Genomic DNA, 144,179 nt, shown 5'->3' on the forward strand with positions numbered 1-144,179 from the left:
ACACAGAAGCGGTGCACACATCAAACCAACATGTTAACCTAGCGAGGGAAGAAAAATGAGCTTCCTCGGCTGCAGCGGCACTGTGTGCGTCTGTGTCTTTCTGGTGTCTCGTCTTGATCCCTGCAGGAATTGTCTGTCTGTGTATTAATAACCACTTCAAAGTGAATGCGCTCCCCTGAATGTGTTGTGCATGCATTTAGAGGTCTATCTTACTCTGTTATGAACCCCCGCAGCAGAGCGCGTGTCAACATACCGAAGGCAAACGCGCGCCGACCTGCTGGCGGTAGTCTGTCACCGCGGAAGTCAACTCTCCGAGTTTTTAGTTTGATTTGTTTCCGAGCAGGAGCCCATAGTTGTGATGGATGAGTTCCGTGTGGTGCATTCATCAGGGCTATCGAGTTGACGCCATTCGAATGGATGGAAAAGACTATTTGTATAGTGCTTTGAAACTACAGATTGGCAAAATGTAAGTTTACTAATGGAATGCATCCAGAAATATAATATGCTTCCTGTCATCAAGTTGGCTGATAAGCTAAATTTATAGTTGTTGACTTTTGCCCTATGGTGTCAACTTCAGCATGGGGGGGCCAGCAGTCGGAGTTTTCAGCTCTGAGGGTTTTGTGAAGTTTATAGAAAGGGGCCTGGGTACATCCCCTCTAGTCTGTCATCATACTTAAGCGAAGCATTGTCTAGGCCCTGAAGCTCCCCCAGATAAAACTGCCAGTGATGCAATTTCCCCGAGACCCCTCAGGGCCCATAATTCTCTTTGTAGGTTGTGTGACAATTTGCTAAGCAGTCGAGTCAGGGACACAGGAAGACTGAGACGTGCTGCGGCTCACACAGTGTTAACTGAACACCAGGTTCTGTGGGTAATTTTTCAAGGTTATGTGAACCATTTAGCTTTCATATTTTATAGATAGCAGTGAAAACTGAAATATCGATCTCTCATTCACACAGCGAGAGCCCAGACGAGTAGACACATGGAGAGGTTTTCAGGGGGCAAATATTTGTTTGGTGGTGATCATCAAAAAAGAAAGAATATAAAATCTAACGGATACGGTTCAAGCCTGAGGGGCCAGGAGGCAAAAGAGAGAGGGAAGGAATTTTGATACCCGCTCTGTCTAGCACTTTCTGTGCAACCCAGATTTAATGCATCACATGCGTTAATCAGCCTGCCAAGTGTAAAGATTGCACCAAAGGAAGGCGTCGGCTCTGAGCTGGAGTGACATGCATTCAGCTCACGAGACGCTTCCACGGTGGTGCTACTGTAAGTGGAAGGAGCCAAGTCCTGTAACGCACTCAGTGTTCCCCTTCACTTATCATGGTTCAGACCTGATGTGTTTTCTCCCTTCTCCTACTTTTTTTTTTTTAACAAGCCATCTGCAACACTGCAAAACTATCACCACGTTCACAAGGACACCAGTTACACTGAAAAGTTAAATTTATGCAAAAATCTGTTGTGCTGCCTGTATAGAACTTTATATTTGTGGTGACTTGTGTATGTGTGTGTGTGTGTAAGTGAGGAGAAGACAAGGACAGAAAGAGACAGCCATAAAATATCTATTTTCACATAGGTACAGTTATCCGTGGAAGAAAAATCATATTTCCCATCTTTTTCCCCTTTCGCTCCTCACAGAAAAACCATTCGCAATCAACCTGTAATTGATTGTAAGAATGAAATTGCCCGTTGCAATCTGGGATAGAATTGCCGGAGGGATGGCGCGAGGAACTAAATAACAAATGAGAGGACAGGATGAAAGACGCTGCTTTAATTCACCACAACTGATTTGATAATAAAACTTGAGCCCATTTCACAGTTTATCCAATTATGTCCTCAGTGAGTTCTGCCATCACGGCTGTGGGAGTTTTATACCTCGCAATCTAATCTGAGACATATTCACAACTAGTGTCATCCAAAACGTATTAATGTATTTTTTAAATGGCTTGAGGTACACAATTTTATATCCACATTATTAATAAGTAAACCATAATTACGTCAGTTGCAAAGTTGTCAAAATGTTTTAAAGCTCTCTCTTCTTTGGAAACTTTTATTTTACACTGAGCTCTCGTTGCTAATTTATCAATGCAAAACACACAAGAGGGCTCCAAGGTGACATGAAGTATGAGTCGATTCTTCACGTGAAGGAAGTAATTAATTAGAATGTCAAATTCGAGGAGCATCCTTGGCTTCATTTTTCTTCTTAATTGGGAGATAATTTGGAATTTGGAGAGGCGGCAGATTCCGTGTAATGAAGATTGACACCTGTTATTTCTCCCTGTCCCCGCCACAGACGAGGATTTATTAATGGCCGTGCCCTTCTGTAAGGTTACACACGCGAGCCTCCTCGGCGCTCGCCGCGCAGTCACATGGGTCCAGATAGATGGCGACGATTGGTGGGCTGCCGGGCGACACCCATCAGGGCAGACCTGGATGACAGAACATGACTGCTCTCTCGGGCTTGGCTGCTCATATCCCCATGTAACAGCTGTCTCTCCCAGAGTGATGGCTTCATCTCCACTGCAGCGATCCCTCCTGGAAGGCTCCTCCACACTATAGCCCCACTGAAACTAATATCAGTGTTAACACATGTCAAAAGGTCAAGAGCTGGTGTTTTCACCTTTCACACAGCTCACTCAGCCTTTGATCAACCCCCCCCGAAATTAAAGCTCCCGCCTGGATGTTGAAGAAAGATTAATTGCCCTCCACACTCTGGTTGTATTTAATCTCACATCCACAAAGTGTGGCTATGTGAGATTAGTTTGGACTAAGCCAGTAAGCGCTTGGTGTACACACTGACAGGGACACGTTGGAGTGCAAACACACATATGTGAAACATAAATCGCACACAACTATGTGGGTGGCTGCCCGTATATACACGGATTGAACCTGAAAAGATGCATATGTAAACGAGTCCTACACACATTGCCCACAAGCACACGCCCACACACGCTGCTGCTAAACCAGCCGCCAAATGTCAATCTTCTATCCGGAGTCAGTCACTGGAGACACAGATCCGTGCCGTGTTGTCACAGGACAGAGAATCTTAATCAAACCTGAGCTCTGTCAGTCCGCTGCTCACCTTTTTCTCCACACAAACTAAATTAAATGTGTGAGAGCGGGAGGTGTTACCTACATCATGGGGACCAGAATCTGGTGCCACGGTCACACTGGGGACTTGTCTTCCTTATGGGGACAAAAAGCAATTCCTCATAACTTCATTATTCAAATTAAAGATGAAGATGTGCTTTAAGTTTGGAGTTATGTTTAGTTTAAGGATATACGGAATAAGGGCAGGTAGTAGTAATGGTTAAAGTTTGAGTAAGTCTACAGGAAATTGATGTAAACCACTTGTACTCTGAAGTTATGCTGATCCTTGTGTGTGTGTGTGTGTGTGTGTGTGTGTGTGTGTATGTGTGTGACAACAGCAACAGCTCTGTCGACAGCAAGACTAAATAATCATTGTTTGCATGTGGCAGATTGGGCAGCTTGAAAGGGTTAAGCATGAGTGGATTAAAACGCCGGCACACATCCGTTTCCACACTCTAATCCTCTTAGTGCCCTCTCCTAATACGTTTTTATATCTTTCCTATCTCTCACTGAGGTGAAATATCAGATTAGTTGCCAGGCTTTGACTATATCTTATTACAACCTTATCTAACACTGAGGGGTTGTGAGCTTCCAGTGAGGAGGGGTCGCCCACGGTGCCGGGCACTGGGCTTTGGCCTATTGTTTATAAAATGCAGAATTGAGGTTTAAATCTTGGACATTGAGATTAGTCCCTAAACAGATGATTTGTCCATCATCCTGTGATTTGATGATTTATAACACTTGACAATTTTGTGTGGTGGCAGAAATCAATTCTTTATCAAGCTATGTGACAGTTTAATATAAAACTAGAATAGCAGGCCAAACAGTCCCCACATGAACCAAATTCATATTCACTAAGTCTGAGTTTTTATCCCTCACTCAAATATTAGCCACGAACATACCTGATCAAAATCCATAAATTATTATCTGCACCGAATGTTATAGGTTTCTTCTTTGGTGTCAATGACATGTAGGCTGAGTAGTGTCTGTGTAATCCAACTTAATAACAAACAAAAGACTAAGACCCAATCAGATTTCACCCCTTAGCCCTTACTCTTCGTCGGGGCATTCGCATGTAGGGGTAGGCTGTCCCAGTACTTGTTGGGACAGAGCGGGAGGGCCAAGTATTGGAGCTGTAAAGCCCTCGAAGATATTTGAGACACATACAAACCGACAGCTACGAGAATTTCCCAGAATGCCTTGCAAATCACCAGCAACCTGAGAGAGGGACTCACAAATGTAGTATTTTCTCCATTAATAAGGATCCAAAAATGACCATAATGATTGTAATATCTTAGTTTAATATTGTTCCAATGTATCAAGGTCATTTTTTTCAAAAAAACTTTTCTTTTGTACGATAATCCCATATTTTCACATGATTTCATGTCGCATCCCCCCCACGCTCTTTGAAGACACACAATGCACTTGATTGAACCAGCGTATAGCAGCGAGGTTACAGAACTAAACTGCTCCTCTAATGAAATGCAGCCTGGCAGGTTTGTCTGCAGACCACTGCTAGAAGCCTGAAGCTGTGTGCTTCTGATCTATACGTCTATTAGCAGAGATGTTAGCTGGATATTATAGGTTTGTCACTGCAAGCAATAGCATTGGTTTATTAAAGATCTCAACAATGTTATTACAATGACATCGTCGACGTCCCACATCGACGACTACTGATGATGTAACGTCTCCTTGAAGTGCTGTCCCAATTCGTAGGGGAAGATTTCAACCACCAACCCTTGTCCAATCCAAGGCTTGGTTTATGCATCTCGATCCCACTGTGAGGGGGAAACAGTGCTCCTACAGAGCCCATCATGTGCAGACTTGATGTCTATCGACTCTGACATGTATAAACCTGTTTGTGCACACATCTACACACTCTGAGCACATGTCATGATCCACACCTAGTGTAAATATCACAAACAAGTAGTCTATCAACCTGAGACTGTGATTCAATCTTTTCACTGCCCCGAGCTGAACCAGATCTCACACGGCTAAAATCAATCACTTTCTTGCAAAAGTTAATGAAACATATGAGAACGCTGGGTTTACTGTAAATCAATGAATGTGTTCTCAAGGAAGGTGTCTCTGATGCCATATTTCACAACTATCTCATCTTGACAGGAACAACCACAGCATTGCAATTGACAGTACGTGCTCCACACTGTGAGAGCTGCCAATGTACCGGGGGTTTAGCTTGTGCAACGAAGCAGAACTTGCCATTCACACCAAAGGTTGTTAAGGTGGTGGAACAATGTCTAATCAGGTCACATTTACATAAAAATTATTTACTAAAGAAACACGAAGACGAGACACTTCTCCAGCTTTTACTTTGTACTTTGGATGTGATAGAAGTCAGCGGGGCCCCTCTGCCTCCCAGTGGCCACTATCTCCATCAGGACACTCAGCAGGAAAGGTAAAATATCTCACAGTAGCAGGTTCAGAGGCTTAGTGGGTCGGTTGCTACTTTCATGCCATGTTGAGAGAGTGGGAAGCTAAAGAAAACATTTTATTTTTCATGACTTAGAAGCGGTCCTATATTCCTCAGAGAGGTTGGCTCTCTTTGCTACAGCCTCAGTCAAACCAACCGAATGAAGAAGTAGCATAAATAAGCAACCGTTCTTGATTTAATCACATAAATTGAGTTGTTGATTAATAAGTGTACCTAGATACAAACAATCTCTGTGAAAAGATCTAAATCAATTGTAAATGTGTTGTTACTGGATTGTGTTTAACAGTGAATTGCCAACATTTCAAAAAGGTTGGCAATGATTTGTTGACACCTAAACAGTTCTCTCTAGCAAGTGATAGGTATCACAGCTGTCAGAAACTTCCCATCTCTCACCACAACAACTGTTCAGACGTTACGACTGATATTCTCTTTCAAATGTTCAGTTTTACAGTCAGTACAATATGAGGAGTATGTGAACTGAATATGTTAAAGGAATGTTTCCAAATGTTTTAACCCACCGTGGTACTATTGTATCATTGTGATATGTGGAAAATGACTTCTAAAAGATCGCTAGCTACCGCGCTAACGCTAGTCGTGGTTAGCATTGCTAGGCTAGCTCAGATATACTGTGGTGTTCAATATAGCTAATGTGTAGCTGGCTAAACTACCAGGCCACCACCATATTTAATGATAGAGACAGAGATGGATTATGATGTCAGGTTGTAATAATATTGATTTGATATAATTTACTGTGTACATAATGTTATTAATTCATGGAGGTCATTTAAATAGTCATGTTGAGTAAAATGGAGTGAATTGATACAGTTCATTTACAGTTAAATAGATAAATATTGCTTAAGAATATAAACACTGCTTATAGAGAAAAAATAAGTCTATAAGTATAATAAGTATTAATGTAATAAGTATTTATGTTAAATACAAGTACATGATGAATAATTGTGTTAAAATATTTGTACTGTAAATGTGTACATCGCCATTTACAATGATTGGAACAATGTACTGCATTTGGATATGTATATGCAGAGAATCAGAGTAAGAGTAGTAGAAGTCATGTGATGAATATGGATAATTGAAATCTATTTTCTGCACCATGCGTGTAGATTGTTTTTTTTTTGCTAGATCAGGGATTGATCAGTATTCTGAACCTTCGGTGGGCCAGTGCCGAGCCGGGCGATTGACAGCGGACGGAGATCGGGATCCACTCCGAAGACCAATGACATCTACTCACTTTCCTTTGATACAGATAAGAACGTTCACCATAAATCCTACCCGGGTAGTAGAACGAACACAGGGGTGGAACCCCATCTTCTGATATAGAAGAAAGGACACTTTTCTTTTAACTTTATTTTATTTTTTTATTTTTTTATTTTATTGAAAGAGCTCTATTTTAGTTTTTTTCCTAATTCCATGCACCGCAAAATAATAATTGCTTGTGAGGCAATAAATGATCACTGTTCAACTTCCAGTCAGAGTCCAGCTTTCTGAACCTAGGGGAATGTGGGTTGCTTTCTTCCATTAAGGTTAAAGGCGCTACACCTACAATATGTAGTTTCAGCCACTAGGGGTCTCTCAATCAAAACAATCACTGAAGACCTAGTTTGATGACGTTGTGAAGCAGCGTGGGATCATGGGAGTTGTCTTCACCACCATTGCTGATGAAACTCTACCTGAGGCGCATTTCATGTTCATGGATGAGGTATGTGTTTTAGTTTTATTCCCATTACGCAACAAACGGCAATGAATAATCGTGATCCATTACGAGTGACTGATACAAAAAGTAGATGGAGAAAAGCTACGGGGCTAACAGGCTAACTAACAGTGTGTGTCAACAAATAATTAACAATAACACATTTTTATTATGAACTGTTACATTATATCTTTAATCTCCTCATTAATCATGGGTGTGTTTTGGGAGTAACATTCAATAAACAGTAGAGTGGCGTCTACCTTGCAGGTGCACTTGTAACTTGGCAAACTCTTTTTATAACGGTCGAACGACAGTTAACGTCTCTGCAGAAGAACCGAATCATCTGCTGCAACAGCAGGATTCCACCAAAGCTCCTCGAGGTGAAGCAGGCGTAGGAGGAGGCAGCGCATACGTGTGTTGAGCTACAGCCTGTGTAGGTATATATTACTCTCTCGATAATGCCTTCTGATATACTGTGCCACTGACTTTGGACCAGGTTCTTTTGGTCAACCGCACAATGACTTGCCGCTGCCTCAAGGTAAGAGGGCTCCAACCTGATGTGAAGACCAACACACCCATGGGCACTGAGATGGGTGCAAGTGCATTTGCTATTTGACAACGTGGGCGCAGGACGGGAAAAATACACTTGCATTGCGGTAGGCAGTTTTGCACCGGGTGTAAGATAGGACCCTGTGGGCCGTTTATTCACACTGATACAACGCCAAGCAATGCAACTTTGGCAAGCACTCTCTGCCTGCAGTACTCATATATGCACATTCACATAAACTTAGAGAAGGCACAAGTCAGTCCACAGGGTTACGATCCACCTTGGGATGATCCTGTTTGGCAGTTCTGCGTAGCAGAGATATCAGTCAAGTGTCAGGAGCCGAGGAGAGAAAAAGTGCACAAGTATACGTTGAATATATATTCCGAGGTTTACAAGACCTATGATGGCCCACCCACAAACAGTGTGGTGGCGTTCCACTTTTGTGATCATCACAGTTTCACAGTGCAGCTGCAGGAGACAGGCCAGAAGATGTGCTTTTGTGTCCCTCTTGTTGTCTCACAAGGTGGGCAGTGGAAAGATGTTCCATGCGTGTGATGCAAAGTGCATAATTTAAAGGTATCCTGTGGCGTTTTTGACCATGAGTGGCACAGAGGACTGAATCCACTACTGAGTCTCAATTTTTTGTGTTTTTAAACTTTAAAATACACCTCGTTGCCAAAGTACTACACAGTCTTGCGCTAGTCTGCTGATTACTGATTTCATGTGGTAATAAACAAAGCAAAAAAGTAATGCATCAAAGGTAAAGAAAGTGTGAGTGCTATCTGGTAGACAAGGGTGTAAAAAATGCACTGTTTGAAATATTGCAAAAATAAATAAGAAAAAACATCACGAGGGGAGAATGCATTGTTTACTCACCAAAGATTAGGGATGCACCAACACTGATCCGGTCGATACTGAGTCAAACAGCTGCACCAGGGATTAAAAGATCTTTGGGCCCGATATTCTATGTCTGCGTCTATGTATATACATCCTGTGAAGGCAGGCTGGTAGTTGATCCAATTACTTATATACTGATATATTTACTGAGTTAAACTAGGTTCAGGTTTGGGGTAAAGAAAGAACACGGATGATTTTAGCTTCAATATTAGAATGACATTTCTAACTGAAGCTTCCTGCTGCCTTAGACATAACAAAATGATCCCAATCCTTCCACACAATGAGGTATACAACTAATTAATGAAACACTGGTATCAGATCAGTTCTCTGTATTGGCCGATACCCAATTCCCGGTATCAGTATCGGGTTTCAAATTGGATCAGTGCAAGATACACACTTTATTTTTTAGAGAGTACCACTGAATGTTTACAGGGCGAATTGAATGGATATAAAACTGGCCCTTTGCAGGGTTTGCTTTTCTTATAGCCCGTAAAGCCCATCAGTCGAGTCAGAAAATGACAGCAGAAGAGGAAGCACTGCTGCTCTTTACCATATGAAATATCAACTTTTCTTAAATTCAGATTCATACAGTCAGCGCCCGGGTCTTTGTGAGTTTTACCTCCTGTGCTGCCATTCAGAGTTCACTCCCACAGTGCATTGATCCTGAATTACACCTTGGAAAACCGCCAGTGCCAAGGGAGCAAAAAGGAAAAACTGTTGAGTAGTGATTCCAGAGATGCCCCCCCTCCTTAAAGAACTGCTGACATCATCTGCATCTCTCGACTTATATGGCTCTCATAAATCCGAATACATGGTTGGGCAAAATACATGAATGAGGAGGAACAACTCAGGTGGAATACAAATAGCTCAAGCCAATCATGAGGCGGTTTCCAGGGAAGCAGAATACTTGAGTGGTGGATATCTTTCTTGCTATCTCTTCCCTTTCTCTCTCTTTGTCTCTATCTATGGCTGCAGCATGAGGCTAGCTATGGGGAAATTACCCATGAACAACTGTTGACACAAAGGGAATAATTTTTTTGCCCTTGCTCCACTCTACGGGCAGTGGATTATGAAATCCTGTGATCCATCCTAAGTCCTCAGGCCTCTGTAAACATTAGCTGACACATGGGGGAAAGGAATCCCCATAGCCTCAGGGCCAGATTGCCTCCTTCCAAAGGAAGCCGTACCACCCCACTACATTGTAAGAGAGATGATAAAGCCAGTAGGTGCCAGACGGAACAATTATCTTAAATATTCAGGTAAGAAGGACCTTGGCATGCCATGAGGTTGTATGAAATAAACAAACTGAAGGAATATCTGGCTACAATTGAAATAGACGGAGAGATGTGTAACCTTTAGATATGTCTGTAACCCTGTATGTATATAGAACCTTAGGGTGACACTTACAGCCTTCACTCATGCTAATGCCACAGTTTGCTTATGGCAATGAATATTGGAGAGGCTGCATTGTAAGCGAGTTGTTCTATGCTAATGAGGTTGTCCACACTGAAAAGGACGTCATCGATTGTTTAGATGACAAATACTGACAGGGACCTGTTGTTTACATTTATATTAAGACTTTTGTCTTATTGAAATAGCATGACATTGTAGTGGCATAGCAAAATGTCTTTTGCTAGAATTTTTGGCGTGAACACAGAGTTTTTGACTTAAACATCAGCGTTGGTTTCTTTTACTCATTATGGGATTTTCTTCGATGTAACTGTCACTGCCCACATACTTTCATGCATCCTAAGCATTTGCTTGGCTGAGGAATGAATCCACTAGAGGACAGAGTTTCTGATGGTGGAAGAAACTTCCACCATCGTGATCGTCGTTGTGATAATTCCAAAGTTTCTCCTCCGTTGTTGGAATTTCCTCCTTGTGTCCTATGGTTGTCTCACTTGAACTATAGGCTAAATGCCCCCCGTGATTTACAGTGGTACTGCCCAATTTTGTCTGTTTCGTCCATATCTGTAAAGCTTTCAGAGAAGGTGCATAAATAAGGTCAAAATTAACGCAGAGTATAGTTGACAGAAGGTTTGGTTCATTTCTTTGTACATATCTAAAGTTGAGCATAGATGATCCATAAGGGTCTTAAGGTCTTGTTGATGCTTTGGTCCACACCTGAGTGTGAAGTCTGTTCACATCTGCCCAGAACAAACTGCACTAAGGGGGAAAAACCAGCAATCCAACACAACTGCACCAAAATGTGCAGGTGTGAAAACAGGTTTTCTTTAACTGTGACCCAGATTCTTAACCCAAATTGTATTTTCTTCCCCTGAATAAACCAGGTGGTGTTTATGTCTAAATGTAGCGTAATCAATAAAACCTAAAAAACATAGCACCTAGCATACTGTTAAAATATACAGGAAAATCTCTGTACCATACAGCAGCTGAGGGGCCAAGACAGTGTCAATAACAGGTCTCACAATGTTAATACATTACATTGTCAATATTATTGCAAATAATTTGATAATTTCCTGTAATGGTAATGCTCACTCACAGCTAAAGATGGTGACACTTGCTGTCATTTCTCTTCCTGTACACCCCGATCTTAGCTGGAGGAGAGAAGTGGCAGAGTTTACTTTTAAAAATAGCTTAATGTTGTTGCTTAATGCAGCTTTGATAATTTATCCTAAGCTGAGACACTTTTTCCTGGGTGCGTGCGGCAACTGACACCATCTGCCCTGAACACTGTCAGGGAGGCTGAAGTCATGAAGCTGTGACTCACTTGACGTTCAACAGTAAAACTACAAGCAACCTGTCAGCTGTTTTCAAGAATTATATAAATATATTCCTGGTTAAAATGCACAAGATTAAAATGAACCATCTGCACCTTTAAAGATCCCATCGTTACTGCAGTGGAGCGTCAGCATGTGGCAGTTTGTCAAAACACCCGGAGGGAGGAGATCAGAAGGAGAACCAGACTCATCTCTCAGGTCCAGGTTCGGTTGCACTGGGCCAGAGTCAAGATTGCAAACTCTCATGTGTTTATTTTTGAAATATTAAGGACCTCCCACTCTCCGAGGATCAGCGTGTGATGTTAAAGTACAATCTGCTTAGCCCACACCACTCAGCACCGGATTCACAATTAGTGTATACTAAACTGCATGATATGCCTTATGCCTTTCATGTGCTATTTCCTTAATCCCACGTTGCACAGAGGGATACGAGTCTCCCGGGAAAATCAATCCTCCTGTATCCTTGCGTTTTCTCTTACTCAGATATCTGCAAAGGGAACTGCCACCTTCTCGTAGCACCTTGCCGCACCTTAAACACCAAAGGCTTCGAAGACAGCTAATTTCCATACTAATTTCTTTCTTTGCTCCCTTCCCTCACCATAATTCCAGACCAGGCGCGAGGCGAGAAGACATGTGTCGCTTGATCTAATGGCGAAGGACTAATTGCATCCTGGGATACACGCCTGGAATTCCAAATGTTCAACACAAAAGCATGTTGTGCAGGCAGACCACATACAACATCGGGACAATTAATAACCCTCCTTCAGGGGAAAGAATTTGGACTGTCCAGCCTCCCAGAGGACGGCACTGCTGCCTTTATTGATATCTGTGGCCAGATAGAGACAGACCTGCCATCCCCAGGCAGTGTGACTCCACTGGGGCTCCACTGTGACTGGACTGTTATGAGGCCGGCTTAGCAGCCTGCTCCAATCATAGGAGCACAAACAAGCCCCTAACCACACTGAATGCTAAGCCAGATCAGTCTCGGGGTTGGTTTGTCAGGTTTTGCAGGGATAACATAGCATGAGATTATTTTTTCTCTCTCACTGTCTCTCTCCTGCGCTCTCCAGCCGTCTCTTTTCCTCTATTTCTATCTCTGTGTATGTTATTCTGAATTCACTTCTCTCTGAGGAGGAGAATGCCTTTTCGACACATGCTGACACGCATACGCACTCACGGCCATACATAGTGGCGTAGACACAAATACGCCTGTGTGCCTCCGCCCACACACACTCTCACCTCCTATCTCTGCTCGACACCAGCGTTGAACGTCTCCGCTTACACGGTTCAGATGTGGTTCAGCGGTGAAATTAAGACGAGGTGTTGACAAGCTAATGTGGAAATAACAAGAGCCACTAATTTGTGGCCTTGTTATTTCCATGTTATTTCAATGTTGCTGAGGCCCAGTATTAAGGTGATGAAGTGTAACATTTTAAACAGGCACAATCATAGGGCAACGTCCTCATTACCATGAAGCCACTGGTGGCACAATATGAGGAGACATGAACGAGACGCCCCCTCGTGCTACTGCATCTATCACACAGACAACATATGGGTGCCCGCAGGGGTGGCTGTGCTCCGCCGCCTGGGGTTTGCTAACAACACTGTCATGGTCAATGGAAAAGGAAAAAGGAAATGTCACTTTCTTAACGAAGCCAAATGTTTCACCAGCAGAAAGTCATCACTGGAGTCCAACGCTAAGTCTTAAATGAAAGGGAGCACAGCTGTTTTGCTAGGCGTGTTTGGGAGACAGTGTGCGTTTGTGTGCGTGTCTTTATTTGTTTTTTAAGGACAGTTTCCAGCATAAACACTGAACTCGTCAGGACCAGTTGATCTCATGTGGACCGAAGCCTGGTCCGGATGAGGCAAAACATCATTGCTGACTCACTGGGTAAAGGTAGGGGTCAAATGTGTGTTGTGGTTAGGTCAAGGTTAGGGTTAGGCATGAATTGGTCAAGGTTCGGGATAATGTTTTGGTTTGGCTGTCCACATAAAAAGGCAATGCACAGTCCAAAAGAGGAAAGCTGCACAATCCTCTATGTATGTGTGTGTGTCTGTCTTTTAGGTCAGGGGATACAAAATACGTTTAGGTCAGGGTTAGGCCTTCAGTTGTGATGGCTAAGGTTAGGACATGGACCAATAGCTGTCCTCACTTAGATAGAAGTACAAGGATTTGTGTGTGTGTGTGTGTGTGTGTGTGTGTGTGTCTGTATCCTTTGCGTACATAACCTCATTCCCTCATTTTACAGTACACAGCCTAGTCAGCCTAGTCAGGATTTGGAGTATTACCACGGCTAAATCAGCCGCAGCAGATCAAAAAATAAATAAATAACTTGCACATTAGGTTAGATTACAGAGGGAATGAAAACACCCACAATATGTTTTCCCTCCTCTTGACTTTACCAGGTTACGAATGCAAAGAACAACTCACACATTTAGTCAAAGCTGACACGTGTCACCGACTTTAAAATACCGCAACGCACAAGCAAGCATGCATTAACCCAGGTGCACGGTGAGAGGAAGTTGTTTTTTGTTCGCTGCTCCATTCTCGGGAGGGGGTGAGAGAGGTACACAGTCGCACTAATTTGTCTTGACAAGAGAAACCACCGTAAATACCCCCGGGGTGGGCGACCAGATAAGCGTCATGTTGTGGAGATGGTATCAGAGGGCAGCAATGTCCCACCCAGGCCCCATACAACACTTTCAGGTGTTTCATCCACCTTGTTGTGCCTATTAATCAGAGCTGACATTGAATAAACACAGCACACACAGAGCTAATTGACCGTGCACCAGGTCTAACAGAAACTTGTGTGTCCACGGATCCTGTCTATTGTCTATTCACAGCCGTGGGTTTGTGGGGCTTTCTAACAGCCGGGCCTCCTAACAAAGACATCTGATTTTGTACACCGGAGTAATCAAATCAAAATGAAATCTCTGGCTTGGTTTTGTGTCAGTGATTATACCCATTGTGCTTTCATGCTATGGGACGGAATGTTAAATATCTTGATTTGAAGAATCAGGCTTTCAAAGAACCCATCTATAATCAATACAGTGCACTTGGTCCAAGCCGCCCTGACTCCAGTTGACTAAAGACTTCATAGCTTCAGGAAAACAACTGATTTCCCCATTCAGGGATGTTTTAGAGGAGGCTGCTCGGAGGTCGATCTTTTTCACGGGATGAAATGTGTTTGAAGGAGCACTTTGTTGATTTGGGTGAAATGGCAACTGTCCAGAATGATATGAGGCTCCCAACGATCCATAAAGCATGTCCCCTCTCTTTAAAATGTTGCCCCAGCAGACAGGGGAGAGAGACTCAGTGAGGGGACTTCCTCAGTGCCCTGTAGGTTTTTAAAATATATGTTCATTCCATTAATAACATATAATGGCTTTGTGTAGTATATTCTTTCGCCTCTATGAATGAATGTTTTGCTCGGAAGAATTACATTATCGGCCATTTTGCTCTGCTACTTCATTTCATTTACAGGAAAAAATTAGCAGAAAAGTTGATTGGGAAATCTGTTTGGCCAATGTATCACTTACGTTGGACTTTTTGGCCTGATTTTATTCTACTGTAATATAAAAATTTGAAAATTACAGTAGCATTTTAAATAATGTACAATAAAGTAAACTGCTTCTTCTTTTTAAACTGTTATTCCACTTTGAAAAGAGTACTTGAACAAACAGCCATTTAGAGTTGAAATTGCTGTTTATCATAGAGACATTGGAAGAGGAGCGGTGAGAGCACGGTTGGCTCTCAACATGACAGGACTGTACACAAAGACTGTTAATTGCCATCTAACAGCATAAATACCTAAACCAATTATGCACAAATACAACAAGCTTCTCTTAAATGTGTTTCATTTCAGAAGCAAATGGGTCATTGGGTTACTAATTATTAATTGTTCAAACGTCAACAAACTGCATATTAAAATCAATGCAGCTTTTGATGATCAGGGGCCCCACCAACCACGCAACTTCAAAGAGCCACCACAATTCTTTCATTCATTTGCATCTGTATGCATCAAGGACCCCATCCGCTCGAATACAGCGCCATCTGCATCCATTTACTGCTCCTGTCAGGCAAAGCAAGGCCGAGGAAGGGGTTTCAATAAACCTGAGGGCAGCAGTCCAGGAAAACCTTTAACATTCCCGAGAATACAGCAAATCAAATCAAATAAGGGAAAATCATAAGTAGCTCTCGTACGTCATCAGCCGCCATGAGAACATTTAAAGTGTTGTTCCATGATAACACTTCCGTGCATAATAGGGGAAAGCACAGTGCCCTAATTACAAATACTGATTCACAGAGAAGTGACAGGGAGAGGGAAAGGAAAGGTATTGAGTGGGATTAACACTGACTGAGTGAAACAAAGCCAAACTGTACCAACTGAACTCACAGTTCCTCGATTCAACCACAATGGGGGTCCCAGGCCAGTGCTTTGGGGAAATTAGGATTCAAAACCGGATTGAATTAGAAGCCTCAGAGCAGCAACCACTAGAACAGCAGCTATAGTTGTCTCAGAGCAGCAACAGAGCCTGATGTGTGGTTGAGTTGTACTTGTAGCGATGCTGGTATGAGCCCAGGGGCCTGTGTGAATCCTCAGATGGACGGTGAATTGATGCTAATTGATGCATCATGGACAGACATGGTGTGGAATGGAGTGGAGGGCGTATCGTCATTGACGAGAGGCCCATTGATTAAGCCTGTCAGTTCCCCTTCCTTTTTATGCCTCTGGCAAGGGGTACTCTAGACTAATCAATTTTTTGAGAAGCTGTAAGGATGGGCACCATAATAATAACGTCATCATCAGCTCCAGCCAAAATAAGCGTGGCCATCTTGGCCATTCAGAATCAATGCGCCACCGTCTGTCTCTACTGTAACGTGCTCACCCCTGTAAGTCTGTCTGTGCCGGGGCCAAGTTCCACTGCCGGTCAAGACATGGGGGTGATAAAGCCAGCATCTGTCAGAGGAGCTTAGAAATTCCTTTCCAGGCAAGAAGCAAGGACCAACTACAAACATGGGCCATTCCTTGGCAGCAGAGAAAAAAAACTGACATGAAATGAAATCAGCCATTCTCTGTGTACTTTCAACTGCACCGGTTCAAGATTTCCACCACAAATGCTTCGGATATTCTCAAAACCAGGGTGAGGTTTTGAAATTCCCATGGACTTAAACACCCGAGCTCTGCCTTCTGGTTTCCGAGTTTGAGAATGAAAACTCTTCACAGCCTTCAAGCACACACAGCACAGAGCTACATGCATGTCCAGATTTACAATTAGATGTCAATATCTTGAAAGTGAAAGAAAGATATCATATTAGATTTATCTTTAAAATATAAACGTATGTTCACGACCTATAAATAATTACGTCTTGGACATTTAATCATTAGCGATTCACATTTTTCATCAACAACGAATGGAGGCTACTTAAATAATAATACAACTTGAATTACAGCCCCTGGGTTGTATGTCTCCACCGACCAGTCAGGTTGCTGGAAATACGGCTGCAATCTCCCCGTCTCTTCCTGAGTTATGAAATTAATTAAGATAAAAAAGTGATTTTGCAGAACAGTATCATGTCCGGTGAATTTGACCTCGGACCATTCAGATATAAAGTCGTTCACAAATCATTAATTATTGAACTAGATATTTGTTTTTCAAAAAATCGGTAGATTCATTCTAGAGTTATGGCTAAGAATAACGAAAAACGTTACAATGACCTTTGACCTTTGACGGCTGGACCACCCCAAAACATGTTGGCTCCGGCACAGAGGCGTAAAGAACTGATCCAAACTCAGGAGACCTCCTCATCTTCACTCATCATCTGTGATTCTGACAGCCCGGTTTGAAGACATTGCACTTGATGAATAATGTGTTGATTTTCTTGAGGTAAGTACCTAGTTTCTGTGCCACCATCTTCGTTGAGGGCAGCTATGCTGGTGAATAAACTGTACAACTGTGAAAACAGGAAACAGCCCACAACATGAAGTGTCATCAGTCCGTTGAGGAATGACTTACAGTTTAATAACCGACGAGTATAAACGTAACATTCTCATGATGAGTTTCCTTCTTTCTCTCGGAAAACCAAATGATGGCGTCGGAAACAAACACTGATGCCAAACAGTCAAGTCGCCGCCGCTCATGACATCAAAATATAAAGATTTTAACATAGTTGTAAAATCAATACAGGACACAGAGGAACGTCAACAGCAGGAAGTGTATCGAGTACACCGAGGTAGATTGTAGCTCATAAATGAAATATGCCACCACTCTCTGAGAGAAAGAAATACATTGTGGCTAAATTACTGCGCTATGGTTTATGATCAACTCCGCAGCTCCAGGCAATGCTGTTGCTGTTGCTGTTTTTCCTCCACACTGCACTCAACTGCAGCGGGGAGAGCATCTGCAGCATTTCAACCCTCTTAGCCCTCATCAGGCGCTGTAGCGCTGCAAATTGGACAAAAACTTTTAGGCCAACGGATGTTTAACCCAAACGCTGTCGGGTTAATGTTAGAAACCTAACACTTCCCTCTAGTCATGAACCAAACCACAATTTAAAACCATAAAATATATATCATAAGATAATAATAGAATACAAATAATCTACATGTGAATTCATTGGAACTAGTGGCTGTTTTAAACCTGCCTGTTTGGACTGTTTGTTTGGCCTGGGGTGACTTAACTCTCTGAAACTGTTAAGGTAACCTGCAGCAATTGAACCACAGCAAGTGAAGACCAGTCCACAGAACATGAAGCTGCGCCACCGCTGCTGCACAAAGAACCTTTCTCACCCGTTCATTCAAAGTTCGGTGAAACTGAACCCTGAGCTGGAGAGTTAGTTCAAGTTACGGATGTTGCGAACGCGCTGATGTTGTCATCAATAGTTTCATCTATGTATTATCTATAGAGCACTGATCTCATGTTTATTAAAAGTTTATTCAAATTCAATGTATCATATTTCCAAACTGCACCAAATTCAAATTAATACGTTGTTGGGCCCTTGACAATAATCGGTTAAAGTTTTAAAGTCAGTAAGATGAGCCTTTTTCGAGATGTGCATTCCACATACAGACAGACAAAGTTTCTGGAATTAGTAGATAGGTTCTCAAACGCCAAGTTACAATAAAAGCGCATTTTAATACAAGCAACTTACGCTGTCAACGGGTAGAAATTAAACCATAACACGACACTAGCATCATCTCAGGCTGATGAAAAAACACTGAAAACATACTTTGCACTATGTTGTACATACAGCCATCAGAAAGCCCTGAGGAAGATGAAGTCCCCAGCCATCGCCTACGGTTGTTTAACTCCATGACATTAAGAATTCATGAGCCCAAAGATTCTTCCGGCGCGCTCCTTGTGCAACGGCAACATGTCTCGAGAAGTGTTGAGGAAGAGCAAACATGTTGCTTTGTTGATACTCGCTTGTTTGTCAAAGACGTGATCGCGTTTTTACGAGAGAGGAGAAAACACTTTCATCACAGCACCATCACATCCAGGGCATTTACCAAGGACTGTGCAGAGAGAGTGCGGCTCCATCATTCTGCTCTAAAGCTGTGTTGTCAGACTGGATGCGGAGTAATTCTTCACTATTAGGAGGAATTATTTATTTTGCTCTTGCATTTTGTAATATAGAAAAATATTTATTTTCACATATTCTGTAGGGGTGTTTTAAATCTACTTAATGTCCTAAAATAAGCCAAGTGGAGCTGCAGCTATTGATCCTAGAGTGTTTATGAGACCAACACAGGTTTGTACTGAATGCAAACATAAATACAATGGGTTAAATGACTCAGCCATATTACACAACAATGACCTTACTCTCCTTTCCACACACAGTTCAATCACTGCTTATTGATTAACAATGATTGGATATGGCTCACTAGTAATTCACCCCTTGGACAGCATATTAATTGTGGTCAAACTGCCCACTTCCACTGCGATATAAAGAGGAAATTGATTTGCCGGCATGTTGCATTGTTATTCTAGCTTTCACGCCTGATGTTTTGCCTTTTTTTTTTCTTTTTTTTTTTAACTGGTGTGCAACAGTCTCCGGGTAAAATGGGGGAAAAGAAAGTGCACAGGCCTGAATAACAGGATCGAGCGGCTGCGGACGCTAGGTGTCACCCTTGTGACTTTAAAAGCGGACTGGCCCTGGCGGCAGGATGCGGTGGTGTGTGTGCGCGCCGGTGAGACTGTGTGTGTGTGTGTGTGTGTGTGTGCGCGTGTGTGTGTGTGTGTGTGTGTGTGTGTGTGTGTGTGTGTGTGTGTGTGTGCGTCTGTGTGTGTGTGTCTGGATCAGAAGAGTGAGATTAAAGTGAGGATGCAAGATGAGAGGCTCTAATACGCGCGGGGTTACTAGAGGAACTTCACATCCTTTTCATCCCTCCTTTTATTTCCATTGGCACGGAGGCTGCTCCTGCTCGTGTTGGCTGACATGTCACTGCGGTGGATTGTTCCCATCACAGAGGCCGCGTCGCTGTGAATTACACGCGGACCCGGGAGAAAGGACGCACTGAATAACATCTCCTAATTGATTTGTTTGTGGCGGTTTTCCTCGTGAGGATCAGCGACGGCGCGGAGGTCACAGTCCACCCACCTCATCATGAACCCTTCACACACACGGACTCTGCCGCTGACAAACACACAGCACCTCGGTGCACTGAAGGCAGATTATTAATGTTCGTAGGATTAATTATTCCTCAACACTGTGCATTTATTGGCCGACATCCGCCAGTGACGTGTTCATCCAGAAATGCTGATTGGCTGCGACCTTAAATAAACTGAAAGCAATTAATAAACCTTCTGTAGTCGTGTAGTCGTTTTAAGGGATATGATGTGAAATTGTTCAGATTTCTAAACCTTTCGGATTTTTATTTTTTTCTTTTCCTGACAGCGAATAAAAACGTGGGTGATGATGTATTGATTTTTGCCAATGTGAAGATTTCCGCCCAGCATGCTGCTACACGGAAACCATAATGTAAGATGTTTGCAGTGTTGGGAATACTCTCACCAGGGGGCCTGACGCGGTCCAAGTTCACAACGTGCACATTAAAGGCCGGAGAGCCACGGTTTGTTCTGATGCAACAGAATGCTCACAGTTGCAACGGGCCCCATCACTTGCCTTTAAGAGGAGGTGCTGTTCGGTTTGATGCTAACCGCTTTGGCACGGGGGCTCCACCAAACGGTGCCATGCCACTGAGGATGAAACAGCTCCATAGATATATATGAGATAACACCATGGAGGGTCCCCGGTGAGGAGATGTGTGTGCGTGTCACTTGTTATATATAATTGGCCACCGCTGCAGAAGAGAAAACAAGGGGGACATAGGTGAAAAGTTATGCTTAGCATCTATCCGCTCTGCGTCTGCGTCTGCTGGGGGAGAAATTAATCTTCTCCCCCCCCCCTCTGCGGCACTGCTGGGAACCCTCTCAAACACACCCATGGGTGCCCTCCCCCAGACCTCCTTCTCCTTCTTTACCTCTAACGACCATCAAACTGCAGAGCCTCGTGTTTCAACTTGTAACGCAGTAATTGCCCGAGGAGTCGTCCATCTGCAGGGGGAACAGGTAGTTGGCCCGTGTGTCTGTGTGCTGCGCGTCGCCCCACCCACCAGCAGCTCCGGCCCTCCCGTGTAACCCCTGATTGGCTGCGGGGATTGCGGGTCCTGAGACTGAGCGCTCGCCTCGGAGCCGCGCGTCCTCCAGTGTGCACCAGTGCAGCGAGAGGAGCGCTCGTCGGAGTCAACTACACAGGCAGCGAGTGGAGATTTCGCTTTTTACCCAGGCTGGATACAGGCTCCTTCCCCTCTGCTGCAGCCCATCGCGAGAGCCCATCGTTTTGTATATACACGGAGGCTCCTGCATCCTTCTCCTCCCGCTGGCTTTTGGCAACATTTCCATTGGATTTTTGTTTTTTTTTGTGTGTGTGCGTGTTGCACGGACTAATTACCAGGACGTTTGCTGTCTTTTCCAAGTGAGATACGAGGAGATTACTTAGTAAGTAAAAGCCTCAAGACTAAATCTGCTGGAAATAAAAAAGGTAATCGGGACTTCAGTGATTTCCATCAGATACTCCCGCAGCGGCAGACCTCTCCTTTTACGCAGAGATATCCGGACTTGAGCTGTTGAATAATTTTCTGACTGCAGAGCCTTTTAGATTTTTTTTGTTGTTCTCCTCTCACATCCGATGAGCCGCTTGAAAGCCTCTAGCTGCCGTCCGAGGAGGAGATCCCCCCAGTGCCTGTGAACATTACGCACAGAGCAAGATGTTCATCCAGAATGCGACTTAAATATCTGCTGGCACGAAGGCGGAGAATTTAACACGGACTTTTCAACCTCAGCATCTGCAGGGGAGATTTGTGTATATTTTTTTTTTGGTGTGTGGACTTGCAAGAATTTTTTCATTTTGCGTCCATGCAGTTAGATTTAATTCCCCTTCATTTTCAGGCCACTCGAAAATGGACAGTTTGCCACGCGAGTCGTGCGTAAGAGCAGTTTGCCGCTTGATAAGAGTTGCACGGATTTACACGGTGAAATCAGTGTTGTGAGAGGATTCAGCATGTTCTCACACATCCGTCGTCCCCAATGTTTCGCCCGCTGCAGTAGACCGGAGGATGTGCTCCGCCTGAGAAGAGTGAAATAAGCTGAGGCACTTGTTAGAATTAAAGCTTCCACATCATGATTTAATTGGCGCACACGAGAGCCACTCGTCGACCAAACACTTCTGAGGACGTTTCAATGAGATGAATCATTTGGAACATTTTTTGCTGTTTTCTCTGACGAGCATTCTTTGTGCGTAAACATCAAGATTTTTTTTATTGTTTTTTTTATTATTAGGCAGAGAGAAAAGAAAGATCAACAGGTACAATGCAAACCAAGGAGATGGATTTAATTCAATCAATCGCCGTGTTCGTTTTACTTTGGGTCGGGGCCGAGGCGGTCATCAACCTGAAGTATGGAATAAACGAGGAGATGAAGCCCGGGTCAGTGATTGGAAACGTGACAAAGGACGCGCTAAAGCAAGGATTTCAGATTGCACCGCAGCCCCCGTACTTGAGGGTTATTTCCAATTCAGAGCCGCGATGGGTGGAACTGAGTCCAGCCGGAATCCTTACAACCCAAATGAAAATAGACCGGGACGTAGTTTGTCGACAGAACCCAAAGTGTGTCATTTCCCTAGAAGTGATGTCAAACTCCATGGAGATCTGTGTCATCAAAGTTGAAATTGAGGATTTGAACGACAACGCGCCCAGATTCCCGACGAGCCACATTGACATTGAGATTTCTGAGAACGCCTCCCCTGGTACGAGGTTTCCCCTAGAGGGGGCAAGTGATCCGGACTCGGGGATCTTCGGAGTGCAATCATATTCCATCACCCCGAATGAGCTGTTCGGACTGGAAATAAAGACCAGAGGGGACGGCTCCAAAATAGCTGAGCTTGTCGTGCAGAAATCATTAGACAGGGAGACACAGGCACACTACCAGTATGAAATCAGCGCAGAAGATGGAGGAGACCCTCCTAAGATAGGCGCGGTCCAGTTAAACATCAAGGTAATGGATTCTAATGACAACAACCCTGTTTTTGACGAGTCAGTGTACACTGTTAATGTGATGGAGAATTCCCCCATCAACACATTAGTGATAGACTTGAACGCGACGGATCCTGACGAGGGCCCTAATGGAGAGATCGTGTACACCTTCAACAGTTATGTCACAGAGAAGACGAGGGACGCGTTTAAAATTGACCCCAGAACGGGGATCATCACGGTCAACGGCATTTTGGATTACGAGGCATCGCAGATATACGAGATTGACATTCAGGCCAAAGATTTAGGTCCCAACTCCATCCCAGCCCACTGCAAAGTCACAGTGAACGTGATGGATACCAACGATAACCCGCCTGTCATCAATTTGCTCTCACTGAACACCGAGATGGTGGAAGTTAGCGAGAACGCACAGCGTGGATATGTCATCGCGCTGGTGAGGGTGTCAGATAAGGATTCTGGGGCAAATGGAAAAGTGCAGTGCAGGCTTCAGGGCAACGTGCCGTTCCGACTGCAAGAATATGAAAGCTTCTCCACGATCCTGGTGGATGGCCGACTGGACAGGGAACAAAAGGACACATACAACCTGACCATCCAGGCCGAGGACAGTGGCACCCCTCCTCTACGCGCCACGAAATCCCTGGTAGTCAAAGTCACGGATGAAAATGACAACCCTCCCCACTTCCTCAAGCCTCACTATCAGGAAATGGTGATGGAAAACAACCTCCCTGGTTCATGTCTGCTCGCCGTGTCAGCAGAAGACCCGGACCTGGGGATGAACGGCACAGTTTCATACTCCATAGTCCCCGGTGAGATTAAGCACATGGATGTAAACACATATGTCAGCATAAACCCATCAGGCCGCATTTACTCCATGAGATCCTTCGACCATGAGTACACCAGGACTTTTGATTTCAAAGTTTTGGCCAGGGACAATGGCAACCCCTCTTTGTCAAGCAACGCCACGGTGCGTATTGTGGTGCTGGATGTCAACGACAACACACCCGTGATGACAAACCCCCCTCTGGTCAACGGCACAGCGGAGGTCTCCATCCCCAGAAACGCCGGGGTGGGCTACATGGTCACCCAGGTGAAAGCAGACGACTACGACGAGGGGGAGAACGGGCGGCTGACCTACACCATCTCGGAGGGGGACCGGGCTTTCTTCGAGATCGACCAGGTGAACGGCGAGGTGCGCTCCACCAAGATGTTCGGGGAAAACGCCAAGTCCAACTACGAGATCACGGTGGTGGCGAGGGACCACGGCAAGCCCTCCCTCTCCGCCTCGGCCTACATCGTGGTGTACCTCTCGCCAGACCTGAACGCACAGGAGCCCATTGGACCGGTCAACCTGTCCCTCATCTTCATCATCGCTCTGGGCTCCATCGCTGCCATCCTGTTTGTCACCATGATATTCGTGGCGGTGAAGTGCAAGCGGGATAACAAGGAGATCCGGACGTACAACTGCAGGTACTGACCGACTCTTTTGTGTGTGTGTGTGTGTGTGTGTGTGTTTGTGTGTGTCTGTGTGTGTGAGAGAGAGAGACAGAGAGAGAGAAACAGACCGTGGTGCTTGTGACCGTGATTGTGCGTAAAACCGGCGAGGTGTCAGTGCATTGCTTTTTGTCATGCAGCATGCAGAGGCCTGACTGTGAGGACTGCAGATTTTTTTTTTTTCGGCAGCTGAGAGTGAAACAGACCTAAATACCCCCCCCCCCCCCCCCCCCTGCTTTAGATCAGACACGTTCTACCGAGGCCCACTGTTCCGCGTTAGGAAAACGGGATTGATTGATTTAATCCTTCCATTGTAACCAATTGACTCATAAATATGACGGTTCAACTGTCATGTTCAATTTGCTGGTGTGTTGCCGGACAATTAGCGTCCCACCGGTTCAATAGCAGTCCCAGACATTTATTATTTAACGTCCACCATGGCTGATTGCCTGTTATCAGCTTTAATCTAGTGTGATCATGGACAATCATCCGGGATCAGTCACATCTACCTCTGTCTTGGAATGATAAGATTATAATAAGATTGGGATAATATAGATAATAAAAGAGTTAATTGCATTTTTTTTGTTTTATAAATTCATGTAAGGTCACATCACCGTCATTCACTATTTAGCCTTTTTTTTGCAGATTATTATAATCCCGGACCTTTGCACGTCTGTTTTGTTCATTAATCTGAACATCAGCCCTGGCTTTGATTTCCCTGTGCCACATCACCACTATGAATTTACATATAGATTGGATTTGAGATTTAACCTGAAGCTATAATCATATTTTGCTCCAGACCTAATTTTGTTGATTTGAAGTTATGTTGGGCCATTTTTCAACATGTACTGGTGAATCACATTTTCTAAAACTTCCCCAATATTACTCAGTATGAATAGAAGACTTACAAGGAGTAATTCCCCAGTAATAATATTTGTTTTGAATAATCCCAGATTTTCACATTTTCTTAATTACAGAGCTTGGAAATGGAAATAAATTCTGCTCTGGGTTAAGAGGAACCATCCCCTTTAGATTATAAACAGTGGGACCTGACATCTCTCCTCAGCCTATACATACCACCCTATATGTCTTGTTATTGAAGCCTGATTTGATAGAATGGGAAACCAGTGTGCTCACATCTTCATCAAAACAGCCATTTTATCATATATTTTTTTTAAAGTCTTTTATACGTGTTTTTTTCTTGAGAAGAAACAGTGATAACGACAACAACAAATTCAAAATTCAAAACTGCTCTCAGAACTTTACTCTCCTAGTGTGAGCCGCTCTGCCTGCTGGGTGCTTTAATCAGCACTGCTGTGTTCTGCTTCTCAGTCACCACCTCGAATACGAGGAGCAGTTATCTCCAATTTATTGCTTGTCCTCTGTCAATCTGTCTGACTCTGAAGATTTCCCCCTCCCAATTTTCAATTTGGGCACAAAGTAGAGAGACAACGTGCTCCAATGATAAATGGAAAAGAAATTGAGTATTTTCCGCACTTGCAGCTGCCCATTTTCCTTCCTCTGAATCAAGGGGGAGCCGAATGGGGGCGGGAGCTGTTTTCAAGATGCAATCTAAAAGAAAAATGAAAAAGACAAACTACAATGGTGCTCCTTAGCCAGTGTGATTTTAGAAGCGACAGAGGATTAGAGCTGCATTTTAGTGAGGCACAGAGGCCAGTGGGGGTTGGTGGAGCACAGAGCTTCCAGACAAGACAAGAGAGAAAACAGACACATTTCAGATATTGCAATTTCATGGGTAACTATAGTTTCCTTCTGAGCATTAGCAGGAAATAAGCCATATGCTGGAAGCCCTTGGGGATGAAAATGGACTCTTACAGAGTTTGAAGTATGCAGATCATTAACAACATCACAAATTATATGGAATATGTCTATTGAAGATTGTGGTTAGTCATCACAATAAAGCACATAGCATCTGTTGTCCTGTGGAAAACTGCAAGGCTCTGCGAATAATGGATATTTCCCCCAGTCTCAGGCTCCTTTGATAAAACGTGGCTCTGCTGCTCATTTGCTCTTATTAAAGTCAAAATACTCATATCAAGTTTGCAGCAGCCACTGAGAACAGCTAAATGAATTTGAATCTGCAGCTCTCCTGCACTTCCCTTTGCAAGTAGGCCTGCTTGGTAATGAAAGAAAAAATGGAATTAGTGTGGGCTGTGTGCTTTGAATGTGATTGCATATACCGGTAGTGCTGCTGAGTACCAGTGTGTCCTTTTGCTTTGCTTCTGTGGTTTTGGCATGTTTGCATTTTGTCTGCCTGTTCGTGTCTTGTCGTGTGTTGAGCATGCAAATGCAAACAAATAAGGGATGACGGCTCCATCGCAAGCTGAGAGTGGGGGAGTGACCTTAGTGTGCTGTTCCACCCCTGGACACGGGCAATGCGCCTCTGTCTGGCACCCCATGGTTGAGCAGTGCCCTAGCTGGCATGGCGGGCAGGCCTTTTGACCGTGTGGACAGGGGAGGGGAAGGCAGAGCACTGCTTTATTGAGTCTGTTCAGTTTCTTCTACTTGCGCAGGGTGGCAGAGTACTCATATGGCAGCCAGAAGAAGTCCAGCAAGAAGAAGAAGCTGAGCAAGAACGACATCCGCCTGGTGCCACGAGACGTCGAGGAGACAGACAAGATGAATGTGGTGAGTTGCTCGTCTCTCACCTCCTCGCTCAACTACTTCGACTACCACCAGCAGAGCCTGCCGCTGGGCTGCAGGCGCTCCGAGAGCACCTTCCTCAACGTGGAGAACCAGAACTCACGCAATGCAGCGCCCAACCATGGCTATCAGCACCCGTTCACTGGGCAGAGCCACCAACAGCCAGACCTCATCATCAACGGCATGCCACTGCCAGAGGTGAGATACACTCCCCTGTGCTCTGTACTAAATCCTCGGCTGGGCAGCCCTCGGTGTACGGGTTAGAAAATAAGGGGAGGGGGGAGGGGGTGCTAAGATTTATATGATTATAAGAGTTATGTGACTTAATGTGAGGTTTAATCAAAGACAAGAAATAACCATCTTTGTTAGGTTTCCCTTTCATTACTTATGAATAATAGGTCTGCTTAATGGTGCTGAATCTTCAGCATGAGTTGTAAAGATGGTGCACGCCACCTTTCAACACATCTCAAGGTCTAGTGACATTTAGCATTCCATCACACCACAGATCATAGTGTCGCTGAGAGACGCCTGACTGTTACTGATTGAGAGCCGAGCGATTTCGAGTGGAGCTCGTGACGTTGTCAGTCCGAGCAGAATCCTTCGAGGCGTTTCCAGGTGCAGAGACACTGAGGCCGACCTGCGAGTGAGAGCGCTTTGCCAAGCAGAATTTATTTGGAGGCCTGACAAAGTGGATTATTTGGCCTCTCCCTACTCCATGTGTTTACTTTCTCTATTGTGTGAGCTGAGCTATTGTAGAAGACAAGTCTGAGCACCTGCCAGGTGTATTGACCCAACTGATCTGCTCCACCACCACACGTCATGTCAGGTGCTAGCAGAAAAAAAAGACTCATTGCTTAAATGCTCTATCTGTGTGTCGTCCATTTGGCTGCAGCGTGGCCGCATGGCCGCTCTGCACCGACACATTGAATTACCCTGACATACCATGCACGGCTCCAGCAGAGCAGTGAAGGTCTGACTCCAAAAAACTATTCAAGCTGACAGAGTGTATGCCGACAAGTTGATCTTTAGTTTATAGATTTTTGTGTGTATGAACTGGTCTATTGGATTCTTTGGGCAACCTTCCCCTCTCTCTCTCTCTCTCTCTCTCTCCGTGACCCACTTCTCCTCGATCCCAGGGGAGGGAGGGACATTTATGTTTGTGTGAGTGCAAGAGAAAAATGTGCATCGGTATTTGTGTGTGTGTGTGTGTGCGCGTGTGTTTATTTACGAATGTGTATCACGCTTGCTCCCATCGACGGCAGCAAATAAGCTCCATGGACACACACACACGGACGCGCGCACACTTGTAATTGATGACTCCAATCTCCGCTTGACATTCAGTGAGGAGCGGGTGGGGGTGCGGGGTTGGGAGCGGGGTCTTAAAACAAGGAACACAAGATGGATATTGATGTATTGACTGGATGATCCAGAGAGATCCAGGCACCGGTGGATCCTGAGGGGTCAATGAGGCCTACTTACAGGCATGCTGATTTACTGGGCCTGTCTGAGCTGGTTCCGACTGAGTGTGTGGGTGAGTAACGCAGGTGGAAAGAATGAGAAATGTTGTCGGGGGGCTGTCTGGTGCTGTTATCCGGCCGGTGGAAGGCAGAGGTAGGGGATTCGGCCGGTGCATGCAGGGAACCTTTATGCTGTGATTGCATTTGCTGGTAGGTGGTGCTATGCGGGTCGCCACCACCCTTTTGCTCTGCCAAAGAAAAATAAAATGTGGGTCTGGCTCCAGAAGGAAATCAAGCACCTTTGTAAAAAAAAGCCAGAGCAGCATCCTGTCTCTGTGGCTTAACCATCCAATAAAAGCACATTTGCCGCAGGATTACGAGGGCCCTTTATTTGTTTCAGCTCATGATAAAGCGGAGAGGGAGACAAATCGGGTTGAAGATTGACTCTGATGATTCCATATGCAGAGCCAGGAGTTGTCTTGATGGAGCTGTGTGAGGGCAGATCGAGAGATAAGCAGGGAAGATGTGAGCGAGGGCGAGTGAGTCTCGGTGCCAGGTGCCTGAGCCCCGGCTACGTTTTCTCATTTTCTTAGAGGCACTTGATTGGTTTGATAGAGGCCGGGCCTGTTTAGCATGCAGCCTCCATCGCTCTCCGCCTTACACACGATGTTGACAAACATCTCTTTGACCCGGCCTTTGCATTTTTTTCCCTGGACTGAGAAGAGAGCGTGTGAGCGAGAAAGTAAGTGAGTGAGAAGGCGAGGAAGTGAGAGAGAAGTAGCGGGAGCCACGGAACACCCTCCACCTTCAGCCAGTCGATGGTTGTCATCGTTTGCTGTCCTCCCCATTGTGACATTTGCAAGAGAGACAAGCTCTACAGTATATTCAAACGTTGCTCTTAACTGGCAAATGTTGTCAGTATAATTACAATACCATTTATAGCACAAACAAACAGCGGTGGAATGACTGATAATTGCTTTTGTTACAATGAGCAAGCTTAGGCTTGAAACCACTTGACTCCACAAGTCCTCAACCCATACTCCATTGACTGGCTAGGACACACAAGTGGCTGCACTGTTGTGATTACTGAGGCAGCTTTGTCCCAAAAATTGTGTTTTCATCCTGAGGCCAACCTCGTAATTATCCATGATTCATTTATCCTCAGCGGAAGAGCTGTTTTGTTTTTTACACCAGGGCACGATGATGTCTCCCTGTTTGTTTATTTATCCAAATGTGCAGTTTAGAATTATCACCGCCATCAGAATGTGGATAGGGGGTCAGATTTGGTGAGCTAATGGAGGGAAAGAGGATATGGGCTTGTGACCATTTTGTAATTTATGTTTATAATCGATGCAAAGTTCTCCTCCATTGTTAGTTTATGTGGGGCAGCGAGCTTCCTGCTTATGTACGAGCAGCTGGAGTCAAGCTTTTCCTGCTTCAGACAAAGCACCGTGGAACACACAAACACACACACACACACACAGACACAGACACACACACACACACACACACACAGCAGACTCGGCCAAGATAACAGTGACAGGTCTCCCCGAAGGCCTCATACCTGCAATTGCATTGTGTGTATTGTATTCTCCCTTGTGAGAACGTGCACCCGTATATACCTCCCCCCCGAACATGGCTGTCCATTGTTTCGGGACGCATCAGCTGTGAGATGTTTGTTAGACCTGCCCGTGGTAGCACTAATATGAACGCTCACAGGAGAATAGAGCTGTCTTCCACAGCTTAATTATCGTGAATCACTTGGTCGGGGGAAACAATTATACAGTAAAGGAATGGCCTTTGGCTAGAATCTGTTTTTGAATTTGTAATGTGCACTTAGGCTTCTCACACCTGTGATTCCAGATAATGAGCAGAGCAGAAAAAAGAACTTATCTTACTGTATTGATTAGGCTCATTCGGGCAGATTGCATATTTTGTCTTTTCACGCTGCGGTGAATGAATCAGAAAAAGGTGATAAATGAGTCAGAAACAAGGTGATGAATGAATTAGGATAAAAAAGAGGTAGAGGACTTTGCACTGCACACTGGAGAAGGTTCAGTGTTCAGTATGCAGCGAGGAGTATGCGCTTGACAAGTGGAGTTAATTGATAATTGATGCAGTCGTCCTCCCGGATTCTCTCTGCACTGCTTCCTTGAAGATACTGCGGCTACACAAGTCCCTGTGATACCGAGTCGAAGTGCGCGCCACGGGGTCGGGCTCGGGCGCACGTATATCTGTGTTTGTTTGTTCGGCTCTCACAGCCAATCAAAGCGTCTTGAATGAGAAAATGAAAAATCAAGCCACACGAGTGAGGAGGCCTCTCGGTGCACCGGCCTCGCTGCTCCTCCCTGTTAGAGAAGAAGATGTTTTGATGTGGATGTAGGAGAGAGACACACCAGGGAGTGGCTGCACATCCCTCGCTATCACTTCACATCAGGGCAATATGCATGGGAGCATCCAGACGTGTCCTATTGAGCATGCAAAGTACATGTCATGCTGTCAGCGCACACTACACATCTGTTGAAATTGCACACACATGCACTCATGAATACACAAATGCAGCCACAATACTTACTATGGAGTGTCACATTTATTTGAAGCATGGGCTGTGACATTATCATTTACATCGTTACGACCGACTCAGGAATCTCAGAGCAGCAGGAATGAGCGACACAATCTCACACATTCGATAATCAACACTGTGATCCTGCATTCAAAGTGCTTTGTTAATGTTGTTGTGATATTGTCATCATCATCATCATTCCCTGGTGTTTAAGATACGGAGAGAGCTATAAATGCTTCTAATAATATTTCCCTAATAGCATCTGTCATTTAAGTGCTCGAGCGCTAATGAAAAAGTTTGGAGCAGTGCAGACCGTTCTTACAGTAGATTGAATAAATTATATTCCACCAGACGTCCGCAGCTGCTCAACTTTTTGTTGGCACGGAGTTTCTGTGGGGATCCAGCTTTTATGTTTCAGTTCCTCTTCACAGACAGACTGTATCTGGACGAATCATTTAGCTCGTGTGTGTTTGTTGACTTGAACGGACTGGGAGTGACAGAAAGAACGTCAGCTGCTGGTGGAAAGTGTAACTGGGAGAGGACAACGTGCAAAGCAGTGAAGCACAGAGTGGAAGTGAAACTGTCCCGCTGCAGCTGGAGACTCGGTCCCTCACTCGATATTCATTTTTACGTTATGCTCAGTTCTCAATGAAGTTTAGAAAGTGAATAGAAATAAATAATACTCATATTTATAGTTTATAATAATGATATGGACTTAAGAAGTACGTAATCGAAAGTCTTAAAAAAAGTCAAATTTCTCTGTTATTTTAACTTGAACGTTTTTGGAGCCAGTCCCTTATTAACAACAAGGGAAGAAACTCTTTTTACAGATTGACAAAAAAATCGTATTCTATTTTCATATAATAAACAATATAGCCGAACCAATATCTGGTTAAAAGGCCAAATATAAAATATACAGGAGCTACTTCAACACTGAACAGTTTGGCAGTGACTATTCATTGTGGGGAAAAAAACAGAGATATACAGATACTGTGGCGTAAGGGAAGGTATACATACCTGCTTGATCTGAAAGTATTTATATTTTCATGTGTTGAAAGAGGAGGCGTACGGAGCCTTCTTTAAAGTCTCCTCCTCTCAGAGGATTTCACAAGGAATTGTTTCATCTACAAAAGCTTCAGCTGCGCTCTGATTGAGTGGCAGACGAACCTGCTAATTATTTAGAGAGGTTATTTGTAAGGCAGCGGCTTCAGAAATACTCTGCTTTTCAAGTGTCACTGCTTATAAGGTGAAATAAAAAAAATGTTGTCTGTCGGAAATAAATTATCAGCAGGACAGTGATGTATTCAGCGCCCCCCCTTATAACATTCCTCAGCCGGCTCCTCCCCATTGTGTTTTACATGGGAAACTGGTGAAGCTCTGGGCTGATTTAGTGGCATTACTCAACAAGATGGTTTTCACTTCATGCACAACCCCGTGCTAGTTTTACACTCGGATGGGTTTTTATAGCCTTGACCCCAACCCGCGACACGCCGGCACGTCATTCTCGATGTAGCCGAGGTACAATGAAATGACATAACAACCCCGGGCAGCCAGTCACCAGCATCCAGGCCTCCCGTCGGGATTAGAGCACCCAGCCAAAAGAACTTAAGAGTCAAAACACATGAGTGACGCCGCCTGATGTACACATGTCACCGTATGTGTCCATAACCACATGTGACTGGTGCGGGGCGAACAGGCGGAGGAGCGCTGTGGAGAAATGGCAAGGCCGAGAAAAAACCAGGAGCGACAGAGACGAGGGGAGAGAGGTCTATTTATAGAGTGCCAATGATTTTCCTCAACCTGTGCCGCGGCCGCCTGAAACGTGTTATTTTTCTCTCTAAAAGGTGGTGTAAGGATGACGGAGAGATTTTTATTGCAGGGGCCAAATCCACCTCCACGGAAAGCAATAATGTCTCTTCTATTGTTGGCGCAACTTCCCCCCCGAAAAAGCAAATATTGTGATTATTTCAATGTAACGGCGAACATGGTAAATTGCATTAGCAGAGGAGAGTGGTTTGAGTTTTGCACCGACTCTGTATTAAATCTCCACATTCCAGGGTGATATTGTCAAATGGCTGAACTCGTGGAGGACATCAGCAAACAGACACTTAACGCTGTTTACAACACAAGCACACAAAGTACATTCAAATAAAAAAAGTAAAAAAACGCAAAGTGCTAATCGGCGTTATCGATCATCTTTCTTTTAAACCTATTAAGCATCAAAGGAAGGGGATTTTTTTTTTTCATGGAGCCAGAAGTAGTCACATAATAGCATTAGTCGTCCCACAATTTATGTTAAAATGTTTAATGGACAAGTACCTGAATGCAAAAAAGGGGGAATAATGGCATTGAACTTGTGGGTTGATGGGTCCAGACGTAAACGAGCGAAGGCTAAATGGAGTGAAGGAAAATGGACGTAGTGATGATGTTCATCGCCGGAGAAGAGGACGTCATTATGAACCTTGTTACCCGGCGAGCGAGTAATTACCCGTTTAAATGAGTTTCCCACCGGGTTGTTCTTTTATTTCTCAAATCAAAACCCTTACACACAAATATGCCGCATTGTGTTTTGTTCCATGGAAATCCCTGGACCATCAAGTCCCAAAGAAATACAAAGTTGGAAATTAACCCGAATTTCATGTGCAGCCGTTCACACGATTTCTTGCAAAATTTGTGCATCAAATCCTTAATGTTCAGGGAAACAAGTGAAACAGAGAAAATAAGAAAACGTAGGACGAGGGAAGGCTCCAGAGTGAATATTAAAAAAATAACACCGCTCTCATTAATGCCTTTTCCTGAAAATGCCTGTATTTTCATTAACATAGAAGAAGAGAAAAGGTCAGTCCACATATTTAAAAGAAACACAAAACCCTGAGACTGCTAATGGCCAAGAGTGGAAGCTGTTTGCATTGGAAGCTCACGATACTCTTCAGTGTTTGTCGAGAGGCATGTGCCCACCTCTGTCACTCTGACTTATTGAATAACGTGTGCTGACACGCAGTGTAATAAAGCCTTGATAAATACACATATACATAGATTTGTCTCTCCTCGCCAATAACAAGAACAAGGGACTCATAATCAGTCTTTGGGGAAATTAAATGTTCCCTGTCTGGAAAAATAAAAAACTAACTTACGAAGGTAAACAAAGTGAGAAAAAAAAAGTTATTTAAATTCTCCAGTAATGACAGCGATGATTTAAATGAGACAAAAATTAATTTCATCCCAACGTGCAGAGAGGGAAAAAGTATTAATTAAAATCCGTTGATGTCAGCTTCACTCTGTTTTCTGTATTTTCACTGGATAATTTAGTTTGGTGAGTAGACATGTCGCCACATTGTTAAGAGAGTTCCCAGGGCTTCACTCCCGAGTGCTGATGCTGTGGTTTTTGAGTGACAGGGAAGTGGATGGGGGGGAGGGACTCAGTGGAACCTAACAATACTCTCTGTGCATGGGAAACTTTTCCAAGCAGCCGGCTCTGACACCAGGGAAGAATGACCTTTCCAAGTGTCCTGTTTTTTTGTGTCTAACGCAAAGCCGAAGCAGGAGGATGTTAGTTAGCATTTCCCCCATCAGATTAAATGTCAACTCCTGCATGCATAATTGTGGAGTGGAGGAGGAGGATGACTTGAAGTGAACCAATTTGCAGGGGGGGGGGGGGATCTTAGTTAGTCACTGCATTGCAGATATTGTCACGGCCCTCTCGGTGTCATCTGCTTTAAACTTCTCTGTTTTAATTGTGGTTATATTTGGACCTGTAGGTTTGCACCGTACCTGGCTTAACAGCAATTGTAACATCAAGTGAAACTTAATTGAGCTGGAAACAAAAGAATTCTCCCATTTTTAAAACTGTAGAGAAGAAGAATCTAAGGAAGGCACAGCCGACTAAAAGGAGCAAACATCATTGTGTCACACACACAAGTGCTGCATTATACTCAGTGTTGTTTGCTCTGGCAGTGCCGGAGCCTTTGCCTGCTCCTCCCCTCCTTTCATTTCGGCAAATTCATACAGTGCTTTTGTTTCAAAGACATAAACCTGGATTTGCATTAGGAAGCCCGTGTATGGGATGTTTGATGAGCGCCGGGGCTGTTGGCAGGCGAGCCGCTCTAGCAGCAGTATCGGCCGCCTCAGAGGCATGCAGCGGTCGGGGTGGAGGAGCAGCAGGGTAGCGTAATTGTGCATTGTTCATCCACAGAACAGAGGCAGAGCATGTAATGAGCTGTAGCATTTTCACCCAGCCAGCCTAATGGGCTATGACCGAGTGTAGGCCCCTCGGAGCCCTCACGTTCCCTCTGCCCTATGTGGCCGTCGTCTTGGGCCTCTTCCTTTCTTTTCCCCCGTTCCCCCCGTTTTTCACTGGCCGATCAGCGTCAACCACTCTTTCACCCCTGCTTTCACCCTCCTTTATCTCCGCTCCCCTACCCATTGTGCCCCTGTCTGCGGAGATGGTGGGACCCCTAATGTGTTCAGTGTGTGGCTCCTTTTCTCATTCATGATGTCTGTAAAGCTCCGAGCATTCAGCCCGATTCAGGCTGACATAAATCAGAATAGCTCATTGACGGAGCACCGTGTGCTCTGTGATTACATTAAAAACCCCAAACACTGCATGCAAATAAAAGTTCGGCAAAGAGAATTTGCTGATGTTAGGTGAAGAGGATTTGCTGTTAGAAGTCGGCTCATTTTTCTATCAAAGGCTGTTTTGCATTTTGATTATCTAGTTCTCCTGAAAGCAATCGAGGTGGCCCTGTTACGCTCAGGTTTGTTTTGCTGGGATTAGGGCTTTTCAGAAAGGTCCCAGGCATATTATTTACGTCCATATCTGCTTTCCCGGAGAGAGGCGGGGAACCATCTCTTCACCGGAGTGATACCAGGTCATGTTGGAAAGACAAGAATGTGTTCCAGGAGACAGATTAGATATGTACTCTGCGCTGAATGCGGAGGAATAAAAATACAACTAAAGATAATTGGTACGATTTCCATGTTAAGGGAATTGATAACGGCTCCACCTGCCTCTTTGTTTTCTCTCATGGCATCAGAAAACAATATTCGGGGGTTCGGTCGGTGCCGCCCAATGGGACATCAGTTTTGACTTTCCCCTCACGTCCACTGTTTGACATACCACAGCTCAGGCGGCCAAGTTAATGACTGAAAAGCACTTGGCCTATGTCTGACTGCTCCGAGTGCAGCACTTTCTCCTGTAACCCCCCCCCCCCCCCCCCCGGTTCAAAATTACTCTTCTGTACCTGTTCTATGTCTGAGCGCTGTTCCCAGTCCAGTGTTGCGTGGGGGCTGCTGGGTGAGGGAGGCCCGCATGTCGAGGACAGCTCATAATCTTTGTGCTTTAATAACAGGGGTTGAGTGCTCCGTTGGGGGGGGGGGGGGGGGGGGGTCACTACGGAGGGGCCTTATCTAGTTTGGGTATTGTAACGTTATAGCAGGTTGTGAGGACAGCTAATGCATTGACATGTATGCTCACACCTGGGAACAAGAATGCACTGCCGAGTTAAAAAAAAACTTCCTTCCAAGCTTTTTTCTGTAAGCTATCAATAAAAGTCATAAAAAAGATCCAAAGGAGAAAATGTGACATTTGGGAAATTAACCTAGTTGCTTTCCTGAGGAGTGTTAGATGAGATATTTTTTTTTGCCCTGTGATGTTTAGTACTTAACAAGAGCAAGGGGAAGCAGTTAGCGTCCCAACGTGATCTCCAACAGTTTTAAACTACGAGTGGAAACAGTCTAGGCTGGGCAGAAATATTTTATTAGACGTGAAAAAGTGGTTATTTGATTTCTTTATGAGAGTAACATAACTGTGATGTGTCCACTTGAGGATTACTTGGCTGGGAGCAGTGAGTTACTTAATTACTCACTTAATGAAACATGTTGCAAGAGGGTATGCTGATTTGTACTTTATTTTTTTTACATTTGGACTGAGCCACACCAGGCTTCCTCCAGACGATCCAGCTTTATAGTCAATACATCAATATCTCAGCCAAAAAAAGGAAATACTTGAAATTCCCAAAATGCCGACAATATTCTTAAAATCAAAGTTACAGAAACAGATATTTTCCAGATTCAATTATATTTTCCAGAGAACAAAAGAGAGTCTGGTTTCCGCTTTGCCTTCTTTTTATCATCAGAACCAAATGTCGTCCATCCTAAATGTTTGTGGCTGCCCCTGCCTTGTGCGTGCGTGTGATAGGATGGCAAACGGAATACCAAGAGTGATGGGGGGGTGGTGCGGGACACAGTCATGGGAGTGGTGTTCTGACTTTTCATTTGTTCACGACCCAGTAATGATCATTTTAGCCTCTAAGCCCCAGATTTGGCCTTGTTTTGCTGTGGGAAGCAGCATCAGTGGGGACAGAGCGGCCTTGCCCTGGCTCAGCAGCTCGTCGGTGGCTAAGCTAGTTGGCAGCAAAAGTCAGCGACACAGCACGGAAAACATTTCGAGTGCATTCAGAGGAGGTGACAGAGAAGAACCGAAAATATGCAGTTTAGGTTTAGGTGGTATCAAACCGTGTTGTGCTAGCGTGTAAACTGCATTTGTTTGCCTTGTGGCCCGTGAGGGAGAGCATCTTTTCTAATTATAGACCTCCGTCGCTTGCCTTGTTAGCAGTGCTGGTAACAAGCCAGTCGCCAGCTTGCATGAGCAACTGCAGAAAGCTGACTTTTGGTTTAATTTGGAGGACTAGCTATAATCCAGACTAAGTCCCTGAAAGCTGAAGCCCCCTCCCTCCTCCCACCGCTGCTGGATTACGGGAGTGTCTTTAAAAGGATAAGGACCTGCTTATCACTGCTTCCCTCAACACTTGTTTGGGACTTCAGATGTGGGGGAGGACAGTTCATCGTCGCCCGACGTGGCCGGTGTGGGTATGAGTCATAGGGATTAGGGCATCTGACGACTGAGATCAATGATAATCACAATTTACGGTTTTTAAATCCTTGCAGGAATATGGATCTTAGCATATGCCTCTGCTCTCACCCCAGCGAATTTCACGATTAAGTAAAATCTGACAGAAGGAAGCAGCTGAATCAGACGTCCAACATCACATCCTGATGCAGTGCTTGATTCAGGCTTTTTTTTTTAAACTGATATTTTAACTGATTGCAGCCATTCAAGTGTCTAGTGCCTGGGGTTCTTTACTAATTATCACCTCAGGTTTTTCTAAGTTTTCCCAATTATCTTTTTTTTTAATTAGTCTACTACCTCCCAACAGTCTCCTTATAAAACCACATTTAAATTCACTAGATCCAGAGTTTTATTTGGATCTGCATCAAATTCCACACACTCACAAATATCAGTTCTCTAAACAACGCCGAATTTTTTTCAACAAGATCCATCAATTATTATTGAAAAATGTTGCCTGTGCTTCCCTGACCCACTCCGAATGCTTCCACCAGCTTTATATAATAAACAAGGAAGAAAACTTAACCTCATTAACAGAGGTAAGATAAGTTAAGATAAGATAAGAAATAACTACTGATCCAAAAACCATGAAAATTCACTTGTGACAGCAACAGCCAGCTCAGAATCAGGTAAACAAGAGAATCAAAAATATAAAAAGGCAATCAAATATCAATTAAAAATGTATACAAATATATACATTTTTTATAAAGTACATTGCAAGGGCACAGGGTGATTGCAGTAGCAAGTAGAACATTGTTTGTACATAAATATAAGGACATTGAAATCTTCTCTTATCCCTACTACACAAACAAATAGGCTCTGCCACATAAACCACAATTTATCAACTTGATTTTTTACAGGTTTATAAATATACCTTGTTTATTACCTATCAGCTGCTGGTATGTAGGTTACATTGGACTTATTTAACCTATAGCTAGAGCGAGGCTAGCTGCTAAGGTAACCGGCTCATTTCTTCCTGGCTCTGACATAAGTGGTTCAAACCTTATGTTCTGAAAAGTGAAAGTTGGAAAGTATTCCTCTTAAGCTTCACGGAAAAAGTCTTTAAACTATGAGCTGCCAAAGGCCAAGAAAATTTATAAAATTCTATAATATTTTTTTTTTTTAAATATATGACATGGTTTATAGAAAAGGATTATCCTACAAGTTTTAGGCTGTTTGTCATTCGCTGCTAATGAAGTGTTGTTAGGAGTTGGTTGGGGTGGGGTGTCAGTGTTGCAAGAGGGAATAGGCACCGATCGAGCACACATAAGCATAAGTGTTGTTTCAGATGCTATATTTGAGCGTGAGGCTGCTGCTTATCTCACCGTGGGGTGTGATAGTGGCGAGGTGAGGGAGCTGGTGAATTCCTTGTGGATCCAGGCCGTGAACCTCGAGGTCTCAGCTCAGGAGCAGCCTGGGAGTTACAGAGAGAGCCGGGCCTCGAGGGGCGGGGGGGGGGGGGGAGGAGTTACAGAAATAGAAGGACCTCGGTGTGACTGCTTGTTTACCTTGTTGTCAACATTTTTGACTCGGCTCATTAACCTGTGCACTTGGGTGGAGCAGCACTCCATGTCCCTCTCTCTCTTTATCTCTCTCATGCACAAACACACAATTAATAACGATAACTACAGGCAAGAGTAAGCACATTGAACTGGAGCTAATGAACACGTGAATGAGACGGGGATTCGGGCGACGATCACACCTCAGGAGCAGGGAATGGATTTCTGCTGATGCCAGTTCACAGATCCACCCTGTGGCACTTTCCTCCAGTCTGATCCGTGGATATATTCATACGCTGTTCGCTGCAAGTCGGCTGGCTATTAAAATTGTTTTTTCATTTTCTATTATTGAGAGAGCATTGGTTGAAGTGAGGAGACAACCGTCTGCCCTCCGCCTCCGAGAGATGGGAGAGGAGAGGAGGCTCCATGTTCATCCCAGCTCCCCCCTCCTCGTGTCCCTCCCCCCCTTATCCTCATTACCCATGCAGCCTGCATCCTCGCTAAATTGTTTTGCATGACCTTTGCTACAGTAGCTCTAATTATTACCATCACACAGGCCCTGTAAGGCACACAGCTAATTATGTGGGATTTATCTGAAGGGACATTGGTGCCATTCTTCATAGACATGTCTTGGCTACCATCAGTGCGGGTGATCTAAACCCAGAATAAGGGCAATTTGAGTAATACAGTTAGAGTAATTAGAGTCACAATAATTACATGCATAGTTGTTATAACAATGAGCAGCAGGCTGTTAGTAATAGGGATCCAAATGAACTTGCTGCATGTATGCAATGCCTAATGTAATTGAGAGGAACAGCATTGTCAAAAAAAGAGCAAGGGTGAGAAGTGCCGTGCAATATGCATAATGACGTTATTACAGAGCCAGATTGTTGCTGTTTCCCTTCCCATTGCTCTGAAGTGATGTTTGACAGTGGTAGTTGAAAGATATATTTTCAAAGGCATTGTGGGATTACCCGTTAATGTAGGTACCAGGACCTCTAGTCATTGCATCTCATAAAGAGTTGTTACTAGAGGAAGCAATATTTTTCAAAGCTCCGACATGAATGAAGAGGGGCAGTTGGAGCTGTCTTTTGGCTGGCGGGCAACTCGTGTAATGAGCCTAAGAGGTTTCCAATTATTCCACTTGCGATCAAAAAGGAGACGGAGATTACTTCTCTTGCCTCTTTTTTCTTTGACATTTTACACAGTAACATCTTTTGATAGGGGCTGAGGGAGAGAGGAGAGGAGGAGAAAAAAGACTGCGAGCAGCTGATAGTCTTGAACAGGCTCCAGCAGAACAGTCGACTCTGTCTACCAGAGACAAAGCAGCGCTTTTACTGCTCGCAATTTTTTTCTCTTCTTTTTGGGGGGATGTGTGTTTATAATAAAACAACTTTTCCCGGAGCACGGTGCATTAGCTTTCTTTCGTTTGTCACCTGCACCCAACAGAACGGAGGCTTTTATATGACCACAGGCCTACGGCCGACTCGATGGCTGATTGCAGCCATATTTTTTCCACAGAGCTATTGTAAATTGTGAGCAGGCATGTTGGGTACTCACTCACTGCAGTTGTTTTCCTCCTCCGCTTAATAGTGTAAGTCATGTTCCACAGAATACAAAGGGTTGTATTTGATTGTGTACAGCTTTTTCTTCTCCTTTTCATTTATTAAATTCCCAGATTACAACTAAAAGCACATTAGATGCCCGGGGGTAACTAAAAGGATTTCTCCACCATAGGATATCAAACTGCATCAGCTCAAGAGGAATAAATGCTGAAAAAAACAAAAGATAAAATAATATTATGTACCACTGCACTGAGACAAAGACAACTCCTCCAATCTGCATCAGTGCAGATAAACATCCAGCCCTGAGATATGTTCTTGTAGATAAGAGCTTAGTGGGCAACACACATCTACACAAACAATCACAGACACAACAAGTGCACATAGCAGAGCTCCGATAAGCACAGTAAATTGCGTTGTATGTTGTTTATGGTGGCAGAACAAAAGGATTGAAGGTCTTCACTTCAGGAAATCAAGCTGTGGGAAGGAGGATGCAGGGACTGAGATGCGTTTCAATCGGATAGATTGGACTTCATAATATAGACGTAATTAGGGGGAAACGAGCTGTGTGCTGGAGGGTGTGTGTACGTGTGTGTACGTGTGTGTACGTGTGTGTGTACCTGAGGTCTGAGAATACAGCGCCATGCCTTCCCCTGTGGATCCACTGCGGGGGGAAGGACGCAGAGTTCCTCCGTCTGTTGCTGTTTTCCATGACCCTGTATATCCCCCCGCGGTGAAAAACGATGTTTGCCCCAAAAGATGGCCCTAATACAAATTAAATTAAATGAAGGCAGTGTGGCTAATCCCTGTGTGTTTCAGCCGCTGAAGCCCCCCCCCCCCCCCCCCCCCCCCTTACGAATGAGTGGGTCAAGCCCGCTGCATCTGGCCTCCTCTCCACTGGCTCCGCTCCCAAGCTGCTAGACTCCCAGTGCCTGATGGAGACGACAGCCGGCCCCTCTCCGACTTTCTGCCCTACTGCCACTGTACGTGTGTGTGTGTGTGTGTGTGTGTGAGTGTGTGTGTGTGTGTGTATTTCACACGTGGGCTTCACTGTACATTTCAGTCGTTATTCGCTTTCTGACTCACACACAGTCTTTAGTCCCTATGGCTTGTTTGTAGCTGGTTAATACGTTTCATACGTCTTCCTTCTCTTTGCTGAGGAGTAGATTTAACAAATGTTTAGTAAAAGCGTCGCACATTTTCACATCTCAGAGACACTGTGCTAAAGAGCACAGTAACGGGAAACAAACATTAGCGTCGGAGGTTGTTTTGCTCTGCCCGTGCCCCGATGGCAGCCTGTCACACTCCTGTTAACAAGCCGGATTTACAGATGCGGCGGTGATGTGCAAACAGCTAATACGCTGCTGTCAATCCCGGCGCTGACAGCTGCCTGGAAAGACCAAATTTGAAACGCTGGTAAACTGGATCAAAACGGTAACCCCATAGCCTGGTCACCGATAGGAGCAGCGGCCCTGTGACGTGAAACTAAAAGATCTTATCTGCCCATCTGTTTAATAAAAGGCCCACTCCCCTGATACGCAACCTGGCACCGAGCCCGATCGCTCACCCCTGCTCGGGGCCCCGGCTCCGTTTTGCCAAACAAAGTGTATCAACTTTGTTTTAGCAGCTGGTTGACACAGATATTGTGTTAAGGTGGATGTGGGTGAGACGGGCGGTTGGGTTTTTGATGAGCTGGAGTCTGAAGAACATGTTTGTACGTGTGTGTGTGTGTGTGTGCCGAGGGAATGCACATTTGTGTGTGTGTGTGTTGCGGATCTGAGCACCTGCACACATGCCCTTTGAAAAGCTCCATCACCCCTCCATCCAGCCAACACACCGAGTAAACACGGTTTGTTTGAGCGAGTGGCCCGGGGTAGTTGGATTAATGAGCGCTGATGAAGTTCCACTCGTATCTGGGTGCTGCCGCCCTATTTGCTGGAGTGGCTGTGATGTGGTAGTGTGTCTGGAGGCGGTGACTCATTCCCTTTACCCAGTGTCAGATTAAGGCATGTCAATAAACAGACCCACTCAATCCATCTCCGAGTGACTGCATCCGCTCACAGAGCCTCCCAGTCTGTAATGAACTGCTGCAAATCTCCATCCGGCTAAAATGTCTGGAAAGATGCCTTGTCACAGTCTGTGGGAGAAAAAAACAAGGAGGGCGGGAGAAAGTGAGGGAGACAGAGAGACTCCGGCTGCACAGACGTGACTGGCAGCCACCTTTAAGCCGCTAAGAGAAAATGTACCGAGCCGCGCTCCACCATGTTGTAGAGTGCAAACAAATCAGCTCTCCTCCTCACAGACTCACACGTCTCCCGCGTCCTGCCGTCCAAGTCACTGGGTTAAATAAATAAAAAAAAAATTAAGTTTACTGATTTCAAAAAAGTAATGCTGTTTATTCAGTCACTGCTCTCATGCAAGCGTTTAAAGGGGGAAATGTGTTTACATAATCTGCAGTGTTTCTGAATGTTTATTTTTAAGGCCCGGCCCAGGGGAGGTGGGAGAAAACCTTTGGGAATTTCCGTGTGCGCTAATTTAGCGTGCCCCTCTTCCCCCTCTACACGGGCTAATATAGGGCACGAGCAAAGAGGGGAAATGCTATCGAGTAATTCTCTTAGAAAAATTAAATGGCTGCTCAAACCTTGTTTGTTTGTAATGCTTATTCCCAGAGGCCCCTCGACAACACCAAATCTTCCAGGATTAGATGTTACCCACATTGTTTTCTTGTCTGTCAAAAAAACATAAAGAGTCCCATCTACCTCTCTCTTGTGGCGTCACACACACGGATAACGGATTTTTGGATGATAGGAGGGTGAAAACTTTTCGGTCTGACATCCAAATTAAAGAAAATCCCTCAAGACTCGACCAAAGGGGAAGTTCCTGCTACTCGGTTTGATTGGGCTCCACAGGCTTTAAGAAAACTAAGCCGATTTCTTTAAGGAAACAGCGAACGCAGTGAAGTCTCTTTCCTCCCTCCCCCCTTTTTTACTATGTAAAACCACAAATCCTTATCTCGCCGAGGTTCTCAGGTTCTCTTTCTGACTTGCAGATAGAATCAGTCTGAAAACACACACAGGCCTGGACGCTGAACAGGTGTTAAACGAAACCCTACCCAGCCCTAATGGGCCGGGTGACGCTGGAGACCTTATTCATCCCTAGTGGACACTATAACTCCGTCTGAAAGGATTAAAAGCACCAGCCGTGTCTCTAAAGACAAAGACCAAACAAAAACACCGGGCCAGGAAGCCCCACAACCAGCGACAGTTTGAGACATGTTGGGCCTGAGCAGTGATTCCCTGGTTAGACAACAGCTCTGACTTAAGCCTCTTTAGCATCAGCCGACTCCGCTGGAATGCAGGCGTCTGCAGAGGGGGTCTATTATTTAAAATCTTTTCATCATGCTGAAAGGGAGGGAAATAGCTTTGACGTTGAGTAGCTCATGAATAATCAATGTTGTTTCTATCAATGTATGTATAATTAATCACATATCTACTAACTGGACTTCTGTGGAGCCTGTCGGCCTGAGTGACACGGAGACTTGTCTGGACGATTGTCTCCGTTTCAGAATAGAAGACAGCTGCATGATCTGCAGTTTCCTACGCGGGGGTGATGCAGGTGGAGCGATCCGTGGCTGTAGTACGTTGTCTGTTTTCCTCGGCTCCTCTGAGAGCAGGGGGGGGGGGGGGGGGGGGTTGTTTTGGGTCAAGTGGACGAGTATTTGTTTGATTTCACACAGGAAGGCAAGAAAAAAGGAGGAGGAAATGCCAGCAGGAAGTGGTGGTGTGTTTACGTATCTGTTTCATTGTCTCTCAGAGAAGCTGTTACTTAATTTGTTGAAACAATACTCAACACAAGGACACCAGTGACCTCATAATAGCTCTTAATTCACCCGGTTTATTTTTCTTGTCCGGCCACAGAGACGACAGAAACGCAGGAACCACAGCAGGCGCGTGGAAGCTTTTAAAAGCCGTCTCTCCACAGAATCACTCACTTTCATAACATGATTGATTTCCAGATGGGCTACCGGGTTTGGGTTGAATTGATGGGTGATGAAGTGAAATGATGCAGAGAATGTGGCAGGTTATTTGTCACACATGTAGCCCTCTGTCACAATTGATTGTGTATAATTTGAGTTTGCAGGGGAGCCAGTTGATATTAAATGGTAACAAGTCTGTGTATTCATCACGGCGGGCCCCCGTTAGCAGGCAGAAATAGAAAATGTAATCTCATCCACAACCAGGGCTGTGCCTCAGGCACTCTTTCACCCTTTTTACCACTGATCCTCCCTTAGGGGCCGTGCCCTCTCTAAAGGAAGAGGGAAATCTATAATCTAGCAGATGGCAGAGCATCTATGGGAAATTCGATAATCGGGAAGAAGCTGGTGATGATGGTCGCTGAAGTAGAGGGCAGAGAAGTGGATGTGGAGGAGGGTTATGGCAGCTCAGGGGCCGAAGAGCAGTTTTATTCCTCCTCACACGGTGAACAGAATATAAACCCACTCGGAGGGTGAGCTTTGGTGGTCTATGTCTTCGTCATGGGTGTCATACAGACTGAATGTGAGCGGCTGGGTGTCGACCCGGAGGCGTGGTGGTCGGGCGCCAGCACAGCCGTGCAACTCGGGGATTGTTGGAGCAGTGCCTTTGTAGGGAAGCAGAAAGAGAGAGTCTGTGTGTGCAAGAATGTAAATGTGCAAGAGGCTCCGAGTGAAGCATTTCTTTTCATAGACACAGTGGATAGGATGAGAAAGTCGCCGCTTCACACACTCACACAGACACACACACACACACACACAGACACTTATAAACTCCTCCGCATCCTCACTGCAAAATCACATGGGAGCTGGGGAGTACGTGGATGTATTAACAGCCATTTTCATCCTTCGTCTGTTTAAAAAAAAAACTAAAACATCTCTATTCTTTTCACAACCATACCTTCCCTTTTCATTTTTTTAATTGTGTTGATTTGTCCTGTAAACCCTCTGGATCTCTTTCCTCCCCCCCACCCCCCTCCCTTTCAACAATGGGATATCAATAACAAGGCACATTATGTGTAACATTTCCTTCCGGGACCGAGGGGAGTCCATGAGGAAGCTGCTTAACAATAAACTGAGGCACAACCTTCCGACTGCACAAACACAGAACCGGGGGCAGCAAAATTCGATCCGACAGTTTTAATTGATTCCGTCTCGTCTGTTGCTCTGTACGGTCAAACTGTGCGTTTTCACTGTGGCAGTGAGAGCATTTTGTGTCCACAACAATCACGGGTGGATGTTTTCTGTCAGTTAAATTGATGACTTTAAAGAGCTGCATCCATGACAGACATGAAACACTCACTTGTGTAATCGAGTTTTCATGATGGTCCTAGATGCAGTCTTGTGCATCCCGCCCCACCCCCTGCATGAGTGCATCTTATTTCTGAGCAATTAAGCTCATAGGCAGTAAATAGAGTTTATGTAACGCATTTATGTTCAAGCATCATTTTGGTTTTTGATGTCAGTTTAAAATAACATCTTTTGAGGAAGAACAGACCAACTTTTGCATCCTTTTTCTACATTGCATGTTATTAAGTGCATGTGAATGCAACTGTCCATATTTCCCTAACTTGCATCCTTTTAAAAAATGTACTGTGCATTGTCAGCCACGATGATGCATACAGTGGGGCAGCTGTATGACATTTTTTTTCTCTCTCTCTTTCTCTCCTATCTGTGTGACATCTGCTGAACTTGTCGGGTGTTTACTGGTGTAACAACTGGTGTCTTCACTCCCCCCAACCCCTCCTCTCCTCTCTGCCGCTCCCCATGCCCCCACACAATGAATACACTTGCATCCAGACTACAGAACCAATTGTCACGCTGGGAGGAAGGCAAATCAAATCTTACGGCAGCAACTAGGCGAGGAGATTGCTTTTCCTCTCAGTGGCAGAGCGGCGAGCCCGTCGTCCCCGCGCCTCAGGTTTTACTGAAGAGAAAGAAGCACAGGGTGAAAAGGGGAAAGCCACTGGGCTGCAGCAGCTGGACCGCACGTCTCCCGCAGGTCAAGTCTCACCCATTTCCTCCCATCCTCGCCCTCTCTCTCGCCACTCTCTTTCCACTTCCCTCCCCACTCATCTCAACACTACCTATCAGTCACCAGGCGGCACCGGGGACTGCATTCCTCCCTCCAGTCCCCCAGATGAAACGGAACAATAATTATGGAGATAGAGTTGCTCTGGCCGCCAAACTGGGGCCACTCAGATCACAACAACACATTGTCCAACCTGATTAAGTAGCCATTTGTGGCATCTTCGCTGTAGCTAAGCAGTCCTCATCATCTTGCCTGAAACTTGACCTCCCGCAAGATATATTGACATGTCCTCCAGTTTGAGGTCAATCAGAAACGTGGGGGAAGACATTACATTTCTTTACAGGAAGCCTGCATACGCTAATGCATCCCATTCTTCAACTGAATAGGCGGTGTTGACTGAATAATCGGTGCCTCAGGTTATGCCCCGAAGTGTTGGAGTATTTGTTTTATCCCACTGACAATTCCGGAATCTACCAAATGTGGTTATCTCCACTGAATCCTTGGATCAATGAAAAGCTGCCGTGTTGAATATGAGCTGGAGGGGAGGAGACGGGTCTGCAAAAACACTGAATGGTGGAATATTAGTCTCCTTTGGATGAACCGGCTACACACTTAAGAGGGCTCCATGTAAAACTCCTGAGAGAGAATTGCATTATGGAAAGTACAGTTCCATTTCAGGACTGGAACAACTTGAGAGCAGGGTCATATACTGCTGTCCTTTTTCTGCCCGTGCTCACACGGAATCTACCAACCAAACCAATTACAGGCGGCATTCAGAGTGACATTCACAAGAAATGTTCTATCTTGTCTTTTAAATGAAGTTTTCCCCTTGTTACTCATGCCTTGCATTTTCATTAGGCTCTCACCGGATGCGCAGCCACTGTAGAAGATGAGGCAGTTTAATTCATGTTCCCTGGAACCAAAGTGGAGCCCAGGTGGAACATATAGTATTTGCAATCACAGTACATGATGCACTATTCATGTAGACAGACTTATAGATAGAGGGCAGGTGGGCGGGCAGACAAATGGATAGCTGCAAAAAAGATTATTTCATAAAATCACAGACTTCTTTCTGAAATAAGGAATATAAAATACGAGTGAAATAATGTATGTTCTATATTAATATCTAAATAATAAATTCCAACATTTTTAATTCATGATTAAACTGAGTTTCAGTGGGTTGCCGCTGCCTTTACCTTTGATATTTAATGGAGTCAAGCTGAACAGGAACAAAAGGAGTCAGGGGTAATACAAGAGAACAAACATGTGCTCCAAATTAAGGGCTAATAATAAAATGTTAATTAAATCCTTTTTTATAAATTATCTTCTCTGTAGTAATGAGTGAGAGTTTAATTAGGGGTAAATGATAGAAAAAAAAGGAGATGGAATGATGCTAACCTTCGGCACAAAGACATTGCATCATAATTCAGCAAAACCCCACTCAGAGGCCTGGCCTTGCATTGTTGCTTATCATTACATAATCGTCCTGCAAAAACACAATTAAGACTAAATGAGGTGAGATGGAGAACAGCAGCTTCTGTACTTATGCACTTTGCAGAATATTGAAAGATAAATGCACCTCCGACAGACACGAAGCTCCCTGCAACAGAGGAGACAAGAACGGCGTCAGCAGCAGTCAGATAATAACGCTGCACAGCGTATATGTTGTCTTAGGAGCCAAGAGATAATGGCATCAATACCAAGAATCCAGACAAACAAGGACATGCATTTAGTAGCATTAACAAGCTTTTACATTTTTCATAGACTGCAAACAGGTCAGGGGCGCTATTTGCCAAAGGTAAACACCAGACACTGGCAGCTGTAATATGCCAGCATGATTCTTATTTATTTATGTATTTATTTCAGCAGCGATCCAAGACGACCGGGACTAATGTTTGACATTTCTCCTGCAGCTGCATCCACGCTGTTTAGACTCTGTGGCTATGCGGAAAAAGTTCAAAATATTCAACCCAGTTAAAGTCCAATAAGGACGGTGAGCTCTGTTTGTGTGACGGTGCTGTGCGGGACCACTGCTCCCCTGAATATGGAGCCCACTTGATAATCAGCCACTGCTTTCTTCCGTGCCTACATTAACCTTTCTTATCTCGGGGGTGACTTTTCCCACATTGTTTGGATATCTGTACTGTAGACTTCCCTCGGAGAGTAAACCAGCGACTCGCGGCCGTTATCAGGACTCACTATCTGCCCCGTGGAATTTAAAGTGAAGGCTCTGCTTTCCCTCTGCCGAAAACACCTGCATCTTATCAAACTTTGTGGAAAGGGTCGTATCCTGTCTTTTCACAGGAGCTGGGAGAGTCCTTTGAGAGGCCCTGATACCCTTTGGCCTTCTGACATCTTACCTGGTGCGACTTGATGCTTGGCAGATGCAGGAGGCGGCGACCTGCTCGGTGTACACTGCCTCCTCTGTCCGCGCGCTGTTACTCATCAGACATCCCCCCCCCCCCCGCTAAATAAATGTTTTAAATAAACGAATGTAGGATGCCTTTGAACTGTGTTCTCTAATGTGGGTCAGAGATCTATCGTATGCATATTCCGAAGAACCCTTTTCATCTGCAATTGCGGAGTTAAGATTCCCCCGGTACACTCTTAATTTCATCTACTTCTCTCGCAGTTATTTATTTAATATTTCTACATTAATGTCTCCTCGAACATGGTCAAAGTGAAGAGTTCAGAGAAGAAAAAAAAAAGGGAAACTTTTCTTCTCCCTCTGTCTGCACGATGGTCTGTCCTCCCTAATGACGACATTTTTAAAGATGGTGGGCTGAGGTGTTGGGGGGGGGGGGGCAAGGGGTGTAGAGCGGGGCGGCTGAGGAGGAGGAGGAGGAGGAGGAGGAGGAGAGAGGCTGCGCTCACTGCAGCACTCTCCACAGCTCTTAGCTCCCAGTCAGCCTCTCTGTGTGTGTGTGCTTTGAGAGAGAATAGGATACAGCCGTATTAAATCCGAGGCTGCTCACCGGGGCCTTTGTGTAAAATAACATTTCTACTGAAAGCCAATTACTGGTAACATTATTTTGCTTGCTTCCATTATTAAAAGTACCTCTCTCTCTCTCTCTCCCTCTCTGTTGCACCCCATCATCCCTCAACCACAACCCTCCCACCCCCATGCCACCCATTTACCCCCCCCTCTCCCCCCCCACCACCACCCCCTGCATCGCTCTCTTACAGACGGAGAATTATTCCATTGACGCCAGTTACGTGAACAGCAGAGCCCACCTCATTAAAAGGTATGTCTTGATTAGGAATTGTTACCAGCACCTCGTTACCATTGTTATCTGTAATTGCTTTATCTAATGAGTGCACAGCTACCGTTGCAGCTAAATGTCTTCCCGCGTGTTTTTTCATTCAGTGTAATTGCAATGAGGAGGATAAGATTCGGGGATAAATATTATTCTGCACAAAACGTTTAGGAGACACTTGTTGAAAAGAGCCACAAACTCATACTTTCAGATTATGAGATTACACAGAGCGGTGGAATCTGCGAGCAGCGGTTACAGATAACCTTATTACACTCCTCATTGGCAACACATGTGGCTCGTGCACTTAATGATTCAATTCAATTCAAGGCATTTCTCCACTGTTCGCCAAGACTTTATGTCCTTTCTCTTCCTTGGGTGAGTAGTGAAGAATAAACATCTCCATTGTGCATTGTTATTCAGTCCACCTGGACAAAGATATGAGAAAGGTTTGCAGGAATGCAGGACTGGGGGGGTCGGGATAGGGGGTCATACAATAATACCCTGCAGCCGTGGAGGTTTTTGTCACCAGGCTGTCTTCAAAAACTACAATTCTCCCATTTTACCCGCAGCCACGGAACATTCCTGGCTTCCTTTTGTTTGAGGCCATCCCCGGTCTTTTGAAAAGCCATTATGGCAATTTCCCACCCAAAAGATTCCCTTGCATTAATGTAAACAAAGAGCATTCAAGTGTGGGCCTCCGCAGCACACTACAAAGAAATCCCCTCAGGAGCCAGTAAGCCTATGGTCTGGGACAGGTGCAATTACAGTGATAACATCAGAGAGCCAGCATTACCTCCACTGCTCTCCTCTCTCCCAGGCTGGGGAATGTGAGGCTGGGGGAATGCAGCCTCCTCGTCCTGTCCCTCTTCTCCTCCTCCTCAACCTTCCTCTTTGTTTGTACACATTTGTTTCCCGCCTATTCTTCTCTTACCTCCCTCGCTCCCCTCTCACAAACTCATTCATATATTTTTCCTCACGCAAGAACACATGCTCATATATTCACCCCTATTTAGTGTTGTTTGTAAAGCAGAATTTGTTCCAGTGGGATAGAAATCAAATGAAGGGAAATCATGCTGTTACTGTGCAGCTGTTGATTGTGCACCACGCCACCCCACCCTCTTTATTGACTGTGAGCCCCAAACAAGACAGATGCTCAGTTTGTATGCTCCCAGCGTTTCCTGCATCCATCTTCCTTCCAGGAATTCCTGATTACTGCAGTATTTGTTTGATTCTAGTGAGTGAGTGCCTCCTGTTTGTTCAGTCCCACGTCCTTGAAGTCAGAGCATCCATCCAAAATGTCCCCGTCTGAAACGGGCTGTAACTGCTGTGCTAGTATCTGTGAAGGTAAAAAAAAGAGAAAAAACTCCATGTAATCCCCCAAAAAAGCCTCTCAACAGATTTAAACCTTCCTCTTATTTCATGGTTACCTCAAGCGAGGCTGGAGTGGGCCTTTTTGATCTTTGCAAAGCACCACACGTTTTTGCAAAGATTTATCCTAAAAAGAAATTACCATTCATCTGTTTGGAATTCACGGAACTGACTCGCGTAAAAAGGGCACGGAATTCAGAGGAAGGACGTAAAAAGGGGACGGACGTAGAGACGGACAGCTCGTCACAAACCATCAGAGACGAGGGGACGGAGGAGAGCGTGTGAGACAAGGCGACGTGACAGTTAATCAACATCTTCCCTCTCCCCCCTCCTGGCCCCCATGTAGCACGTCGACATTCAAGGACCTGGAGGGGAACAGTCTGAAGGACAGCGGTCATGAGGAGAGCGACCAGACCGACAGTGAACACGATGTCCAGAGAGGACACTATGTTGACACTGCTGTGAATGACGTGCTGAACATGACTGTCCCCCCCAACGTTTGCCAGCTGCCCGACCAAGGTAAGAAACTCCGTGCCTCAGTGTGTCTGAGTGTGTGTTTGTGTGTTTGTGCGTGCACTGTGGGGGTTTAGAGTTTTGCAAAATCCTTTGGAGTATGTTTTTGCCAATTTCCAGATAAGACCAATGTGTATTTTTGTGTGCACTCGAGTCTGTTTTCAAGCCTCCAGAGCATCTTTTAAGGTGCATTATGCCCATTGCTGCTTCAGAAGTGCACGTATGAATAACAACACAGTTTCTTTTTTCATCTTTGATGTCCTAGCAGAGCAGCAAATGTGAGGGATCTCTGACAGCCCAGGCTACCCTTTGATACAGGCTCAGGCAAACATTATTGACTGATAGCAGCCATGTCAGCTCGTGAAGCCGGGGCCTGACTTCAGATCTGCTTGAATGGCAGCAATTAGGCTCACGAAGGTAGAAGGTGGAAATCTACATATTCCACGTGGCCTCATCCATTATTCAGAGGGATCATTTAGCAGGGAATTAATGTTGATGTTTCATTTCTGACTCACCGTTTAAAAAGACATCCACTCGGTTGGCAGAAGTCAGTTTGAGGGTCATGTTCATTCTTAACTACTGCCACTCAGACGCAGGGAGACAGTGGGTCAGTAAGAGGCAGAGCGGAGAGCGCAGGATAAAGCCGTCTGGAGCAGAGCAGGATGTTACTATATGCACCTGAGGGTATTTACTGAGCTCAAAGGAAACACCGCATGCACAGGTGCAGCGGCTCAGCCGAGCACGAGAGCCAGCGTGTGTGAAAATTGCAGGATGACTCACATTCATTTTAATCTGGGTGAGCAGGAAACACCGGACATTTTATTTTTAAAGCACACACTCTCGAGGACAGCACGTACAGAACTATACGTTTTTTTTTTTTTTGTTGTGCTCCAGTTTGGGAACTTGTGCCAAATTTAGTTTTTCCTTCCCTCAGTTCACATCCACACAATTCGGCTTCCTTCCCTTTTCTACTCGCACTGCCCCAGTGAGCCAGTCTGCTCCCTCACTCACTCACTGCTTTCTTCCTCCTCAGCTCGTATAGAGAATCCATTTTAATGAGCGAGAGAGATAACGAAAAAGAAACCCTACTTTATAAAAATGCATAAAGGAATGAAGATTATGTTTTTTTTTTTTTTTTCCTAAATTATTTATCTATCTATTTTTATCAGTGGGCTGTGAAGTGTGTGGGTGCGGTTGAAGAATCAGTAATAGTCACGTGTCGGCTCATCCTGGTCTCGGTTGTATTTAACTGAGCAAACGCTTCACTTGGATCAGTTTAGCTGTTGACGTTCTTGGACCTAGAAGCAATAACATGAGACAACGTGCACTTTTCAGGATGGAGTCATATGTACTTCCTGCATGGCCGATAACAATTCACTGATATGAGACTTCCACAAGCATGCGTATTGCAGATATCAAAACCTTATTTATGTTTACATTGTACGCATGAGAACAAATCGTATTGGTACATTTCTTTCTCCCCTATATTTGTATCGGTATCATAACACCATGAAATCTCTATTTCCTGGGCTTTACCTTTTAAGAGAAATACATATATCACATGAGCTGTATATGTAAAGAACGCTGCAGGTGTCTCTGGGTCAGACACGTTCACACTACCAGGGATAATCTCCATGGATTCAGGCAAGCGGCGGGATGGAGATAGAGCACAGACTTTACATATAGATTCCGCTGCAGTGTGTTTGTTAACAGCACATCAACACCTGCGTCTGGCCTTTAATGGCATCCTCTATGTGAATGGTTTCTCTTCTCATCCTGAGACATTTGTATTCTTCCTTCATTTTGTGCCTGTCGCGTGTTACCCACTCACTTACGGTGAATTCTCGGGACACTATCCCCCCCCCTGTGTTCTCACATGGCAGGGAAAACCCTCTGGAACATGTGAGGAACTGACTGTGACATGTGCGTTCTCACACGTAACCCGTTCAGGAGCTAATCTGGAGACCAGTGCACGTCTTGAAGCAGCCGTATATATATATTTATACAGGACCCTGGAGTATGGTGACACTTCGAATCAGGTTGCACTGGTTGTTTTCCCTCGGTGGCATCGGACGGTAATGAAGAGTGAATCTGCTGACTATCGGTTTGCCAGCCGTAATTACTTCACAACCTGCAAAAGTTCCTCTTAGAAAAAGAAAGCTGCACGCCGACAGGTCGTCTGGTTGTGAGATCTCATTATTGGAGACAATTAGAAATGATGTACATGGAGAATATTACAAGTGGGGAGAGCTCTCTCCGGCAGCTCCTTTTTTTTCATTAACACCACCGATGATTGTATCTGTTTCAGCAAAATGGATGCATGCCTCCTGAATGTGTAATGCGGCTCCACACTGCTGGTAAACACAGCAAGAGGCTATTACACAGCGCTGCCCATTGTTTTGACCAGGAGAGGAAAGATGATAACAAAGTATCTGTTTGGAATTACAATTAGATGGTTTGTTATTGGCTTTCCCTTTCTCTTCTTCTATTTTTCATATCGGGGTCAGCTGCACGCTCACACTTTTGGCCCGGCCGCTCTCTCTCAATCCCGACTTCACAAAATGGCTTCGGCCGAACCTTTCCTCCCTTTGTTTTGAAAGTCAGTCATCAGCAGTGGTCACACCAGAGAGTAATGAGGGTTTATAATTATTAAATGAATTGACCAAAGATCCTTACACGGGCAGAAATGTAATGACAGAGCAAATGAAATCGCCCCTCTATTACCGTCTCAACGGTCTAATTACATGGTTAGAAGGCACGGTGGGAGGATTTTTTACATCGTCAGATTTTCGTTCTGTGCCTCCTCAAGAGAACAGTAGCCTCCTCTTCATTTCCCTCAGTGGAAGCTGAGTGCAGCGGCAGAAATAGAACAGTTTCGTGTTGTAAGATATGAGAACCGCGGCGGTTGCGGTCATGCGACGGTGCGGTTCTTACTTTGAGCTCATCTGTCTTAATCGGAGGAAAATGGACACTATCGGCTACTTGTGAGTGAATGGAGGCGATTGTCAGAAAACAAAGAGGCTTGTTCACTCAACACCCCGCTGCTCAGATGTCTTCTGGGACTCACTCTGTTGTACAGTGCGTCTCTCCTGCCAGCGACGGCAGAAAACAAGTTGAGAGACTGCAATTGCCAAAGGACGACGGCACACACACGAGCCGAGTATGTATGTGTGTGTGTGTGTGTGTGTGTGTGTGTGTGTGTGTGTGTGTGTGTGTGTGTGTGTGTCATTATTGTTCTGTCCGGTCGTGTTGATAAGTGCTGAGTACAAAGGGAAGCTGGAAGGGGGGAAGGAGGGAGGTTTATGCTCTCAGGCTTTTACAGTGCAAATGTTTACAGTTCCCAGTGCCACGTACCAGTGTTGTTTGCCCCGGAGACGAGTCGTTACCTCCACACAAAGACCCCGCCTCCACGTCATCACCGTGGGCTTTCATGTGGGAATCCATTCAGCTGCTAACTCACCCGCCGCCGTCCTCTCTGTGTCAGTACAGGACTTTGATATTTGGCTGTCGTCCACTACGCTTATGCTTTCTTTTCCCCTTGACTGATGCGGTTTCAACAGCGCTATTCATTATTCCTGCACCAGCCACGACCAAGGTAACTTTCAGCGAAGTGCCCGTGAAGAGATTTCAGAGTTAAATCTGAGCGAATGCCTCTTTGTTGAATCCCCTCCAAGAATCTAAAGAGCCGCGTGTGCTCTTTTTGAAAGCCTGACCTGAAACATCCTCACCCGGTGGATTAGATTAGGGATGTATCTGAAGAACAAATTACATTAAATCTCTTAAGATCTATAAAGGCCCATCTTTAACATGTAATGGCACCCTCGCACTGTAGCCACCATAAGAATAAAGAACGGATGATATCGCCCGTGACTATGTACTGAGAAGAAGAGCTGTATAAAAATGATTCCTCCTTTATCTTTATAGGCATGTCTGTGAAGTTAGGGGGATTTGGTTGAAATGTGCGACATGCTAGCTTTGGCTCCGTAGAACCATTAGTGTCAAGGGAGAAGCAAGGGAACCGACTCTGAGGGGGCTGGTGACAAAGAGAAGCTGAATCTATTTTTTTTTTTTTCCCCGACTTCCTTTGATTGTCATAGCTCACACTTTAATTCCTCCTGGATATGGATGAGCCGTGGCTTTTTAAGGATTAAGATTCATGTCGTTGTTAAATCTCTGCGGGAGGGAAAGGGAGAGCATGATGTGGTTGCACACTGTCCGATTTGTGGGTTTAGAGGTTTTGCGGTCTTGGGTTTGGAATGATTTCCCGGTCAACGTGTGAGCGTTCATCAGAAATAAACCGAATCCCGTTCTCTTGGCGTATTCCACTCGAAGGGATCCAAGACTGCTCAATTAGCCGGAGCAGGCCTCTTTTATTTCTGACATATTCCTTGGCCTCCACCTCTGGAGAATATCTCTCATCTATCTCTTAGCTCCCTGTGGGCGTGTGCCTAAAGCTGGAGTCTAGGAATGGAAGCCCCCACTCTGGGCTGCACACTTCTCCATATTCCCTTCTTCCATCCGCAGATCCAGAGGGTTTCACTGCTCCTAATTGATTTCAGGCCCCCCTCCCTTCTCTCTCTTTCTCTTTCCCTCTCCTCCTGTCTTTCCGTCTGTCTCTTCTGTTTCCATCCACTGACAACAAACATCTCCAACCCCCATCTCCCAGCTTTGTGCCAGTCAACCAGTACCCTTCCCCTGTTGAATTAGAGAAAGAGAAAAGGCACCTCACACGTTCCTGCTGCAAAAACCTGCCCTAAATTCAACACGGGAGCATTTCTAGTTTGCAGCTCTGTGATCTACTGAGGAAAATGCTGACAGGTGTCAGAATCAGGAAGGCAACAGGAACAGGGCTGTGCTGACAACACGAGAGGGGGAGTGTGTGTGTGTGTGTGTGTGTGTGTGTGTGTGTGTGTGTGTGTGTGTGTGTGAGGGAGACAGAGATGGAGAGATGAGCTGAGAATCTAGTAAGCAGTCTTAGCGAGGGGAAATAAAAAGAGGAAAAGAGGAAACAATCTCTCTGACAGGTAGGAGGGATTTTGTTCCCCTCTCACTCCCAGATAACTGTGGATGTGCCAGAGGATTTGACTGATTCTCAAACAACATTTGATTGAATTAAGTATCAAAACTCTTCCCGCGATTCGAACTGGCAACAACACGTGTCGGGATATGATATTTTTATGATTAGATCAACATACAAACTCTATACTGGGATCATCCATTTTGATTTTGATTTGCCTAATCTAATGTGGAACCCGTGGTGGAGGTAAAATGGCTGACAGTGACAAAGAGCTCAGTGCAATACAAGCATTAAGGAAGATAGAGTGCACACACACGCACGCACACTAACACACACTCACACACACACACACACACACACACAGTATGCTCAAACATACCAGAGAATGCGAGCAGGTGTAGTGAAGTCTGTGATGAAGAAACCAAGATGCAGATTTTGCCTTTGAGATGTCGAGTTGTGGAAAGAGAAAGACACAAAATGCCATTTCAAGCTGGGTCCATCTGGACTCAATTTTTATTACCTCGCTCAATATCTAGAGACTCAATATCTTTAGGTCTGTGTAATTGAAATATACAGAAACAGAAATGACCAACATTTATTTGGTCCCTGGTAAAGCCGAGGAGACGTTTATCAGTCAATGTGAAAGTTTGATTTCAGTATATTTCACTTTGTTAACCTGTTTTAGCTCTAACAACAGTTTGCTCGAAATTAAAAAATTGGCAGGGGCCGCACCTCCATAAGTTGTTGTCTTTTGTGAGGTCTCACCACATAGATCAACAATTGAATATTTGATTTAGCATTTATTTTTGTAATAGCCGCTGCCTTTCACGGCGAAAACAGGGTTTTGTGATGTAACTGGAAATTGGCCAGTTTTGGCTTACACCCCACATCTGGCCCCCATACCATGTGGAATGATGGCACTTAACCAGTCTGCTCCTGTTTGTCAGATCTGGGCAACAAGTAAACCATAGTAATAGCGCATGTCAACTAAATGTGCAAAAGGTGGCCCAGTTTAGTTTTGTTCTGTTCTGGGCCATATTCGCCATTTACCACATGGGTCACTTCAGCTTCACGGTGAGAGCGAAGCATTATTGGCAGATGTATTTTTTTATTTGTGGGCAACTTAAAGCTCAGATTCATTTTGTTTGGGCCTCAAGACCTACTGCCCCATTACCTGAAGTGGCCCACATCAACATGTATGCTCTCTGAGCAGGGACCAGCAGTCAACCCTCCTCCGGCACCTGAGCCCCGTGGAGCACTTCCACAAGTAAACTAACAAAACTCTTCCAAAATCCTGCGCCAGCCTTCCTCTTCAGTTCTGCAGTTAACTCCGAGAGGGAATAAGTTAGGAGATGTGAGGAAAGACTTAAACCAACTTGACATGTTTTGATTCTCTGCTAAGTTTTTACAAGCATTGCCTCCAGCTGATCTTCTTGAACTGCACAACACAAACACAAAAAACACATTGCACAAGATCTTCATCTGCAGCCCAGACTGAAAACATATAGCAGTGTTATAATAGTGCAATGGCATCCCCTGAACCCTCATTCTGCCAAGGCCCTCCTGGATATACCCAGTGTATTTAATCAGCTCAAGAGGGGACTTCTTATCTCTCTGCACTTGTCATGGAAAGCGTATTGAACATATCAGAGGGAGAAATGGGAATAGTTCATTATTTTCTAGGACTCACAATGAGCCTGATGTATCTCATTGCAGGCCCTCCACTGACAGCTCATTTTCTAGACAATCCTGGCATTCAGTTCACAACGCGGCAGGGCGAGGGAGAGACAGAGAGAGAGAGAGAGGGAGGGAACACAGAGACAGCGAGAAACTAGGGCTCCGGCTCTCCATTGATTATTCATGATGCTGTGGCATGCTAGGTGTGTTAATAATCTCCGCAGAAACCAAGTGAATCACATTTGTTTGTTGAACACCTAGCCAAACTGGGCCCCGGTCGGCAGCAGATGGGAAAACAGGGGGATCAGGATGATCCCAGGCAGAGGGAGGGAGATTAAGAACAGGTAATATGCTGAAGTTGATGGGGGCTGAGTGTGTATTAAACAGAGGAGGGAGAGGCGAGAGTACCTGAATTTGAAATGGGTCTGAATGTGTGAACAGTGTATTGAGTGTGTGTGTGTGAGTGTGGCTGCAGCCGTGTCTCTAAAGGTTAAACAGAGGAGGAGAGGAAAAAGAGAGGGAGGAAGATAAAGAGAGAAATCCTATGGGTCCGGGTCCTTTTGTGGCCGCGATTGATTCCAGCTCTTGTGTGAGGAGCCGAGGCTGCAGCCATATTTCTTAACCGCACCATTGTCTTTTTAATTCTTTGAGGTCATTGCGTGGGCACAACCTCTTCTCCTCTGCAACACAAAGCAAGCAGTGCTAAGAATGGGGGTTAAAGAGAGGGCTGCATCAGAGGAGGGACTGTGGCCCCTTTAAGCTGAAATCACATGCACCTAATGGGCCTGTTTGAGAAATAATAGTCAGCCAAAGTAAGGTAGTGACAGTCCCCCTATGAAAGTATATTTACATTTTTATTCATTATATTTTTACTAGACACATAAATATCAGTCCCCCTAAACATGCCTTATATTTTTCATAAAGATCCATGAATTAAGATTTCATGCGTTCTTCCCCGACCCAGTCCACATCCGTCTCCTTATTTTAAACCAACAAACGGGAGCGGAAGTAAATACTGAATTTTAGATATTTGAATTCTGATTTGTTCTCACGTCACCTACATCAACTCCCAGTGTTTAATATGCCATGGACGTTTTGTCCAGCTCCAGTTTAAAGAGGATTTGCTGCCATGGATTTATATTTGAACAGGAATTACATTTAAACAGTTATTTTTATCAACACATAAATGTGTAAACTCCTCCGCTCTGCTTTTTTACTTCCTTAACCCCCCTCCCACCTACGCACACAAGGGAACAGTGAACCGAAATTATTTATTTTTTCTTGAAAGAAACGGATACACTCCGTCGCTCACTGGGTTGTTGCACATCTGTTGCCAGTGCTCCCTGTGAATTTAAAGAAGTACACCTGAGGAGAACCAGGACATCAGTCGTCTCAGGTCGAGCCACAGAAAGACGAGCAGAGAAGGAGGAAGCTATGTCATGACAGGGGGACGGAGTCCACAGACAGTGAAGGTCAGAGGAAAGACTACCAGACTTACTGCAGCCTGTTGTTGAGACGTCAGGACTATAGACTGATACCGTGTGGAGTAAACAACCTGATGAGGACACACTTTACACAGAGACTAATTCAAAGGACCCTCAGTGTGTGCGGCTGGAAGTGGGCAGGATAGCCACCGAGGTTCTGCCAAAGCAAGGCTTGTATTACAGGGATCCCAGGATATCAGACACCAGGCGGCCTGCGCTCCCTCCAGGCAGGGCAGTCTGGCAGCTGGCCCGTAGCCCAGATAGCTATAATCAGCTCCATTACCTGTAGCACTGACTCCATTTAGGAGCCCTCGTAGTGGAACCATGGCTCTGCTGCAGGGATTAAGGATGCTGTGAAATTTTGCAAAAAAGTACAAACAGCATGCGGTTGCACATGCTGCATCTACACCTGCTGCAGATATATATATATATATATAACCTGGTGAACACAGAAGTGGATGGGTAGCCGCGCGCCACACAAATGCGCAGTGACTAGGAGGAGAGATTTTCTCGCCTCTATGTGTCTTGGCATGAGGCATTTGTTTTTTATCTGCTGCCTCCGTGAAAGGAAAGATTAAGAATATACTCAGCTCTGTTTAAGGGGAAAATCAGCTGTCTTCTGACAAGTATATTGTAGCCTGCAGTTTTCTGTCCGGAATACAAAGAGACATTTATCACTGCAGCTGGGGTACGGGAGGAAGAGAGAGAGGAAGGGAGGGGGGGGATCTCCTGTGTTGCAGCAATGTGCATTTTTTTTTTTTTAACCCTTATTACTTCCTCTCTGTGGGAAAACACTGCACCTCCATCCGCTCTAATCCATCTGAGACTCCCTATGTTCTACTTTTCATTTCTGTGTGTCCCCCGTTGCCTTTGCCATCTCCATCCTGGGTTTTTATCTGAGTCCTCATCACCTTTTTCCTCTCCTGACAACATTGTAACTCAGATGGAATATGTAACTGAAATATGTAAAGTTATGTCGTCCTCCTCAGTTGTGGCAACAAAAGGTTACTACCTCAGGCTCACTGCTGTAATATTTCCATATTCTGCTCCGCTCATGTATATTCAGCAAGAATGATTTATTCTGCAACATTTTATCGCCCATTGGAATGCAGGAGTTCTCTTGCTGCGCATACAGTGAAACAGTGCTCGGGCAAAATGTGCTCTCTGGATTTGTGCTCGGCAGAAGTTAAACCGAGGTTAAGGAGAAGTCATCCCGGCCACGTCTATCATTACTATCTCTCATTCACCAATTAGTGTCAGTGCTCCTTGCTGTCCCCTGGATGACCTTGCAGGGGATGAGCACACTGTGTTGTAATTCAGCATTTTGAGAAGGTCTCAATAGTGGGAGGCACGTTGTGGCTGCTGGGTGACCCAGATTATAAAATATTGATGAGAGTGGAAGCGGGGTAACAGAGAGAAGGGACCTGCTGAGGTTTGTGTGGACCCAGGGAGCCTCCTCCTGACCTTCTCCTGGCCACCGAGCTCCAACAGACCCCGCTGGCATTTTGTCTTCCAACGTCTTCATATTGGACATCCTGTTTTGTCTGTGAACACCTCTGCATTCTGTTCATTCCCTATTCGATGAATTAACACGCACACAAGTTCAGATTATAAAAAGCAAATGTTGTTAGTTGTTTTAATAGGGTCATCTTTTCTGAATAAACATCCAGGCACCACTGGTCCCTCTGAATTACTGCTGTGTGGATGCTCTGTCGTGTGCCTGTGTCGAGGCCGCTCATGTGAGACAAAGGTCAAGAGCTGGACAGGATGCAGTGTCCACATTGTGGCGGATAATCAAATTAAACTTAATTCATCAACAATGAAAACATTATTCACAAATGCCCTCTATTCAGTAGGTCAGTGCTAATAACATCTTTTCTGTAGGCTACCACACATCTTCCTGGTCGTGGGCCTACTTATCAAATCACGTCAATACATTATGTGCAATCGGGTTAGTGTGAGTCATGTAAACACAACGGAAACCGTGACTTTACTCTACTTGTTCTCTGAAATAGTCTGCAAAATCCTCCAGGAGGCTTCACCCTTGTTCCTTCTATGTATAATTAACTGAGGGACAGAACTCGCTCAGTGGGTGGATCCCTCCACCCAAATGTCACCTTTCAAACACCTCTGTCTCCCACGTCCTTAAAGTTAGAGAAGAAAGTAACGAGAGAGGACGGCTGCTGAGTTTAATGTCAGACAGGAAAAGTCCCGGAATGGCTCCTTTTAATGATGTGCCTTGTTCCCATGCAATCCTCATTAAATATGACGCCGGCGTGCACGCAGAGGACGGGGAGGGAACTTTGGCCAGACACTGCACTACCCCCCTCCACCCCCCCATCCCCCCAATCGTCTATTAAGGTCTGCAGTGGGGGTCTCAAACTCCTTTGTGTGGTCTCCGGCACGTCTCAGAAACCCTGTGCTCCTTCTGCATTCAGCTCGCGTTAGCATCAGAAAATAAATAAAGCAAGCAATCAGGTCACGACCTCCTCTATCCACATTAATGCCAGCTCCCCCCACCCCACCCCACCCCCGCCCCCTGCTGCCTGCGTCCTCCTGCAGCACTCTTGGTAGGTTTAACTGTCTATGGATTTGCAAGTGAATGTCAAGCTCGGTGTTTGGCTAAACCACAGGGCACGTTGTTCTTCGGCTGCCTCCAGAGAGAAGGAACTCGGGGATCGAGAGGAGCGATGGAATTGGATCTTTGACAACTGTCACTTCCACTCTGCTGCACCTTGCTCCCTCGCCACACATAAGGACTTTTTTTATGTCACAGCTCAGCATGTTATCATGAGTGGGCACCCGGCCTGAGAAATCCAATTACTACCACTGTGTCAGACCCCTGCCATCCTCCTTATGTATGCTGTAGTCATGTTCCTCAAATCAGAAAAGATGTGGCTATTAGTTCCTTCTCTTTTCTTTAGTCGGGGCTCCCACCTCCATCTCAGTGTGTCTTTGGATCAAGCTGCAGCTCTTCTCATGGACTGACTCACTGCTGACAATCTTCCACACAGCCTAGCGCTGGATGGTGGGTGGCTGTGAGGGACTTTCTGTGAGATTAAGTGGCGTCGCGGTGCAGACCTCGCTGTGGTTAATAATGGAGAACCTGGGAGAGCGTCGGCAGGCCTGTGCGATGCCAACCAGAATGGCCTTTGTGACCGAGAAATAGAAAGTGTCGGAAAAGGCCTCCCTCTTGTTATTTTCCTCCGCCCAGCCGGTGTAAATCTAATGCATCACTACGCGGCAGGGCCCTCGCTGCGTTTCTCTTATTTCCTTTATTTGCCGCTTGTCCCCGAGTGACGCCGTCAATCCGGTTCAGCGGGGACCAGGGAGGCCGTCTTTCCTGCTATCCCAGGGTGGCCCACCCACTCATACTGTTTCTTCACGCTGAAGTAAACCTGCCCATCACGCTACATACTACCACACTCAGCATGTGACACTGTCCTACTTTCAGAGGTTGTTAAAACGGTCGGGAAAAGGGACAAGTGGATTTTTTTTTTTTTTTCTTCGTTTTAAGAAAAGAAGAAAGAAGCTTGAAAAAGGAGAAGAGAGTCTGAACCATGGTGTTGCTTCTGCACTAAGATAAAAAAGAATATAAAACACATGGTCCTGGCTGACACAAAGTGAACATGACTCCATGAGAAGCCACATTATATTAATAATGTAGGGCCACTCTTTTGAGGCAAAGCAGACACTCGCAGTGAGAAAGGAAAATCCTGAGAGATTTGTAGATTCTCCCTGTGAGCTGTCCCCGGTTTTGGGGACATTGACCGTTGACAGGGCGCTGGAATAATGAGTTTACATAAAACATTGTTCAAATCCAGTAAATCATTAATCTTTTTCCCCAACACTTAATTAGTTGAGACAAATATGTGGATCCACAAGTAGAAAATCTCTTTATTTGATGTAGATGTCTTGTTTACTAAGGAAAAGCTCGGTGCCACAGTTTTCCATCAATCCAGTGCTATATTTGCCTGACATTTGTAGTTTGTGTTTTCTCCCAATGCTCATTGGAATATCCAAAAACCCTTATGCTTGTTTAATAGGGATTCATTGCCTCAGATGAAGTACAAATAGATTCAGTTTGGGAATATATAATTGTCAGAAAGAGATGACCTGAGGGACTCAGCAGATATAACCTCTGTTTTTCCCCCTCGCTTGTGAAATCAATGATCAGAGTGCGTAGCGCTGCTATCCCCCTGCCAGCGCTCATCCTCTCCATCATACAGCTTTCATCTATCCCCCCAACCCCGTTCACAGATGTAATTTAAGTGTCTGTCCCCCCTTTGCTTCTCCCAGACTCGAGGGTTTCCGAGCAAATTAGCTTGCTAGCTCGGTCAAGCTTAAACACAGTAAAATACGGCACTTGTTCCAGTGTATTTAAAGATGTCCTCTGCCGATGCATTGTGGAGGAAACGAGCCAAGTAGACAGCGGCAGGCGAGCGGGCGGGTTTGGCAGAGTGGGCAGATCTGCAACCAGGGCAGCAGCGGCGTGCTGTGATGATATCAGGGAGTGCATTGTACTGGTGCCGCGGGCCTGGAGCGCCAGAACACAGGTTCATTTGAAGCCCATCATTAGAAGGGTAATTTGGATGCTGAGAATTGACAAGGGTGGCATTTGCTTTGTCATTATATTGAAGTGCATCTCATCACCGGGCTACACGACACTATGACCGACGTGCACAAACACCAAGCCGGGTTGTACCTGTGCCAAATTTGATGTAATTTAATTAGTTTATGTTCACTCATTTAATCGTCCTCACTCGTACGGACATTTTCTTAAGGGCTTAGCTAATTAACTCTTATTTACACTGGTCATTAAGTACAGGGTTTGTATCTGAAAAATATAGTGCCCTCAAATCCTTTTTTTAAAAACATAAATAGACATTTGCCTTGAGGCACTCTTTATTATTGTATTATATCAAATCTCTATTATCTATTACCTAATTCCAGCCTGAGGATTTCTGGGAAATGCTCCGAAGGCCAAAATTAACTGTACGACTGCTTTTTACTCAAAAAAGGTTTTAAAAAGGTTTAAAAAATATTCTGTTAGTTACTCATAAAGGTTTAAAAAATATTGTGTTAGTTACTCATGGCTTGGTGTTTCAAGTGTGTTGCACCAAATACCCATCCAAACAAATGAGTTTACCATTCTCTCTCATTTGCCTTTGGTCACTCCTGAATTATTTATCTCTGCACGATGTTTCACCAGCGTTTCCCTTTTAACTGGAAAATATATCAAATTATGAAGAAATATAAGTCAGAGCTGCAGTTTAATTTCCTCTTTAATTGCATTTTTTTCCCCATCCTCTGTATCCTTCATATTTTAAAACAATTATCACTTTACTACTAACCCAAATTTTCCTCTGATGAATTTCATCTCTGAATTACACCCCTGATTAGTTTTTCTTGGAAACGTTATATGTGGCCACGTATTTATCTAATTTATTATCACAAAGTTATTAAGATGATTTCTTGTTCGTGTGACAGCGATACGTTTGGCACCATTATCTCGCTGCAGAGGGAAGAACAGACATGATTCGACTTCCTTTGCAATCTGCGGTTATTAGATGCATGTGCATGTTGGTGGTTTATGCATCTGTGACATGTTTTAGCCCATTTTTCTACAGGCAGATAAATAACTTTAAGTACAGTGACCAAAACCTGTCCTGCGGTTTATCTTCCGTCAAGTATTTCAAGGTCCAGTATAACATGAACATGAAGGACGCCTTCTCTCCACCACGTCTCTGCATGTTGCTGGATTGACAGTGTGGTTAAACAGTCGGGTACTGTTCTGTCTGACACGACACCTCCTCAGCCCCGGAGGCGGTGTGGTTTTTCGCGGACACATTCGTACATGTGTTGTTTTGGTCGCTGTTTGTCTTGGAAACCGGTTCGCAACCTCTACTTTTCTGTTTAGCCGAGTTCAGCCACATGCAGCAAGGCTTAGGTGTGGGTTAAATCCGGTTTAGAGCGGCTGCTTCGAGACTTAAACAGCCACCGGCTCATGTAATGTATGAATCGTGATTTTGGCTCATCTGAAAACCCACAGATCTCAGTAGATCCGACCGGTGTAAATCCTGCACTGCTTAGCGTCGTACAATTCACAATGGGAGCCGAGGGTAACGTTGTGGAGCCTTCGCAAAGCGTTCCTCACACAATGCAACCTCCAGGAGCCGGTGATGGAGGGAGCAGGGCACAGTGAGGTGAGACCATCCTCTCAGCTAAACAGGCATTTGTTGTCGGGGCCTTGAAACCAGCCCTCCCACGTGTGTCATCACGACGAGCAGCTCAGATCATTTCCACCACATCAAGCAGTCCATTGGCCACTGGTCCTGCTTTTTAACACAAACATTGCTCTGCGATGACACCGTGATTTATAAAAACGGCATAGCAAAAGCTTTTTTTTTCTTCTCTCCACCCGCTGCTGTTACACAGCTGTTAAACAGATGTTGTTTGTACCAATTTAGAAGCCACTGCATTGTTTGTCAACACCAGTTTGGAAATTCATTCTTTAAACTGGGACCCGCTGCAGAATGCACCGGCTGGGACCGGGTGGGGGAGCAGGGTGGGAGGGAGCGGACACAGTGGAAGCAAACATTTTCATGATTTGGTTTGTTAGCTTTGGGTACATTTTTAAAAGTGCTTAAAGATCAGCGAGTGTGAGACAGTTAATATTTTGTATGAGCTTTCAGGAGGATACTGGGACAGGTGACTCTCTGTGGAGCTGGGCGGATTAGACAGTGAGTTTGTTCTCGATGAATTGACTGGCACTAATGCTTAGGAACAGAACTGGAGCTACGTGAACCCCCAGCTCCACCACCCGTAGGACAGCGCTAACAAGGCGGCCCAGCGACTCTCATTTCCTCCACAATTAATATTTTACTGTGAGAGTGTGAGGAATTCCGGTCAGATCGGCAGAAATGAGAGCAGGAGATTTTCAGAGCGGAGGATTTATTTAATTACGCCAATGTACGCGAGACAGCGATGAGATGAAAGAGGAGGACAGAAGGAGGAGAAGCATAAAGGACGGGCTTGTGTGGGGAGCTGCGAGGGATGAATCTGGCTGCGTCGGGGGGGCAGAGCTTGATGTGACTGAACCAGATGCTGTGAGGAGAAGGCGAGGACTCGGTGCCGGGTAGAGAATGATGGCTTGCGTGGTGCAGCAAGGGTGCCCCCTCTACTGTTTGTAAAAACAAGACCATCACACTCCATCTTGCTGCTCCCGCAGGAGCCAGGCCTCCGGGCTGATTTATGGCCCGTGGACTGAATTGGCTGGCTGGGATGACAGCCGGGCTCGGACTCTCCCCGCTGAGTGGTGTAGGAGGCCGCTTGGCCAGACCTCGGCCTCAGCTGGCCGTGCAGACCCCTCCTCGGTAGTGGTTAGGGCAGACTAGATGTTAAGCGCCATCCCCAGTGTTGGGGTCAGGCAGGTCCAAGGCCGCACTCTGGACTCCACCAACCACAACCACTGACAGTCACCCCTCTTTTCAGCCGCCGCCATATTTCCACTTCCCCTCCCCTGTGATACTTCCATTAGCTTCTGCATCACAGGCTCCATCCCGACTCTGTTGTAACAATTTAAATTTAATCAATCTTTGCCATGTGACTGCCAGGATGGAAAATTAATATGGAGAGCAATTAGAAAACAGCCATCTCACCGTCATAGATGCTCTGGAATACCGAGATGAGAGCAGAGGAATGGACGACGTCTAAGCAGCGAATGAAAAGCTCCCGTGCAGCACTCAGAGTGTTAGGGGGCGTCGGCTCCCGGGCTGTCCTCACAAAGGGTCGGCAGCCACATTGATTCAACTTTCTGTTGATTGAATTCTTTTGCATTTTTATTCTCGCCCTCTCGCGCAGAAACTGAAAAGAGACACGAAGACAGAGTCGGTGTGGGGGTTTTCAATCACCGCCGCAGAATAATTATCTTCTCAGACCGCAGACAGGCGATATTATATAGCTTTGTCAGAGCATTTTAATATCAGAGAGGAACAAAACAGGAAAGCAAGGGAAATCAAAGCAGAGCGGTAAAGTGTATGCAGGCCACAAATAAAATATATCCCCCCCGATTAAATTGCTTTAAATTATTTTCTTTGAAACCAGCCACATCACAGTATTGTCTGCTTTAAGCTGCCTGGATGTGTGTTCAGAAGTATCTATTTTCATATGACAAGCAGAATCAGGACATTTATTGTTGCCGCGACAAAGAAAATGTCAGCGTACGGAGGAAATACAAAAAAGTCGTTTAAGCCGAAAGTGGCAGACATTCTTTGTAAAATGATTTATCATGCCACGCTGTTGTTCCAAATTCTTTAAGGGTTCATCACGCTGTAGAACCAAGCTGACTGAATTGTGTCATGCCGCGAGTCCCCGTCGCCTCGTGGCTCCAGCTAGACGATGAAATACACAATGAAGATGTTGTCACCAGAACGTGGGTTCACATTGACTCAACCCCGTCTCTGGTCCTCCAATCTGGCCTTCTGTCCCTTGTTGCTGCTTACGCCGATTTCAACCTTGAGGATGTGTGCACTAGTTTTGGAGGGAGAAGCGTCTGTGCTCTCCAAGCCAGACTCTCGTTCCATCGCCAAACAGGACGCAAAAAAAAATAACTGGCAAAAGCTCAGGGAGTTTTTTGGGGGAGTTGCCTCTTGCAGTGAACACATTGCTTCCCTTTAGTGTCGGGAGAGTTTAGTCTTCTGCCGATTCTTCTTTTTGTGCAACATTTGCAACAAACAAATCGCACACCGCAGCTGTATGACATGAAGGGATCATTATGTGCAGTGCACGAGGGTGAGATGAGCAATGAGCTTGTCAGGTTGCGGGATCCCCGCGCTGGAGCCGGACAGATCTGTCTGCTGTAACTGGATGTAAAGATGCCTTGGTGTGATTGAGAGAAACAGACAGGGATTGAATTGGCTGCTGGCAGGCTGCAGATGTGTGATGAAATGGCAGCGAGCGAGCGGGAGGGTCTTCTCCCCGCGTGGATGCAAAGTGATGCTATTCCAGGTAACTACAAACAGAAAAACATGGGCAGCACTATCAGGAGAGTTAAGCCTTTGTATTTGAAATGGCTATATTTAATATTTTCCAATGCCGTGCACATCAGTACATAGATATTTGGAGTGCTCTCTGGTGCCTTTGGACCTAGATTCAGTATTAAAGTGCTGTATGTCTGATTTGAAAGCAGCACTGATACTTGATAGGTGGATTTGCTGCCTCCTCTGCCATGAGGCTGTTTGTATTTCAAATGTGGAATAAAAAAAAACACACACACACACAGGCAGCCTCCACCTCCCGATGGAGCTCCCTCAGTAATTAATAGGTATTCAATTCTAGATAGGAAGTGTTCCCAGTGACATCCTGCTCTATACTGTACTTCAAGTCTGTTAATAGATGATTGGCAAGCTTACTTTCCTGAGGACTTTGAACACACATTCACGGCAGGAGGCGCCTTCACTGTATTTCATTCTCCAGTTGTTGACTTCCAAACCGAGCTGCTGCTGGAAAGCCATTGACTCATCTCTCACCCTCATTGCAGTTTGCTGGTTTTTCAGAATAGGGCGAGATTGTGTTTTGTCGTAGGTCGATGGCCTGTCACTTTTTGCCTCCTCCATTTTTTGTGGGTCTTTTAGACTAACATCTGCGTTTTATGAAGCTCAGAGCAGAGGCAGGATGTGTGAGGGTTAATGGCACTTGGCTTTCATGACAATGTCATTTACAACCCAGTTGCTCTTCCATTTACCCCTAAAGGAAAGGAGAGAAAATGCCATTCACTGCATATGCATGCACTGCTGAGCAGCGAGCATGCGACTTGTGTATATTTCTTTGTGCCTGGAGGCTTTTCACGCTTTAGAAAGGGCTTCAGGCGATAGAAAAAAGCCAAAGTATTTAGAGGAAATGGCATTCATTACCGAGCTGCTGGTAAATCTTTAATCAGGAGAGAAAAATATCTACTTTGTCAAACATGTCAGACATGATTTGGGGAGAAATTTCAGATTATTAAATGCACGTTTGAATTTTATGCTACAGCTTTCATGTCACATATCAAAGACACGTTTTTCCAATGGAAGAAAGTAGTCAAATTTAAGCTCTCTGAAAAAAGACTTTACATTGCTGCTAAGACTAAAATATTGACTCTCTTAAAGCGCCATCATCTATCAAAGAACAGGCATCGAAAATGGTTAGATTAAAAAACACAGACGATGAGAAATCCATTACGTAGGATTAGGAAAGGAACATGGGATTTTAAAAGGGCTTTAAAAAATACCATTGCAGTGGACAATCTAATCCAGCGTGTGGGCATGTTTTTGTGTTTTTATGTTCCTGGTACCTGGTGAGGACTTGCTGTTGTGATTACCTTATTACACTGTGATTGGATCCCTTCTGTTTAAGCTCCGTGCCTTTTGTCTGCTTGATTGCTGCCAGTGCAGTTCCTCAGACCAATCAGCTTTCATGGAAATCTACATTCATACTCAAGTGCAACTTATGGAAAAAGTCATCAGTCGGCTCCTCCTTGATTTTTTTTGTCACATCACATGATTTAAACTGTATGTTGATTATATAAAACCTTCTGCCTGTATATGCTACAATACATGTAAAGTGGCTAATATTATCTAATAGTGTAAGATGCCACCTTGCTTAAGAATCGACTACATTTTGAGACTCAATTATATCACTGCTGTCCATTGTGAGGTAGATAGTGTCCCCTGAAGCTGCATCTATTCAATAGAGAATGCCTAGTGTGTGTTAGCGTGTGCATTTCGACACACGTGATGAAAGGAAGTCTGTTTCCGCCTCCGTGTCACCGTGAGACATTCACGTGGACATTGGATATTCATCGTCGGCAGCGTTGGTGCTGTGGTTAATGTCGCCTGCCTTCCAGCACGATGATTCCCCCACAACTCCACTTCCCTCATTTGGGTTCAGACAGCCCATGATACCCTTTACTCACTCGTTCAGTCATTTAGTCACCATGTTATCTGTCAGCCTCATCAGATTACACTTTATGAGAGACAGCTCTGGCATATCTGGTCCTGAAAAGCCTGTCTCCAATCTTTAAATATCGATCCCCAGGGCCCGAGCAGAGGTGCCTCTCACGAGTGCAAGGAAAAGAAGAGAGAAAAACAGATCATTAGTGATTTTAATTAGGTGATCTGTCAAGCTGCGATTGCCAGATGTAAGCGTATGCATTTGGGTCGATGGCAATCCCTCTCACAATCCTCTCTTGTCACCTTGGGCGTGTGGAATGGAGGATGACTCTCGCTAGAAGTGAAACAACCAGTAGGGGAACACAAAAAATGTGTCACTGCGTATGTGTGTGTGTGTGTGTGTGTGTGTCTGTGACAAGTTCTTTCTCAAGACTGGAGCTGGTGGGAAAACGGCACAGTGGCATAGAGAGACTTTGGAAAACAAATTACGTTTTCCAGGGCTGAGTCTTTTGTCAAAGGGTGTTTTATAAAGCTTTGTTGTTGTTGTTGTTGTTATCAGCCTTTTTTAAGACCGGTGGAATACAAGGGAAATCATGTTTTAACGATTTGAATTAAATGGCATTGGTGAATTAATAAGAATCAGGAAAACATTTTTTGACAGTGAGAAATTGTCTTGACTGTCCTCCCTCCTCCGACACAACTAAGAGACTCAGACAAATCTCTTTTTCAGTTCAGCATTAAACATCATTACTTATTTATAACTCAGTGCCAGATGACGGAGAGAGAAACGGGGGGGGGGGGGAGAGAGACGCACCAGGCAGACAACACCGCAACTCGCCCGGTGTCTCTCTGTGAGATATCTGATTGCTCTGTTTAAACCTGCCTTTCATCTAGTGTTGCTCCGGAAAACCCAATTATACAAGAGCTGCAAATGGACTTTTGATTTAACAATACATAATTTAATTGGCATATTAGAAGTGCCCCCAAACATCCAGCTCCAGCTCTCAGCGCAAGGACTGCAGTCTCCAATCCTTCAGTAATGTTTAAATTGGGCTGTTTTTAATTAACTCTAAATGCTGCATTGTTTTCTCTTCTTATTTCATGACAGATTTGGCATAGGGAAGTCAAATGAACACCATGTGGGAGAATTAGCATCGTGAGATCTGTGTGCAAATGAGTTTTCGTAAAAGTTGAAAATCAGACCGAGCTAACAATCATGTGTTCCCTTTGTCCCCCCCCCCCCCCACAGATCCCAGCGAGGGCTTCCACTGCCAGGACGAGTGTCGCATCCTAGGCCACTCTGACCGCTGCTGGATGCCCCGTGCACAAATCCCACCGCGAGCCAAGTCACCCGAGCACGGCCGCAATGTCATCGCTCTGTCCATCGAGGCCACGACGGTGGACGTGCCCCACTACGAAGACGGCACCGCCAAGAGGACTTTTGCCACCTTCGGCAAGGATGGACCCGAGGACGTGGAGCGGGGAGAGACAAAGGGAAAGCGGACTCAGGAGTCTCAGGTGTGCAGCCCCAAGGCGAATGGAGGGGCTGTCCGCGAAGCCGGCAACGGGCGTGAGGCGGCCAGCCCCATCACCTCCCCCGTGCACCTGAAGAGCCCCCTGTCCAAACCGTCGTCTGCCTACAACACGCTGAAATGCCGCGACGTAGAGCGAATCGCCAACCACAGCTTTCTGCGGCAGCCGGAGGGGAAGGACAGTGAGCCGGCGGTCAGGGAGATCAACACGCTTCTCCACGATGGCCGGGACAAGGAATCCCCCAGCAGCAAGCGCCTGAAGGACATAGTGCTTTAGCGAGCTTCTCTATGACGCACACCGACACGCATACACACATACAGTGTAAACTCACATATATATACCCCGCAATAGCCGTGTGTACACAGGAGGACGTCCGGCCGTGGAAGTAGAGAGACACACCCGTTTGCAGTATACAATAATGAAGAACCAGCTCGGGCTGCCGATGAGGGACTGTAGTGTGCTGCAGCTTGATGTGTGCTCAAGCTGAGGCAGTGGATGTGGCTTTGTTGTAGTCGCAGTACGTTTTCCTTGTTTGCTTTCTGTTCAGTTTTCTTTCTATCAGTCTGCAATGAGTGGACAGGCAGGTTACTGTTGACTGCATGGACATGGCCCGGCGGAGCTCTCCAGCCACTTGCGCCAAAGCAGGACACGACACGCGTTTGGACAGCCGAGGTGCCGCCTCACACGTACAGTTATGCCTTTTGAACTACTTTTGTATCACAAACTGATATTTGCCTTCTTTGGTTTTTGCAGTTTGTTCTAGCTGCCAAAATCGCTCTTTGTTCCTTTGTATAGTGAGCTCCGTCAGTGTAATAAGCAACAACAGACAAAACACAGGATTCAGCTCAAAATATTCTCAGTGCATTCAGGAGCAGGGGAGCGAGGCCTTTCCGTTTCATTCGCCCCTCTCCCCCCCCCCGACTAATAAGAGAAACCTTCTCGCCGTATCCCTGAGGACATCCTGGTGTCATCAGACTGTGAGGTCTTTACAGTATTTATATTTGATCATGGATGGAGCTCAATGAACTCTCACTATCTGCCCCGCCGCTCTGAACACTGGAAGTTGGACCGACCGATCCTGGTGTTCAAATTGAGTTGTGTGAAAAAAAGACTTTTGAAATCTCCTGTGCCCAACCTTGATTGTAGCCAGTGGAGCACAAATTAGAACTTTGTGCTCTGGTCTTGTACTTTTTTTGACTTTTTGATTATGGGGCTAGGATAGAAGGGATCGTCACTCATGTCTTGCTATGTGAAACTCTGTATAGGGTTTACTATTATCATTTTTAATAACCTGTTGTTATGTGACAATCCCTTTAATGTTTTGTTTCAAGAGAAAAAACAAATAAACATTGGTGTTCAACTGAAGCTACAGTAGCGTTTGTTACACAAACACAAAAATGAAAAAAAACATATATGCCAAAATATATTTTATAAATAATTTAAAAATGTATAATGAGAATATTTAATGCTGTGTAGTTATTTTATGAGTAAGTTATACTTGAAAAATTAACTTGCTTTTGTTCATTTGTCTTTTGCTTTTTTATTGAATCTGATTTTATTTTTTGATTTTCAAATGAACTTTTTTTTGTTTATTGTGTGACCCCTGGCAACTGTTGACTTGCAGTCTACCTTGTTGTAAAGAGTTTCTTATTGGTCAGTTCTTGTGCCATCAAGTTTCTGTGTGGGCTACTAGAAAATGTTTAAAAAAAGACAAAAAAAAATTCAACAAAAAAAGCGATTTCAGCACCAACATTAGTGTGTCAGTTCAATGAGCTTAGAGTGAGATAGCAAAAGAAACCAAAAAAGATGCAAACAAAACCTTACAGATTGCAGGATGTTGCATAATCTTAGTATCTAAGGAGGAGAAAGAACGGCTCCCAGTGTTCTCCAAACTGGTAAACAGGTGTCTACCTATGGTAAGAGTCGGCTTTCCCATTGGGCCCATCCAGTTTAAATAAGACTTTTTCAGCTTCGACTGAGGGCATTCTGATGTGCAGAACAGCTTTGCTCAGCACTGCTGTCACCCTTCGCCATCTGTGTTCACATGAACTCAAAGATAAGGTTACGACCAGAGTGGTACAAACATGGCTCCCCCCTCCAACAGGCACCACACAACAGACTGGGTGGAATCGTGTTCCAATGAACTAAGGTCTCGGAAGAACCGTGTTGCACATCAGCAATGTGGTTTTTGTTGCTTTGCAGTAAACTATGTACAATGTCGAAAAATATGAATGAAAATGGACAAATTGCATACAACAAACTAGATCTTGTAGCTGAATGTTTTGCTGGTCTCACCCATGGCTTCTGGCAACATGAAAATCGGAAATAATCACTGAATGTATACAGCAGCTTATAATTAAACTATTAAATGTTCTCTGCTTTGATTCCTTGTCTTTACTCCGCTGATTTTGATTTGAAAATTGTGATGTAGAAATTGACTGTTTGTAACACTGCTGCAGCTATTGTGCAAACAGAGGATAAAACCAAATAGGACTTATTCGTGGAAACAGTGTCTAAGGTTCAGGCCTCACGAGGAGCACCTCCGAGGACAGCGCTGGCCAGGAGATGCCTTTGATATATACCCTGTGGCCAACTCTGGTATTGTAATGGAAATTAGGAAAGATATTAATATAAATATTTTGTAAAGACCAGGAAAACTGTATTTGTGTTGTGCCTCACGTGGGCACATATGCAAACCTGAATGCTTTAAAGCCAGATTTGACATGTATCTGTATCTTAGCTGCACAGGGCTGTACACAGTGTAGATTGTGTGCTCCAACTCTTGCCCCAATATCCACTGAGATCAGCCCCAGTCCATCCCCAACCCCCAAAGTAAAAATATAGATAATGGATCTATGGATAATGTTGCCACTTTTTCAGTAAACCTATCACGTTGGCAATTTGTCAACAACCAGAATTTTGGAATGAGATATTGTACTTTTGGAAAGTGGGAGTTAGCAAGCTTAGCTAACTAGGATTCATATGTTGTCTTGTTACTTCCACATCTGCTGAGTCCTGTACAGGTCTTGCACACTTGGGTGTATTTGAACAACAGTGCACAAAGAAGAGGGTTAGCTGTCAATCATGGTTCCAAACGGTAAATGACCAGACTGTCACTGACAGTGACAGGTGTCCTGTAACCTCAGTCCATTGAGTGAGTTGAATCAAAACACATAGAAACTATCAAATGGAGTCAGAGTAGTGTCCAAATCACAGATGGGGATCTCTGAGCCAAGAGAACGATACCGCCAGTTGGATCACTGGGCTCAGTTTGGGTTTGGACACAAAACAGAATGCCTCTGGGGTTCAGGTTGGGCTTTATCTCTCTGGCACTGTCGGGTTGGGACAGAACATTTCAGCTGAGACTGTGGATGCATATAGAGAGTCTGTAATAAGTCACTTGACAAAAATGCACAATCTTAAGTAAAACAAAAGAATAGTCTCTCTGGTTGCTCGGCTGTAGAGCCAGTTCACATATCAAGGCTAGGTCATGTTGCAGGCTTGAATCAGACGCTCCTCTCCTCTGTGTTTCCTTTCTTTCCTGACTGTCGCTGTAAACAGAGCAGAAATGGCAAAAAAACAAAAAAATTATGAATTCAAATGACCATTAATTAACTTGAATAATGTGAAAGCCAGCAAAGGAGGAGAAACTCCTCCTCGCAATAATACATTTATCATCTCGAATATGATGTGCGTGTCTGAGGACTGTTCTCGAAAACAGCATGATAACACATGGAGTGATGTCTATTCAATTTGTCATGATATAATGGATATAAACAGTTTGAGTCAAGGCTGGCTTCAACTCTGCATTAATATTCCATGCATCTGTTGTTGCTCTCCCCCATTATTTCCCAAGCAGACCTTGGGGAATCTTTCAACATGTTGGGGCGAGAGCATCTTAGAGTTGGTCACACGTTGCATTTGTGAGATATTTAACTTTACAGAATTCTCCCTAAAAAGACTTCAGCTAAATGCTACATGTAGCTTGTCAGAGATTTGAGACCTACATAATGGTTAATGCTGTTTTACAGGCAACCGTGTGATGTCATTACAACAGATTCCGCCTGAAATATTGATCGATTAGTCAACTTTGAGTGGAAGCTGGGAAACACGTTGAAAGGGAAGATAGGGCCGGCTTCTCTCTCGGCTCGTCTGCAACAATTTCTATGACACTTTCACTCGATAACAGCTCCACTTTCCAACTCCCCCGTACACAGGAGATCTTTCTCCTGAGTACGTTTGTATGGATTGATGAGGAGCAGCAGAGGATAGATGTAGAGGAGGATACATTCCAGCGCTGTAGACACAGAAGAAGAAGAAGTAGAAGAAGAAGAAGTGAAAAAGACACAACACCGCTGCCACACAGCTGCCCTCCATGATAAGAAAAGGAGGTTGGCTTCATTTCTATAATTAATTTGACATTCCTTCTTTACCCTCTGGTGGAGCCAACATGAAAGCTGGGCTTAAAGCACACTTGCTAACACATCCATTAGTCTATAAGGAGGATCTGGTTTCTTCCAGCTAAGTTCTCTTCTCTTGGGCAATACCGCTATTCCAGCTCTGCCCCACTCTTATGAATTACTCATGCCCTTTCAGTATTGTTTAGACCCCTGGGTCTCCATAACAAACTTGCCTGAGCCAATGGTACTGGCCTACCTCCATCTGAAGGGCAAAGTAAGCATTTAAAGAGCAGTTTCATTATCATTAACCTGAAAAACTGACTTGGTGGCGGAATTTTCCAGTTATTCTCTCAAACTTGTAAGTTCAAAAACGTTGTTTTCCAAAGCAGCCGCTTCCCCCGGAGTCAAACCCAACTTGGAATTCACGAGCAGTATTTGTGAATCCCCCGGACCGATGCTTGCCCACGCATGTGTGATTACTCCTGATTCACAATAGTCATGGAGAATATTCTTCATTACAGCAAGATTTATAGCAAAGGTTACCAGGACACACTTCCTATTAACAGCCTATTAATGTTTCAATTATCATTTTGCAAAATGGTGAGGGGGGGATTCGGAGAGAACAATTAAAATGATTTATTTCTGACACAGATGTGCTTTGAACAAGAGCAGGAGGGCCTGCAGCCGTGCATTCCTTCAATACCAAATAGTCCATTGCCTGTTCTTTTGAGGGAGCCCACCCCCCCCCCTCAGCCAGCCCCCAATCACACGCACTGATCTTTGTCGCTCTAGTGACCTCATTCTCTCAGAAGGACCTGCAGCTGCTCCTTCCTCATTATGACCAACTACTCCATTCAAGAACCTCTGGTGGAGGCTCACCACTGGATTACGTGACAGCCAAGATGTCTTAGAAATAAAGCAAGGTTTTGTTTCCTTGAAAAGATGACACAATAAATTCAAGTGATGTGCTCTTAAATTGAAGATTTTTAGGTAATTTGCATTCTGAGTTTTTGCCTGTAACTACATGATAATGGGCCAATTCTGTTTTGTCTGTTATTTGATGTAGCTGGAAAGTCCAATGGTTTCTTATTTCAATGACTGCACCCACAAATACACTATCTACAGAACAGGAGTTTCTCAGCCTTCTTCACGCATGCACTTTGCCAAATCATTTTTATTTCAGGCTTGCAAATGATACTGAATCTAACATATTTGGTTCACACATCATTTCCAATTTTTCTCCACAAATGAGCAAGTGCGGTGATCAACACATGAGATTCACAAGGTCGTGAAGAAGATTTCTTTTTTTACTTTTGCTGTTTCCCGAAGTCTCACTAAAACTCAACTCAATTCAAAGTATCTTCAAAGAATGGAGCTCTTATTTTTGGGCCTGCGGGGCAGTTTCCTCTATCATGCGCAGCTTCTCTGTTCTCTTTAAAACCAGTTACCACAAAGATAATGCTTTGTTCCACAGACTCACACCTATAAGCAAAACGATTAACATCTCTGCTGGAGAGAAATCCAACAAAGCCCAGAGCTGGTTTCACCTCAGCCTGTCCTCACCATAGACTGAATATTTAACGCTCCTCGCACCACATCTGTCCTGGTCCCTGGTGTCCCGTGGATGACAGGTTCAGACTCTGCCACTCGTAAAGCTTTGCTGCAGTCCTCGTGGTTTGAAAGAGGTGAGGGCTTTGAATGGGATATTAGCTCCAACAGGCCACAGGAAGTTTGTAGAAATGATGAAGACTCTCAGGGACGCATTTGTCTTGAGGCAAGTCTATCTAAACAAGAACAATAACCTTTTGTTATAGCTTGATATTGTATTGAAGAGGTTAGTCCTTGTCACAATGAGAAGCGGGCTGGTCATTGCTATCAGCAAGAAGACTGATCACCCTCTCTATCTCCCCACCAAAACTACTTATCTAATAGGCCTGGCCAGTGGCCACTTCTCTTTGTGGTAGTCACAATGGAACTTTGATCACTGCTGAAATGAGCGGCTCAAACAATAGTCTGCATTCACAGAACACCACAGAGTCCCGAGTGAGATGGGAAGCAGCGGCTGCCACATTCCCCCAGCTAGCTTTAATTGGAAGTGATGCTAGACAGATCATATCATAACCATTAGTGATGCCCTGATAAAACTGACCTGGGAGCTGCTCTGTGAAGCCTCTTTGTCTGAGAGGGGGCCAAAGAGCCCCCAGGATCCTTCTCCCTGCCATCTCCAGCAGCAATCATAGAGTGACCTCTGCCACCTCTCTCAGCCCTGAATGCCCAGGATGCTGGCTCTGGGGCTGGGGAACAGGGGCAGTTGACCTCCCCCTCTCTGGAGGATAAAAACGCTGATAGCAGGGACTAGGAATTAAAGACTGTGGCCTTTGAAAGCCTCCATTATTGTCAGCGGCAGCACAGCGATGAATCCCACTGGCTCTCTCTATAGACGTGCATTATCGGCAGGGTGATTATTTGACCCAAAGTCTCTGTTTGCCAATGATTTATTTCACCCTGGCACAGGTACATTGCCTGACCTCTCTGACCTTTTGTAAGAAAACAGTGACAGAAAACACCTGAATAGTGTTGGACTGAGGGTTGAATAAGTCATACAAATGTCTTGGGAGTTTTAGGAGCCATTTTTAATCTATTTTTGAATCCATATCAAATATAATTCCCTGTCTCAGAGGAAAAAAGCCCTTTGCAGGAATACACAGGGAAGTAAAAAGATTGGGTCAATTGTTCCTCTGCTACAGTAATTCAGAGAGATGGATCGTAGTCCAAAGTGAGACCAAAATGTGCTGTGAAAAGCTAAAACCAAAGGAGCATGTCAATTCAAATGTCAGTTCTCGAGGTACGCTCGCAGACAAGAGAGTAGGACTCTAAAATATGCAATATCTTCAAAACCCTTTGAGGCAGTCAGGGGTCTTTGTTTTCTGAAGTGTTTCTCGCTGTTCTGCTTCGTTCGATTTTTTTCATCTTCAAACGTTTCGTGTAGTTTGAAGATATTTAGGCAAAATATGACTGAAATTTTTTTCCAGCACTGCGAAACATTTTCTTCTTTGCAACTGTAACTCTGATGAATTGATAATCTACAATGCATTTAAGGACACATTGATTTTCACCCTTTTTTGCTTTTCAGCTTCCATTTATCATAGTGTGTTAGGGAAGCTGCAGTTTACAGGGTTCAGTTTCCCCGGCCCTCTCTTTTGATATGGGGTGAAAGGAGAGAATAATGCTTTTGTGGGTCTGTGTAACAAGGAATTCAGCTGCGAAAGAAAGTTTGTGGTAGAACTCAGCAAATGGTGAATAAAGATGAACTCTTTCATAAAGTAGTTTCTTCTCGTTTTCTCTCATCAGCAGTTGCTCGGCTGAATCAACATGCTGTACTGCATAGTTCATATCATGGCATTTATACTGAGAGAATCTTACATATTTGACATATCATAGTTTTTAGATCTCTAATAATACATAAAATGTATATCGTAATGTGTCCTTGCTCAGATTAGGCAAAAAACACACTTTAAATACGATCAGGGAAGGACACTGTTTTTATTGAACATTAATAAACTTAATAAATGAAATGACTTTTTTGCACTTATGTTGGACCAAGGCCACAAACTTACCCTTAAAAACCTTTTTAAAATGTATTTAGTCTTTTGCTTTAATTGCATTGCACAAGCTGCTTTTGTAGGGAAAACAAATTAAATATTTTGTCCGTGAACTATTTGCATTTAACTAAATTGATATAAAACATAATTTGAGTGCAACAATATTTCTTTCAGAATAAATGTTCTGCTTCAAATTCCAGTTCTACTCTAAAGCCCTTTCTCCACATTAAGTTGTCCAATAGTTCCCAACCAGCCAGTTTGATTTATAATACCAATACTGATCAATTAAAATTAATTGTTCCCTCCAGCAAGTATTCAATCACATGTCAGTTTACAAAATGTGGAGATGAGGGAGCATCTTAAATTCTCTGTGTTAAACTTACTATACATGTATGCTTACATATATTATTCATAACAATATCAAACCAATTCAGTTAAATTAGGATCGCAATTTAAATATGAATGACGTACAAATAAGATGTCAGCCGATAAACACATGCATAATGTTCACACAATGCTGTCGTAAATAGGTGCCTTTGTAGTCCTTGTAAAAGCCTGCGACAAAGAAGGGGTCGAATGGTTCTCACTATTCTGCAAGAAGAATACGAGATTACTGAGAGAGCTGAAATCGGAACGTTGTGTAGAGTGCACGCTACTTATTGTTCCTTATGTTATTTAAATCTCTGAACAAAAGTGAATGGATCGCCTGCAGCTCTGACTGCAGGTGTGTGTAGTTTTATTGTGCAGCTGGTGGAAGGAATTGGACATGGTTTTTGTTTGGGCCAAAGTTGTAGAAATTGTTCCAGACACATTTCTGCACAACACAAAAAAAAGAACATGAAATAGCGTCTGGATTAAAGCGCTAGAAGAGAAGGAGGGCGCTCGGTCCACGGTGGCGAGTGGCTGCATCATCACAAATACAATCTTCACAGATTTCTTGTGGGCGGTTTATGTAATTTGTTACTCGACACTGGGGCTCGTCAACACACAAACCAGTGTATGTGTCTCCATGCTGAGTGTTGTATCTGTACAATCCTGGTTCAGCCAACAAAGGCTGATTTACCAACCCTTGTGGCCACACTTGATTTCTCTATATGCATTGAGTACTGTTCTCAGGTGGCGTTGTTTATGTTAACACTACCTTCAGTGCGGATGATTATAATCCAAATTGAAGTGTAAAATGATTTTGTCCTCTTAAAGTTGTATTCAGACTCAAACAGCCAGTGGAGCTCAGTGCAGCAATGCTACGCTTTCAGAAGTCACAAACCTCCCTGGAGACTCAGTGTCTCCATTCAATGTTACCTCAAGAAGAATAAGTAGTCTGGTCTGAGGTCCCCCCCCCCCCCCCCAAAAAAAAACAAAAAAACAATTAAACAATGGGAGGCCTGGCTGATACCACCAACATGGCACGAGAGGGGGGGATAAAACCTATCTCCGATGCACAGTGACAAACTGTGTGTGTTAGAAACTTCCCCCCCCACACTGATTCCTGGGAGCCTATTGTCAAATTGAACAAGATGGCCTCTAATGAACCTGCACCTCAATTTCCAAAGCAAACTAGCATTTTTATGGAACAGAGTGCCAGCATTACGGGAGGCTCCTTGTGGGATTGTCTATATTACAGCTTCAGTGGTGCAGTTCATCATGTCCCCAGATCAGCATGAGCTGGCAAATGCAGTGGTAGAGGGAAGGTTATTACCTCAAGTAAGAAGTCTAGGTTTTCATCTGCGTTTGTTTGTTAGCAGGATTATGCAAAAACTGCTGAACAGATTACAACTATACTCGGTGGAAGCATGTGGTTTGGTCAGGGAAGAATCCTAATCCAGGATGTTCTATCAATTCCTTTAATATCGCGTGATAGGATGTTTTTCTGAATTTAAATTGATTCCTCTGAGAATAACACATGGATCTTGGTGAAGATCCAAATTCAAATCTGGCTCTAGTGCCTTGAAATGTGGTTTCATAAAGGGACTGACTCTGCTAAGTGCCATTCTGGTTGGTGATAGCAGTGGGGATTGGCCCAAACTGTTTATTGTCAGTGATCATCCTTCACTCACTGACCATAGTATGAAAATGACTGATAATTAGGTTTTTGTATTTGTGAGAATGCAGATAACCTGCAGGAGTCACTGTTTGTAACGTGCACTCGTAAAAGTTACAACAACTTTGTCAAAGACAGATTTTCTGTTTGCTTGACAGGGAGACGATTCTAAATGTTTTTTCCAAAGCATTTAGAGACAGTAATTGAGGCAGACAGGAATTGTTGTTAGACGCCTCATATCAGTAAAATGTTCTGCTCTATTCAGACAAAAGCTTTTTCAGTTTGTAGAGCAACTATCTGTCAGTCAAGTAACATCACAGATTACAGTCTTAGGCCTCAGGAAAACGCAGCACATAGATCATCAAACCTTCCAAAGTTGTTTTAGCCCCCCCCACCACAGAACAATGATTGAGTGTGTGAATAAATTAAACAACAGATAAAAGCTAGAGTTTAATCTCCCACAGTATTCTCTCATAACCAGAGGAGGAACACAATACTGCATATTGTTATCCAGTGGGTGTTGATATAGAAATATTCTGATGATTATCAATAGAGCAGAGACCAATGTCCTTGTGCTGCACTCATTTACTTCAATGTTGGGAGGTTTAAAAAAAAAAAAAAAACAAGCAAAGACAACTAATAGAAAACCTGATCACCCTGGGGGACGTATTTTTTAATTCTTCTGGCACCTTAAAAAGATCCGGGGTGAAGAGCTAATGGTGCGACAGAAATAAGATGCCAATATTTTCATTACATCAAGCGAGAAATGGGTTATTAAAATTGCAGCATAACTGTGTGTTTCCCAGTCCTCTCTTGCTCTGTGGAGAATAAGGACGGCTCAGTGATTAACTCAATGCTGCGGATTGAGCACGGTGGCACGAGTGAACAGTGGTATCAGTGCAAACGGACCAGATACTGCTGCCCTCACAAATAAGTGTTGGCCTCTGAAAGAACAATGGCGTATAACTTGTTTTGACCGAACTTGGCTGCAATATGGGAAATACCAATTTCCACTTGTGTCGTTATCAAGTCAAAAGAACAAGCCTCTATACACACACACTTCAAATAATGATTTCCAGGAAATGAACACACTCACACACACACACAATACAAGGATGAGCACTGCACATACTCAAGGAAACATGCACCTACAGTATTCACGTCAGCACTGGCAACAGTATGGTCTGTCGAACATTATAAGTAGGGACACAGATGTTGGAATAAACAGACTCTCTTGCAGCCTCTGTGTATTCTTCACCGCCTGCAGAGAAAAGGTTTTCAGCTTTTTAATCATTTCTGTTGAGGGCTAATGCACAATATGATCCTGATTGGGCAGCGTCATCTCGATAACCATGGTTTTCATGATGATTGCAGTGTAGGTCCACACACCAAAGCCTGTGACCATCAAAATTCCAATGACTGAAAAGAAATCATTATTACAGTGTTAAAAATCTCAGTGTGGTTCTGCTGCAGCACCACAGCCTTTGCCCAGAAACAAAGAGCGTAACTGGGGTGATGCAGGCATTCATTAAAATCAGGGTTTGGCATGATTAATGGCACTTGCAATTTACATGGAAGAATACAGGCTCTGTTGAGGCTTGGGGAGGAAAATTGGACTGCATTGGGTAAAGGGGTGGGTGGTCCTTACTTTGCTCTGTGGAAACCCACTTGCTTTGTCAGGCTGTGCTGTACTGCGATGCCTCTCAGGGATAAAGTCTCCGGAGCACAATGAGTTTCCTTTGACGAGTAGCATCTTCATTTTTTACATTTTCTTTCCCTTTATTTTGGAGAGGGGGGAGGCTGATCATTTTTTCCTCATTTTGCATTCATTTCATCAGAGATAATTTATCTCTGTCTGCTTTAATGAAGTGATAATTCCATGATAATTAACGTAATCCTGCACCAAAGCAAATTTGCCTAATGACTGTTGTTTTGATAGTCGGATTCGGTGCATGAGGGTATGTCCACACTGGGAGGAAGCGCGGCTCAGTGCCAGGCAGAGGAAGCAGGAGGAAGCAGAGTCAGGAGCCAAAAGGACGGAGAAAAGTACCAGAGAGTTTTTACTTTGTGACCTTAACTTTCTGTGGTGGCTTGAAGGGACCCAGAGCACTTTCCCTTTCAGCAGTTCAAATAATAGGGTTCTAATAGGTCAGCTCAGTGGAAGAAAGCCTGTTTGGCATGCCCTCTTATGTCTGACTACAAATACGACTGCCTGGAGATGATGAGGCAGGTGACCGAGTGCCTGGGCCAAGGTATTCTCCCTGACATTTCATTTGTTCAGGGGTACCAACTTTGACATTTCATTTGTTTGATATTTGTCCGACTCACACACCCAAAAAGTTTAACCTTCTCCGGTCCTGGATTAAACATCGATAAATACTCCCCTCTGCAGTCGAGAAATGAATAGATTAGCATTGGATAAGGCGTCAACAATTGATTGTGGCACAAAGCTGTGCATTCCTGACCCGTCACAGAAATCTATAACTGTGGGCACTGCATTACTTTAAGTCCATGACCAATGGATCCCTTTGCTGAAAGGTATATGTCGGGTTTTTGTTCTAACTAAAACAATAGTTGTTCTAACTATAACAACGTATCTGCAGTCAATTGTGACATTTCAACCCATTTGTATAGCATCACATAACAAATTAAAACCAAATTTACCGGATAAATGAGCACTTGAAGAAATTTCCGTCTGATAACAAAGACCTAGAGAAATCTTTGGATGCGTAATCTGACTTTTTTAGATCAGTCTATGTCCCACATGCTAATGATGAGAAGGCAGGGGTTATGACCTTAGCTTCACTTTTGGGGGAAAGTCAAATTGTGTATGTTTATGCACAAACCTTGATAGGCTACAAACATGCATGCAGACCTTAGAGTTTTAAAAGCTACAGATGATATTTTGTTGTATAGATGTTTTCCTCTTAATAATTCCATCTATGTCCAGTAACTTGTGATGTGTTCGTCACTTTCCATATTTCCCAGTAGTTCGTATCCTGTACATAGGACTTGTATGTAGGTGGACATATAAAGGGGTGTTCAACCATGGAAAATACAAACTAACTCTTATTATCTTTAAACTATTATATAATAGACTTTTTTAATTGACTTTCTGGAAAGTTTTTTTGTTTAACTTTTCTCTAACTTGTATTCATCTTATAAGGAGGCACTTACAAAAGGAAATGACCCTGTCAGCAGGAGAACGTTTCAGAAACACAACACTCAGTTAAAAATGACAGAAATATATAGTGTTATTGAAACTGCCGGCAAATGAAATAGATTGGGTTTTTTTTTTTTTTTTTCTTCCACATCAAAAAATAAAATAAAATAAACACAAAGCAGAAGCACAAAGACAGGCCTGGATTAATGGCTTTCAAGTGGAAGTGGAGCTGGAACATCCAGCTGGTTTGATCAATCCACTGACTCACCCTGGATGTGGGGAAGACTGGCAGCCAACAAATCACCAGCATGTTGGTGTGTTTTACATGATTAAGCATATGGAGGCAGCATTAAATCACCCTTACCTTGCTTGACAAAGTGACAGCTGCGAGACCTCCTTCACTTCCCTGAGCATGTATTGACAGGACGTGTTTCCATTAGAAAAATTAAGATGAATTGACTAAAGCAGAAAACACGACCATTACCTATGATAACAATGAATTAACAGCAGTGTCGGGACAATGAATGCCACCCAATCAGCCTTTAGCACCGCCTAATGCAATATGATGTAAATCACGGGTAGTTATTATCAAATGAGTTATTAGTATATAAACAGCTTTTAACATTATACAAACGGTGCATCATTATAAAGGGCTTTATTATTGTCTCCTCGTCCCTATGAATTGATTCCCTTTTATCCGTACAGTATATCAGCGGTACTGCAGCTGCTCGTTTGAGTTAATAGATGAATGGCTCACGAGTGAGCTCACACATTGTGACATCCTGTGAAGAGGTTTTTTGGAAAATTGCGCGACGTCCGTCTTCCTGACACGCGCTGATACTCCTACTCTAATGAGACATTTTCATTTTATCTGCAAGGTGACAATTTCGGCTATTTATTCCGTTCTAATTTCCTCAGTGGCATGTGTAAACAGACAGCAGCAGATGGTCGCTCAAGAGTATGAGCATGGAAATGTCACAGCAAGTCGCCCTCACAGGAGTGAACCCGGAAGTTGCAGGAACTGGCAGGTCAGACACAAACTTCTCAACTGATGAGATCTGGGTCAAAATGTTTTATTGAGGCAGATAAAAAAGGAAAATAAGTTTAAATGAGTCTTACTTCACATCGAAGAGTTAAATGCTTTATTGATCTTGTCAAGAAATAACGGATATGAGATTATAAACTTCCTCAAGTGATTAAACAGCGTGACTGCACACAGGTATATTCCTTAACTGAAGTCTGACGGATGCAGATGTTCCTTTTATTGACAACAGCAGCACAGTTTGTTTTATTTATTTTCATTTCTCATTTAATTGCCGCTGCCAAGGAGGTCGTGCTTCTGTCTGCATTTGTTTGTTTGCAGTGTGACGCAGGAGTGACTGGAGGAGATAGGGCAGCCCAGGAGGGATGTGGTGTGGATCTTTATCAGAGGGAAGATTTATTTACTTTGTTCAACATTGCAGGGGGTTCAGTGTTTTTCAACATTTCCGTGGATTTCTCCGAGAATAATTAACGGCTCCAGATGATAAAAATCAGACGTGTTTAGGGGCTGATATTTATGAGCGTGCACCATTTGGTACGGATCCAATGAATTCAAATGGTGCTTTCGCAGAGGGACTGCTGGGTCTTGGCAGATGTCATCATAAATGTCTGTATAGGAGACAACACATCCCTGGTCCATGAAATGACCTTTAAAAATCCACCTGACTCATTTTGCTTAAAACCAGACAACGGATGAAAACCATGACAGCCGTCACAACAGCCAAACTACAACGTCTACACTGTATTTTGCCCGAGGTATGATCTTTGCAAGCGATTGTGCCTTTAAAGACTTAAAGATTATTTTCAAGAAATTGTAGCAATTATGCTGTTATGTTATTACCTACGCACCATGGAGCTCACAAATGGCATCATGCTCACTTTCCTGTCTGGTCACTGCTCTTTCCAAGTCCTTCAAATGCTCTGTGGAGACGCCCGGAGGGAAAAGACGGGGTAGAATTACAGCCTGATGTCTGAGGCAAACAAAATTGATGAGATGATTATTTTACTCAGCACATTCAGGCCCCAACACGGGTGCCAACTTTGACACCAGCCCCTTTGCAACACTGCTGGTTTCTCACGTCAGAATTAAGACATCTATTAAGAAATTACCCCAGAATGTTTCACGTGCTGGGGTCCTGTCGAAAAACCAACAAGGATTTAATGGGTTTTAGTCGGCCTTGTCGAATTTGGTGTGACTCGGATAGGGATACGATCAATATTAATAAAATGAATAAAAAGGCGATCATCACAGGTGGGACTAAAACTACAGTCTGCGGTTTGTACGTATTAAGTTGAGCTTCACCAAACTCTGAATAAACAGGTGACATGCTCTGTGTGCAGCAGCAGTGGTGCAGCCTCAGGGCTCTCCATACCGAGTCCAGCAGCCGGCCTTTACTTTCTGTTTCAGGCAGAAATCAGCAACCAGCCAAACAAACAGCTCATTCCAAACAGCCTGGTTTACAACGGGCACCGCAGTAAAGTAGGATAACAACGTTTTGTCGTTGCTGTAAGGGATTAGTCAAAACGAACTGAGAGGAAGTGAACTGCAAACGTCTCTAATTTACTGAGGAATCATAATGGGGGGTCTGTCCAACCCTGTGGTCCAGTGTGGAGAGCTGTGTTAAAGACGAGGTTGGAGCGATAGAGTGGCTGCTCATTAAAACCTCCAATCTGCCCGGAGAAGAATGGCAAAGGGCCCAATAGGCCTCTGCGATGTTGGGAATATGTGCACCCTTACACAGCGGTGTGTGTGTGTGTGTCTGTGTGTGTATGTGCGTGGGTGTATCAATTAGCCAGGGTTGTTGGGTTTCTCTCTCCAAAGTACCTAAATAATTTAACCATCGGGGGTCAGCTCCTATTAACCAGTGTGACATCAGGTCCACATAGCGACAGTGTTTACAAAGCAACAAATTACTGAGGAAGCTGAAGAGAAACAGGGTTTAATAAAAAAAAAAGAAAAGTGTGACACTACGTGATGCAGCCTGGCACACGCTGTCCGACAGAGAGAGGGTTTCACTGGTGGAACTACAAGCCTCCGATACGCTCACGCACTACGAAGGTGGGAGCCGTATAAATTGGCTCTGCTGATTCTGTAACTGCTTCCATCAAACTAGATTAGGAAGGTGAGCTGGAAGATGGACCCCTGATGGTTAATTGAAGTTTTATTAATGCTGCTGAAATTCAACTGGAGAAAAAAAGGTTCTGATATGACCGCCGGGCTGAGGGTGGGGGGGGGGGGGGGGGCCTTCCACATTGCAGTGTTTTAAACCAATTATAGGCATTTTTCCAGTGTCTTTATCCTTACATGCCTGGCAAGGAAACCCATTTTGCTTGACCTTGACTGTCCCTCTGCGGTTGTCTGCGCTGAGGATACAGAGCAGCTCCCCAGTGAGAATTCTATGTATTCTGCTATTAATTATTCATCAGCCCATTGCTAACATAGCAGTCTGGTGGAGGGACTGACACATTAGTAGTTTGAAGTGGGCTTTTCACTCACACTTAATACGGTGTTTATAGTTGATGATGTAACAAACCATATTCAACATTGGCTTCGCCCCTATTGTACCACTGGCACAATGAGCCACATGCTTTTTCTGCAGAATATGAAGCTGTGTACTCTGTTCCAATTAATCATGTCCATAGTTTATTTGTCTCTTTGAACAAAAATAATAAATAGAGTAGATTTGAGACATACTTAGCTTCTAATTTGATATTGACAGTAGGTACGTCCACCAAGGATATCATTTATTCAACCCAGTTCGTTGGCTTGTTGATTGACTTGATTGTCAGCAGATTTATGCAAAAACTATAGAACTATTAATTGGGCCGAGAAAAAAACCATTACATTTTGGTGCAGATCTGGATAAAGGAGCTGATCCAGGAATTTGTTTATTGACCATTGTGAGATGGGAAGTGTCTTTTGGCATTTTTACCAATTTCCCTAGAAAACTCAGATATATTTAGGCGACTAATATCTATAAGTGTGTGGACTTTTGAATGGATCAAACAAAATAATTTGATTCCAGCGGATTTTAATTCTGTTTCATAAGGGGACAGCACCAGTTAGTCTGAGCAGCATGAATTTCACTAGACAACCAGATGCTAATGGAACAAACACACCCTTTTTGGTCAGAGGTATGATATCACTTTCATATCTCTCTGTGAGAAAGATAAGCAACTGGCCTGAGTCTGTTGTAACCTGGAAAAAGGGGGAAAGCTGTCCAAGTTTTGTCCAAATACTTTAAAATAATTTATATATCTAGTTTGTTTGCACATTGTAAATAATTAATCTAAAATTGGACCGAGAAATTAATAAGGAACACTGTGTTTTCCGACTGTTCTGATCTGTGTCCTTATAGCAAGTTCCTCAGCTGGAGAAAACACACGATGCTGCTGTCAGTGGTATCTATGGATGAATTGACACGTCTGCTGCTGGTGTTACTGGTGTCAAGTAAATTGAAAACAGACTGTGTTTGCTGTCATAAATGTTATTGTGATGGTTACAGGCACTTTACTGCCTTCCAAAGATCAAGGTTGGAGCGAGCGGCTCCAGCTACCCATGCACACATTTTGTCAATTTACTGCACCAGTGAGTTCCATAAATATATATTTACACTCTCATAATTTCTTGCAGTGTGTGTGTGGCCACTCAGAATTAAGACATGGGACTACACCTGCTATGTTTAAGTGATATACTGTATTTCCACATGATAAGAAAATTCAGTCACTGTTTGCCACGATGCCCAGTAGACAGGAAAATAAGGTGTCAACAGCACTTTCCATGTTGATAGAGCATGTCCCTCTGTAACGCATCGGATTGGGCCCTTCCAAATAGACCCTATTAAATACTCCCAGAGATCTGTAGGAACAGCCTTTAGACTGACGACCCCCTTCTGCTACTGCGGCTTCCAGTCTTTATAACATTAATATTAATTTTCTTGGTTTTAACGAAGCAGGCAACAGGCATGGGGTGCCCTGGGAGCACTGCATTTAGCATCAATGGAGATGCAGTCAAACAACCAAACATAGAGGGAGGAAGTTGGCTGTCTCCTTCCCCTGGGCTCCATATTAATGAGACAATGCCACACTGCAGCCAATTACAGACACTCCCAGACAGATGCCTGTGGTCCAAGACATCGTCCCACCGTAGACTCAACCCCCATCTCCCCACAGTCACCACTCCTTTACATGAGCATACACACATCATTTCCCCTGACAAAAAGCCATACAGGATATACATTCTGCACATTTTCGCAGCTGGCCACCAACCATGGACTGTAAGGGAAACATTAAAGAGCTAAACTCATAAATAAAACCTCCCTTGAACTCATATCTGGAGCATATACACATTCAAAGCATATTTGATTCACATGACAATTATCTTTCCATCCATTGTAAGTGCTTCTGTTCGGGGTCATGAGAGCTGGAGCCAGGTGCACTTGAACCTCGGTGCTATTCAAACAGCGGATTAGCCAGGTAGAAAGAACACTTCACTACAGAGGCAATGGTTACTCCAATATGTGTCCAGACCAGCACGTAACAAGACAAGTGTATATAAAGGCACATATAATTATATTAATAATGCTCCCTTAAAATAACTCTAAATACTGAGCTATTAACTTCACACAGTATGTGCTGGTCTCAGTGATTTCACATTCTGTTCTCTCAAGACAGTTATATGTCAGATTTGATCACAACCACGTCATATTCTAAGAATAGTACACTCATGTGCAAGAGGTTTTATTATTTAATTATGAAATCATATATATCAATTATATGTCAATTAGCGTATAGAGCAAATTGCAATGATGTTGATTAAAATGATTACAGCAAATTATTTTGGTCTGTTTTTCAATAGAAATAATCAGTGATTCAGACATTATTGTGTATATTAATCTCTCCATACAGACATTTTAGTCTCTAGGTTACCTGACCTACATCCTGCAGCCTTTGAACTGTTGGAAACCGAGAGAACATGCAAACTCCAAAAATATGAGGGCACAAGCTTGTTGATTTGAGTTTGAACGGCTTCCTGTTGTGGGGTGACTGCTATCAAGAGTCTCATTATGATTCAATGAAACATTCCCATCAGAGTATTGTGAGGATCATGGCAGAACACCTATGAAATTCCATCTTCTTTTCAGCCAGTCTAACATGACACAAAATGAGAGTGCTGTTAAATCTACCTCTGTATTTTAAAGGTCTTGTCTAACTCTTGTTAATTGTGCATTACCGAGCTGACACAGTGGGAACGAGGCAACCTGCCCGGCAGCAGAGCAGCCTATATTTAGGATGGCACCACTACATGCTCTTATGAATAGGTAGGCTTAGTGGTATACGGCTGCACTCAGCACAATAGGAGTAAGTAACTGCTGTTGCCTACTGAATTCTGAATTGAGAGTGAGAGCTCTTATCAAAGCCCAAGCTCCTTAGAAAAGAGGCTCTCAGCCGGATGGAATGTACATTCACCCAGTAAAGCACTGATGCACAACTGCTGCACAATCGCCACCAGTTTTACAGGACACATGTGACTGCCAGTACACTTTTGTCTGTCGTCTTTTGACCCAAATTAATCCTATAGACGCTGAAAATGATGTGGTGCCACGTTACAGTAGTGGGTCAAAATCTGTTCCTTGTGACTGGTCTGGCCATGTGTCAATAAGAAAACAGCCAGGGACCAGTTTGTTGTTCCCACACCTCCAGCAGAGTTGATATATTACAGGATATATTAAAAATGTCAAGAATTGTGTAGATTATGACACATTTTATTTGTCATAACTTCTCCTTAATATTTTCAAACCGATGTTGGTTAAAATGGCACAAGGAACAAATCAATAACAGGAACAGTTTGTTGCTGTAGCAGAGCAAAAAACTTTGTCGGACCATCAGCAACAGGCGCCGTCAGTGAAGCAGTTTTTTATTTGTGCAAAAATAAATCTCTGCTATGCTGCAATGCAATCAACACTTTTCAGTAGTTATTGTGCACAAAGGTTGTATTTACTTTGTTTGTTTGGCATTTCTAAATATTTTACTTATTTGAGGCTGGGATGTGCACCCTTGGACTTGCAATTCTCAACCCCAATTTATAATGGTTTCACATTGTTCAACAAGGAGAAATCCTTTTGCACTTTGACATCCTCCACGAGTATAGAAATAAAAAAACGGTTCTGACTCTGCCACGACCTGGCAGCTTAAAAAATGTGTGCAGACAAAAGAGTGGCCCATTCTGAGAGTGGAGGTAGGCAGATACCAATAGGGGTCTGGGGACCTGGAAATCATTGGGCTTGGCTGGAATTCAGGGTGAATCAGGGCCAGAGGAACGATGCATGGGCCCGGTACAGCTCAGGGGAGGGGGAGGGGGGGTGGGATGGCATGACTGGAATTAATTCCCTGTGATTGAGGCAATTGCCAAGGTTACTGCAGAGAATCAAACAGTGGAATGTCACAGGAAGTATTGTTTTCACAGGCACGGTATCCTTGGTCACGGCTTATACCAGGGAGATGCTAATGATAGCTTTATCTTGTATCGTGTATTCCCACGAGGCACACCTCTGTCTTAGGTAAGAACCATCACAGTCTAATTTTCAAAGGAGATCTATATGGCTCAGCCCCTCGAGGGTTTAACCATTTTGGATTTTGTAGATACACGGAAAAGACAAAAAGAACAATTTTTTTTACATTTTTCAAACATTCACTGGTTTCAGAAAAATACAGAAAGTGAAGTGAGCAGAAACCTACACGAGAAATTCTCGTTTCCATGATACAACACAACACAAAGGTGTAACCAAATCCTGGGTAATTAAATCTGGCTCTGGGTTTGTAGAGAGCAAAGGAATTCCAGTGTAATCACTATAAACTGTACCCTGACAACACAAGTAACTTCAGCCAAATGTAAACCAGTTGTAAACCAAGTGTAAACCCTCAGTAAACTGTAAACATTTCCCATCAGTCTTATCTTACTGGTGCTGAGACTCATGAGAGCTGCATCTACCGAGTACAACACATTGTTGCTGAATAATCTTAATAAAACAATGAGGATTCTCTGAGAGACACCTCTCAATATAAACTGTGTAGAGAATTGCCCCTCTGGGATTAATAGAGTACTTATATTATTTATTCATGACATAAATGGAACAGTGCTTCTGTTCAATGCACCATTCTGATACTTATATGCAAAAAAAAAGAAAAGGCAATGACGAAAAAAGTTAAACGTTATAGACTTTATGCACCATTAAAATACATGGTGAAGGTTTATCTAAGGTGGCCACTACAGTATGCACCACATCATCACATGGTGTAGCTGCTTTCTAGCTTTGACCACTATGCAGCATTGGGCACTATCCTGAGAAGCAGGACAAGGTCACTGATCAAATCATGAATCCAGTTGGATTTTAAAGAGTTGGGGCGACTCATGAATGTCACATTCACTGTTCAGTGTGTGTAGGTGACATTTCATTAGAGCTTGTTGCCTATGCTTCTCAAACGCATGCCCTGCAATGATGTTAATTATCTTTAAACGTTGCGAATAAGTTCTCCCGGTCTGTTATTAGACCGTTTAGCTTTCAACCGAAACGTGTTAAATTGCCAACTCGGCGTCAGTTCGAGGTCGAATGAAAAACTTCCGCTTTGCGCGAGCGTGTAAACACTGTGGGACTCACAAGTGGGACCATCAGCAACAGGTGCTGTCATCAGTTGGCCTCGCTGCCCGGGAGGAGCAACAAGGAGGCATCAGCCGCAAAGATAGTGGTGGTGCTGGAGCAGACACATTAGTCCCACCGCCAGCATCAGGGCTGTCATCAGCAGCGGAAGTGGAGTGTTTGCTTGGCAAGCCTTGTAAATGGCAGCTCTTGTGGGGCAGATAAAGCAAAGATGAGCGGGAGCAGGGCAGGCCAGCAGCAGCAGCAGCGGCGGCGGCTCCACGTAGCCCAAACATGCTTGGAGTTTTCAGTGTGGATCTACTTTGGAAATGGTGATGGCTAATTTGTCTGTTGACCTGGAAATGATTATAAAGAATCACAGTATTTATCCAGATCCTAATTTATTAATAGAGGGCCGACAAGGAAGAGCTATTATTAGCCTGTGCAGCCTGAGAGAACAGGGCCGTTAGAACCTGCTGGACTCCGACCACGGAGGAAGACATCTCTGCAGTGACATGTGGCACCGCTGCCCTCTAGACTAACTGCACCCGGAGATTCAAGTCTCCACATGGAGCTTGGACTCCGACTGCACATTCAAGTCACCAGCCCCCGGAGCTGACTGACTCTGTATTGTCCCCGCTGCCTGGGGAGTCCAACCTGGTGTGATCGATTCAATTTGAAGATTGGATGTATCAGTTTGCACACACAGAAGGTCAAGGAAGAGACTCCTCTAAAGGTAATACCTTAATCAGCTTGTGCAGTGGGACACCACAGTTTGTTTATTGTGCAGTATTCAGAGGCTGGATGTTCATCTCGGCCTGTTTCTGTCTAACTGGGCTGCGCTGCTTGTGATGCTCACTGAACATAAGGTCTGTTATGGACTCATCTCGACATGACATTGTTTTTTGTAAGCTGCAGTTTACGTTGTTGCATCAGTCGAGTTGTTTGTGCCCAGTGGTCGGTGTGGTTACTCTGTGACAGACTGTTACTGCCACTGTGTCTACAGTGTTGTGTTGTTGCTCTGAAAGGAGTTGTTCGGTCATTAGCTGAAGTTGTGGCAGACGGCAGCAGTCAGTTAGTTACACAACTTAACTTTAAACGTTTAATGGTGTAACTATCGTTTTTTTAAAGTCTGCATTAGTTATCATTGGCATTAATACAGTAGATCATGCAAACCATTGTGGCTTATTAGTACATTCAGTAGTTCTATGGGTTAAACTGTTGTATTTTTTATTTTTTATTTATCTTGTGCACAGTAAATCAATCAGGGCTGTGCTGATTAACCATGTTCTCAATTAATCATTTAATTCCTTGAGATATACAATTATTAAATTGTATTAAATGATTACCTGAACATTAAGGTGATGACAAAATAATATTTTCTTAACTAACAGTCGGGAACCTGAAGATTTTCACTCTGCTGTCACATGAGACATAGAAAAGCTGCAAACCCTCACATTTGAGGACTTAAGATTTCTTGTCAAATGAATGCTTGAAAAATGTATTGAGTTATAATAATGAATTATCAGAAGTTTTCTATACTAATATAACATTGCCTCAGCTTTAAACTCTACACAGTCTGTGCTGTGCTGAAGCTGCTATGTTAAGGTACAACCACAGAATACATAGAACCACGGTGTCTTATGTGGTAATATTGTTATATTAAATCTTAGCATTATTATGGACTTCATGTGACATTTTTGTGCCGTCAAATATCACACTCAGGGTGGCCAGTTATTCTGAAGCAGGTGGTTCAGACCAACATGTGACAAAGTTTGGATAAGGGTTTTATACTCAGTCAATATTTAAGAGGGTTATATGAATATTTTGATAAAACTTTCATCCTTTGGTTGTTCGCATTGAAACCAATGTCAAACCTGCATGGGAAAGCAGGAGACAAGGACAAAGGGGCTGAACAGGATATTAATTTAATAATTTAATGGTAAGAAGTCAGTTATTTGAGGACATCATCCACGTGTGGACCACCTGCAGCGATTCTCCCGCTCGATTTCCTCCAGAACAAGTTTAATTAACCGAGTCTGGCTAGAGTGTGTAATGTGCTCAAAGAAACCACCTACCTTTATTCTGACTACGGATAAAAGTTCTCCCTGCTGTAGAAAGTTGAAACAAGGAATTCAAACATGAATAATCAATGTATATCAATGCTCACCTGAAAGAGCTGCATACATTTCTATTACTTGTGTGTCCAATATAAAAGTCTCATTGCTGATGCTAATCCTGCCTGTGTTTTTCACACTCTGATAAGTTGATATATTACCTTCATGCAAGCAGAGTCTCAAACAGCTGTTTAATCTGACTGAGAACAAGCTGTCAGCAGAAGACCGGACTGTTGTCGGTGTGTTGTGTACATGTACACACGTGACGTAGCACAGCGCCGTGATTCTCTGAGTGACAGCAGAGATATTAGTCTCCCACTTTGATGGAGAAAACCAGGGAGGGATAATGAGGACATGACAGCTGCTTTCAAAATGTAAAATACTGAGGGCTAATTACTCCCATGAGATGGGAGGGATAACCATCCCTAAGTCAGTTGCTGTTATTGAACAATATTCTTTTTGCAAACTCATCCCACTTGTATTGTGTTGGATAATAACATTGTTTCTCTTTGAATCTGTACAGATACAAATTAAGATGCATCTGGAAGCATTTTGTAAACTAACAGCAGCACTTTAAATTATTCCCTTAGAAATATGTGGTTAATTGTAAAAGTATTTGGTCACAGTTGTACTACAAACAGATGTTGGGGTCTTACATCTGCACTACAGCTAAACCAGATTAGTCTCTAACCTAATGTGGATGTAACTGCCCTCAATTACAAACAAAGCAGCGGAATGGAAATGACTTTGTAATGTGTGTTACAGTTAATTAGCAGAACAGTTCATCTGGTCCAGAGGAACTGGCTCAGGAGTCCTGGCCACTGTGAATCTGTGCGTGTTTTACCTGGTGAGAATTACACTGCAGCAGAGTTTGGGGATTCAGAGATACTGATGTACTTATATCACCTTGTTATTACAGAGAGGGGGGAGGGGGAAGATGACTGAAGTCTCAATTTGATTTACTAAACTGAGGTGTGGAGAGAGATGAGGAGTTTGGCAGAGACACGAGCGATCAGGAGAGAACTGGGAGGTCTCCAGTCATCTTCTTTTTTCCAATTGTGACACATGTCTGAGTGAACACTGTGCACTTCAAAGAGAGAGGGAACTCAAACTCATCATAACGAGCCATTGTGTTGTGATTTATGTTTTGAAAAAGTCTTGAACAGAAGCGGAGACATTGTTGGCGACTGTGATTTAAAGCAGTATGACAATGCGTGCATATCTCCTCAATGACGAGTGATGGCAGCCATGAACATACTAGTATGGAATCTGAAAGACTGTAAAATTAAACTACTAAACAAATGATGATAAAATACTTAACACTCCTTCGTGAACTGTAATATTGGAGCATTACAAAATGACACTTGCTACCTGTTTGGAATTCCAGCTGCAATTTACATTGGTTCTCTTGCTATTTGTATCAAACCTTCATCGAAGCATAATTCAAATTAAATGAAATTTCTGTATTTCTGATTCTAGCACTAATTCTTTCATTAATATAATAATAAAGATGCATCAAATTCAAAGTAATATCATGTATCATGTGGAATTAAATGTTATTGTCTCTGGATGGTGATCATGCTGACTTATCAAGTAATGTGTTGTGAATAAAGTCATGAATACTCATACATCAAATACGCATGTTTAGACGTATAGTGGACTTAACATCACCTAAAGGAATTTACACCGCAGCACTCGAGGCATTTTCTTGACACCTTTTTTTTACTGGGGAAAAAAAGAAACACATCACGACACAACATCTTTTAGCCCGAAGACCATGAACTATAGCACCATTGGAACCAACTCAACCCCCCCTTTGGCAATGACTGTCCAACCTTGGAGAGGTCGCTTATGCCACTGTCCCTGAACCATCTCTCTGTGGCTGAGGTGTTTTCCATAGTTACAATTTGCCATTAGGTCTAAGTAATGTGATGTGGGCAGACAGAGGCGCCCTTTGCTCCCCCCCCCGCTGTTGCTTCCCACAAGGCAAAGAGAGGCTCCTGTCTTGTCTAGGTCAACTTCCCTTTCAAACAGACCGCACTTCAAACTGCAGGGACTGCAGTCACCTCTAAGCCACCGAGGTGCCTCGCAGAGATCCGTGGCCTTCTCACCTCCTGCAATTACTGCCTGCAACACTGCAGCCCTGTTGCATCTGCAGGAACTGTAAAGAGAAGAGAGAAGTGTAAACAAAGAGGTGGTTTAGATGTACCACTGACACTTTCGGCCAATTACTTGTGTCTGCAGTCTGCAATTGGCTCTCCGGAAGGGGGAAAGTGGGCCTGAAGTGAAACATCATTGCAGTCCAACTACAGTGAATCTAAGCGTTTTGGTTTTCCTTCATACCGTTAGAATGTTTAGCTGATAAGTGGTTGATATATTTATTATCATGTAGTCCTACAGAACCGTCAAAACAAGTGCTTGTACCTGTGGATGAGACATTCTCTGTGCTCTGTTACAGAGAGATGGGTTTACGGGTATTCTTGTCAGATTGCTCTTGTGCTCCTCAAAATCCGCTCTGCTGTGGTGGAAACACTTTCTTCTGTCAAGTTTTCATTTATTTATACTTTTTTTAAATCAAGGAGAAGCTTGGACACCATCCTTCCTTTTGAACCATCCCTGACCACATACATCAGTGTAGCCTCAGCCTTTTGAGCACAACTTTACATCTCTAAACCGAAACCTATAGAGACACGTGCACATATTGACATCGGTGTAAATACAAAGTGCACTGAAAGATAAATCGGGCATCGTTAAATCATGTTCGAGTCAGAGGAGTTTTGACCTTTGTATGTTGTGGAGATGCAAGCGGAAACGCTGTTCTTGTTCTTGGTAGTTTTTAGCGTCGGCATTTTTCGACTGAGAGAGCTTATGAAATACGCCGGCTGGTGTGAGTGCGGTCTGAGAAGAGACGCTTCTTTAAGTAGGCGTCTCGGTCCTGGTGTCACAACGACCTCGAAGGAGGGCAAGATACATACAGTGATTTTCTCAGCTGATTGGATGATGCACCATAGCCCAGTGCTCCCATGGTAGATGGCTACTGTAAAATAGTCTGATTAAATAGAGTAAAATAGAAAGACCTCAGTGTGGCAGCTACTACAAGGCTACGAGTCCTCAGGATGGAGAGGAGTGCTATTTGTTCACCTGCCTGGGATGTTACATGTCTGCGGGTTGATGGTCGTGCACATAATGTGGTTGTTATTTGCATGAATCGGTGTCACGCAGGATGGTGTCACTGCCGCCTCCTGAGCCCCACTCTGCACAAACTGACACACATCCGTATCAAAAGACGTGTCGGCCATGAAAAATGTTGTCTTTTTTTCTCCATGCTTGAGGGGTTTGATTTAAAAGATCAAACTGCGAACATATCCACAAATGCGTAGTGGACTTTGTAATGGATCATGGGTGCATTGCCTCGGAAATGCCACATTCACAGGAAAGATGCAATGGGTCAAGTGCAAATCATCATCACCTTTGTCTTCAAAGTGGGCTGTGGATCCTGATTATTCCTTTACACCTCCTACTGTGTTTCCTCCCACATTGGCATTAATTCAATCAATAGGGACCAAAATACCAGTCGTGATTGTTTTATCATATGTTAGAAAATGCACATTTCAATTTTATGAAGCCCAAGAGAATGTCATTGAATTGCTTATTTTGTCCAACAACCACATCAGAAGTCAAAGAAATTCGAATTATTCTCACATTAGAGGATATAAACAAGTCATTACCACTGAGAAGTTGTAACTCAAAAATATGATATTTGTCTTAAAATTACCTAAACAAATGATATATTTGCTTGATTTTTGCTTTTTTGGTTGAATTAAGTATTTGGCTACTTATCAGTATGTCAATATTTGTATACTCTTCAATAGTCTCGTACATATTAGCACAACATGGTGGCCACTATCTTAGAGTGGTTTCAGATGCAGATGCTTGAATTTAGCAAACCTTCACAATGTTCTATTGGGAACATCTTCATTAGTTTTAGCCTCTTTTTTTTAAAGAACAAATGGAGTATGTATGTCAAGGATGATACAGCAAAGTGAACAGAACAAGACAAAGGTTGACAAAGACAGAAAACCCATTACTGTTCTCCTCCAAAGTTTTTTCAGGTACATTCTGGTGAATTAACTTTCAAGGGCACAGAGTTTCAGCAAATATTTCATTTCCCATGATGGCCATCACTCAAGCTTTCACCTGAACAGCTCAAGTCTCTCTTTTGTGAAAGAAAAAGGGGAATAGAGAGAGGGTGTATAAGAAAGAAGAAGATGACTGAGATTACTTTACTTTTTTTCATCCCAACTGTCAATATCTTGAGACAGACGTTGGAAAAGTGAAGGTTGGAACCATTTGGATTTTTCTATTAATACTTTTGCTAAATCTCTACATAGTATTGAATATAAATTAATTATCAATGGTTTGAAATCACACCTTTGCACATTATTTGAAAGGTTTTTCATCAGCTAATTAGGATAAATCTGAGCTATTTCGAGGATGAAAACAAAACCCCAAGTGACACTGTGCTAAATGTTATTTTTTACTTACTTCAATTGTGTCTATTTTTAATTGATTGGGTCTTTCTGGAGTCGTTTGTCCATTCATCATTTGATGGTGCGAGCAACACGGCAGTTACCCAGCAGCAATGTAAATTGGGCTTCAAAGAGCAGGTTTATTTTTAAAATCAGAGAGCCAGAGTTCTTATCCAGGTTGATTATGTCTACATATAAAGGCTCGACAGAAAGAATTAGAGAACAAACGGCGGCGTGTGGAATCAATGCATTCCATTTCCTTTACACATGTTGGACTCTTTGCGAACAAAGGAAACATCGTGATGGGCCTCATCACGGCACTTTGAAGAGTAACGGCCTGATTTCATAAAGCATATCAAAAAACGTAATAGCAGAGTGTTGGCATTTCCTCAGCTGAATTATGCATATTAACAACAAACGAGTGAAAAAAAAAATACCTTGTATCATCTGCACTTGATATGCAGGTCTTTGTAAATTGACATTTTTTCACACTGTCAAGGGAGGAGGGCATAGAAAACAAGTTTCTAGAGGTCAGCGTCTTGCTGCTGCTGCTTTCACCATGTAGAAACAAGAGGCAGAAGGTCAGGTTCACCCCCACCAGGGTATGAAGAGAGAAAACAGTGCATTAGCCAGCCTTTGTCCGTCCAACATACATGGGCTTTTCCCACTGTTGCTGCTGGTTCATTGTCCCCAGGGTCTCAATGGGTCACAAGCTCTCGGCGTTGAAAGGACAGGGGGTTGTCATACTGCTTTCAAAAGGTCGGTGTCTACGACTGTCGTACCCTAAAGCCATCAATGGGAAACAACTGTTGCTCTCCTATCGCAACAGAGGGATATTAAAGCCATTTATCTCGACGCCCTGCCTCTGCAGAGACAGCTTGGAGGAGCTCTAATGCATGCTTAATACACTAATCACACTCTATTCCTCAGGACCCCTATTTGCCACCTTAATATCGCTTTCCCTGTTTCCGTCTTTCTGATGGCTTCTCAGAACCACACAAACAGAACGTGACAAGTGCTACACTCCAAAAACGGTCCTGTTTCCTGCTCTCTTCTGCTGTCTCGTGCCCAATAGTGTCCTTACATTTAATCAAGTTGCCACAAATTGCACACACTTAAAGATATTAAATGTTTTTTTTCATCAAGATCTTTAATATTCCACAATGTTAAATGAAGTAAATAAACATTTCGGGGATCCCCCACTTTGTCCAGAGCTAAAATAGAATGGTTTCTTTCTTAGTCCATGTCCAATCATTCTACTGAGTTCTACTGAAATGTGTAATATCTGTGTAATCTTGCTGGAAACACACGAACAACGAATCAACGATCGAATGGACAGGGGTGAAAACACTCTTTGTGTTTTGGTGAATGTCAGTGGTAGGTCATACTCTGCAGCTCCTAATCAAAGGTGCTGATGGAACAGACATGACACTATCATCCAGGCCTGGACATTTTTGTACATAGTTATCCTTTCTATGCTAAATGCCATGGCTTATATAGTCCCGCAGATGTCATTATTTTCATTATTTAAATGAATGATTTGTGTTTATTTATTTAACCTTTAGTCTACATATCACTAGAATTCTCCAAGCAACAACCATTTAGGATTTCCTGACTTTCCCCATGAGAACTACCTCAATGCATGTTGACTCACAGGCATTTTAAAGTGATGTGGGGAAAACCTATATGTTTAAACATATCTCATTGTATTCCATTGTACTGGTGCTCAGTATGCAGCAGACGACAGGTTTATGGATCAATTGCCGAGGCAATTTTCATTTGAAGCTGCTCATAGCGTCTGTTATGAATCGATAGAATGTAATGACTGATGGGAGGGGCTGTGTCTTCTTGGTTATTATTGTCAGTGATCTTTTTCCCTCCTTGCAGAAAAAAAAGAAACTGACAGTCTGATGTTTGGTTGCCACTTACCAATCTTGTACTATATCACAGTGTGTAACAAAAACTCATTTTCCAGCAATTTAAGCACAGCAGAGCCAATAATAAATAATGGTCAAGTCAACTCTTTTGCCACGTTTAACCTCGCATTGGCCGGCTCTTCAGTTTTATCTTTCTCTACTCTTTTCTACAAATGCCTGCTGACAGCTTTGCTCATTATAGATGGCAGAACACCTACACAAACAATGCTGATGTAAATGACTGTTTTTGTCTGTGATAGTTTGAAACTGTTATGCTGTGGATGAAAATGAAACTCCCTCGTACCTCCCCCATACCACGAACTACAATGAACATCTCCTGTCGTACAGTTTCCTCGGAGGCTTGACTTTCCTTCACTGTGAAGTTCATGTGTTTCCCGACATCAAAATAAATTATGCTCATGTGTAAGGTCCACACTGACAGTTTGAAGAAAATTGCATTGTGTTATACCAACTCAAACACCCAGTCATGGAAATTTACCCCAAACAGTGCTATTTACAAAACGTTTGTTTATTTTTATGTACAACCGCATCAGGCTGAACTGAGCCCTTCATGCTTTAGCTTTGCTATACGTCCATGATGACTTATTGTGGAATAAGTGATTTTGATTTCATCCAATTTATTTTCGGTTAATTGCTTTACCCTTCATAACGTGGGAACTAAACCGTTTTTTTAATAAACACTGAGATGATTTTCTTTGGTTCTTGACTAGAGTTCACAAAGTTGTCATTTAATTTGTTTTTAACTATTTTTTTTTTTTTTTTTTACATGTATTTTTATTGGTTGTTAGACAAGATGTACACTGTCACACATGTTACAATATTTCAATTAAATTTCTTTTTGTGTCAATGTACAATGAAACAGTAGCATTTTAACAATTTACATTTTTATATTTTTATAAACCCCATCCCACCCTAATTGTTTTTAACTATTAATAGACCAAAGCAAGAGCATGGTAGTGGATACAAAAAAAGTTAAAAGGTTGGATTTGTGGTACCATCCCACAGACTTTATATAAAGATGGACAACACATCTCCACTTCCTCCCACTATCCAGACATGAAGTCAAAAACATCCCAGATATGAACGCTGCCATCGTGCACCAATGACGTCATCTGGAGCTAGAGTGATCTACTTCCACTAACATGGAGGAGGCGGGGTACATGACCATACTGCAGCCAGCCACCAGGGACAATTGTGATGTTTTGGCTTCCCTTTGTTTTAATAGACCTTGAGTCTATGACCCACCCTGACTGGCATGTTCCCTTGCATGCTTCTCTCAAGTGCACATGTAAGACTGTACTTCTCACTTCAATGACCAGTGTTGCTGTTTACCAGTTTGAATTGGCACTGTATTTTTATACTTTTACTTTTATTTACAACATTTCTGTTATTGCAAAGATTCACTGTAGAATTGGAGTTCACCTTGATTTAAGCTGCATGACAGTTGAAGCTAAGCAGTGCAGTTGTCCTCCCATGGCTCCACTTTTCACTTTTGAACCTCTCTTCTTGGCTTTCACAAACCAGATAGACATAATGATGATGTAACTCCTTGTAATAAATAGATAAACATGGAAACATTTGTTCATTGCACCTCCGAGAGACCAAAGCAGTCTAAGGTAGGGCTGCTGTGGCAACACAATGCCACCGATCCCGAGTGTCACATTTCTAGTTATACATTAACAAGTTTTGTCGATGCATGTTTGCATATGATACAATTACACACCGATACTTGCATCAGATAGCTGTCCCTATCAAATAACCCATAAACAAGTACCAAACAAAATACTTTCCCGTATGTTGTATACGTTTCTTCTTACAAGCATGCGATTTTTGAAAGTTTGATTATCTGCAATTTAAACTAATAGAGTATTTTAAACATTTAGTTGCTGCTCTCAGTTCTGTCATGTTTTTATTTTAGTTTCTGTTAAAGCAGATTTATCTATCAGTGTAATTACAGTCATAGTAAAAAGTGTGGCAACAGATCAAAGCTGATTGGCCCTCAATGCTAAGAGGGAGACAGTGTCAGCCAGTGCAACTCGTAGGAGTATGACATGAGCTCAATTCAGGTCTATGCTGGAGATTTTAATGTTTTTTTTTGTGGTTTCAAAGTTTTACATTTTTTAAACATAACTTGATATTGAAGGACACTGAATACTTTTAGAGAATTCCGGACCACATCTGTTGAAATCCTGGTACAAAGGAAGGGAACGTTAATGAATAACCAAAGATAATGAGTGATCGAGAGACAACATATTTCTATGGGAGGGAAGTGAATGTTCTAAAGATAGATTCTGCTTTATACTTGTAAAGTGAGGTTCAAGGTTACTCAGAGAGGCTGACATAGCTGTTTATCAGATGTTTCCATTCACTCACAGTGTCTCATCACCTCAACAAAAGATTGTCTCTGCTCATGTGTTCCAAACTTGCGGTCGATGATCATGAGCAAACTATCTGAAGGATTTCTAACAATTTCAGGACTGCAGGTCGAATGGTCTGATAGCGATGTGTACTAAAACTGGTTATTGACTGATAGGAAATAATTTAACAGGGACTTAGGGAGCAAAGTACAGAAAAAAGTTAATCTCTCTCTCTCTCTCTCTCTCTCTCTCTCTCTCTCTCTCTCTCTCTCTCTCTCTCTCTCTCTCTTCTCTCTCTCTCTCTCTCTCTCTCTCTCTCTCTCTCTCTCTCTCTCACACGGGAGTGATGCAATGAACCCATGCACAATTTACAGGAACTATAGAGATGGTCTAGTCCTTTGTCGGCGTCTGCTGTGTTTTATTTCCAGCTGCCACACCTTTAAAACAAATTCAGTGAATGCCGGATTTCATTGGAACATATATTGGTGACTGAACGTAGTAAGGTCACAGTGTTATGGTTTGCAGGAGCATGACGCAAACAGCAGCACAACAACGTGTAGTAGTGTATTTACAGGAGTGGAAAACACGGAAAGCTGCAGTTTAATTTACTGACAAGCTATTAGCAAATTAAACAGACAGACAGTGAACTTAAAGTTAACTTACTCGCATTTGCCAAAAAGGTAGTGGGAGGACATGGAGATGACTCAGAAGACTGGCAATGTAATAAAAACTCTAAACGCAAACTTACTTTAGCCTTAGTCCTCTTAGAGGGCAGAGGAAAACCTCTGTATTTATTGCTGTTGCTTTCCACCATGTTTTCCCTGAAGTAGAACACTGTGGCTCGGATTTTCTACTTCCTCTAAAGTCTGCTTAAATCTTTCCTTGACCTTGAAGCATTGCTATTCAGTCGACGAAAAACGAATGTATTTGTCATCTATATGGTTCCACCTGAACCCAAAAAGTCCCCCTCAACCAAAAGAAACCCGTACTGCTTCAAGGAGAGGGCATTAGTGGTACTCTGCTAGGAAAAATAACTTCACATCAATCTGTTAATAAACAGATTGCATCTGTGGCTGTAGCTGCCACAGTGATGGATCTGTGCTGCAATTCACTCTTTACTAATTAAAAGAGCTAAAAGATGACAAACACAACAGTGTGTTATTTTTACCATTATTGGTCATTGTCCATCAATAATGCATTACTTTGTAAACCAAAGCTTGATAACATCAATAAAATGCACTGACCAATGTCTGATGCCACTGAAAGAAAAACACCAGATTCTCTCAACAACGACATTTCAGTATAACATGTGACGTGGAAGAGAAACCCAGCTTCCTTCAGTGGAGACGGGAGGGTATGAAGGAAGAAAGAGGAAAAGAAGGAGGCATAGCGGCACCTATAGTGTCGAGGGAATTTAAATCATGTTCCACGGCCTTTACATATACTTGTGTTTATTGTTTACTTGTCTGTGAATGTCATCCTCTAATTACATAATATCCTGTATGGAAGACACAGCAATCCATTCAGCAGCTACCTCCACTAATTAGTATATGACAGATGTGCTAGAGAGGTTTGACTCTTGAAGATGATTAAAAAGCAAATCAAGGCCCATTTTTTTTTCCCTCCCTGGGAAGCTCATCTATTCGTGAAATGAAGGTGATACATGTATATTAAATTGTGTGCTCTCGTAAATAAAAACTGTTTTATTTTTTTAATTTGGTTTCTTGTTGACTGCTAATATTTTGTTTTTGCATTAGAAAACCACGTGGCATTTTATTTCTAATGATAATCTATGACTGCTACGTTGTGAGAAATGTAGGCAAATACACTATTACCGATTTAATGTACAAAAAGCATCCAGAAGGTCATTCTATGTCTTGGCAACAACTGTACAGTCCCACTAACAACACAATGTTAAAACCCCTCGAGGTTGGCTCCTAAAGGAAATATTTTTGGGGGCTTTATGCACCACCTGAGAAGTTTAACAACAGCCCACCACAAGAAATTCATACAACAAGAAACTCTGCCTCCAAGAAATGTTCCCTCCGGCTCTTTATGTTCTCCAAATGGCCTTTTTGAAAAGACCACCGGGCAAAACATTTCAAGAATAATTTTTTTACTCCACTATTGCCGAAGCCATCAGATCTGCCGGGGCAGACCGATCCTTGTCGTTTGGTGCGTGGTGTATATACAGCAAACAACAACTTCTCAATGCCGACAGTGAAGAACAACCTCGTCCCTTCTGAATTATGCTTCACAGCGAATCATACTTTACCTTCTTAACAGCCTCATCTCATCACCTGAGAATAATGAACACCGTATAATCAAACAGCAGTGATTGTATTTTATTTATTGATGAGAGTAAATCAAAGTGTAACACTACCAAGCGATTGCAATGCTGTTCTTAATGAGAGCCTCAATTTGCATTGGTGATTGCCAAAGAGAAAAAGCCATGTTTAGCTCTACACCTCAATTGATCACTGAAATTAGTTCCCTAAATGTGCATGATGAACAAACAATAAACTGAAATTATGATCATTTTCTAACGAGGACCACAATGCACTGCTTCGTACACAAGACGTTTCCCAAATGTATGTAAAACTGGCAATTAATTACTTTTGAAGACAGACATGAAACTCTTTATTTGCCTTTTATACTGAATTATAAAAAAAGACATAAACCAGAATCAAATATTTCCTCTTCATATCGGTTACTGTACATGCAATATCTTTCATCATCGGCCAATCACATGCTGGATTTGTGGTACGCCGTGTCCCACCTACTGCTGCAAAACCGTTGACACTAAAGCTATCAATCAGCGACCTCAAATCACCGACTGACTGCAGCACAGCAAAGTGATTGCTCGCAGTCTGAACACAGAAATGGAGCAAAGCTGAAAACACAGTTGCTTGCAGCAGTGTTCCATAAATTGGCAACTGCATCACTAGATTTAATAACTTCTCAGACCTTCTTGGTGACTGTGTTTCTTAAAAGCTGACAGTGACAAATATTTCCGGAGTATCTGCAAAAAACGGTGTAGTATACATTTTAATGTATTTTTCAGCAAATGACACATCTGTCCGAACCAAAGCGTTTCTCAGCCGTTTGGCACAGCCCCCCTCTCCCACCTCAAGGAAAGGGAAACAGAAAAGCAGAACAGGTGGGTTTGTGCTCTCCAGTGACCTTGCCCCTGGTCTCATGTGAGCTGAACATTTTCTCTACAGAGTGAGCTGCAGCCCTGGGGAAGAAGATGGCAGATTAAAAAAAAATACCTGTCAACATCCACCTATAGGAGATACAGCAGCTAGTAATTTTCCAGGAGTAATTTAAGGAATGTAGAATATAATAGGTTGTTCCAGTACGAGGGGGAAATGATGACAGAACCCTCAGCTCCTCATAGGTCTAGTGCTGTGCTGCCCAACTTCCTGCCACATTGTTTTTCTCCTTTCCAACACTACACCTTGGAACGAGGTCAAGGACGTTCTCACTCAGCTCGATAGCAACAAGACCGATGTCACAAAACACCATTGGTTGCCAACACATTGGGCCGTAATACAACAACCATCTCTCCATCATTTCCTGTCCCCACTGCAGAGGGTGACAACTGAATCTAAAGATGTCCTCTTTAATCCTCATTTGTCCCCCACTGCACATGTCTACTGTCAAAGCAGAGCTAATAATAATATGGCTCCGGAGCTGGGTTCCGCTCTCATACTTTATAAAGAGAGATTACCAGTCATGCAGTTTGGCTACGAGAAACAATGTTTAGACAAAGTTTCGCTGTCAGTGTTTGTTGTAAAGGGCCAAATTGATTTAGTAAAAGTAGCCGAGCCAATTTATAACTTCCCCCAGAGGAGGTTATGTCTTCATCTGCGTGAATGTGTTTGTCTGTTCGTTAGCGGCATTACCGAAAACACTACAAGACGGATAACCACAAAACTTGTTGGAAAGAACACAGTGTGGGTCAGAGAAGAACTTATAATCATGTGTTTATTTTATTTTTACTTTCTTGAGAGTTTCACTCACTTCCTAAAATGAATAATCCAAGATTCTAGATGAAAATAAATCTTGTATATCAAGGGGACAGATATGTGAGTGTGTGTAATTGGGTGCAGCTTGATTGTGTTCAAGGGGATGGTTGGGCCCTGGCAGAGCTACGCGTTCTACTGATTGCTATTCTAATTACATTTAAGAGAAGAGTAGCATGTAGCCTGCTGCTAATTTCAGTCGTTTACTCTTCAGGTATTTTGTTACCGCCGTACAGAAGAATATGGATCACAATCGGACATTGGATAGGAGCTTAGAGGCCAACAAAAAGTCCTTATCTATTCTGCTGATGTATTGATTATTCCCTAGTGAAAAAACATAAAGGCTGGAAAGGCCTTTAACCGTATAGCATATGTACTTTGCAACTTAATTACTATTTCAATGACTGAGCCACCAGCTCTTATTTCTTCAAAGTTATCTTGTTACCCTTGATTTCCTGTAATTCCAGAGACACCACTTTGTCTGGGCTTTTTTCTTACCCATGAGGCAGCAGCCATGAGGGATCAGACCTAGATGACTGAAACTAAAGCTCAGGGAAGAGGGGTTGGTCCCCTGTGAACTGCCGGTGTATCAGAGTTTAGGACCCTTGTGACAGTAAGAGCTCTCTGAGAGAATGATAATACTGGTGAACCCTGAATAGAGAAGAAAAGAGAGACACAGACAAATGTTACTGTTCTATATCCATCCATCCATTTTCTATAGCCACTCTTTCTTTTTATTGTCACGGGAGGACCCGACCCTGTCCCAGAATGCACTTGGTGAGAGACAAAGGAACAACCTTGACAGGTCTTCAAAAGGCGAACACACCTAGTCAAACACAATGTGTGGTTTCAAGCACACCTAAGTTGCAGGTAGTTCACTGTGTGGCAACCTGCCCTTTATAGGTATTCAGTGAATTCATTTTATTTTCTGAGCGTTAACTTGACAAATGCACAGACACAGTCACTTAGACATATCAAAGCTATATATAGATTATTTGAAGATTAGAGCATTTTGTTGTTGTCAGTACTTTCAGACTGCTGTGCATCAGTGTTTACAACTACACAGCAGAAAACATATATGTTAATGAGCAAACATATTAGCTTACTGCATTAACTAACCTGTCAATCAATGAAATTCATTTTAAAAGCCATAGTTGTTTTCAGTCCCATATTTTATGGTTTTTCCGTATGTTCAAATAAGATTATGACGGAACAATATATACAGTAGTGCTGAATTTTACTTTTCAAAAAATGGGCAGTAATAAACAATCATGCACCATGACTTTAAAGTGCCCATATTTTGAGTATTTATAGGTTCAACGAAATTCTGGAGTTGACTAGAATACATTTATATTCTGTTCAAAATACAAATATATTATTTTTAAGCTCTCTCTTATATGCATAAAAAAAATCTATGACACACTAAAGGGAAAGAGAAAAACCTGGAAAGCATATGATCACTAATCCAGTAAAATTATTCATCTCTTAATAGAAAACAAATTAGCAAACAATAACAAATATTTTCCACTTGTTATTTCCAGACTACCTTACAAAATGATTATATGTTACAGTAAATCCAGAACCTATAGTAGCTTGTAGTATATTCCAGAACTTCAAAACATGTCCCCCCTCACACAAACGGGTAAAATATCAGGAGAGTCCGAGTAACGCTGACACCAAGAAACTGTTTTAATATCTCAACCTTTGCCAAATTTGAGGCATAGGTTTAATCATGGTTGTTATTTTCCATCCTCACATGGTCACATGCCAGCTCAGGAAGATGGCTGTTTCTAATCCTAATGAGGAGTCTCCTATTACTCTACTGCACTGATAAGACACTAGTCTGTGACACTCAATTTTCAAGACCCAAACCCTATCGAAGAACTATCTCGTGATAGGATAGCTGCAGGACCAGTAAGTGAATGTCTAATTAACTTATTATAAGGCATTTCTGAGCTGGCTATCAAATCTTTCCTCGAGGCACAGATGCATCCATCTGACCTGATTTGATTGCACAGTCACATTAATGAGCTCTGTGCTGTCCCACATACAGACTCACCTCGCTTCTCAGCTGCAGCCGAATGCAGCGGGGTATTTGGGGTGGGGGGTTGATTGAGTGTGAGACAGCCAGAGACCCGAGCTCTAATAGATGTACGAGCACTTAAAATGCCCCTACTGGTATTTAAAGGTTAATTTGTTTGTATCTGTGATTAAATGGCTCTCTATTAGCCCCTTTTCTTTCCGTAAGCGTTGGTGGGATGTTTAGAAAACGTTTGATAAGCTGGTTAATGTGAATTCCTGTCCGGAAAGTGTTAATGTGCGTTTGTATAAAAACACTTCATTGAGAGACAAGCAGCCTCACCATCCCAGTTTGAAGCAGCAGCAACGTTGTGTGGAATCTAACCCTCTGTGTGTGTGCTGGAGAGAGGGAAGAGGAGGAAAAATGATTTCCATGCAACATAAAACAATTTGCATGACACACGTGAAACACATTTGCAAGACTCCCCCGCAAACTTTGCATTTAAACATCATAAACAAGCAGACAGAAGAATTCAGTGTGAGGGAATCAACTGGCGCCTGTGTTTAGTTCTGGATAGTAAAACCCCAGTCAGCTACATCTGCTGTCGCACACTCAGGCGTTTCTCAGCGTTTTTTACACCTTTGGAATTGACTCTTTTACCTATTGATCAAGTTGCTTATTCAACACATCCAGCGTAGACTGTGTGACCGAAAGTACAACCCAAGGTCATGTCCGTAAGTTGCATTTGAAGGGTAGTAGCAGGAGATCTTGTCAGGATTACGGTATCTGTGTGCATAAGCCCTGGGTTTTAACTTTCACTTTATCCATCTACTGTTCTCTCTCTCTCTGAATCCCTCCTCTGGCTGAAGTCAGAGAGGTTCACTGCACTGCCCCCTCCTGTATGGGAACGACTATGAATATAAATAGGTGAGCTCCTCAAGGTATTACAACTCATCCGTGCCAGGCAGCTGGTTGGGAATGTCAATACCTGCATAATACAGAATTGTAATTTCTTTCTGTTTCTAAAAGGTTATGGTTGAAGTTTTCAGCTATAGTTTAAATCATATTGGCACCATTATATGCCACCATATGGGTCAAGGATATGACTAATCTAAAGCCAAATCCCTCTTAAATGTGGCACTGGTATTTGACATATTTTAGGAAGAATTGCTGCCATGTTACTTTTGTTTGAAGGAATATTCTTTTAACTTAGCATTAAAGCTATGTTTTGTGGGATTAACTTGATATGATGTAATAACAGATCATATCAACCTAATGCTGCCCATTGAATTGAAAGATGTATGTCATTTTTGTTATTAGATTTAAAAAAATGATGGAAGTTAAATATGTATTCAAAGGGAAGCCTTCTTGGTTTGAATTGTATAACTTTCTGTGTGCGCAGCCGGGTATGTGGAATTTGCAAATACGGTAGGTATTGCTTTCCATTTTAATGGGTCGAAAGCCAAGAGGAACAATACGATTTCTGGATCCAAATTAAATTCTGTGGAGTGGCCCACCAACATACCTGGCATGAAACGAGTAAGCAAATAGCAAAATGATCACACGGAGCGTTATCAGGGAGGAGACAAATCCTGAGTCAAATAGGAAAAGACAATGATACAGTTTTAGCAGAGCGGGCCATTAAAATTCCATTTGAATCATAGCGGTCGGCAGCAGTGAAAAACAGCGAGGCTTTGTAACCCAAAGCCTGATGCTGGGACTGTGTGACTCAATCCTCCCCTGAATTCAAAAATGTTGCTCCTTCCTGTGATCAGTCAGCCCGGGGCAAAACTGGCACTGCTGGACTGTGCCTGAGAGAGAGAGAGAGAGAGAGAGAGAGAGAGAGAGAGAGAGAGAGAGAGAGAGAGAGAGAGAGAGAGAGAGAGAGAGAGAGAGAGAGAGAGAGAGAGAGAGAGAGAGAGAGAGAGAGAGAGAGAGAGAGAGAGAGAGAGAGAGAGAGAACAAGACGGAGTGAGGAAAAAGGAGAGAGATGTTGGTGTGTTGGTGTGTGTGTGTGTGTCGGGCTTTAGGCCATGATACCAAACTTCCTTTGAAGCAAGCAGCTGTGGGCTGCAGGACTGATATAATATTTAATGAAATAATTACATATACAGGGAAAAATCATTGGTTAGGGAGTGTACCTTTCATGCTGTAGATCTGGGGGAAATGTGGTACTAATAGACATGCTTTGGCTAGTTGCCTCATCACGCTCTCCCTCTATCTCTCTCTCTCTCTATGTACAATGCATCGTGCAGCCCAACTCTGATATTAAAATGTTTGCATGAATCCAGAATTTTACGTGTCGCTAATATATGCCTGCAATTACTTTATTTATTTCTGTGGGCAAAGACGCATTGTCAGCAGCCTTACAGGGGCATCATTAAACCCTGTGTTTGCATTCATATTAATATTATAGAAGACTCCACTATTCAGTTTAGAAGCTTGTACCACATCTTCTCTAAAATAAACATTATAGAGTGACATGTTTTTAAAGCTGAGGTATTTAGATATGAAATGCTTTATGTCTCTTCTGTTTCCATGGTAATATTGAGATAATAGTGATTTTAAAGAGCAAAGAGATTCAGATTTGGGAACTTAAGACCCACCTCTCCCAGTATACGCTTATGTGCATACAAACCCAGTAAGATGAATAAAAAAAAAAAGAAGGCAAATGTACTGAATATCAGTCGATGGGTTTGTTTTCCTCATGTAGAATATTTGTCGAAATAAATATAAAGTGGGTATTTAATTTGAAATAAATCCTGTGGGCTGTCCCAGCCTTCCCTGTGATGTATACCAATGTGTCAATGCTCTCATCATTTCTGCTTACGCCGCATCCCCTGCCAAGCGGTGCATACATCAAATCCTTACAGAAACCCATAGCTCATCTTTCCTTCAGAAAACTACAACACATGCATTGTTACCTGGGATTTCACATGAGATTAATCTCCTAAATCGGGAGTGGTGGACGATTTAGAAGCCGTTGATAAATCTGCGCTTCCTTAAAACGTGCTGTTTTCCCATAGCTTTCTCTTCTATGCTGAGAGGTTCATATTATCACGTTTCTTCTGATTGGAAATACATTTATATCACTTGATCACTCTGCGTAAGATCAATTTCAGACGTTCTTACAAGAGTAAATCAAACCTCATTTTCTCAACAACCGTGCAGCACCTTATCGGAGGTGCAGAGATCACCAGTGATTTATAATAGCCATACCCACAACAAGTTTGCTCAATAACAGATAGATGGTGTTGCCTAGCAACTGCTGAGTGCCATAACAGTGACTAGGACCTGCTCCTGGAGGCTGACTCCATCTTGAAGCTTTCTCTGTTTTCTAATTGGCCAGGTGGGTAAACACTGATCCCTTGCTTCTCCATCCTTCCCATTTTCAGCCAGGGTCTTAAGTGACAGATAGCACCGGCGTTATGCTAACCTCCTGACTGGGGGAATGTGCACAACTGTTCTGCTACTGGCATGAATTGAATTGACAAAATGAAAAATGGAGGACATTTACTGCATAACTGAGAAGCCCATAAATGCGCCGCCTAAAAGTATTCCACATTCCAACAATACATCAACCTGTGTTGCCCCCTCATTCCCAATCAATTAGAAATTATTCAGGAGAAAATTGCATGAAATGTGCTGGTGGCACTTCAAGCGCGGAGAAATCAACAGGCTGCAGGGCCAGGCTGGTAATTACGAGCAAATAAACAGAGGAGCTGAGCTGGATGCAAACATCATGTCAGCGTTTCACCTTGTGTCCTACTTATAAAGACGGTTACTTCTACGTGACACGACAACACAACTACTGTCAGAAAGAGTGACTGAACACCAGGGAGTGTTTCACTGCCCTCGGTGGTGGAAAGTGTCAAGTCTGTTCCACCTTTGACAAAACCAAACAAAAAGAGGTGCTGATAAGTGTCAGTTAGTGCGGTCGGAGGTGTCCTCTGCAGAAGGTAAAGGACACTGCTGCTGGGACACCACTGACACACCCTGGCATACACATCTGCAGTACTGCAGGAAGGTGAGAAAGTGAAACATAGTGGTTCACTTTTTAGCTGGTGTCAGGTTAGTGACAAAATTAAGTCTGCACTGCCTCATTTTGAGTGATAACTAACATTGAGTTAAATAGAGTTAGTTTAGATTGAGGTGGCCTTTGGACTTGAGTTTATTCGTCAGCCTCAAGTCTTGAGTAACGGCTCATTTCAAGTTAAATGCTCGACTTACAATGAAAGAATCAGTAGTTTTTGCCTCTTAGGTCCTGGAGTGAATTTATCATTTACAAATTGGTCCTTGACCCTCTCCCCCCCCCCCCCCCCCCCCACCCTCATTGACAGATGTATAAGTGCATTTCTTGGAATTAGAACAATACAACAACAACAACAAAACACAATACAGACTCCACTGCACATAATATAGACTGCACAGTGGAATTTACAAGCTAGCTGAGATAGGTTAACAAGGTTGTTTACTTGAAGGCATATTTGACTGGACGAAGTACGTGGCGTAAGACAAATGAATGTACTTCCATGCTGACCTGATGAGACTACTCTGACTTTTACCATTTAGAAAAGGCATAACGTTGCAGTCTGTCATTAATAATAAATAAATCAGCAAGGCTGTTTACTCTACTGTCAAATTGTTGTAATGTAGCTGTGAGACAGATCACTGCATTAGTCTGCCCAATTAGAGTTTAATTTATGCATTGCTAAGAGAGTATGAGATTTGGGTTTTTAGCAACAGATCTTTATATGGTTTTATTGAAAGAATCAACTCGAGCTTCAACCTCCTCTGAAGTAGGAGAAAGCCAGAGTGCAGGGAGAGGTCAGAGGAGAGGAAGCGGGAGGGGAGGTGGAAGCTCAAGAGGGAGACAGGGAGAGGAGTCAGGGTCAGAGACGAGATTGACCCTGATGACCAGAGGAGGCTGAAGGAGCAGACGAAATAAACAGCTGAAGTTCTGATTTATTTTATGTCATCACTCCTCCATAGAAAGATTTATCAGATGTATATCATCTTTTGTGGCTTTATTTTTCCTCAGCTAAAGTTTTAATAAAACAAATGATTTATGTTGTAGGCAAAAATCCGTTCCCTGACGGCTCCCCACCAGGACTATCTGCTGGAAAAGGTCATGACACGACAAGACTAACAGACCTGATGCTTGACGTCATGAGGTTATTGGAGGTTGCCCAGGGTCCTGATGTCCCAGATGGGCACTATTACACTGGTGCATCTGCACCCACTGCAGGGACATGTCAATCAACACAGAGAAGCTCTGCAGCTGGGATCCGTTTATTCTTTTTATTTTATAGTCTGCGAGAGACTGTGAAATCTTAAGGAAGGTAAAGTTTAGTGAAGTGATTAATTTAGTGAAAGTTAGGCTGAATACCTGGCTAAATACTTTTTGTTGAATTGCTAGCCAAATGCTGATTAGCCTGTTTTTTTTAGCTTAGGAGCTAGCTTGCTAAACAGTTCAAGAGATGGTACAATTTACAATGTGTATGGTGTGCTCTATATGTATTCCATTTTCTGGCTGACCATTCGTCTTATCAGCTTTACACTTGACATGTGTATTGTTAGTGGCCAAAGGAAGTGCAGTGTCATATTTGGTCTAATCTACAATCATGACCACAGGATGATCATGACCGTGGGCACATTCAGGACAAGGACAACTGATTCTCCATTCCGTGGCTCTGAGTACCGAGTCGAGCTTCACCTAACTTTGAATTAACAGCTGAACGGATGTTTAGTGCAGCAGCAGTTACCGTTTCAGAAAGAAAACTATGACCAGCATCACCACAGGTCGAGCCAACAGGACATTGCAAACAATGTTCAGCAAGTTTAGGACGGGCACTGCTCAAGTATGTTAGACACATGGCATCATCTTCTTCCAATCGATGATGACCAGGAGCCCATTTCTGATGCAATTCCTGAGCCAACGGGTCAATACACTGGCTTCAAGGGGTCCCACCTTTAAGTAAACCAGCTTCTTATAGCCTGCAAATGTAAGCCTTTATTTATTTGCTATTCATGTGAACAGATGTTGAGTTTTTGATGCCCATTGTTTATGTACAAATGAAAACAAACATTTACAGCTCGTGAATTATTAAGCAGGGAAAGTTCATTCCACTTGACAACAATGACCTTCTGTGGGTCTAGGATGAAGCTGTCGTGTTTTGTCTCCCTCAAGTGTAGACGCTAGAGTTTTGGGATTTCTTATTGCAGTACAGTCTGTACCTTGGACAGCAAATTGAAGTTTGAATTACATTTGATTCACACTTTTACACAACTGCTATACTATAAACACTTCCTGTCTCCATCATGGCTACTCGCAGGAAGGAGATGGTTGTAGTGATTGTAGACTGGTGGCAAACTGCTTTCCCAAATATATAAGAATGTGACCGTGAGAATACTCCAAATCTGAAATGATCCTGTTCCAAAAGCCCAAAATGGCTCCTCAGTGATGTACTTAGACGAGTCTGCGTTTCAAGCCCACTCTCTTACTTCTACATGCAAATTAAAAGTTGGATCATCATTAATTGTGATGTGCCAAGCAGACAGGCCTAAGCTTCAGATATTGCACACAAAACAGCAACATAGAAAATCTCATTGAGTGATGAAACTCTTCAATGTGTATGTCAACTAGAGCTATTTCATAAATACAGTTTGCAACGGTTCTAAAGGTCGCTGACAAATCAACTTCAGAAATAAGAGCATGTGTAAGAATATTTCAAAATACTACCGTTCGCACAACTACAGAGGCGTACCCGAAGGTGAAGAACATTTCTTACATCCTTCATTCTGCACTTGATGGTGGTAAGTGCCTGGTGGAGCAGCTGTACCTGTTACATCCACACCATCATTATTGTGAGCAGAAGTACTGCGTTAATACACAGCAACAGAGTGCACCTCCCAGCATAATGGTTTAAATAACCTTGCTTTGCTCAATGCTTTTCTTGGCCACTGTCATCCATCGGTTCATTCTCAGATGCTCACATCAGCGGATTGCAGACGTGATGAAGGGGACACTAAGCCATGTTATATAATGGACCATAATATACTCTCTGTATGTATATATATATATATATATATATATATATATATATATATATATAAAAATAATTTCCTCACATGGATAGAGACACAAACTAGAAAAATATCTTTGGTCTGCTCCTCCATTTTTCAAAAAATACCTTGAACTGCTCCTCTGCGGTTATTTGTTTGCAGAATTACCAAACATGCTGAACAAAGGGTTTGATCCACACCATGATGGGATATTGGTGCGTCACTGTGCTGGTCTGATGGTCAATGTGGGAGGATTTAGATGAGGCACCACTTTTGTTGTGTGTCTCTTCCTGTTTTGATTGTCCTCAGCAGTTGCACGTCATCGTTCCTTTGTGCTGTAAATCTTACCTGGTGGCTGCAGAACTGTGATAAAAGCAAGGTTTATAAGGAACCAGTCGAAAAGCTGATACTATCATTATGCTACAGTTATAACAGTGTGCAAACATTTACTTTAGAATAATTACTTGAAGGATATTGTCACTCTCACTTTATTTTAAGAAAACTTCTGACACGTTCATAGTTGTGACGAGCTGCTGTTGTGATAGCAGCCTTGAAAAGGTGTGTCACCTCACTACTTGTCAAAACTCACATCTCTTCCTAATTAGCAACAATTAGGCCTGGAATGAGCTGCAAACAGGAGAGAAAAATGGAACACTCAATTACCTCTCTCTTCAAGCTATTCTCGTCTCAAGAAGGATAATGCAAGGCTAATCTGCAAGTCTTATAAAACAGGTTTTTATAAACAGGTTTTTGGGAAACAATCTGAGAGTAGGCTATTGTACTGTATGTTGCACTGTACATTAGCGATGTAATTAGCACAAGTTCATATCCCCTTCATTCCCTCTCTCCCTCATCAAGTGGAACCTCCATTTGATCAATAATTCAAAGTACTCGTGAAGAAGTGCTAGATTTTCACACTAAATAAATTGAGGTGCTTATTAGTTGAAATTACCATCCTCAGCGTTAACAGGTTTTTTGCCAAAATGCATATTAGTATACAGATGAGACTGCATTGGTAATTGGCATCTAATAAGCACATTTCTCTAAAAGATCACATCATTGTGGATGCATATTAATTGGTTTTTCTCCCAGAAATTGCACATTTCTCCTCTGCTGTGTTGTTTCTGCGAGCACACATTAATCGGCACAAGGTTGTTTTCAACGCCGTCTGAAACCTGCAGTATATGCAGTTACCAGGCTAAGCAGTCCGTTAAGAATGTTATGACTCATGTTTGGCCGATGGCGTATACATGACATTTACCTCCGCTGTCCTCCTTCATATCAGCGACACATACAGTAACTGCCTTGCCCGGCCTTTGAGGCTGTCAGAGCCTTTATTCTCACTGTGTGTGCTGTCATGGTCTCTGTCCACATACATGATCGCTCATGTCTCTTCATTCCTTATTGGCCCTGTGACTTGCATCAGTGTTAGTGAGAAGAACCTAAAGAGCCATGTGTCACTGCTAAGACGAGGGGTTGGTGGGCATCTCCGGAGACTTGCAGGGGAGGGAAATCGTGCCGATGATAACGCAGGTCATCTGTACACACTGAGTGGACGACGGTCTCTCCAGGAGAGCAGGAAAGACGTGAGGAAAGGGGGGGAAATGGAGCACGGGAAGATGAGGGGGTGTAAAGAGGGTTGAATCCAGGCCCCTCTCACTCTGAGCTGAGAGGCAAGGAGGAGAAAAAAGCCATCGTGGTTGATAAAAGAGCCATTCAGCTGAGAACACCAAGGACCTAATCACCAAAAACAGCCTTGAGGTTGAGCCAGATCCCCGGGGAGAGAAGAATGGGGATATAGACGGTTTTCTGTAACCCCTTCATTAAATAACTATTATTTATTTATTTGTCTGCGTGACATATGAAAACATATTTTCAAATCAAAGTCAGTTAAGGTTTATCTGGGTGGGGAAATATAAGAGGAGAGAAAGGGGCAAAGAGAAAGAGACCAAGACTCAGAGAGAGAAAGAGCTCCAGGAACCAGCTGCATGTCGGAGGGATTAGATAATTCCTGTAGACGCGTCATGAGTTGCAACATCGCTGCGATTTCTCTGGCGCAACAATGTGTGTTTACATTTTAAATCAAATCCAGATGGAAATGGGATTTTTAGCCCCTCAGTGCTGCTAGTCACTTTGAGCAGCTTTGACTCTTCACATTTGACTGCCTCTCAAGCAGCATCCTAGAAAAGGCTTTTCACAGCAGTTTTGTAGCTCTCAGGAAATTACCACTGTGTTCTAGCCTTTCATTTATTATTCCCTTTCCCCAGGGCATGGTTTGTATTGGTACTCACATTTACCTATGATCAGTCATAGACTCTCTTCTACAAAGTTTCGACTGTGTGGGATTAAGAGTTCATAAAGACTAATAAATTAAAACGGAAAGTTTAACAAATTATTATTATACTCTCACCAAGTACTTTATTAGAAGCACCTTACACCTGATAATCTATTAAATTATCCCATCAGCCAATCATGTAGCTGCAGTGCATTGAATGAGGAGCTTCAGTTAATGTTCACATCAAATTTCAGAGTGTGGACAAATTTTGACCTCTGTGACTTTGAATGTGGCATGAGGTTCTGGTGCTTGGCTGGTTGAGTGTTTCTGAATCTGCTGATCTTGTTTGCACACACAACCTTCTCTAGATTCTACACGGAATGGTGAGAAAAAACAATCCAGTGAGCGGCAGTTCTGCTGATGGAACCGCTCTGCTGATGAGAGAGGTCAGAGGAGAGGGGCCGGACTGGCCGGAGCTGACAGACAGGCTACAGTAACTCAGATAACTACTCTTCCCCACCATCGGATGAAGCTGAAATGACCACCACGGGTAACACTCCTGTCAGCCACAGTGAGACAGGCTCCCCTACAACTGGACGGTTGAAGACTTGACGGGTATACAGGTCAGATTAATCTGGATTTCTGCTGAGGTATGCAGATGTTCGTCTCAAAACTAAGCGTAGACAGCACGAATGCATGGACACAACGTGGATTGTGTCAACAGTACAGGCTGCTGATATAGTGTGTGTGTGTGAGGAATGTATTCCTAGCCCCCCGTTGGACCCTATTATCCCGATCAGTCATTGCTTGTTTACACCACAGACACCCGGAGTATTGTTCCTGACCATGAGTATTTCTTTATATGTAGAGTTTTCCATCTTATAAGGGCTACTTCCAGCGTGACAGTGCAACATGTCCAAGAAAAAGTCATCTCATACCTTACTAGCATGACAACAAGGTGAAATACCCCAGTGTCCTCCCTGGTGATAAAACCGGAGATTGAATGAGTGTGCGGCTGACAGGCTGTGTGATAAAATGATGTCAGCATGGAGCAAAATCTCAAAGAAATGTTTACAACCTCTTGTAGAATCCATGCCATAGGGAGCTATAGCTGTTTTAAGAGCAGAGAGAAACCCTGTCAGTATAAGTTATTAATAAAGTTTATACAGAAAGAAGTTATGTAGTTGGCCACTTCATGCAATCTGTTAAAGATAAAGCAAGGAATTATTTTATAGACCTTAGAGATGTAAGGAAATAAGACGCAAGGTAATTCCCTCTGAAATGCAGCAAAATATAGAATCATAGTCAAGTGTAATCTTACATTTAGAATTTGTCGTTGTCAACCACCTCTGATAACTGTTAAAGATGTTCAGGTTCTTGTTAACGGAACCAAACAAGTGTCTTTGAAAGTTAAGCATTTGCAATTCAAATAAATATCATTGGCACAAAATATTATACACATTGTAATTACCTGAGAGCAGGTATAGATAATCATGGACAGCCTGGGAGCTTTCATTCCTAACAATGATTGTGGCATTTCAAAGCACTTCTGCGTCCTTGCTTCTTTGCTTGTAGACAAATGAATCGGTAAATTCACCAGGGCCATTTTCTGGAGCTGTAACACCTAATGGCTGTGTGTTAAATGCTTGGAGAAGACTTGTTAAACTTTGAAATGGTGTTCCTGTTTTTTTTTTTATACAATTGCAAAATGCCACAAGCAATAAAAAAAGCCCAAGGAATTGGTTGGACTGGAAAGTGGAAGAGTATTGACCCCTCGGGGTGGATAAATTATATATGTTAAGATCTTCATCTCAGGAAAGCTTGACCCTGTTAGGCTCTGAGATTCAAGAAAATACGTGATATGAGTAAAAGTGTGTGATATGCATAATGATTTATGTTTGGCAGCCTGGGTTAAGGATGCTTAATAATCCAAGATCCAGTAGTTATAAATTACAGCCATGGTTCTATGAAGACAGGCTTTAGCGATCGGGATTTGTAAATGGAAAATGTCCATGTGCATGCAAACTAATCACGGCAAGACTTCATCTTTCCTAATGTAGAGACCGTGATTCTCTGATATCTTTCCATTATGTCAGCAGCAAATAATGGAGAGAGAGAAAATCTAGTTAAAGGGCTCTCCCTCTGTTTGTGGAACCAGGGTTATAATACATAATGGTCGCTCTATTTCACACAAGCTTTGGCCTTTAATGAGGTTGTTTTGGCAGCGGGAGTGAAGACTGATAACTGGCTTTTTTTTGTAAAGCACTTAGACTCTTCATGAGCTTCAATTTAGTGCCACTCTTAGGTCAAATCGTCAGCTTCACACTCATGTAACGTTAAACCACACTCACACAGCTTTGCATTAAGTATATATATATTTGGCAACATTAACATACAGAAAAGGGACAGTTTTCACATTTGCACGGTTCCAAGTTGCAAGGGTGATTGCAATTTCTCAGTGGCAGACGTATGTAGTTAGTTTTTTTTAATATAATGTGATGCCATAATTCAACAGATTGCTCGCTTTGTGCGTTCCACAATGTAAAGTCATGAATAAAAAAGAACTTGCAGCAGATTCTCGCGTGTGCGAAAAGCTGAAACCCGCTGGGAGCAATTTGAAAAAAACGATAAATTGTTTATCAGAGGTTAATCTAATAACTTTTCCAGCTAATAGTTTCAGTTCATTAAGTTCATACTGTGACAAGATTTTACCGGCGACGGCTCTAGTTTCATAGCAGTAAAGAGGATTGAGATGAGCCCACAATTTTGCTCAAGTCTTTGTTCCCTGGTTAATTCTGAAGCTAACACAGAGAAATCTGGACCTTCCTTGCTAACAGGTGGGGTCAGCTATAAGTTTGTGAGTGTTTGTGCGCTGGACATAATGTCACAAAACTGGAGGAAACACAAAAAATGTTGCTATATTGACGAAAACTGAGTCAGGCAGCAGGACAGATGCTTTACTCCGGTACCTGATAATTTGAAAAGTGCAGCCAAACAACAGTGACAACGTTAGTTTAAATGATACAGGCTGGGTACAAGGTAATTAAATCTTTGTCAAAGAGCACCGGGCTGAAAAAGAACCACTCCAGCATCAGCTGCTGCACATTTTAAAATAACTGGATTTAACTCAGTATGCTCTCTCCAGATATGCAATGATATTGACTTAGTAATGTGTTCAAACTTTGGCCCTACTACAATTACTCTATAATTGTTTTTGCAGCCTGGAGGTATAACTATCATGATTTTTCTTGTTGTTGTCACGATTAAAATGTTACAAGCACAATTCTCCATTGCCTATTGTTCTTTCTGCATGTGCACACAGCCAGTCATTTTACAATCGTGGTTTTAGAGGGACAAATTGTCTCCGGTTGCCATCTCTGAATGATTTATTTGCCTCACAAAGGCCTGAACTATGACAAGATGTCAATGGAAGTCAGGATCAGGGCCACTGACACATGACACTTTCTATTCCATTCACTGGCATGCAGGAGCACGTCTTGTTATTTAATCGCTGTTGTCCATAGAAACCTTGAAATGTTATTTTTTTTACATGTTTACAGTTGGAATGTAATGCCCCTTTTGACCTGTTCACACAAAGATCCTTTATGAAGCCTAATTTGTTTTGGCCAGGGCTTGGCGTCTGAATCGCGATTTGCTCCTCAGATCTGAACTGCATGTGGGTTTATTACAGATGACTCTTTGCAGGTCTTTGTACTGTGAATGTTATATGAAGAGGAGGCAATACCAACTCTCCTCTTGCTGTGATATCAGGAATAAACATATGTTTACTCTGACACCATGCACATAAGAGGATAATAAATGCATATTAGACCTGAGTCTTTTATGTGATGAGTTATATTAGAAGTGGGCCTCTAACGAGATTGAATATCGATAAATAAGCAGAACATTTACACCGATAGGTTTTCAGGACATGTAATGGTGTTAATCAGTGCACGAATGCAAACCAGTAGACAGAGAATTAATTTCTTATCAGGCTAAACCATATTTACAAAACTTGCTAAATCAGACACGACAGCTGCATCATGTACCCGTTCGCTCAGTCCACAAAGAAAACTGAGACACTCTGCACAGAACAATGAAAATCGCTACTGACCAATTTCACCTCCAGTTCCCACACATTGACATACTGCAGTTCATTGTCAAGGGTAAACTCTGTCAACTGCACCTACATTGAGTTATGCAGGAAGTAGGCAGGGGATCATTATGCGACATCTGCAGTGCCACCAATGCTGGCGAAATTATAGCCCGGAGTACTGCGTGATTGGCACTTAATGAGCAAACGCGAGTGACAATGAGCTTTAGCCGGGGGGCAACAACAGCATGGGGCGCCGGTAGGTCATGAATCTGGAATAATGAAACAGTAAACGGTCTCCATCACTGGTATTGATTTCCCTTAGTCCTGGGCTGTGTTTTATGTCCATGATCTTCCACCAATGCTCTAGCCACTCACATAAAGCAAGAAGCACTTTATAGGCACTATCTGCGTGTATTAAAAGAAGAGAGGAACACTGTTCTTAACCTGATGGATCCTTTCAGCCTCCATTTCATATTATGGGTGAGGAAGCTTTATTAAACTGAGCTTAGGCTTTTCTCAGGGAGATTTTCTGTCATCAGTTTTAAATGGAGAGAAAAGGAATAGGTTTGCAGAAATCATGCCCTAGAAAATGACTCGCACTTGACTCCCGCATTGTTGTCTGATCAAGCCTTTCATTAGCATGGTGCTAGTGGAGCACTTCATAGCTGGTAATTCACAGGAAGCGTCCCCACCCGCTGAGGCCTTCTCCTCCCCATCCCCAGCCATTATGTAATTCCTCATGGCTGTGTGACTCTTCCGCACACCCACCTGTCTTCCATTCCACCTCCCATCCTATCTGCCACTCACATTCTCCTCCTCTCTCAAAAGCTCCTCTTACTTTTCAATTTATGTCTCCATTCGGTCCCAGCCTCTGAGCACGAGGATGGCTGTTTACAGTTACAGAGCTGCCAGGTTTGGATTTTATGTTTCATCTTCAAATTAGCTGTGTGCCACATCTGAATGATCTATTTTACACTAAGTGATGTTGTGAGTTTGATATGATAGGCACACCAATACTTAAAAGGTTATGCATTCATCATTAGGAAGCATTGAAGATATATGCTTTCTTCTCAAATCTGTGTTTGATCAACATGAAAAATATCCTGGCATGGGACAACAGATGTGATGCAGCTATAGGTCACATTATAAAATGCTATTAGGTTCAATTTAAGTTAACATGGCTAGCATCAGAAACAGATTAAATAATTCAAATGTATATTATACATTATTGTATTATGACTAGTGGTCTTGCTCAGGAATATGTTTTAGATACCTGACAAATATGTCCATGTTTTATTTTTGCTTAAATTTCCAAAAGTAGTTGATAGAGCAAGGGAGGAGCAAACTATCACATTTGCACTTTATAACACTAAAGCCCAGTGGGAACCACCATGTTGCCTTGAGGCATTTTGTTGCTAGCTTTTTGCATCCTCTAAAAACAACTTAGTCTGTCTATCAGAAAGAAAACCATTATTTTACTCTGTCTGTCTTTTCTTTGACAAAAACTATAAACAAAACCAAGCCTAACTCTAAGCCGTTTTGGGAAAGTCAAAATTATTTTCTGAAGTTTTACTCAAGTACTCTTCCTTTTTGGAATCTGAAATGCAATGTTTCCCCCTGAGACTTGGGGATAGTGTAAAGTTATAAAGATCAGTCTCAACAGAAATAAGGTTCCTCAACACAGTTAATGCCATGAATAATTTCTGTTTTGTTCACATCACTTGTGTAATTTTTCCTTCCCATGACAATGTGTCCTCCTTTCTCGGCCACCACGTTCACAACCGTTCAGGATACCTAAGTGTACTGCATTAGATATTGATCTTTTGGTGCATTTCGATTAAACCATGTTGGGTACTTACAGTGCACTGGTGGTGGCATACTTGCAAATTGAGACATTGCCTTAGCAGCATGGATCAGTGTAACTTTCATGTGAAAACCTTGAACTGGTGGATTTATTATCTGCGATCATTAATGTCTGTACACGTAATATCATTGTGACATCTTCCCTGTTTTGTTTATTTCAGTCCAGATCAATGCATTCAGCTGATGACAACCCAGACAGACCCTCATTGGCATACCCATGCTGTTAAAATGTCTAAATAGCCCTGATACTATAGTCATGGAACAGCATTCTCTTCAGCAAAAGTAATTTAGTGTGAATGGGACCAACTGTACATTGAGTTTCCACTTACATTTGCGATTTAATCAGAAAATGCAATCATGCCCTTTTACTGGGAGTATGTTATACTTCTGGCTTTTCTCATCTGTATTATTTTCTAGAGTTCACTGGCAAGTGTAATCACTCATGCACTCAGTGGAGATAAGCATCCAAGACACCAAATGACTTTCAATGATTTCACAGCTTTTAATTGGATCCTATGGATAAAACAATCTGTTATCCAAGTTTGGGGGGGGGGGGGGGGGGGGGGGTGTTTGTGACTCCAGGCGAAGACAGTGATTTGATTTGACTGATAGCAGCATTGTAGAGTTGGCACATTTTCCAGTCGAATGCAGAAGTAAGGCTCATGTATTGTTACTTATTTCCTTAGTAAACCGACTTAAATACATACAAATTGAACTAAATATAAACCAAAGCTACATCATATTCACCAGCAAAGTGAACAATCAGAGAAACCACTAGGTTTTCAGAAGGAAATAGAGCAGGTAAAGCAATCCGCTCTACAAGAAGTTACAGCCATGATAGTGTGGCTGGTATTGATTTCTCTTGTGCGTGTGTTTGAAAGGTATAGTCACAAAACATGTTTGATAAGTTAAGATCTAAATGGAGGCAGAATTTGAAGAAGGCTGTTGTCCAACCCCCCAGTAGTGAAGTAATAAGATAGTAAAACAACTAAATCTGCATATGTGAGTGATCTTGATGCCTATGTGACCACACGGTAATGGATGTTAAAGATGGAGACTAATTAATGTGAAGTGAGAATCAGAAAACATTTAATAAATCATTAAAATCTCAGGTTGAAAATAACTGATACAACTCTAGTTCTATTCCTTTTAACTGTAAACTACGTTTTTCTAAAGTGCTGGGAATTAGTCCAAAAAACGTTTGAGTGCCTTTGCAAATTAGTCAAACTTGATATTCAGTTTTATTCCTTTTGAAACTGTCATTCAAACTGAACAGTCAGCAGTTTTTGAAAAGTCTGGAACAACACCGTGAATACAACTCCTGCTTTGAAGCCATTGTTGCCTTTACTCTAAAATCCCCCCGTGTGTGTGTGTGTGTGTGTGTGTATGTGTGTGTCGGGGTCATGTAACTAGATATAACTTACCGTCCTTGGTTAAGCCTACAAGAGTAACATGCACACAGATGCAGCAAAAATGCCCACACATGCAATGTGCTCGTGCACATATGTGGGTTGTAGGATGTGGATGCAGTGGGCTGTGAGGATGGGTAATGGAGGACAGTATGTGTCCTGGGATCACGGCGGATGGATCCTCCATTGCGAAGGCGATGAGACCTGAAGGGCGACAGGGAGATGGAGGCATTGAGGGAGAGAGCAGCCGCAGCCCAACGCTCTGTTAGGCGCCTAATGGAGAGACAGCAAGGAAGCAGCGCGCATCGTAGGGCCCAGTGCTCACAGAGGAACACTGGAGGAACATTAACTCACACACAGGGAAGGAGAGTCAAGCGGTAGGGGCTGCTGCAAGACTGGAGCATTTGGGATTGATCAAATCCACCGGTCCTACGTTCCAGGAGCTTTTTGATGGTTCTGCAGAGAACAGCCCCTTGGCACAAACACAGGACATCTGTAGGAGAACAGCAGTTGTGTTGATCAATGACTCTAAGCAGGGCAATAAACACTTTAAACCACAATGTAGCGTGAGAATATGTATTACCATCTACAGCCATGGAAAGGTTTGCTTGGTGTGTTTTTTTAAGTTTGATTCTGCTCGGTGAATCTGGCTGCGATTTAAAATCTTTAAGGCTACAAACCAAAGTTGCCTCCTGCTTTCTCACCCCCCCCCCCTTCAGGCCACTATTTTCATCATGAATCACCATTTTGTTGGTAGATGTCTGATTTGCAGGAATTATAGCCTCAGCTGATTTCAATGCTGAAGTTCAAACATCAATATCCACAAACCTGTTTTCAGTCATGCACTGAACTCCACTCCAATCTCCTGAAGGTGTCTTCAATTAACACTGATGACGTGTCTAACATGTGGTTAATGGAAAACTGAAACAAATAACTATAACACGGACAAGGAGGTCAACTTGGAAGAAGCTTGAAAGGTAAATTTTGAATATCTGAAAATGGATTACGAGAGAGTATTAATAACATGATGAGTTAAAACATCACTTTGACTTTATGGAGAACTGCAGTATTGAAGTTAGATGAATGAATTATTTGAGGCTTTATTGTTATCATTTTATATTTTCTAGTGCAAACACATGCATTACCTTTCCCCAAAATATGTATCTGCTAAAGTCTTAAAAGGAACTCTTATTATTCAGACACTGAGGATGTGCATCTGCAATTTTTCTTTTGATCTTATACTCTGGGACAAATGCAGACGGTGGGACCCACTTTTTTTATTCCCTTCAATCTGAGAGGGGGACTTGATTTCCAGATAGAGCACGTGACTCAGTCTACCTCCGACATCACTATTAATTGGATCAAAGTCTCCCATAGCAGCAAGATATACAATTATTCTTCCTCAGTGGTGGAGCTATTTTAATAAGCTCCTTCACCAACATTCCTACCTTGCTGGTATAAAATCAACATCATTAATGCTTTGTGTATATGAGGAAGAAAAAAAAAAGCTGTTTCCTATAATGAAATAATTCAGTTTTACAAAAATGTATTTGTTAGTCATTTGTTAAACTCTAAACATGTGACCGTTCTGAATCTTCACATTCACAATTCTTCTGTCGTGTTCATGCACATTTATGATTCTCCTCTGAACCTTCACACACAGTTGAAATCTGTGCTGAAATGGTGATGATGAATTTTTTAAAAGGCCTTAGCTACACGTTACTGGGGGACAATTGATAATGAATATTTAAAATAAAGCCAGTCGTGAATGACAGTATTAGAGCACGCTGGTTACATAAAAGAGCTGCAGGTAGGTTTGCTCAAGAGCGAGCAGCACAGCAAAGAACCCTCCTGCACATATCATCCATACTTAAGAGGTTATGATGAAAGCAGATTGCACATTTGGATAGTAATACAACATCAACTCCCTGCATTCCACCGTCTCGTGTGCGGCGTATTTAAGATTGCTCTCAGCGTGCTCCGTGTTCAAAGCTGTGATAGTCAGCGACACACCAATTATGGCAACACACTAAGAACAGGAGCGAACAGCCAGCAATGTCTTCCTCTGTTTCAAAATGCATCTGTTGTGTAAAATGTATTATGACTACACAACTATGACAGCAAACATCGCTTCCCAATTACAGCTACCTTCATCTGTGTGGGGGGGGGGGACTCTAAAGGAGAGAAAAGAACCCTTTGAGGAGTGATGGTATCAGGATCCCGAAGTAAACACATAAACTCTGCCGTGTTAAACTGCACTTTCTGCGGCCAACAGCTCATTACTGTCAGGAGTATATGGAGAGTGCTGCTTGATTAGTTATGTACCCCAAATCTACATATATATATATAATTGTGTATATATATAACGCAGCTACTTAATTTGGTGAAAAGCAAGTCTTAAAAAACACTAACAGAACCAACAGTTTACAGCCACTAGATTTATGCAAGATACAAGTTGCGAAAGCTCCTGCGTGAAAAGATTATGAACACACATTCACACTTAATTAATCACAGTCTCCATCATCATTGGCCTTTCTGCTGTTCCCATGTAGCGAGCCCGTGTACTCACTGGTGGGAATGGATTCATTGAAAAGACACAGAGGGAGAACTAGGTTAGAGAGCCGAAGCCCCAGAAGGACTTCACTACACTCCACTCAATAAGAAAAGCCCTAAACGGATTTCGGTGAGGGAACTGCTCAGGGAGAACTGAACAGATTGATGGATACACGTTCTGCATGCTATTACCGGTGGAGCAGCTACACCAAAAGCTTCTCATTGACAATTACAGCAGAGAGAGGGAGCAGAGAGGGAGATAAGGCCAGGGGAGACGATGCATTTCAGGAAGATATTAGGTTTTAGGGGGGAGGAGAAAAAAAAGAATCCACACAGCCTTATTCGGTGTGTTTCCAGCGCGGCGCGTCGACATTCCTTGGCAGCATTACGCGAGTGTGTGCAATTCAAATCCTCTCATTGTATTTCTGCACATTCAATACATTGCAAGGTCACTCCTAGTCACCTGTAATTGATTATTACAAGCAGCCAGCACCAGCCTGATAAGCTCCTTTCACCATCTTAACGCTGAACCTATTTAACAAAGAGTGTTTTCATCTCCACTGTTGACTGTGGACAAAGGAAGGTGGAGCCCATTAACGGCGCGGGCCCGAGCGATACCATGTCCGACACCTGCGATGCAATCTCAAGTCAGATAGCGGTTCATGCTGATATGACAGTGCAGGTATTTTTTTGCGTTTGAGACAACAATGCAATCCACATCCACAGATCACTCAGTCAGGCATTCTGGTGACACAGCGATTACGAGTGTTTAGCCGGAGGGAAGATCAGGTGACGCGATGGTCGTTGGGAAACTGCAACGTGTTTAAATCCGACGTAGAACAAGCCCCTGATTCTCTGCTTCGGGTTTACAAAAGGCAGCATCGGGAGAAAAAAGGCTCTGAGACCTCACTGCAGAGCTGTGTGATCTAACAGCCTGAGCCACAATCAGCGGCGGAGAATAGGCTGTGAGACGAGCCACCTCAAAATTCAAAGGGACGCGAGGCTTCAACAACACATCACAGGTACCATCCAATGCATATGGCGGAAAATAACATCGGTTTCTGGGCGGCTTTGATAAGAAATCTCTCTCTCTCTCTCTCTCTCTCTCTCTCCGCCGCCGCTGCTACTGTCTCGCGCGCAGCGGGAAGCGTGTGGCTTGGCTCCGCGTTTGAAGTCTCACTTGGACACACGGCAAAGGAAAAGGGTTGCAGGTGTTGATTAGACGTCAGCTTCACTTTGGGAGATAAGTTGCTGTGTGAACAGGCCATTCTCCATTTTCAAGGGCACAGACTGGATTTGAGAGACTGCCAAAGGTCCACCTTCATGCCGCTGTTCACACGGGGAAAACAACCAATGGGAGAATGATACTGCATTTTTTTTACATGCCGGCTTTTTAAGAACACGGAGTACACACTTCTCGTCACTCTTATCACTATCACTCTTTCATGATACTCGTTTGAACACCGGAGGATACAATTTGTTAGTTAATGCGATGAACACATCTATCGTCGCATGGATTCATCTTTATCTTACAGCGTTTGTGTACAACGATAACACTTAAGTACAGGGTGACAACAAGCTGCACTAAAAAACATAGCAAAATTAGGATTTCAATAATCGGTTATTAAAAAATTAAAACGAACTCGTCAATTTATAAAATTAGATCGCTGTGACATTGGATTAGATACATGCACACATGAGATGTCAGATAACGTCTGTCTACGTTAAATCACTCATCACGTGTTTGTCTTCCTTCAGTTATAGAAATGAATGAATATGAAATAGGATAGTTTCACTTGAATCCTCACATCCTGCTCTGTGCTGTGGGCCTTGAGCCGATCATTCACTGTGTTAAAACAAAGCAGGTACTGATGTGGTTGCTAGGCGACTCTAACTACTTGATTATTTATTTAAAAACGGAGGTACGCTTGAGTGTGTGTGCGTGTGTGTGTGTTTGTGCGAGGGATAGTCTATTATTCATGGGAATGTTGCAATTTTTCATATTTTGGCAATTCTTTCTCTCACAAAAGGGGAGACACCATGTTGATAGCGCCGCTCCTCTGCTTATCAACATGTTGTGCTGCAGGGTTGACACCGCTCAAGGCCAGATTGAGAAGAAGTGAATGAGTTTGTTTCTGAGTACTTCTCTGTGTGTGTGTGTGTGTGTGTGTTTCACTGTATGCTTATCTTTAGTCCACTAAATATTCATACATACCTATACAGTGATTGTCACATGGCCTCGGGTTGGTCACTGCAGCCATACACGTAGAAGTGGACTGGAACTGTGTGTAATTACATTTATCGAACCGTTATGCTTATTACAGAATTGTCTATTGCCTTTTTACACATTGAGTCCTTTTGTAAAATGCAGTTGTGTTGCTGTACAGATTTGTGTTTTTTTCTATTATCCCATTTCACGTCTCTACATGACCTTGAAAACTGCCCTTCGGCAACAAATAGGGTTCAGACTTGAACTTGAAATAAATAAGTCTCAATGCTGATAAACACAATCACTTGTTACTTGCTGTTGCATTTGACCCATGCAGACAAAAAACGTGTTTCCTCCAGTTGCGTTGTAAGTTAGTGCTGACGTAACCTGCTTTGTGCACCAGTTCCATTTCTGGAGGCAGAAACATTATTAGACATTGCCCATGTCCTAAGTCCCTGTGTTGCAAGCGGTTTAGGAGAAATGTAGGTCATCCTCGAAAACCCACCTCCAAACCCCCCCCCCCAGCTGAAATCCAACTGACATCTTTGAGGTATGAGGAGTCTCGGGCTGCACACTAATCCTTCCGGTCATACTGAGTTTCAAATTCAATCTCGGTTTTCTCATTATAGGTTTTGGAGATACTGAGACCCCATATTGGTCAAGAGATAGTTCAGCTAATCTGATAGGGTTCTCTAGTGAGGCCTGTAGAAACCAGTGATCCTGGATCCATGGATTAGGGATATTAACAGCACAGAGCAAGTGGTGAAGAAAACCTAAGGAGGGAGACAGGAGGCTGAGGCTCAGCATAGGTGTTTTTTGTTTGGATTTTCGATTATCATTCCCAAAATATCTAAACAGGTGATTTATTGGTCATTTGGTGGATAAGTTGAACTTAGAAAAATGTACAGCATGTGTGGTAGAGGTAAACAAAAACAAATGTTGTACTGATGGAGCACAAGGTCAAATAAATAGCAAGAAAACTCAGCCTCACTGATTCTACACTTTTTCTCCACAAAAGAAAGATAAGACAACAACGACCCTGTCACAGCACTAATATTGTGAGTCCTTGGAAAATAAATGATTTGATCTCATGTTTACTTCTTGCTGAACATGTTTGTTTTTTTTACATTTAGAATTAGAATTTCTTCCTTGTCAAGAGAAAAAATTTAATTATCCACCACTTCTACTTTTAATTATCCAATTAGTGCTTCTCATTTTTAGGTGGTACTTAACATTGCTGACGCTGGATAAAATAACAAAAGTTGGCGGCGTACGTCATATAAGTGGCCACTTATTAATATTGGTTCTGCAAATAACTGGATGAAAGGACTAAATCAAACTTTACTGGTGACTTGTTGAAGATAGTTTGTGAGAACATTCTGTAGCACCACTGTTCAGATGCGAATGTTTCCTTAGCTCCAACAAATCAAACAGCGTTAAGTCCGAATTAAAGTCGGGTTGTACGCATGCACGCAAGACACACAACACGCCCCTTTCGTGCCCTCTGGCTGCTTGTGTGCGTCCGCCAATTTTTCTATACGACAAAGTGACGCGAGCCTCGCGCAGCCCGCAAGGCTTGTGATTGGTCTGCTTACTACATCCTGTCCGGAGTCTAGTTTCCGGTTTCATGCCCCACAATACGCGTAAATCACGAGATTTAGAAGAACGAATATGGACCAAATACATTCTGCACTTGGCAGAAGAGATCCGATAGTATGACCACTTGTATAACCCGTCACTGACTGGCCGATTTGTCCGCCAGAAATAGGCCATGAGGAGCCGGAGTGGCGATCTAAATAAACAGTCAACGAAGAAGAAGACGTCTCTTCTTTGTGTGTTTTGTCTTCGTCAAACAACGTTACTCCGCCTAGTGTTCTGGCGTTGAATTGCGTTGCAACACGCGCAACACGTTAGAAAAGCATAAACCAAAACGGTTGTCGATGCAACTGCGTGGCCTTCCGCGGTTGCAGTCGCAGGACTATGATTCGGCCTTTAGACATCGTCTTCCCTGCTAAACATGGCACGTCACTATCAGTTGTGGCATTCGTCCAACTGAACTCTCATTCACATCACATCAGCTTATAAACTTTATATTTTTGAACCACGACCTTCAGTATTGGATCAAGAAACACGAGGTGTGTGAGATTAAGTAGTCTACAGCTGTTGTATTTCAGTGCATCAGATACAAGGGCTGTTTATTCATCTATTCATGGTATTCTGATGAAGTCCTATTCTCTCTCTGTGCCTCTTCCTGGCAATACAAAAGTCATGATTTCTTTTTTTCGTATTATTCAAGTCAGAGTGCCTTTTATGTTTAGGGAGAATCACAGTAATTGTGTGTCTGTGTGACAAGAATCTAATTCCATCTCATGACAGACTAGAATCCTCCTCATTGAGGTGAGCAGTAGTGCTGTTGACATGGAAGAAAATAGGTCAGGATTAGTCTGCAGTGAAAGCAGCAAAGGGAATCAACATATCCAGAACAATACTTTCTCATGAGTTTACAGCCTTGCAACAAAAAGTCGTGTGTTTGGACAAAACCCAAGCACAAAACAATGACTAATGCAATGTTAATAGGCACAAACCTCTAGCTACACAGCCCTGGATAATGCAATATGCCTGGCTAGTGTTAGTCATGTTTGGTAACCCACATAGCCTGTATCCAGTTAACATTTATTCAGACATCACCATAGGCTGTTTACCACACACAAGCACACACACTTGGAAGAGCTAAGCCACATCTGCAAACTTGCACACAGATGTTGTCATAAATCCACATACACACATGCTTGTGGGGAAATAACTTGGGAAAGCTGCTCGGAAGCTTTTGTTACGCAACTTATCACATCCAAATATCATGTAGCACTTACTCAATTTCATTTGTTTTGGGACACATTGAAGTTCCCTAAGTGCTATATTTACATTTTCATTTGTTTTCATGTTCCCTGGGACTATCGGCTTGTTGATTCTGTGAATGGTTTCTCTTTTCTGTGCCCTGTTTAAGCTGTTCGTGGCTCATCTCCCGCGTAGTTCTGACCCATTTAGACTGTCTTTATGTAAGAATTTAGGAGAGGCATGTTGCACATCAGGAGGATGTTCAGCCTCAGCTGACAGTCCATATTTCTTCTAAAAATAACATGACAAGCAAAAACATCTAGCTTTTCTGCAGGAGTTGATTTAAGTTGTGTCCCAGGCTGTGGGAAGCAGAAAGTTGTGTATCACAGTTTGAAATTTGGCAGTGAGCTACCGGGTACTAGACCTTGCTGTGGACCTGTGTGGGCAGATGTGCTGCTCTGATTTGGCTCTGGGCTCACAGTGGTAATCCAGTCTGCAGGGTGGAGATTGAACATGGAAACTGATCAGAGAGTTCTCTGTGTAGATAATGCAGATAGTCAAGGGGAGGAACATAGAGGATGTAAAGAGTACAGTGGAATATTAAAAGATTCTTAAAAGGGTTTTGAGATTAAACTTGCTTTTGACTCTAGTTACTTATCCGAGACTGGTGACTAGAGGTGGTTTAATATTTGTAATACAATAGCGTCCGTAGCAATCACCCTAGATACGACTGAAACGTGAAAAATCTTCTTAATAACTAACAAACCAAACATCATATAGGTTCACTGAACGGAAATATTGAAACTGAAACAGCTATAACGCATTTTTATGCACAAACATTCTTGAAATATAAAATTTTCCACCAAGAATTGTCGTCTTGTCGTTTGTAGCAATGTACACTTTCGTAGGATCTCTACTAAAATTTGTACATAACTTTTCATTAAATATCTTACGAAACAGTTTTTATTTTAAGACAAACAGTTTACCCATCATACAAAAATCAAAAGGTTTAAAGTAAAAGTCAATTATAAGCCATCTAAAATGTATAAATGATAGTTTTAATAATGGGTCAATGTACAGTACGTTTCACCCCTAAAGCCTTGTTTTATAAATGTAAAATGTAAAGTTTGACTTATTACACGGTTCCTTACTTCAGGCAAAGTGTTGATTGTAATTTCTAAAGATTCACATCAAACTTTCAGACATTTGGCTCATGACACCAGAGATGTTAATTCTTCTCTTCCCATTTGCATGTGAAATTCAAAAAGCTCTTTCCAAATCATTCCGCACCTTCGCCCCTCTAATATTCTTTGGGCAGTAAGTGGATCCTGCACATCGCGGCTGAAAGAAAAGTACTGTCAGACCTATTATTGAAGTCATAAATGTCAAAGTCCTCATATGAGAGGCTTGACCTGTTTGTGAGCGAAGTTAATATCCTCAAAGCCGACTTACTTCTCAGCATGGCGTGCTGATTAAAGGTGGCTTTCAAGACAATCCTATGCTGGCATTCACATGTATTGAAGGCTCATACTGTGTTTATATGCTACACGACTGACAAATGGTCTATGACGATTGGAGTATCACACTTAAACACAGACCCACACCCTCTCAGTGTGAAGCCCCAGAGGCTCTTGGTTTGGATCCAGACTATAGGCACGCTGAATAGCTCCATGGCTACAAGCCTGGCACGCGTAAGTGCACAGCTATGGATTAGCGGTTAGCCCAGCAGTGCCCCTTGATTATGCACTTTGGTGACAACCTAAGCACGACTCCATTATAATTGACCTCCGATTAAACTAAGCAAGCTCACACTTTCCCATAATGGTGCCTGTGAATAAAACTTTCGGTTTCTTTACCTGACGTGTGGCCAAGTCACATGGCATTCCACTCTTCAATTACCAGAGAGAGGCCGACCTCCTGCTCCCTTGACTTTATTATCACTGCGTGCTCTTTGGGTCTCTGAAATGGCAATTATCTCACCATGTTCACAGGTGATTCAGCGTGAGTTCCATTAGTCTCTTGGTAGAATGCTGTTACATTAGTTCATGGCCTCTGCTCTCTTATTAGTACCTAGACTGTATGTAACGGAGCATGTATTGGAGCAGACTCTGAATCAAATTTCAAATAAAATGGGGAAATCTTTTCATTTAAATAAACAATTTATTCAGGGTACAGTGCAGTAAAAGAGAACAGTGTGTTCCGATTGTGTCAGATACAGACATTCAAACTGTCATTTTACTTGAATATAAAATGTCTTAATCTGCAAGGCTGGCAGCTTGATTTCCAAATCCCATAAATCGCTCTCTTTGGCACAAAAGCCTAATGTCATTGCTTGCCCCTAAAGACCGGGCAGTGTTAAACCAATTAACAGCAAAACAGAAATAAAAATAAAATATCCATGATAAATGAAGGGAGATTAACGTTAATGACGACTTTTAGACTTGCTTATTGTCTCTTTTTCAATTCGGTCAGTGTTTTAAAGATAAAATGGCCGAATGTTTCTGTTCCCTGAATGTTGTGATTACATCCTTGTCTGTGAAGGCTGTAATTCTTGCCAAATTGATTTTGTCCATGGCAGCAAAACATGCATCAGCAGCATTTAAAGCCTCCTGCAGTTTAAACTGGACTTACCAACAACTTAGGACTCACTAACTCCGAGAGACACCTTGTCCATGAACTTTCAACAACTTGGCAACTTAGCAGTCTTAAGGCTACAAAGAACAAATCAAGCAATTCTCTGTAACAGACAATAGACGTGCATATATTCTCTAAGTTCATAAAAATTTGTTGATGTTATGTTGCTGGACTATTTGTCTCATCATAAAACATGAAGTGGCCAACAAGTCAAGTCAAATAGTGTTTTAAAATCCCATAACAAAATTTGGCGTGAAGGAATACAATGATTTGGTTTCCCTTCTCTCCTCAGCAGTGGAGAACTCTGGCCGTAATTTTTCAATCATTCGATTCTACACAGAAATTTGGAAGGAGGAGGAAACCCTCTAAATATATTTTTTTAGACAAATCTGAGATTAATCAATTTGTGGTCTGTATGACTTGGGTGTGTTTGTCATTGACCCCTGCTGCTAAGCTTTGATGGATGTTGTTGACAATTCACCTATAATAAAATAAAGACTGTACCTAACTTAAATCTGGCTACCAGCCCTTTTAAGTAGTCACCTTGTGCAGCGATACATCGCTTCCAGTGCTCCTGCCACACTCGGAACAGTCTCTGGAGGTCCCAATCTAAAAACCCGACAGGCACCATCTGTGAAGTGAGCTGGATCTCCTCCACCATGTCAAAACCAGAACACTTCAGCTTGAATTTCATTTTCAGAAAGCAATGAAGATGCAGGGAGCCAAATCTAATGAGTTGGGCTGGTGGAGCCAAAGAAACTTGATTGTTTTCAATGTGCTGTGAGCAGGTTTGTTGTCATGATGAAGCACCCAATTCTAACATTGTTCAGGCTGTTCACCTGTGAATGGTGCAGCAGGAGTGAGTCTAATGATGGGGGATGAATGTCTTGGGCCTAACCCTGCAAATGTTGGGAGAAAAAAACATGCATGCTCTTGGTTGACCTTCTGACATGACCCTCTTGGGTTTAGGAGACAGGGGGTTCTTCTGTTTCAAAGATGCTGTGGGTCGTAGCTGTTGATCCATTCTGTCATTACAGAATTTGATCTTTGCTCTCTGGTTAAGGTTGAGATGCTTGGTGAAATCATGAAGGCACAAAAAATCTAAAGATCGCACAAGGTAGTGCGTGTGACGTTAATTATGAAATATGACTCACTGGAGCTACTGCTCAAAAATGCGACATGCATATTTCTTTCAACCTTTTGATCAGACCTTGTACATGATGTGTCTTATCGGTTTGATTTTCAGATGACCTAGCTCATGAATGCAATTCTGCACGGCAGCCACTTTTAATCTGTCAAAGGTTTCATGATTTATCTGAGGTCTAGTCTACGTGGTGTCTTTGTTGCGGTGGAGACAAGCAAGTCTGCACTTTCAATTAAGGGAACTTTAACAAAAGAAAATTCCTCATAGCCTCCTGAGTATAAGTAATGGCGGGAAAAAAAAAGTGTTTTGGAAACATCTCTAGTCCCAATAACTCATCTTCAGTTTGAGGGTATGATTGTAATTCATGGGAACAGTATCAGGATACAATTGTAATATCATGAATTTGATTTAGTCCATACAATACATCACAAACCACAACACAATGCAATTTGACTGTCATACCATAGCATAGACTGATTGGTTCTTGTTTTATTATTCTCACTATAGGTTCTAGATGTACAGCATGTTACTGTATATGTGATATTTTGCCAAAGGCACTCTTGGCAGTCGGCAATGCACAATCAAGTTGCCTGTTTGTGAGATGATTACAGTCACCCGAGCCATTCCCTGCATAGAAATCCATGTCAAAAGAATTTAGATCTCTGGCCATCATTAGTGGGAGGTTCCCGCGGAGCGTGTTGCTCATCTGTGTGATTGATGATAGGGCCTTGCTCTCTGTGGTCCATGACAGGGCCTCAGTGGACTAGTCCCATAGCAACTACTCAAATGTGACAAGCGGACCAAGCTGGCAGACACTGGCCAAGGTGAGAGCAGGACAGATGGGAAGCCTCTCTCCAGAGTATCAGCCACAAAGCAGAACCAAACAAACTACTTAAGGATTCACTTTAGATTCCCCTCCCTTCCCGTCGTGCAGGCCTGGCCCTCTTCTTCTCCTCCAACAGGTCTTTTTCATTTACGTGTTGACACCGTTTGCTCTTCACGCTCCGGAGCCCCAGGTCTTCAAGGTTAATCAGACTGCTTGGTTGTATATGCCAGGATGCATCTGTAATCTCATGGAATTGATCATATATCGCATGAGGGCTTGTTAGGGGAAGCAGCAGCACAGCCTCTCTCCAAAAACACAAACCATGGACCTATAATGCATCTGGACAGACAACGCTCTCCCGTGATTCGCTGTCAAACTTTACAGCATCGAGCCGGGGTGCGGGTGGATCTCATGTGAGTCACCTGAGGGGACGGCAATGCTCACACCACCAGTCAACCAAGTCCGGCTCCTCCTCTTCACGCCTGAATGGCATCCTAAACATGGCTGTGCTGACCTTGCGAACAGCCATTAACCACCTGGAGGAATTCTACCCATCTAATTACATTTGCCACTGCCAGCCCTTCAGCGAAAACAGGGACTGTTCCCCTCTGTGATGTTTTCAGAACAAAGTGAACGGTGTCAACCCGAGTTCATTTTGAGTTATTCTGTGATTAATTGTAATGAGAGCACAGATTTGGATAATACAGTAAATTTTGTAGTATTAAATATGCAAAGTAAAAATGACAGTGAAGCAATGTCTCATTTAAAAATGAAGCAATGAATGTACAAATGATTAATAATTTGCATTCGCAGATTGATAGACATTTTCGATGATTAAGCACAGCAGATGAAAAATGAATGTGCCCAATTTTCATTTCTTAGGATCAGAGCAACTATATTAATTTTTACAGTAATTCAATTTAGATGTCTATTAGCTTATATTATCCCTGGTTTTACACACAGGACATGTTTGTATATGCAGCAAAACAAACATGAAATGTCGTTTGAGAAATTTGAGTGCATCTAACCCCACTTAATGTGTCTCTTTGATAACACAATTAAAAAAGAGGACCTTGGTCATATGGTGCCATGCTGACAAAAAAACTGTGGTGGACTGACAGTGGTGGAGCAAATCCAAATAGGCCTCATGGTTGGGTGAACGAGAGGCGTCAGTAATAGCACTTCATTGCAGATCGACAGGAAGCTGAGTAGAGGGAGGTGGATGAGGAGGGTGCTGGTATTTTGATATCATTCAAAAGCTCAGCCATGACTTCTCAAAGCAATTATAATACTGTCATTGTTGAAAATGGGGTGTCAAATTCCGACCACTAAAAAGAAAGCAATTACACCCAGGCCTCACAGGAATGAAAATACCTTCTATTGTTAACATATAGTTTGAGCGACGCCTTGTGCATCTCTCAACACAGTCACATGCAATTTGCTCCACACGGCTGCGAGAACTCAGCAGAATGTGAAGGTTGTGTTCCTCCAACACTAAACAACTCTGACAGAAACACGAGAACTACACTAGGTGTCAGCCAAACAAAACTATTATTGATTTAAAGTGAGTTTCTAATAATTAATAAGAAATGCAGTAATTCTATCACTCACGTAGCGGCTAAAGCCAAAACAAACCTACTTTTATGAGATGGAAAATATATGTGCAGTCACTTAAGCACTATTATTTGATCCTAATCCCTTTTTACACCCTTCATGATATGTAATTCATGACCTCTGCCAAGGGTGTTATTCTTGTGCCCCTGTCTGCTGGTTTGCTGTTGGTTTGTTTGTTGGTCTGTTTAATGGTTTGTTTATTGGTTTGTTTGCAGTTTAGTGGAAGGATGGGAAAAAAGTAAATCTGTTACATTTTGGGGCCGATCTGGACAAACAGATTCAGAAATGTTTTATTAAATGTTCTTACTTTATTACAACTCTGACTTATTTTTTTTTTTTTTTTTTGACAGTTTCAACAATTGATACATAAATACATTATTAATGTAATAATGCATAAATGTTGATTCAAACACCTGCTGTGTTTGGGGGACTAACATCTCTGAGTGTGTTCATTTGGTTGTGACTTGATTGAATTAAATGGGACTATTGGGCCTTGGTCTGAGCTTTACTGAGTATCATTCTCGCTTTTCAGATTGGGTTTTTAAAACTGATAAGGGGACTTGTTCAACCTGCAATGTGGTGTTAAGTTTCTTTTAAAAACATTGGCTATTCATTTGAAATTAAAGCAAACCATCATGGCAAAAAATCTAAGAGAAAATAGCAATGGAATCTCTCACCACAGTTGTAATTATGCAAAACACTTCAGGCAGACGAAATAAAAGCATCCTCAGTATATTGTAATGTCATCTCATGCAACATCTCTGAAATAAGCACTGTTTTTTAAAGCATGTGTTCACAGTGAGTTGAAATTGAGTCACGGAGCCTGGATTTTTTCAAGCAAATAGAAGAAACATTTGTGTTGGTGTTGTATTAGATTGCATTACATTGTAATATTTATCTCTCGCCTACATTCACCACCCATTCAGCGCTCTTATCTCCCCACCTTTCCTTTTCTAAAGCTGTATGTCAATCTGCTTACTGGTGTCGTGGCTTATTTTTCATGCATATGTTTACTTTCAAAGATATGCAGATTTCAGATCATTTCGGGAGACCGAACCCAAATCTCTGAGTGGGAACTGGAAGGTTTCAACATTGAGAACAATGTGGGCTGCATATCTCGAGAACAGTTCATCTATACATCTTGCGGCTTGGCACGTGTATTGTTAAGGGCCAAAGGAAGGTTTTAGATATTATATAACTTCATTCGAAATAAACTTTGAATAACGACAAGTGTTTCTCCAGTTCAGGGTTCTAGAGACTGATTCCAGCAGTCAGTCTGAATTGCCACAGCTCATTTAGTGCAGTTTCAGAAAGACAGCCGGAACCAGCACTACCACAGGCCGAGCAAACGGCCCATTCCAAGCTGGTTTTCAATAGTCACTTCACTAGCATCACTTATAATAACATTTTTCTGCCAGTTCAGCCACTTGTGATTCAAGTCACCTGGTACATAACCAGGTAACTACACCATATCTATGAACTATGGGAAAAAAAATGCATATGCAAGTATATTTAGCGCTCTACATTTTGTTTGATGAAAACATGGTATTATCTGGTCATTTAATAAATCTGTTTTTTTATGGTCGTATTTCCCCCGATCCACAATGACTTAGTCATCACACAATACTGTACAGCCTTTTCTATGTGGATTTTTATTTTTGCAGTTCACCAGTGATAACCCCTGATTTACACCGTGTAGATCGAGAGCCTGCCCCGGTATTCTGCCAAGCTGCTGCATCAATGCAAGCAGGAACCCTTACACAGGCGTGCCCTACGTTTCAGTACTTTCTGGCACAGGAGCCTGACAGCATGAAAGG

At 43.1% G+C, this 144,179-nt stretch overlaps 1 protein-coding gene across 2 annotated transcripts; it reads left to right on the plus strand.

Annotated features, from left to right (window-relative positions):
• The first annotated feature begins 21,155 nt into the window (after positions 1 to 21,155).
• pcdh19 (protocadherin 19) lies at positions 21,156 to 75,340 on the plus strand. Of its 2 annotated transcripts, none has more exons than XM_053429544.1 (5): positions 21,156 to 24,452; positions 26,993 to 27,338; positions 50,374 to 50,432; positions 52,159 to 52,331; positions 72,684 to 75,340. In XM_053429544.1, the coding sequence occupies exons 1-5, from the start codon at positions 22,306 to 22,308 to the stop codon at positions 73,241 to 73,243; spliced, it is 3,285 nt and encodes a 1,094-aa protein (XP_053285519.1). In that variant the 5' UTR covers positions 21,156 to 22,305; the 3' UTR covers positions 73,244 to 75,340. The 2 variants fall into 2 exon arrangements, with proteins under 2 accessions (XP_053285519.1, XP_053285520.1); XM_053429545.1 differs by having other exon boundaries at positions 27,011 to 27,338.
• Positions 75,341 to 144,179: the final 68,839 nt, after the last annotated feature.

Source organism: Pleuronectes platessa, chromosome 8, assembly GCF_947347685.1.
Source record: "Pleuronectes platessa chromosome 8, fPlePla1.1, whole genome shotgun sequence".
Lineage (NCBI taxonomy): Eukaryota > Metazoa > Chordata > Actinopteri > Pleuronectiformes > Pleuronectidae > Pleuronectes > Pleuronectes platessa.

Bases quoted from the DNA above. Each gene is read 5' to 3' on its own strand.
- pcdh19 (XM_053429544.1), top strand. From the start codon at position 22,306: ATGCAAACCAAGGAGATGGATTTAATTCAATCAATCGCCGTGTTCGTT. The intron at 27,339-50,373 runs GTGAGATACACT...GCTCTCTTACAG, and splicing joins ACGGCATGCCACTGCCAGAG to ACGGAGAATTATTCCATTGA. The intron at 52,332-72,683 runs GTAAGAAACTCC...CCCCCCCCACAG, and splicing joins TTGCCAGCTGCCCGACCAAG to ATCCCAGCGAGGGCTTCCAC.